At 29.6% G+C, this 144,179-nt stretch overlaps 4 protein-coding genes across 10 annotated transcripts in view; 2 read left to right on the top strand and 2 right to left on the bottom strand.

Annotated features, from left to right (window-relative positions):
• LOC129614971 (low-density lipoprotein receptor-related protein 4) overlaps positions 1-23,126 on the top strand; it is a 26,589-nt gene extending 3,463 nt beyond the window's left edge. The window contains exons 5-25 of one of the 2 annotated variants that reach the window (XM_055529969.1): positions 653-795; positions 969-1,046; positions 1,112-1,158; positions 3,430-3,542; positions 3,609-3,730; positions 6,203-6,394; positions 6,459-7,194; positions 7,253-7,563; positions 7,616-8,034; positions 8,107-8,322; positions 8,378-8,655; positions 8,725-9,018; positions 9,095-9,592; positions 9,714-9,866; positions 13,832-14,223; positions 14,285-14,410; positions 14,488-14,605; positions 14,662-15,106; positions 15,164-15,324; positions 17,383-17,546; positions 22,930-23,126. In XM_055529969.1, coding sequence (XP_055385944.1) covers positions 653-795; positions 969-1,046; positions 1,112-1,158; positions 3,430-3,542; positions 3,609-3,730; positions 6,203-6,394; positions 6,459-7,194; positions 7,253-7,563; positions 7,616-8,034; positions 8,107-8,322; positions 8,378-8,655; positions 8,725-9,018; positions 9,095-9,592; positions 9,714-9,866; positions 13,832-14,223; positions 14,285-14,410; positions 14,488-14,605; positions 14,662-15,106; positions 15,164-15,324; positions 17,383-17,496 — 4,956 coding nt within the window. In that variant the 3' untranslated portion in view covers positions 17,497-17,546; positions 22,930-23,126. Of the gene's footprint in view, positions 1-652; positions 796-968; positions 1,047-1,111; positions 1,159-3,429; positions 3,543-3,608; positions 3,731-6,202; positions 6,395-6,458; positions 7,195-7,252; positions 7,564-7,615; positions 8,035-8,106; positions 8,323-8,377; positions 8,656-8,721; positions 9,019-9,094; positions 9,593-9,713; positions 9,867-13,831; positions 14,224-14,284; positions 14,411-14,487; positions 14,606-14,661; positions 15,107-15,163; positions 15,325-17,382; positions 17,547-22,929 lie in introns of both variants that reach the window. The other variant, XM_055529968.1, reaches the window with a different exon arrangement.
• Positions 23,127-31,796: 8,670 nt separating this feature from the next.
• Positions 31,797-32,933, bottom strand: LOC129614966 (ras-related protein RabX-like). Its single transcript, XM_055529958.1, has 2 exons — positions 32,506-32,933; positions 31,797-32,235 (listed from the first exon to the last, which is right to left on the bottom strand). Exons 1-2 carry the CDS (start codon positions 32,931-32,933, stop codon positions 31,797-31,799), a joined length of 867 nt encoding a protein of 288 aa, XP_055385933.1.
• A 34,894-nt stretch (positions 32,934-67,827) lies between these two features.
• Positions 67,828-69,643, bottom strand: LOC129614965 (uncharacterized). Its single transcript, XM_055529956.1, has 3 exons — positions 69,373-69,643; positions 68,272-69,279; positions 67,828-68,210 (listed from the first exon to the last, which is right to left on the bottom strand). The coding sequence occupies exons 1-3, from the start codon at positions 69,641-69,643 to the stop codon at positions 67,828-67,830; spliced, it is 1,662 nt and encodes a 553-aa protein (XP_055385931.1).
• Positions 69,644-80,344: 10,701 nt separating this feature from the next.
• Positions 80,345-143,562, top strand: LOC129614962 (MAP kinase-activating death domain protein). 6 transcript variants are annotated; one of them, XM_055529950.1, is made up of 21 exons: positions 80,345-80,468; positions 81,089-81,201; positions 81,256-81,424; positions 81,556-81,889; positions 81,952-82,093; positions 82,149-82,513; positions 82,602-82,875; positions 82,950-83,195; positions 83,249-83,521; positions 99,535-99,795; positions 99,855-100,073; positions 104,245-104,557; positions 104,617-104,966; positions 105,017-105,454; positions 125,934-126,182; positions 126,244-126,483; positions 127,104-127,379; positions 127,428-127,595; positions 133,867-133,939; positions 138,961-139,007; positions 139,066-140,262. In XM_055529950.1, exons 2-21 carry the CDS (start codon positions 81,094-81,096, stop codon positions 139,651-139,653), a joined length of 5,133 nt encoding a protein of 1,710 aa, XP_055385925.1. In that variant the 5' UTR covers positions 80,345-80,468; positions 81,089-81,093; the 3' UTR covers positions 139,654-140,262. The 6 variants fall into 6 exon arrangements, with proteins under 6 accessions (XP_055385925.1, XP_055385927.1, XP_055385928.1 ...); XM_055529952.1 differs by having other exon boundaries at positions 80,351-80,500; XM_055529953.1 differs by having other exon boundaries at positions 80,351-80,528; positions 105,032-105,454.
• Positions 143,563-144,179: the final 617 nt, after the last annotated feature.

The raw sequence follows: 144,179 nt of genomic DNA, 5'->3' as shown, positions 1-144,179 counted from the left end.
TAGCAGCTTGAAAAATATAATCCCTATACTTGCAAGATTTTTGTAACTTTGTAAACAATAACCGTTACGAATCTTAAAAATAAAATAAATTAGTCGAACTGGAACCAGTTCTAAGCCACTTTATAATTAAAATATGCAACTGGAAAGAGGTTTTCAGATCCTTTTCTTTTAAAAGTATTTTAATATTTGTCAAAACAAACAACAAAAATGTTATATGCGAAATACAAGAATATAAAAATAGTTGTGTACAAATATAAAAATATTTTTATACAACTAAATGTAAAGTGGAAACATATAATATGTTTCCACTTTACATTTAGTTGTATATTAAATTTTTGTCATTGTAAATAATTGTTGTAAATCTGTTCTATCGTTGAACAATAAACAATGATAATAAATGATAAAAATTTAATGTATTTGAAATAGAAATATTAGTTAAAATTTTTTCGTTTTCTAAAATCAAAAAATTAGATATGTCTTTCAACATTCCTGTATAGTAATATCAACCTAATAATTTTTTATGCTGATTTTAAATCTTGCATGGTTTGTTTTAAATAACACCTGATGACAAATAGTATTTGAACGGCAGATTTTGCCATCAAAACTTATTTAAACCTAAATTTATGTGAAATTATACTTCTTAATTTTTAAGGATTGTTATGATGGCTCTGATGAAAACAATTGTGAAATGTCCCTCAGAATCTGCCCTGAAGGAGAATTTAAATGTGAGGGAGCTGGTAAAAGTTCTGCAGGGTTCGGTGGAAGATGTATTCTGAATAAATTTAGATGTGATGGGTAAGTACAGCTTATATCAAAAACTTATTTGTATTAATTAATTAAATAATAAAAATAAGTATTTATGCACAAATACACAATTATTCATGTATGTAGAATAAAACTATACCTTAAAATTTAGATATTCAGTTACAGTTGATTATTTTTAATTTGTATGTTCTACTTCATTATAGTGAAAATGACTGCGGAAATTGGTCTGATGAAGAAGGATGCATGAAAAAAGTAAACAATTGTGCATCTGTTGAATTCAGGTAAGTTCTCGTTAATTGGCTTTCTAATTTTTGAGACACTTTAAAATCACTTTTATTTATTTTAGATGTGATGATGGAACTTGTATACCCAATAGATGGAAATGCGACAAAGGTAACTACAATTTCCTTAACTTAAAATATTCAGTTACTCAATTAACATATTACATATTCGATAAATCGTGTTTAAATTTACTGTAAATTCATGATTTTCTGTTTTTCTACTTTATTATAAAAAATTCTGAAGTTTAAATTCAGAATTATAAAAGGCTAAAACAAGTTTCGGTTTATACCAACTAAATTATACCCTGCACTTTGACAATCTAAGTTTTAAAATTTGCTTTTGTTTTCATTGTTAAATGGTACTATAATTACTCGAAACTGTCAAACCACTCAATAGAAACTTCTCTGATATTATGTCTGACCTATAATTGGACACACGACTTCCCAGTTTTATGAATCTATCTTTAATGTTTTTCCAAATATTTAAAATTTCTTTTTAGAGTTGCATTACAGGTAGCCGAAACTCTCAAATCATTCAGGGTCTTCAAACTTCGGCGATATGTGTTACAAATCTAACTCTATTTTTTTTTCTTTAATATTTTAAATTAGCTTTTCGAGATCTACGGTAACTACCCAAACCTGTCATCCATTCTACTAAAGCTTCAGGGTTACATCTGACCTGAAATTCTCTCTATTATTACCGACCATATTGTGAATACAATAGGTAGGTGATGTGATGGCAACAAATTTTGCATATCGAGTTTTCGGTGGGAACGCACTTGTCCATAGTAGAGAAGTGTAAATGAACTATTTTTAGCAACCTGTCGGTCTGTGTGTACGCGTGTATATCTCATGTTTGGCTGAACCGATTTTGATAAAATTTTATATGTAAGTTTATTTCAACTATGGCACGGATTGATCAACTTTTGGGATTACTATGGGCCAAATATAAATTTTCGCGTATATAAAGAGAAATGATCAACCGATTTAATTGAAATTTAATATTTAAATTCTTCGCATTAAAGTAATGAATCTACAAATTTTTTGGAAAGATTAGGGCTCGGAAACTGAACTGAAGGCCGATTTTACATTTTTTACCATATCTACGGAACGAATTGATCGAATTTCTTCAAATTTGATATTTGAGTTCTGGTTGTTACCGAAACTAACTGGCGAGCATTTTAGGAAATTCGGGTAGCACAAAGCGAAGTTCTACTAAGAACCAAATTTTCATTTTTCTTTTCTGGGTATATGTTAACTATAAGCTTAGTAATACCCTAAAAATTGTAAAGATGTATTTAACAGGCATTTTTACAATATTTTGTAACACTTTCACTTAATCAGACAGTATACATTGCGGTCGGCTATGTGCTGACCATATCAGATTTTTTTTTATATTACAAATTTTCTTTTGGAGTACTATGGCAGTTACCCGAACCTGTCAAGCCATTCCTTTAAATTATATCCCTGATATAGTTTTGGTGGAATGGAAACTTTATCACATATTAAGTCCTGGAGGTGTATAATTGGACGCGCGACTGCCAAGTTTCATGAATCTAGCTTTATTATTTTTACAAATATTTAAAATTAACTTCATTTCATTAAAATTTTTGGAATATATGTAGAACGTGATTGGACACACCTTTACAAAATTTGATATAAATATCTCTATTAATTTTTGAAATATTTAAAAAAACCTATTTTAGTTGTATGGCAGCTCCCCGAACCCGTTGTCCGAATTGGTCCAATTACAATAGCAGTCGTCGTTGACAAATAAGAAACAATTTGTGAAAGTTTATTTTCGATTGTATTATTCATTTTGGAGTTATCGTGCGATGGGACGGACGGACGGACATGTCTAAATCAACGCAGAACTTAACGCTAAGCAAGAATATACATATCCATTCGGGATGTATAAGACTGCATAGAAATCTATAGAACTGTTCGGAAATGTAAACAAAATTTAATTAATTTGATCTTGCAAAATTCAAACGTTATCATAAAGAAAATAAGGATAATTTTTACTAAGAGTTATAAATATTAATTTAAATAATATTTATGCCAATAACCTGTAATTTGTAGAATTTTTGTTTTTTAAATCGGCATTCTATTTTTAATGCATTGGCGTACTATATGAAGATACAAGGAAGTATGTACACCGATCGATTAAAATTCAAAGTAATTCGACAATTTTAAAATAACAAGGTCCGCCAAATAATTATCCAAAATTTTGTTTCTCTTAAGATGAAAGTATAAAAGGATATCACAAATTGTGATATATTTGCAATAAAATATTTTTTGTTTAAATGTTAAACTACACTTGCTCTTTAAATTTATGTAATATTATGTAAATATTTATATTTTTTGTTTCATTCTATTACAGAACAAGATTGCGACGGTGGAGATGATGAAAAAGATTGTTTAGAAACAACAGATAGTTTTCCTAAGATTTGTACTGAAGATGAATATGCATGTAAAAATGGTCGATGTATATTGGTAATGTTGCCTGAATTTTGTTTATATTTACATTCAAATGAATATTTATGTTTAATTTTTATTCAGAATATATGGCTTTGCGATGGTTTTTCGGATTGTTCTGCAAACGAAGACGAAACTGACTGCGAATTAAGTTGTGATCCCGGACAATTTCTATGTTCCTCAAAACAAAATACGACAAACTTAAAGTAAGTTCAGTGAAGTTTGGAACATAATATAACACTTTTTCAAATTATTTACTAAGCTTCAATCATTTCTTAGTAATTAAATGAAGTACAATACAGCTTTCAACATAAATATCGTAAACGATATCCATAAATGACCACGTTTTAGATGAAATAGAATTTAGGAAGCAAAAGGATTTAAAAAGTTTACCGAATTTTAAGTTTTAAATACTTTACATTTTAATATTTTTCTATCCAATAAGTCATTAAAAAAAACAAATTAACTCAAAAAATTTAGTATTTAAGAAATCCTTTTAAATAACGTGTTAAAAAGTAAAAAATAAAAAGGTAACGTACCGAATTTATATAGTGTCGTATTTACGCTCTGGGAATTCAAGATCTCTTGTTTTAAAAAACCATAAATTTCGCCATGGCATTAAATGTTGAATTGCATACTAAGCAACTTTGACTTGGACTAACCGACTTTGGCTTGGAGAAAATCGATTTAGAAACAGTTTACTGCAATAAGTTAGACTTTAGGCTTTAAACAATTATGAGTTGAAGCAAACATTATTGTTTATTATTATTGTTTAATTCTTGCTTAAAATATTTGTCAAAAATAATTTGCTTTATGCTTTTAGGTGTCACATTAAGGCTGTCTGGTATAAGAAAGTTTTTAAAAACTTTTAAAAATTTTATAAAAATCACATACTCGTATTTACAAAGTTTTTAATGTTTTTTAGGTTTTCCGTCTGATTTTTTTTTTAAATAAAAATTTTTTTTTTTTGCGAGAAATTTCGTCATTGTTTCTCTTTCTAAAGTTTTTTCAAGTTTTATTCCAGACGTATTTATTGAACATCTATTTAGGATTGTATTCAAAGCGCTGCTAATTTTTCTGAGCTGATAAATGTCAAACTTTTACCTTGATCAAAATATGTCTTTTAATCCCATGACAAAACAAATAAAACTTGTAGAAAAAAATAACATCCTCTTTACGGGATCTCTTTAGAAAACCTACCCCCTTAACTTCACAAATAATTTTAAAATATTTTTGCCCACTTCAGAAAGATTTAGAGAGGCAGATTTTGCGAGATAGATGTGATGCATAGATATAGCAAAGACATTGGCTCCATGCATTGAACGAAATAGGTCATTTCCTTGGAATTTCGGCAAAAATATATTGAAAAGATCATTCAAATTCATCCAATTTGTGCAATTATATAACACAAAATACTTCCCAAAAACCATTACACAAAATAATTTTGATTAATAATCTCACATCATAAATGATCTTACACACACATATTGTGTATATAACTACACATTCTTCTGTCATTAGATAAATCTTAATTTTGCGGAAGTAAAACGCATTACAAAAATCCGATGTCGTCAGCACCTAATAAACCGCAACACGTATTGTCTAATTAAGTGAAAGTGTTACAGAAGATTATAAAAATGTTTTTTAAACACCTCTTTCCGATTTTTAGGGCGTTAATAAGCTTTTAGTTAACATACCTAGAAAAATGTAAATTTGGCTCTTAGTAGAGTTTTGCTTTGTGCCATCCATATTTGCTGAAAAGGTCGCCAGTTACTTTTGGTAACAACCAAAGCTCAAATATCAAAGTTGAAAAAATTCCATCAATCCATTCCATAGATATACAGACAGACCGACACCTCTCTAAATATAGTTTATTTACGTTTCGATATTTCATGAAAACTCGATATGCAAAACTTGCTGCCATCACATAACCTTCCTTGTTGTATGCAATGCTGTCGGTAAAAAGTTGGGTCAAACCAATTTATAAATGGTGGTTTGGGGCTGGTGTTAAAAGTCTCAAGACCATCTTGGAGTTATTTAGGATTTAGGGATATTTAGGAGGGAGAGTTACGAATAACACATAGCGTACTGGAAGAATCATGAAATATTTTTTTACCATTGTTGCTATTTATATGAACCGCATAAAAAGCCATTAACAATGAGCCAGTGATACTCTTAATATAAAATAATACTCTAAACATAAAGAATTGCTATCGACCTTAAGCACATTTAGATTCTAAGCCGCCTAATTTTTTTATTATTTACTTTTTTTTATCTAAAGAAAAAAGTATGAATTTCGTTTATTTTACTTAAGTAAAGAACTTCACTTTTAAAAAAAATTAAATTAAAATTCAAATGTAAAATTTTACACAAACGATTTTTTTATAATCATGCGCCTACAATTAATAAAAAATTAAATATAAACAAAAAAAAAACTAGAATAGAAAAACATTCTATAAAGAAGGCAGCTGTTTGAAAAGACCGAGTTGACATTGTATATTTATAAAATTGCTTCAGTGAACCTAATTAATAAAATTATTTATCCGTACGAGTATCATAAGATTAATACGGTTAACTCTACTTTTCTGATTCTGGCACGGATAAAAACAAGATAGCTTTTTATATTCAAGAAAAGTACATAAAATGATGTTCATAAAATGATATTTATATTTTCACAGAATTTGTGTACCGCAAAAGCATATTTGTGATTCACACGAAGACTGTCCTAATGGAAATGATGAAAAAAACTGCCCGACAATACAAAATTGCCCGAAAAATTCTCAATGCGAACAACTTTGCATCACTACACACAAGGGAGAGAAGGAATGTGCTTGTCGGTCAGGATTTTTACCCCATCCAAATAAGAAAAGGTATTTTCATCAGCAAACATATTAGAATTATTAAGAAAACCACATAAAATTATTGTTTTTTTAGCTGTGTAGATATAGATGAATGTCAATTTGTTAACAATCCTGTTTGCTCACAAAAATGTTTTAACACAAACGGCAGTTTTAGATGTGGCTGTGAAACTGGTTATATTTTGCGGCCAGACTTGCGGACATGTAAAGCTCTTGGGGGTGCTGTTCAATTATTAGTAGCAAATCGTTGGGATATCAGAAAAGTAAAACTGGGAAAATATCAATTTTCTTCTTTGGTTAAAGGATTACACAATGCTATTGCTTTGGACTTTCATTTTGATAAAGGACTTCTATTTTGGTCTGACGTATCGACTGATGTTATAAAAGTAATAAGCTTAAATGAAAGTGGAGCTAACAGGGATGTTGTAAAATGGGGTCTTGAATCTCCAGTTGGTATCGCAGTAGATTGGGTCCACAACTTACTCTTTTGGACTGATTCTGGTACAAGAAGAGTAGAAGTTTCTGATTTTGACGGGAAATTAAGATCAGTGATAGCTGCTAATGATATAGACAAACCTAGAGCTATTGCGGTTCATCCAGGGGAGGCATTCGTTTTTTGGACGGATTGGGGTCCTAACTCAAAAATTGAACGAGCTTACATGGACGGTTCAGATCGAATACCAATTATAAACAATGGAATCACTTGGCCAAACGGGTTGACCGTTGACTTCACTGCAAGTAAGATTTATTGGGCTGACGCTAAACATCACGTTATTGAATCATCGAATTTTTACGGTTTTGAACGTACAAAGGTAATGTTCGCAAAAATCTTATTCTAATATAATTTTTTTCTAATATATTTTGTTACAGGTTTTAAGTAACAACTTGCCTCACCCCTTTGCACTAACTATGTTTGAAGATACACTTTTTTGGACTGACTGGAATACCAAAAGTGTTTCATCTGTAAATAAAATAAATGGAAAGCATTTAAGAACTGTTCATGCTGATTTTCATTTCCCAATGGATATTCACGCATATCACAAAAGTAGACAACCACATTTTGAAAATAGATGCACTGAAGATCAAAGAGGATTTAAGGGCGGTTGTTCACACATTTGTTTGCCAAACAAAAATTCTCGTTTATGCGGCTGCCCTCTAGGTTTAACATTGAAAGAAGATAAGTAAGTTTATCTTTGTCAAATAATATGAAATAAATTTATGTTCAAATTCCAGGAGAACGTGTAATACAACACCAGAAAATTTAATTATTATTGCAAGAAAAAAAGATATCCGGCTTAAAAAAATGGATTTTAATTCTTCATCGTACGAAATCGACATGATTATACCCCTTGATGGAATAAAATCAACAATTGCTATTGATTGGTGTAGTAAAACTGATTTCATATATTGGGCAGATGTCGAAAGAGGCTCCATAAGTACCGCACATATTAATGGAAGTTTCCAAAAAACCGTTATTTCAACAAATATCATGTCTCCGGTTGGACTAGCTTTAGATTGGATTACTAATAAATTATACTGGACCGATTCAGGAAGTCAGCGTATTGAGGTCGCGACAATAGATGGGAAGTTTAGATCTATCCTAATTTGGAAAAATTTAACGAAACCCAGGGATATTGTGTTAAGTCCAATACGTAAGTTTTGCAACAGTTTAATTTAATTTTAAAGCAATATTTGTAATTAAAATTATATTTTATTAACTTAAGATGGATTTATGTTCTGGTCCGACTGGGGATCGAGACCGTCAATTGAGAGAGCTTATATGGATGGAAAAAGTAGGACTAAAATTGTATACACGAATCTAAAATGGCCAAATGGCATTGCAGTAGACGCAGAATTGCAGAAAATATACTTCGTAGACGCTGGTAAAAATGTACTCGAATATGTTAATTTTGATGGTTTCCAGAGAAAACTGATTTTAAGTACTGTTGGCTGCATTGAAATTATTGTGTTTTTCATGATTTATTTTTTAAACAGGAGATCTTCCTCATCCTTTTGGCCTTGATGTGTACAAAGATACCGTTTTTTGGACGGACTGGACTGATCGAAGTGTACTAATTGCTGACAAACTATCTGGAAATAATAAACGAATTCTCATGCAAAACACTACCGAAATCATGGATGTGCAAGTATTTCATCGTTCACGACCGTATATTCGAAGTGACTGTTCTTCTAAAAGTGCAGGTTGCTCTCACCTTTGTTTGCTTAATCCAAATAATTTTTCATGTGCATGTCCAGTTGGCACAAAACTTAAGGTAAAGGACTTAAAAAAATCTAGATATAAATAGAAAAATTGCAAGTAAGTTTATCTATGTTTTCAGAAGGATATGAAAACGTGTGAAGAAATCCCAACAACCTTTATATTATTTGCGCATAGAATTGATATTCGCCAAATATCTTTAGACATGGATTATTTAGCCGACGTAGTTTTACCTTTGCCTGGAGTTACAAATGCCGTTGCCATAGACTTCGACCTGATAACTGGTAAAATTTTTTGGTCAGATACTTTTGAAAAGATAATAATGACATCATACATGAATGGCACTGGTATACGCCCAGTAATTAAGGGAAGTATAGACAGCGTGGATGGGATAGCTGTTGATTCCGTGGGAAGAAAGGTAAAACTCAAAATTCAAAGTAATGACAAAAATCATTGCATTTCTATATAAAAGCTATTTTTACTTTTGTTTTTAGCTATATTGGACTGATGCTGGACGTCATACAGTAGAAGTTAGCAATTTGGATGGAACCTATAGGGGTATTATAGCCTACAGAAATCTTGAAAGTCCGCGGGGAATAGTTTTAAATTATGAAGAAGGTTTGCTTTTTTGGTCTGATTGGGGTAATTATCCGAAAATTGAGAGATCTAACATGGATGGTAGTTTCCGTATCAAAATAGTGACGGCAAACATAGGTTGGCCTAACGGTCTTACTTTAGATTCCCTTGAAAAAAGAGTCTACTGGGCAGATGCAAATTTTAAAAGAATAGAGTCCTGTGACTATGATGGAAATAAAAGAAAAATTGTACTTTCTTCTTTAGCGCACCCCTATGCAGTTGCTGTAATGCTAGACGATGTTTACTGGACTGATTGGAAATCAAAATCCTTACAAAAGGCGTCTAAATTAACTTTTTCGCAATCAATTAATTATACGGAGAATATGGATGGATTGATGGATATAAAAGTCATTAAGGTACAAATTAGCCCTTATATGTTTGTAATGATATTTTCAATTCATAAAACAAAATTTAATTAGAGCGTATTCTCAACTTTTGAATATTATAATATATAATATAAATAATTCAAATTTTTAGCGAGATGTTGTTCTTCCGCCAAATATATGTGAAAGTAATAATGGTGGCTGTAGTCATCTCTGTCTTCGAAACAGCAGAGGCTATTCGTGTAAATGTCCAACTGGATTGAAAATGAAGCCAAAGGGTCAATCAGAATGTGAACCTTTACCAGAGGTGGGACAAATCGCATTTAAAATATAACATTTATTTTAAAGTTTAGTTAAGTAAAACTGTTTTTGAATATAATGAAACTATTTTGACTGAAATGAAACACAATTTTATATGATTGAAAATTATATAGTTCTATGTTGATATCATTTTAAATTACACCGTAAAGAACGTATTCGTAAAGAATACTAAGTCAAATTTATAGTTTCACTATTATAAAAGTTATAGATATTAAATTGTCTCTTTATTAAAGGTTAGTTAAACTGTAATAATAAAAATGAAACATAATACAGGTATCCCTTGTATAACGCGGTACTTATACAACGCGTTTTCGATATAACGCGATTTGGAAAAAAAATCGGTTTCAGTACAACGCGAAATTCGGACTTTTATAACGCGAAGTTGAAAATCCCAATATCCGATAAAAATATCTTTATCATTGTTTTCACAATCATTTTGGCCATTGGGATGTGTATTCATATTTGTTTTCAATGTAAACCGGGAATTTCCCATTTTTGCCTTCGAGACGCTCCTCCTATAACGCTCACAACTTTCTCGAAGTAGGATGTTTGAAGACAGCGGAACAGATTAATTATAATGAAGTTTGTTTTAGTTTTTTTTAAATTTAATTATATGTATGAATCTATTTTATTTTGTTTTTTGAATTGTTATTATTTTTATTTTATGGTTTTAATTTTAAAACAAAATCTGAATTTTAGTTTTGAGTTGAAATATATGTTATTTCTTATTAAATATGTATTTTATTTTGTAAAAAAACTTATTGGAACATAACCCCCAAATTTATATGAAAACTAAGTCTTATATAACGCGAATCACATAACGCGGAATTTCCCTGGAACCAGTGCTGTAGTGGAGGGTATACGGGGGTATACGCCGTATACACTATGCTTTTAAAAATTAGATAGCGCATACCTAGTGGTTTTACTTAAAAATAGCGTATACCCTATGATTTTGTTCAAATTTCTTATTAAAAATTTATTATTTTCTTTCTTTGTAATAGTAAAAAAAAAATGATAATAAAAATTGTACTGAAAAATTGCAAAAAATTTTCAAATTAACAATTCACACAAAATATTTCATTAATTTAGTAAAAATTTCTTGGGAAAAATATATCAACTACATAATATATGTTTGTACAAATTAATAATCAAACAAGCCTCCTTTAACGAAAAACGGAAAACGAATATAACCGAACCTTTAATTTTTGAAAGTGATAATTTTGTTTAAAACCACAATGAAATGAAAACTTTAAACTTTCCTAATATTTAAAAGTTATTATGTTTGCTTAATAGAAAATATGTTAAAAAATTAAAGTTTAAATAAAAATAAAGTTATATTTTCTGATGTTAAAATCATTTACAAAAAAAAGTAAAAACGACTTCTTCAAGATAGATGTTCTCTTATTACCAATGCTGTATTTATCCAGCAGTGATATAAACTAATACATAAACAATTTGGTTTTCGATTTAAAACGATTTTCTTCTAATTCTATACAATTGAAAATATATTTGAATTTTATCAAATACTCTTCTTTAACTAAAGTTGCTATGGTAACCATGCTAAACTACGTTATTGTGGACGTTAATTTTGCATATTCTTTAGTTTATTTGAAGTTAGCAAAAGCTGTTGACAAAATAACATTGATTTTCAAAAAAATATAATTTTGAAAACTTCTTTAAGTAAGTTTATTGATACTGGCTTAAAAGCTTATTTAAATTGTTTTTAATTGTTGATGAAAAGTTGGTGTTTGTGGTGTTTGTAAAAGTTATACGTGTATGTAATATTTTACGTCTTTTTTTCAAATAATAATATAATTAAAAATAACATTGTTTATTTTTACCAAAAATTTATATTCTCAATCGTATACCCTATGCTAATTTTACGACTACAGCACTGCCTGGACCGTAACTATCGCGTTATACAAGGGATACCTGTATAGAACTTTCAAACAAATTTATTTATGTATAATCAAAAGAGTTTTCGTACATTTTAATTTTTTAAAACACGCATAATAAATTCAAGTAAGGTTGGGGAGTAGAAATACCAGAAAACATGCTTGTGGCTCGAATTCACTAAAATTCGAAAAAATCCAAACCCGTTTGATCCAAAATGGACGGTTTCTGATTTACGTCTGATCCTAAACGGCAGTAGAAAAAACATGACAGAGTTAATAGTCATATAACTATATATAAATTAAAATATTTAGTTATACCTTATAACTAAATATGAAATATCCAATATTAAGAATATGAATGCTGATAAGGACTTGACTGAATATTCAAGATTTTCACAGAACTTGCCAGTGCAAAAAAAATTACTTAGCGAAATTAATGATCCCATTGGCACGAGCTCAAGCGTTTTAAGGTCTCCTTCTATGGGGGAAGTTAGAAGGAGAAGAATAGAAGGTTATAAAGTAAGAAAGTCTGAAGAAAGCAACAAAAGTAAAATCTCTGAAGGCAATGTAAAAAGCCCGTTACATCAGGAAAGTGGACCAATGATCGATTCGCGTATAAGTGATTTAGAAAACCTGTGCAGGGAATTCAAGGAGGAGATTTGCAAACTCAAGGCAGAAAATTTAGGATCATTGAAACAGCGACATTCAAACGGCACTGAAAATTAAAAAATACGTGTGGTCGTGTACGAAACAGATGAAGAAGAGTTGCTTAAAGAAATTGAATGGATTTTTAAAACCAAAGGAATCGCAAAAGTAGCTTTTGCGAAAGTGAATTAAAATATGAGAATTAAAATAACAGTTTTGAATAAATACTAATAGTTGATTAGCATTTAGTTGAACTAAAAAATTAAAGAAAATGAAGGACATCTGTAGTATAAGTAGTCTTATGTAGTTAAAAAAAGATCGTGACTATAAGAAATATATTACATAAAACTGGTTTCCATGGGCGTTCAGAAAAAACCTTTACTGTGACCTCAAATTCGTGCTAAAATACTTAATTTTGAGAATGAATATTTGAGTAACGAGTCAAAATATAGTATTTTTGGGTCAGATGGTCATTAAAAAGTATGGTGCAAAGTTAATTCAGAATTTAATAAAGCGAACATGGTGGTGGTAATTAATTGCATAGTTTAGAACATCCAGGTTACTGAGTAGGAAATTTGGTATCTATTGAAGACACTATGAATAAATTTACGTACCTAAACATTTTGTAAGAAAAATAGCTGAGTAGTGTAAGCTAAATAGGATTAAATGAAAAAAAATTGTTTTTCAACAAAGCATTGCTCGAAAATTGTTGAAGAATGGATCTTGTATAAAGTTGTATAAATTTTTCGGAGCAACTAAAACCACCATAAGAATCAGAAACGTCAAATCAGAATTAAAAATTGCAATATTGACTGAATGAGCCTAAATAATATCTGAAGATTATAAATATAGGTTGCATGAACTGGTGTTTTTACGCTGTTTAGATGCTGTTTTTTACAAATATTTTATTTCAAAATTCTACCTAGATTAGTTTTAAAAGGTTTTATAATGGAAAAATACAAAATAAGAAAAATAATATAAAGATCTAATGAAATAAAAAAAAAGCTAATAAAACGAAGCTGCATGTGCTGCACCTTTTTGAAAGTTTTGGAAAGAGAGACGCAGAATTATTTTTTTGTATTAAATGATGGATAAATTCAATAATAGGTTTTGAATTTGCTTAGTAATCTATTAAATCGAGTGCTGAATCAACATAGGACCCTGCAATTCTTTAGAGAAAAATTTTTGTAATTAATATCGGCTGTAACATTATTACATTATACTATACATTTAATACAGAATATTAGAAATTATATTTTTAATAAAGTATTATAAAGAGATTAAAGAAATTATATTTTTAGATTTATTAAAAAGCTATTTCATTCCTCCCTTCACTTTGCTAGTTTTTTAAAAGCTAGCAACAAAAGCAAAATTATATAAATATAAATAACTCTTGACACTATTTTTACAGGATTACTTATTAATCGCCTTAAGATCTGGTATTGGGATGATATCATTAGATTCAGATGAATTCTTAGATACTGTTTTGCCAATAGCTGGAGTGCATGGAGCTGTAGTTTTAGATTTTCATTACAATCATTCATTTTTGTACATTGCTGATGTGAATTTAGATGTTATAAGACGAGTGAATCTTCTTCACTTAGCTGACACTAAAACGGTCATATCAGAAAACATCCTAACACCGAACGGTATTGCTGTTGACTGGATTGCAAACAATTTCTACTGGTCCGACACAGACAGAAAAGTCATTGAAGTAGCCCGATTAGATGGAAGCAGTCGAAAAATGATTGTTAAGAAATATTTGAACGATCCTCGATCTTTGATAATTTATCCAAAATTAGGGTATACAAAAATTTTGGGAAAAGTTGAATGGTAAATATTTATGATTCAATTTTATCTACAGATATCTTTTCTGGTCTGATTGGGGAAACCCTCCAAAAATAGAAAGGTGTCTTTTAGATGGAACTAATAGAACTGCAATTGTTACCGAAAATTTAGGTTTTCCAAATGGATTAACCATTGATTTTACGTGAGTATTTTTCTTAAATCTACCACTTTATGAGAATGAAATCATAATTATCTTTCTAAATTTTGTTACTCTGATAGGAATGAATTCCTTCTTTGGGTAGACGCTTTACAAGACAGAATTGAAATGGCAGATTTCAACGGAAAAAAAAGAGAAGTAATTATACCTGTCGCAACACATCCATTCGGCTTAACTTCAGTAAATATAAAACAAAAAAATTTATTTTTTATTGTAAAATTTTTTTTAAATTTCAGTTAGATTCAGCTATATATTGGACAGACTGGTATAATAAATCGGTCTTTCGAAGTACTAAAAGTGATGGTCGATATCAAAATATAAAGGAAATAAGACATTCATTAAGTAGTGCTCTTGATGTTCGTGCAATTTCTAAGCGTCGGCAACCTTATACTTGGAATCAGTGTGCAAATAATAATGGCGGTTGCAGTCACATATGTCTCTATAAAGGTTCGGACTATGTGTGCGCGTGCCCCGATATTGCCGATAAGAGATTGTGTAGCACAGCTCCAAAATTTTTTGTTCCTGCTCGGTCTACTCCATATCTGAATGACAAGCCTAAAGAAAATTATAAGTTGTTTAATGAAAAAGAAGAAAGCTTAACGCCTTCAATTTTCAATGTTATCTTATTTTGGAGCATTATTTTTACATTTCTTTTTATAGTGATTCTAGTTGTTATAATAAGTATGACTAAAATTTGTTTTTCTAAATGATGAAGACTGAAACTTCTTTTACTTGTAGTTCTAATTACAAATAATAAAAAAAAATCAAATAGAAGATCGACGGGAATATCAAGATCATCTGTTTTAACTTTTACAAACCCTAACTATAACATAACAGACAGTGGATCTACAGGTGTTAGAACAACTATATGGAAACGGTTAAGATATGATAAGCCACAGGTAACACTTGCTTTATAAAAACCGAATCATATTGATTAAATAACAAATTTCAATCAATTATATTTCATTTTCTCGCTTTGTATTATTATTATTATTTTCGCAGTTTTCCGATTTTAAAAATGACATTTATAAAATCTCAAAATTCTATTTTATTTTTGAATAGCGTGGCATACGAACTATCAAATTATTTCTGTTTCTCAAAATAAAATAAAATCTGAATTATTGCATTTTTTTTTTGTAAATTTTATTTGTTACGGAAGTTCAGAAAATGCAACTCATATTTAATACAAATACAAACATATTTAAGACGCTTGCAGCTATGCACAGCTGTACATAAAATATAAATCTTCGTTAAAAACCTTATAAAACATTTGAGTCACGTCCTCAAGAATGTTAAACATACTTTCTTTTTGTCTAACGCCTTATTTACAATATTTGTTATTCTATGTAATCCTTAGTGGCTGAAGAATTACAAAAAAGGTGGATAAAAAGAAATCGTCCCAAAAGGATCCTCGGTAATAATGAAAGACTCCAAAAACGATTAATGTTTTTACATCAGATGAAGTAAAAAATAGTGTTACATACTCATAAGTAGCTTTCAACATTACAGAAGATTGCATAGATAAAAGACCTAAGGCATGAAATCTAGACATGCAAGACATGCTTTTAAAAATAGATGAAATCTCAATAAGATTTACTACTATGGAGAATATATTATATTAACGTATATCTAGCAAACCCGATGTGATTTCTGACAAATATCAGTAAATAAAATACGAATTGGTATGTGGAATGCAAATGCCGTTCTAAGTAGAAAGCGCGAGTTAGAGATATTTCTTTGAGCCAAAAATATCGATGTAACTATAGGAGGTGACTATAGTTCCATCGATATCGATGGATCATGGACGAAACTTTTATGCTGAGCGCTTTGAAGTGGTTGAGTGTAACTCAAAGAATTAATTCATCTGTTTCTGCAGTTGCATGAAGAAATTTCCGTTAAGTTAAATTATTAGTGTCATAAGCACATTGCTTATTAATTTCACAACTATGATGTTGTATTAGTAAAATTCATAATATAAATTCTAGTGTTTGTTTAGTGAAAGATTTTGTAATAGATAAAAACACTATGGATCTATTTACATTAATTTTCAAAGTATTCAATCGAATAAGGCCGCAGGTCTGATTCCATTATCTGGTGAGATAATAAGTCGCAGGTTTAAATTGGCAACGTACAGCAAAGTGTGTACATATGTATAACCAAATGATAAGGCCTACATGGACGTATGGCGTTGTGCCAATCAAACACACATTAAACAAATACAAACTTTCTAGAACAAGTTCCCTCGTAATAAGGTGGGTTCTCCCTATTACGTGCACAATAGTCACATTTATATGTATCTGAGTCTTCCAAGTAAGAGAGGAAATAAGAAACTGTGCCATGAAACATGAGGCGCATTTGGAACAACATAAAAATGTCGATAAAGTGAGTGGAGAGGGTTTGAACTAAAATACTGAAGCAAACGAGACCTCTCTATTCAGCTTAAAGTGCTATAACAGAACTTCCGTGCCTTCCACAGCACTTCAGCCTAAATATAGATACAAAAACGCGGTAAACCAAAACTAATTGGTAATTAGTTTGACTAGCATTGGGAGTTTATGACCATCCAGGTGCGTTTTAGGTTGCTCAAAATCTCCTATTATGGATAGGTCTGGCGACAGTGTTGATCAGCTTACTTTTGTCTTTCGATGATTTTTAGCACCTGGATTTACAAAGAAAAAGCAAATCATTTACTTGAGAGGAGAGACTTTTATCAATTTTCGTAACAAAAAAATAACATAAAAGTCAACAAAAAAGTAACTAATCGCGAAAACTAAGAAATTATTAATAATGGACATTAGAAATCATTAATCAGAAAACTAACGAAATCACTTATGATAGTCCAAGTTACTTAAGAGTTTCAATTAATTACTTTAACTAAATTTCTATCAATAATACAATTTTTGCATAATTATTACAAATTTCACATAATACATGTATTTTCTTTTTAATTCTTTTAGGAGAGAATTTACAAAGACAAAACCATAACTTCATCAGCGGCTCTAATGCCTTCTTCACCTTCCTTTACTTCTCGATCATCTATAAATAATTCAGTTTTGCCAACAATTACATGAATCGTGAAGAACGAACTTAGAACTGGTTTTAATTTTTATTAACAAAAAAGGTAAAAAAAAATTTTAATTTTTACTTTTAATTTTTAGCTTTGCATTTAGATGAGACATTAAGATGAAACATTTAACTATTTTTATTAATAACTGAAATTTATTTATTTTATTTATTTATTTATTTTATTAACTCAAAGAACCCAGTCGCTCGTACAGAGTGTTCATAAATCTAAATTGATACAATTCAATAACAATAACATTGATAAGTTCAGTGCAAAAAAACAATAACAATGCTTAAATTTAAAAACTAAAGTGTAATAGAAATGAAATAGATAAAAAAAGATAAAAAGATATATAAAATAACTAATTCAATTTTTGAAAATTCACTAATGTACATATAACAAACAGTCTACAATATAATGTATATAATGCAATTAAAATTAAAATTTTATATTAGATCGAAAAAATAATCATTCAATTTTCTTTTAAATTTTTTTACACACTTAATGTCTTTTAAGTCTTTAGGTAAACAATTGTAGTTATTAAATGCCAAATTATATAAAGTATCTTGGCTATTGAACCTTACACTGGAAGACACCAGCCTAATATTTACAACACCCCTTGTAGCATAATTATGACAGTTATTGTTGTACTGATACTGTACATTACTATGAATTTTTTCGACTACCATCAGATGCGTTTGAGTTGCCAACTTACTTTTGATAAGTAGCTCAATCGGAAGAATATTATGTTTTTTATGTATTTCATTACTCGACGAATGTTTATAACCATACAGATTTCATTACTCTGTATGTTTATAACCATACAGATTTTTAATAGCTTTGTTTTGTAACTTTTGTATTTGATCAATGTATTTATCGAAAGTGTTCCCCCATATTTGTATCGAATACATAACAGTTCTATGAAACAAACTATAGAAAAGTGGTCATTTCATTTTAAACGGAACTCTTTTGTTTATTATTTTAAAAATGCCAGCAATTTTTCTTCCCTTTTTAAGTTGTTCGTCAATATGCTTATTCCATTTCAAGCAATCATCCACAACAACTCCCAAATATTTGTAACTTTCAACTCTATCAATTTGACAATTGTCAAAACATATATTTATACTTTCAATCGTCTTGGGTTTAAATATCATATATTTCGTTTTTTTTTGTGTTTACAATCAATTTGTGCTTGTCCAACCATGCCTTAAAAACTTCCATATCATTTAGAATTTTTTCTTGTATTATTTCCAATGAGTTTTCTGAATAAACAATTACTAAATCATCAGCAAACATAAAAGGTGTGCCAACGAAATCCAAATTTAACAACCCACCAATATAAATTGAAAACAATGCAGGCCCCAAAGAGCTCCCCTGTATTACACCACAAGTATTATCACGTAGCTTGCTTTTGACACTTTCACACTCAGTAAATTGCTTACGTGTGGACAGATAACTCCTTAACCAATTATGCTCTTTACCCACAATATCGCATTCAAAAAGTATTCTTAGCATAATATTACGATCAACTTAGTCAAAGGCCTTTGAGACATCGAAATATACAGCAACAACTCTTTTCCCACTATCCATACCACGCCGGATTTCGGAATCAATCAAACAATGCAGCTCGTGTGCTAGACTCAGTCTTGAATCCGTACTGCCTTGTACTACTCGTATTTGTTAACCTGGCTTTATCCAAATATTCAGTTAACTGGGTACAGATATATGTTTCAACCAATTTACTGAAGGTCGCTGATATTGAAATAGGACGGAAGTTATTAATATCATTTCAATCTCCCGCATTCTTGTATATAGGTATGACTTTAGTAATTTTACAAATACTTGGCACAACCCCTTGGCTTACTGAAGAGTTAATTAATTTTCTTAGACAATCTAAAAGCTCATCTTTACATGCTCTTATTAAAGAACCTGTAATTATATCAGCACCATGTGTATGAGTAATAGGTAGTCTATCTATAAGACGAGATGTTTCATATTTACTAATGAATTTAAATTTGAATACATCTATAAATCTTAAATTAGAATAATAAATTGTTGCGGTTAAATTATTTGACATATCCAAGCCAATATCACAGTAATATTGATTAAACCGCACCACCTTGTCATATTTTTGTTTTTCACTTAGCTCATTATCAAAAAAGAACGGATTGGTTTTATAATTACTTGCACCCATTAGTTTCTTCACATAATTCCAGTTCTTTTTAGGATCATTTCCAGCTGAATCAAACTGGCATTTTTCAAAGTTTTCTCTTTTTTTTCTTTTCATAGTTGTAACTCTATTTAACCAGTACGTGGTAAACAGATTTTAAATACAAAGAACTTTTATTATCTGTTTTATTATCTGTTTACAAAACTTCTACATTCTTAAAGATAGAAAGCTGAAATTTAATACGTGCATAGATCTTTACTAGAAACTTATTTTCGTAGAACAAAATTTTTACCTATCTCCCCCCCTCTAGAATTTATACCCCCCAAAGACACAAAAATGGCCCATTTTAACTATTTGTTGCAATGAAACCATAAGCATTTTTGAAATTTTGAAAACGCAGAAAGGCAGCGGCTTGCTTTCCCTAGCGCGGTATACTATAGTTAAACTTTAGAAAAACAAAATGGCCGTTCAAATTTACCGTTATCTAAAGTCCTTTTTTTCCAAATTTTTGATGTCGTTTTTAGACATTAACAAATAGTTCATTTCGTTAGAAGAAAATTTTTTTCCATCTCCACTCCCTCTCAAGTTATCGCCTCTTGAAATTCGTAAAATTTGAATTTTTGACACGTTATATTTCCGAAACCGCAAGATTTTTAAAATTTCTATAAATGCGAAAAGCTAACCGTAAATTCCATGACATTAAAAAATATAATTATTTTCCTTAATTCACAAAATTAACCCTTAAAATCGACCATTATGTTAACCCCACTTTATATTTATTTTTGCTTTATTTCAAATACAGCATAAGTCGTTCATCCTAAATATATGCAACCCTAGAAATAGTTTCGTTTATGAATGAAAATAATTTTAATAGTGTGGTGGATATACATAGATTGTTTTTAAAAGCAGTATTTTCACTTGTTGAAGGGAAAAGTGCTACAATACAAACCATTGGTTTAACCCAACTTTATTTACATTTAAATTCTTCGGCAAATTAAAGAGCAGTCAATCACCTGTAAAAAAAGTCTTCGATGCTTACTCTATGTTACATTGTACCGAAGTTATAAGCGTTTATTTATACACAGCACATATATTTTGAGCTACAGCCTGTAATTTATTTATAACAGGCTGTATAGTTCAGAAACGAATATATCTTCCACTTCGTGTATAATGGAGATGTACATGGTTGCTTTCAAATTTGTGAATAATAAAATAAAGCACAATTTTAAATTAAACAGAAATATGAAAAATCATAGCCATAACACTCGCAATAAGTCATATTTTTTAACCTTATTATGATCGGCGAAGCGAATGACTAGGCGAGTCGAATGGACTAGGCGAATCGAATGATATTTTAAATTATGATCGGCGAATGCTTTCATTCATCAGATCGAAAATGTTGCTACCGCAAGACCTCAGAAAACCTACCGAAAATAATAAAGTTAACATTGTATATGTACATTGTTTTTGCTATTTTGCAAAAACAATTGAATTTTTCCATGCTTTAGCAATTACGAGGTTGTTGTTCATTAATAAATTTAAATACTCGAATTGTTTTTGGTTCGTTTTTTTCACGTTTAAATTAATATTAAACAATCAATATTTTTTGCAATAGTTTGTAGCATTTTATGAACTTACTTTACAGATAGTTTAGATTTTTTCATTATATCACTATAAATGGCATAATATCCAATAAAAAAAACACTTCCATATGCATTAATTTGATTTTTCATTCGTCAAGCTTGTCACATAGAATTTTCAATTGGCAGATTTTAGAGCTCATCCGCCAAAATTTAGGCGATTTCGCTAATCATAATACAAAAAATTCATATTCGCCAAAAATTTCATTCCATTCGCTGACTATAATAAGGGCCTTTATCTCTCTCTCTTCAGGAACGACAATCAGAGGAATAACTGCTTATACAAGTGTCTTAGGTTTTTAATGCCACTGCATATAGAAATCGAAAATATGTATTCATTTATTAAAAAAAAAATTATTGGAATTTTAATCATAATGATAAGTTTCCTATAAGTAAAATTTAAAACAGTAGTTCTATTGTTACAGCTATAGATAATACAATATTTTAATATAATGGAATTAAATATATATTGACAATACATATTGATATTAAAAACAATTGGTATCGAATTAAAAACTTTTTTAACTATCCATTTTACTAAGAGTTGGCAGGACTCCAAACAATTGCACCACATTTCGATAATTAGCTCATGAAAATTTCTTATTTTGTCTAAACGGGCAAATATAAAATCTTCAAAAATATTTTACTATTTCATTGTATGTACACAAATCTACGAATATTGAATTTTGGAATATTTTTAAGTTTAAATAATCTTTCCACATAACTTTTTGGTACTTAAGTAGACAGTGGTTCTTCCCACTTTGTAGCGGTTGCGATGTCTATCTTTGAAAATAAATGATACATCAAAATTCTATTAGCTACATTCTCTTTAGATCCAAGTGTCTTCAATGTTTCCATATGAAAATTAAAAACAACAATTTTCAAAGTGGTACTAATTGCGAATTATATCCCAGCCCAACATTTCTCACACTAAATATTTGCGAACATGAACATATTGACAATGAAGAGTAAACAATTATTATCAAGTCTTTAATTCAGGGCAATAAAGTAATTTTCTTCGTTAAAGCTTAAACATTGCAAGAAATCTAAGTCAATCTGAATATTTCCCTTCATATTTATTTAATTCAAGCTTGATAATCATAAATTTTTGTGAACTCTTAGTAGAAAAAAATTCAATTGAGTATTAACAAGAATTCGAAATAACAATGAGAATTTTACCCCATGAAAATTTAAATAAAATGGTTTTTCTTGATAAGAATTTTTTTTTATAAAAAAAACGGTTTATTTAATTTAGGGTTTTTTTATTTAGGGACTAAAATTACTTATAAATATAAAGATGATTTTACATATGTACATACTTTATTGAAAACCTTGTTTATTAAAAAAAAACAATTTACTTTCAGTAGATATACTTTATTATTTTCAACTCATGTAAACTTTTATTTGTGTTTACCGAATGTGCGGAACATAACAAGTGACGTAATTTTTTTGCAAAATATCGTAATGTGAGATTCAAAAGTAACACAAATGTAAAAATAACTCATTAAATATTTTGTGCAATTTGAGGAAAAGCAAACTATTTAAATTTTCAATAAAAAATAATTAAAATATTATAAATAATAATTATTCATAAATAATAAAATATTTTTTAAAAATTTTATTCTTTCAGATACTTTTAATAACGCATTAGACACCTCAGAGTTGTTTGAAATTGTATATTATAATTTATTAACGTTGTATAACAAATTAAAATTATATGTAAATTTGTATATGTAAAAAAATTTATAATTATTTTATGTTAATTTGACAATATCAACACTATGTATAAAAATAAAAAACTATGTTTAAAAATAAAATATTTTTAATTTTGAAAAAGGATTTGTTTTATTAAGAACATTAAGTAGTTAATTTTCGAAATACTTAAAGCGGAGCTTGAGCTCAAATGTTAAAAAGGGAGCGGATTGCTTGATTTAAGCGGACAAATAAAACCGAGTAATTTAAAAATTTAATGGAATGCCCAATAAATACTATACATATGTACACATTTCTCTGATTCTCTAGAGTCTAGGTAATTTTAATTAAAATATAAAAATATTTTTATACATTTGATGATTTTATACGTTCGTCCAAGAGCAAATTTTATTTTATCCTTCATTGTATACTTATAATAACTTAATCTATAAAAATTTAACAAAATAACTATTATCTTATTTTCTACACAGCCTTTAAGCAATTGCTTTTATGTTAATTTTAGGATTTTGAATTACATTTTATAATATTCTTACTTTTCTTATTTTATTATTTATTTATTAATTTATTTATTTTATTGTGGTGAAACAACGCTCAAAGGCTGAGACCATACGTTTCATCTTTCTTCAAAAAAATTTTTATTTTTGAATCTGCTTTATTTCCCCACAGTTTTTCAAAAATTGGACTCTTTTTGTATGCCTGTGTATTTGAAATACAATTTTGAAGAGAGAAGTATATAAATAAAAAAAAACGAACAATTTAAAAAGTAGACGATTTTTTAAAAATAAAAAAAAAACAATAAATATTTCTTCCATTATTGAATATATTGTATATTTTTTTTATGCATATTATATAATTTTTCTTTTTTCATAATAATTAATATCAGCGTTCCATTTTTTTTCAACTCTCCATTTTTGGAATTTCCTCCAAGTTAGTTTAAATTGGTAAAGAATTTAACTTGTGTAATGTACATGTATTATGAATGATACTTTACTTATTATAAATTATTAATATAAACAATATTTTTGTGCTGTTTTTGCGTTTAGTTTTGCACTCTAGTTAGATGTGCATCGTTCAATATTCAATGAATAAACGACAAAAAAAAAAAAAACAAAAAAATTTTGCTTTGTGTTAGTAGATTCAAACGTTCACTTCAAAAAATTTTGGATTCAAAAAAGAAGACAGAAATTTCATAACTACAGTCCTTATTATGAAAAAAATACATTGTGCAATACACGATTTTTCTAATAGTTATTGTAGTGCCAGTATTGTGAAGTTTATTTATCAGCATTGTGTCGGACGATTTATCGTATTTCAAAAGACCTTTTTTTTGTCATACATTTGCTTTTAAACTAGCGTTTATCGTATTATGAAAATATTTTATCGGGTAATTTTTAGCAACATATTAGAAATACTAAAGGAAAAGCATTTTTGTGTCTATCACGCTTACATTCTCTAAAAATGATATCTTGACAAAAAAAAAATAGTGAAGCCAAAAACTCCAGGTAAGTCTCTTTCTTTGCTCCGAGCTTTGTCAAACTGAAAATAACATTAAATGCCAAATGTTCTTTCTTTTTTCCTTAAAAAATTACGCACCGCTATATAAAATGTAAACAAAGAAGATTTAGTTATTATGAAATTAGTGCAGTTTGTAAATAAAAAATAATAACATATTTAATAATAAGTGCTAAAAAATGAATATTAATTTATTCTTATAAAAAAAGTATAACAAGTAAAAAAAGAAAATAATTTGTTGAAAAAGAAAAAGGTGTATAGTTCTAAATTGTTATTCCCATTTGCAAAAACAAACAGTTTTTTTACACCATATATGTACATGTTAACATTATTCATTTCAATAATTAAAAGAAAAATTTATTTAATAGTGCTTTGATTATTTCATAATCTGTAATTTTATTAAATTTTCAATTTTGCAAAGAAAGCATTTGTTTTTGTTTAAATTGAAATTATTTCGGAGGACGTAATTTTTCCTGGACCGGGTTATTTTTTTGCAAAATGAGTTTGTGTTTGATAAAATGTAGCATACAAACAAATATTTTAATTCATCTTTTTTTTTGTATAATAACAACTTTCCTAGAAATAATGAAATGAAATACACAAATTCCCCTTTATAGAGTGAAGATTTGGTTACTAAAAAAATATATGAAGACCGTTGAATTCAGTAAGTAAAATAGAAGATAAGAGTGAATTATTTATAAAGTACATTGTTTTAGAATGAATTAATATGCGAAGTTCAATTAATGAATAAGGAAGAATACGACAACATACCATCTACTTCAGTGTATGTATTTATATTTATTGTTATTAATATTGTTTATAGTTGGTCGGTAAAAGTGTCAAACAAAACTGATATTATAAGAAATTTTTTAAAAAAATATGTTCATTTTCTAGGGCAATAAATTATTGTGATATTAACATACTTATATGTAGTTGTTTGCAATTTATAAAATAAATTTATTCAAAAAGAAAAAAAAATAATGAATTTTGTTTAAATTTGATTTTTTTTAAGATATTCAAAATGAAAAAATATTTTAAAATATTTTTTAGTTTTTACTTTAAAAAAAAATTTTAGCTTATCCTTCTTACCAATCACACATATTTTATTGTACAGGCCAGATAAGAAAATGAAATAAATACGCCTGTTACGACTTTGACTATGCTCAGAGCAAAGAAAGAGACAACAAGAAAAATTTGGCTTTATTGTTTTTTTCAAGATGCTCCTTCCTTTAATATTTCTAATTCGTTGATTTTTAGTATAGAATATCACGCGATAGTGATTTTACAAGTAGTTTTTAAGTTAATAGAATTAAAATAAAGTTGGGTCAAACCAATGGTTTGCATTGTAGCACTTTTCCCTTCAACAAGTGAAAATACTGCTTTTAAATACAGTTTGTGTATACCACCACACTACTAAAATTATTGTCATTCATAAACGAAACTATTTTTAAGATTGCATATATTTCAGATGAACGATTTATGCAGTCTTTGAAATAAAGCAAAAATTTGTTTAAAAAGGGGTTAATATAATGCTCGATTTTAAGTGTTAATTGCGTGTGTTAAGAAAAATAATTATGTTTTTAATGTCACGGACTTTACCATTAGCTTTTTGTGTTTATAGAAATTTGAAAAAGCTTGCGGTTTCGGAAATATAAGGCATCAAAAATTCAAATTTTTCAACACTTTATATAATACTGAAATCATTTTTCTTTAGGTCTAAACGTTACAAAATTTGAAAAAACTTTGAAAAGAGAAACAACGACGTCATTTCCCGCAAAAAAAATTTCATTTAAAAAAAGAATAAACCAGACGGAGAAATTGAAAGAGCTTTTGAATACTTTATAAATAGGTGATAAACGTCAAATTTCGAAATATTTATCGAAAATTTTGATTTTGGATTATAAAAGTGTGAAACTTAGAAAAAACCATTTGCGAATCCATTTTAATGAAAAATAAAACCTTCTGACATAACTAAGAAGAACAATATTTCGACAGCTGTAAAGTTTCAAAAATTTTCAAAAAACTAAATTTTACTTTACAAAACTTGAAAAATCTTGAACATTGCGAAAATAAAAACGTTAGCATTTTGTTTCATTTTAGCATGCAAAAATTTTAAAAATTTTTTTCAAGTTTAACAAAGTTTTTTAAAACCTTTTTATACCAAACAGACCTATTATTTTATTATTTTTAAGTGAAGAGCTTTTTTCTCATAGGGTAAGTGAAATCAAAGTGTGGGAAGTAATTGTAGTGTTATGTTGAAAAAATGAAAAAATAACTATTATAATACTCGTATTGATATAAAGAATAAAGAAGAAATATGAAGAAGAAGTTAGGAATTAATATCTAAAATGCAATTAAATATTATTTTACAAATTCAAATTTTATTGCAAATTTTTTGGACCAGTACAATAACTACTGCACCATTGATCAGATGATTACTCTTATTTACCTCCTAATAAAATATGAAAGAAGAACACAAATAAATTTTGCAAGCACTAAATATAACATGCTTGAACTAGTTTTAAAATAATTATGTACAAAAAAATTGTTTGGAAGTAGATACATACATATTTGCTTTTAATAACTTAAAACCTAATTGAAATTGTTTACAACACTCAACTTACCTTATTGAAAAATCCAAAATGTACATGGAAAAATCATACATCCCTTCTCATTAATGCGTTATTTGAAGCCATACTTAAATATGAATATGAACAAATTTTCCTTTCTTTCTTTTTCGTTCAACAGAATTTAAATGGGAAGCTTTTCAAAGAATGTGTATAACATTGTGAGATTTTTTAAAATTTTAAACAGTTTTTTACTTAAAAAAAAAATTAGAAATATCGCAAGCGGCAAGATCAATATAATTTAAAAAAAAACAGAAACGAGGGCAACAAATCGGAATACTTCGTAAAAAAAATTGAGCATTGAGACTTATTGAATATAAAGATTTTACTGTGCCGTGGTTTACACAGTCGAAAGCATTCTGAAAATCCATGCATATGCAACGTATTTACCGTCTAAAATAGTTTTTGACGTAAAATTTTTGTTGTTTGGAAACTTTTTTTTATCAAAGCCTTAAACACCATTTTCATTTAAATTTCATTTGCATTTTGATTTTGAATTAAAGAGAAAATTAAACAATGATAAAAATTGAAAAGTAAGTAATACATATTTTTCATTTGTACGAGCTGTTCTTCTGATATTACAATCAGTTTCCGGATTTTTTTTTTTTGCCAAGTTAAAACTAACGTTTATCATTGATGAACAGCCCATTATGCTTTTTTTAATGACTGAGGAAAATTCGATGTTTCGAATGAAACAGTGATAAATTTAACTATAATATTGAGAGTTCTGCATCTGAGTTCTAAGATTCTACAACTTTTTGTACCATCATTATTGGTGGGAGTTAAATGTAAATCAGTTTTCATCAATAGAGTCTTTAGATATATGTTTATTCTGTAAAATTTAAAAAGAAATCATTTATGCCTTAGCTATACTATTCTTTTCCGAAATACGATTACCAATTATCAAATTTCCAAACTTTATATGTTACTGGATGAAACTGAATTTGAATTTTTATTTAACGTTATTGTTTTGTAAATATTTCAAAACGTTTTATTATTATTTAAATTATATTAGCGAATTTATTCAGAAAATATTTTGATATTGTTTAGACTCTCAACTTATACTTTATTTTTAGACTAACTACATGTACTTTTTTTGTATTAAAATACGTGCCTCGTATTTTATTTTTTGCAAAATTTCATTTGTCATCTATTCGTGTTCATTGCTTTTTCCTTTTAATTTTATAAATCTTGTATTAATTTCAATTATTCGCATTACCTTTCTAAGTTATCATACATTAGTAAAGTAGTGCTATAGTATTGGTCTACCTGTTACTATTAGCTTTTAATATTTTAATAATTTAATAATTTATTGAAATCACCTAAAATAACTAAATGTTACGTCTTTTCAGTAATTTCTTCAAATTTATTGATGAAATTCAATACTTTGGTTATAATGATGTTGTTTTCTCTAAGAAAGGTTTCCCTCAGCTGTACATAATGTCATAACGTTTAGCTGTACATATTATAACATTAATATTATAACATATGTATTGCAATACATACTTTTTTCAGATGATTAACCTATTGTTTTTAAAAGGTTCTGAGATCTCTTTTTCTCTGTCGTTAGTTTTTTGACTTCCTCCACGTAGTAGAAGATCATTGGGTTGTTAACAACAAATCGCTTTCTCTTTCTGAAGTTGGGCCTATTTCCCACAATAGTTTGTCTGGTCCAAGCCATATTCTTACACTTCTGCGGAGTAAGTGTTGAATTGGAGCTGAATAGTTCCCCGAAACGCAGGGCCACCGTGTAACATTTGACGGTTTTTCACGTGTCAACATAATTTTTCTCATAAGGCGAATGCCAAAGCTCCTCCTCGTGGGCATCAAGACATCGTGAGTAGAACATTACCTTAGGAAAAGGTTAGTGGTGGCAAAGAAAGACGAGACTTCCCAAGTTCTAGACGGAGAGTGCGGCCGATATTTACCTCTCCCGGTATTTTCGTATACACCACTATCCGTCTTTCTTCATTAAACCAATTATCATTGTAATCTTCTATCATGTTTGTCTTTACTATCTAAAATTTCGTTTTATTGTATTTTTTCATTCTATATTATTTGAATTATAAATTGTATGAAAAAAGATATAGGTATGTATATATGCAACGGCAGGTATCCTTAAAACGCAAGAGTACTTGTATTAACAAAACCAAACGGTGAGGTGAACGATTTTCTTCATTTCACGAAATTGAAATTTAAAACCTTTATATTTTCAAACATAAAATAATTATAGCTTATCACTCTGAATAATTTTTTCATCAGCAATCTTTTAACTTTTATATGTATAAGTTAACATAATCGTGAGGAACATCAAATAAAAATATTCTCAAATATTTTCTTACAGTAATGTTCCCACAAGTTGCAATAAGTAAAAATGCTTATTTTGCATATTTATATTATAAAATTACCAATTAAGAACATAACACTTTGATTTTATTAGAATTTTTACTGTTAATAAAATTGTACATTTGTATTAAAATAAAAAAAATCTGATGTAATCAGCACATAACCGACCGCAATGTGTATTGTCTAGTTAAGTGAAAGTGTTACAAAATATTACAAAAATGTCTGCTAAATACTTCTTTCCAAGTTTTTGGACATTAGTAAGCTTATAGTTAACATTTCTAAAAAAATGTAAATTTGGCTCTTAGTAGAGTTGCGCTTTGTGCTACCCGAATTCCCTTAAATGCTCGCTAGTTAGTTTCGGTAACAATCAGAACTCAAATATCAAATTTCAAGAAATTTCATCAATTCGTTCCGTAGATATAGTGGAAAATGTAAAATCGGCCCACAGATCAGTTCTCGAGCCCTGATCTTTCCAAAAAATTTATATGTTCATTTTTTTAATACGGAGAATTTAAATATTAAATTTCAATGATATCGGTTGATTATTTCTCTTTATATAGGCAAAAATGTATATTTGGCTCGTAGTATACGTCTAGTTGCTGACACCTGATTTCTTCCAAGAGTTAGGAAATTTCTCGGACGGTCGAGCTGAGCTTATATATGAAATTTCAAGTAAATCGGTTAAATATTTTTTTCAAAATGTTCAAAAATGTAAAACAGGCCCGCTAAAAAGTGCAGTTCCCGAGGCCTAATATATCTCAAAAGTTGATCAATCCGTGACATGGTGGAAATAAATTTACATATAAAATTTCATCCAAATCGGTTCAGCAGAACTTGAGATAGACAGGTTGCTAAAAATACTTTATTTACACTTCCCTACCATGGAGAAGTGCATTCCCACCGAGAACTCTATATGCAAATAAAGAAGCATTGTTAAATGCTTCTTTATAATCGTAATTAGTGACGTCAATGCGTTTTCCTTTCTTTAAACAGAGTGTGAGTGGTTTGGCAATTTTGGCGAAATCTTTAATGAATTTTCTATAATACCCAACTAGACCTAAAAAGCTCTTAATTTGTTTTGGAGTTCTGGGTATTGGAAACCTATTAATTGCATCAATTTTATTTGGATTTGGTTTAATACCATTAGTAGTAATAATATGGCCAAGAAACTCAGTCTGTTGCTTGAAAAATTCACTTTTATCGAGCTGTATTTTAAGATAAGCTTCTAAAATATTTAAAATTTTTTGCAAAACGAGTAGATGTTCTTCCAAACTTGTACTAAAGATAATAATGTCATCGAGATAAACAAAACAACATTTTCCAATGAATTCCTTTAGAACATAATTCATGAGACGCTGATAGGTTGCTGGAGCATTCTTAAGACCGAATGGCATCCGCAAAAACTCGTAGTGACCACTTGTGGTACTAAAAGCAGTCTTTTGAGTATCTTCTTTTGCTATCTCAATTTGATGGAAACCCTTTGCTGAATCCATATTTGGGATTGGATACTTGTCATCTATAGTAACATTATTAAGTTTCCTATAGTCAATGACGATTCTCCATTTTTGTTTCCCGGATGCATCCATCTTTTTTGGGACAACCCACAAAGGAGCCGAATAAGGTGACTCACTATGTTTTATTATGCCTTGCTTTAGCATTTCTTCAATTTGTTCATTTACTTCTTTTCTATGAATTTCAGGGTACCTATAAGTTTTAGTATAGATGGGAATTTCGTTGACCGTATTGATTTTATGATTAATGTGATGAGTGAAAGATAAATTATCACCCTCATGATAAAAGGCCTTATCGAACTTTCTTAAAATTGTTAAAAGTTCCTTTTTTGTAATAGCGTCCAAATGATCACATCTGACATTAGTTTCGCCTGAAAAAATTTCATTTTGGAAAACGCTTAGTTTGTTAACTGGGACCGAAATATGGTATTCATTTTCTTCATTTTGATTGAAATATAGGTAATGTACTTCACCTGTATTTAATTCTAAACTATTGCTTGTGTAATTAATTATGGCCCCTAATGGTTTTAGGATATTATTGCCTAATAAACCATCAAATTTATCGTGAAAATTTATTTCAAGGAAATTAAGTTTACTATCAGAATCAAACTCAATGAAAGCATCTATTGTTATTTTAGTATCGCAGATAAAAGTATTACATAAAGTTTTTATATTAAGTGGTATAATTTTTGATTTATACATGGGGTTGCAAATTCCAGTATTAATGATGCTCATTGTAGCACCAGAATCCACAATAAATTTTATTGGCCTTCCTTTGGATTGCAATTTTATATAAGGAAGTTCTCCCCCGAGGCAGTCAACTGAAAATTTTCAACTGGATTTATAGGCTCGTTTGAGTCTTGAAAATGTGTTCCAGAGATTTTTTGTTTTTCTATGGTGTTTATTCTATGATTTGAGGTAGACGGATCAACATCCATGGGCTCAGATCGAGAATTGTGAAAATTAGCAGGTGAGTAATTTTGACTGTTCAGACCCCGATGATGTCTGAATTCAGAATAGCTGTTGCCACGATTATAATTATTACCACCATAGTAACTATTACAATTAATGTAGTTAGTATAATTATTACTACGGTTAAAATTTCTATTATTACTACTGCGATCATTACGCATAAAATTATTATTATAACTGGTAATATTGTTGTTATTATTACCAGTAGTATTGCTATTATTACGTGTGTAAGTATTGGTATTATTATTTCTATAACTATTAAAATTATTAAAAGTTTTCTTATTTTGATTAGAGGAATTAGTATTAGTTTTATTAAAATTATAGGAATTTCTAAAGGGATTATATTCAGCATAACTCCCCTCATATAATATGTCTATTGCCTCCTCCAAAGAACTAGAATTACGGCTAAATATTATAGAACGCATTGGTTCCACAAGTTTTTCTTTGAAAATTCGTAAGCCCGTTAGAATATTGGCTTGAATTCTGGCAGGTGCATTAGGTAGGTCCTTTACTTTATTATTCAACCGGCGTAAAATGTGCTTAATCTGGTTGTATAAGTCAACAGGTGTACTAGTAAATTTTACACATTGCAATTCCTCATAGATTTGCAATGTCGTTTTCTTTTCACCAAAATTATTGATTAAAATTGTTTTTATTTCAGACCAGATTGAAACGTGGTTATTTATTTCCACTATTTCCCTCGCTTTACCTACTAGCTTAGATTTAATTTTATTTAAAAGTATTATTTGACCATTTTCGTCATATTTACTAACTATTGGGATTATATTTTCAACTAAACCTATAAAATTAAATAATTCGTGCGACTTACCACCAAACTCCGGAAGTTCTGAAATGTATTTCATCGGGTCCAGGGAAAGCGATAGTTTTGGGTGTTGTGCAGCAGGTTGAGCAGCTGATGAGGATTGCCCGGATGATGTATTTGATTGTGCCATTGTGGTTTTCCTTTTTGTTTCACAGATATTTTTTTTTTCACAGCAAATAAAAATACCTTATTGCTTTTTATTTATTATAGCAAAATTATTTATAGTTTGTGGTTATATAAAAATATTTCAATGATTAAAAATTTTTTTATGATTTTATTGTATTAATTTCAGTTTTTAATGTTCACAAGGAAGTTTTTTTTTTCTTTCTTTGTTTGACTTTTTTGTTATTATAATATTGAAAATATTAAATTATTCAAATTAATTTCTCATTTAAATTTAATTTAAATTTAATCAGAATATTATTGTTTGTTTTTCAAATTAATTTTATAGATAGCACATAAAATGAATTTTTCCTTTTGAGTTCACTTTTATTCACTAGGTGTTTCAATTTTACTTTTTTTTTTTTCATCCTTTTTATTTTGAAAACCGCAACGACTGCGCCACTTATATGTTCAAGGGTGACTTTGATCATAAAACTGATTTAAACACCTTTTATTTTTAATTTTTGGTCGATTCGACCGATTGCTTTATTGGTAACAAATGAACTGAACTTTTATTAATTTTACAAAATACAAATATTTTCTTAAGATTACTAAAATAATATTAAAAAAAATTCTTTTTTTCTAATTTGGGACACATTACAAAATTATCATTAAATTTGCTTATCTTATAATTACTTACAATAATTTCTAAAAAAAAAATCGATTTGAAATTTTCAATATGCAAGCCACATGTTTATTACAAAATTACCATTGTACCATATTAACGTTATAATAATACGTTAAACGAAAATAAATGAAAAATGCAACATAAACATTTTTAAGTTGGTCGTTCGTTCACACTATGTTTTAATAAAAACATAGGTCAGTTTAGTTAAGTTAAAATTGTAATTGGTTTTATTTGTTTTGAAATATGATAAGTACAAAAAATTTACGACAAAAAAAGAATTTATGAAAATAAAAGAGAAGAATTAAAAAAATAAAAGTGTCGTTTGTTTTGCTTAATTTATTGAATTGAAATAATATTTTAGTTGATTATTTCAAGAGGAAAATCTTTTAGAATATTATCATCATTTGATGTTGATGATATAACTATATAAAGCCGACGAGGAAGAACTGGCTAGAGAAACTGACTGGATTCTAAACAGAATAATGCAAAGAAACGAAAAATGAAAAAGTCTCGTGAAATAAATTCAGAGAGAACAGATAAAAAAAATAATGAAACCAGTCCTAAGATAAAGGCTGAAAATCCAAAGAAGCACAATCCTCCTCCGGTTATATTGAGCAACATTAAAAACTACTCCTATATAGTTAAGATATTAAACGAAGAAAAAATAAACGTTAAGGTCAATATGATGAATAATGACCAATTCAAAATAAATGTGGAAAATGAAAATGAATACAAATTAACAAAAGCTATAAATAGGGCTAGACTGGAGTGGCACACTTATGAGAATAAACTGACAAGGCCAGTTAAAGTTATGGCTAGAAATCTCCATCCATCGTTTGTGCCAGAGGATATAAAAACAGAGCTCATTAGCAAATGCTTTAAATGTCTAGATGTTGTAGTTAAAATCAAAAGAAAAAAAGAAAATGGAAAATATATTTCAATAAAACTTCCGCTCTTTATGTTATCTTTTGACCATTCGGAAGAGATAATCAAAATCTATAAAATAGAATACTTACAGCACAATGAGAGTGAAAATAGAAGTTTCTAGAAGCAGCAGATCCATTCCGCAATGCAAAAGATACCAGAGATTTGGACACACACAAAAGTTTTGTCAAAGAGAGGCTAGATCTGTAAAATGTGCTGGTAATCATATAACAGCAGAGTGCAACAAGAAGGATAATTTTCACCACAAATGTGCGAACTGCAGTGAATCATACCGTGCTAGCTATCGAGGTTGTTTGGTTGCAAAAGAATTACAGAAAAGAAGATTAAAAGTGAATAAAACCAAACAAAATCAAGTTAAATTTAATGAGCAAAGAGCTCCAAAAATAGCTAGAAAAACGACACTTAGTAAGGTGTTAAAAGGAGTATCGTATTCACAAGCGCTTCAAAGCAAAACAGAATATAAGAAAAATAAGGAACCTGAGAACAAAACCATACAAATAAAAACAACTAACGCAGACATTGTGCAAATGATATGTAGTATGTTGATTAGAATTGATGAGATCTGTAAAAGATTATTAAAAATAGAAAATGGATACACTGAGGTGTATATGGGGAAACCAAATTTATTAAGAAAAGATGTACGTAAATGAGGTACGTATAGTAACTTGGAATGCTAATGATGTTCTTAATAAAAAACAAGAATTGGAAATTTTTCTTAAAACGAGAAATATACATATTTGTTCGCTGTTGGAGGCTTATTGGACGTATTATACGGTCTTAAAATAAGGGGCTATGATTGCTATAGAGCGGTACATTCCAGCAATCAGCCAAGAGGTTGAAGTGCAATACTAATAAAAGAAAGTATAGAACATAATGAAGAATTCAAGATTAAAACAGCTGAAATTCAGTTTATTTCGATAAAAATTAAATCGAGTAAACAGGACTTTATTGTTGGTGCTGTATACTGTCCACCAAATTGCAGCATTAAGGAAAATACTTTTAAAGATCTCCTGTACAAACATGGGCACAGATATCTAATAGGAGGTGACTTTAATGCCAAACCTACAGATTGGGGTTCTAGAATCACCTCAACTAAAGGAAGAGAGCTAAGAAAACCTATTCAAGAACGAGGTTGTTGCTATCTCTCCACTAGCACTCCTACTTATTTTCCTACTGACAATAACATTTCTGATGTTATTGACTTTTTTATAACCAAAAAATATCAGAAAACTTTCTAAGCCTTGAAGATTATTATGATTTTAATTCAGATCACTCTGTCATATTAAAACTAAGTGAAAAAATAACTACAACATTATTTAAACCCAGTTTGACAAATAGCACTACAGATTAAATACGAAATAATAGCAAATATTGACATAAATATAAATATACAATCAAGAGAACAATTAGATCTTGAGTTAGCAGGATATATTGAAATCATATAAAAAGCTGCATGGAACAATACAAAAATGTCTGCATGGAACAATACAAGCCGACAGCAAATAGCTATCCTGGAGAAATAACTGATTTATTTGGTGAAAAGAGAAGGATCAGACGTAGATGGCAACGTTCGCGTCTCCCTGATGATAAAACTGTTTTAAACAGACTTTCCCAGGTGCCTAAAAGAAAAATCCAAGAATTTAAATAGGCAACATGCGAAAATTATAAAAAGAGCTTGTCAGCTACGAAAAAAGCAAATTATTCCTTATGGAAGGCGGCAAAGACCAAAAAGAGACGGATTAAGCACGTTTCGCCACTGATTAAAGGAAATGGTAGTTGGGCGAGGAGCAATATAGAGAAGGCCGAACTGTTTGCTGATCACTTGGACAGCATATTAACGCCAAACGGAATAACATCTAAGTTTGGTAGAATCTATCGAAAATGAAGCAGGCAGCATAGCTCCACTTACTCAATAAGAAATTGCAGAAGACATACGATCCCTGAAGTTGAAAAAATTGCCAGGTTTTGATCTTATTACTGCGGAAGTACTGAGAGAGCTACCAGACGAGGCATTGGAACATTTGACGAAAATCATGAATGTAGCTATGGACTTTGGGTATGTTCCTGGATAGTCATAGAGGTAATTATGGTTGCCAAACCCGGGAAATCCTTGAGGGAAACAAAGTCTTACATGTCCATTTCACTGTTACCAATGATGTCTAAGCTTTTTGAAAACCTGCTATTAAGGGGATTGAAGCCAATAATAGAAAATAGGGGTGTCAAACCAAACCATCAATTTGGTTTTAGAAGAAACCATAATACTATAGACCCGGTCCATAGAATAATGAATATTATAGAAAAAAGCTTTGAAAATAAGGAAATCTGCTCTTCTATATTTCTAGACGTATAGCACAGGCATTCGACAAGGTATGAAACAAGGACCTTATACTTAAGTTAGGGCAAATGTTACCATCGCCATTTGTAGAAATTTTGAAATCTTACTTAGCTGATATTTAGAATTAAACAAGACGCTGAATACTCCACGCTAAGAGAAATAAAGGCAAATAAATTGGGTCCCACATTGTACTTACTTTACAAGATTGACAAGTAGAAAATGCTACGGTAGCCACTTTTGCTGACGATACTGCAACATATGCAGTAGGAGCGAACATTGACGATTCGATCCATAACTCAGCAAAGTACCTAGAAATGACTTTAGATGTCAAGCTAAGGTGGAAAGAGCATATAAAGAAGAATCAAATAGAATTAGGAAATAAATATAGAGAAAATTATTGGCTCCTAGGTCGTAAGTGCAATTTGGTAATTATTGATAATAAGATATCAATTTATAGTCAAATCATTAAACCGATATGGCTATATGGCATTCAACTGTGGGGTTGTGCCAGGAAGACTCACATTAAGAAAATTCAAGCCTACCAGAATAAGGTTCTACGGGGCATGGTAAATGCGCCACGGTATATAGATAACGGCGACATTCACAGAGATCTAGGAGTTCCTTTGGTTGTAGATAAAACTGGGAACTGTGCTACAAAGCATAGGGCTCGTCTAGAACTGCATGTCAATATATGGAAGCAGCTCGGCTGCTAGACAATACCGTTATGACAGAAAGAACAACACCTTTCGATTTAACACGGAATACCAATTTCCTTATGGAAGGTATTTAAATCCAGAAATTATTTAATTAACAGATAGCACCGTCCTTCTTCGTCAATATGGAATTGATATGTGATTTCTCTGCCTCCGGAATTGATTCTTTTTTCTCCTATTGGGATTTTTTTGGTGATAGCGCTGATGGATTTCCTTTGAGAAAATGTCTTTGGATGAAGCTTATCTTGCAGTCCATCGCCGTATAATGCTGTGGACTATGATCAAATCAAATTTGTAAAGATGCCCTTTCCTGTAGTTGCTAATTTTTCGACACATTTTTTAAACACTATTCTGATTACATCTCGACATCCTACGTATTGGAAGTGTATCAAGGTGGTTCCTGTTAGTAGAAAAAGTTCTCCATTTATCAGTTGCATTCGGCAAATCAGCATTTTGTCGGACTTATCGTTGGCTTTCGAGATCTCGGTTCATGATCAAATTACGGCTCATATTCGAAGTAATGTATCTTTTGAATGACTTTCAGTTTGGTTGTTGCAGGGGTCATGGGATATGTGCTGATCTTCTGCATGTAGCTGATAGTATTTCTTCTAGTATTTATCAACGATGGTAAGATAGCTATTCTGTCTTTACTCGACTTTTCTAAGACTTTTGATACGATTAGTCACTCGGCTGTGTGTGATAAGCTTGGAATTTACTTTGGTTTCTCTACCTATGCGCGCAAACTGATTTTCGGTTATCTGAGCGGTCATGAGCAGTTTCCTTGGGTTCTGCTCGTTCATGTTACATTTGGGGTTCACAAGGGCTCCATTTTGGGCCCTCTTCTTTCAACTTGAGAGGGTGTTGAAATGTAAAAAAATTTTCTTCTAACGAAATGAACTATTTGTTAGTGGTTGAAAACTACTAAAATTTCAGGCTACTACAACTTGGGGTCTAGAAGAAAAGCAACATCAAAACTTTAAAAGAAAAACGGATTTTAGACAACGGTAAATTTGAACGGTCATTTTTTCTTTGAATTTAACTATAGTATGCCGCGATAGGACAACTAAGCCACTGGCTTTCTGCATTTGCAAAATTTGAAAAGTGCTTATAGTTTTACTACAATAAATAGTTAAAAGATTGCATTTTTAGGGTTTTTGGGCGGGAATAACTTCTAGAGAGGGGGAGGTAAAAATTTTCTTCTACGGAAATAAGTTTCTAGTAAAGATCTAAGTACATATTAAATTTCAGGTTTCTATCTTGAAGGGTGAAGAAGTTTTGTAAACATGTCCACGGACGGACGGACAGACGGCCAGAGTGAAAGTAATAAGCACTTTTTTCCAAAAAAAAATCGGAAAAGTGCTAAAAATGTAAGTATTTCACCATTATTAACATCATTGAGAACTATAAGTTAAAATAAATTTGATTTTGTATTTTTAGGAACAGAATTGTCAGTAATAAATCTGAACTAAGTAGGATAAATAAAATAATGGAGGAGAATTTAGATATTGCAAGAAATGTTTGTTCAAAAACTTGTGCCGATCAAAATTTGGATCAAAATTTCCAATGTATTAAATAGTATAGAACCTTCTACAAAAGATCTCTAATCCTTCTTCGTGTGATCCTTACTCTTTGATGTAGTTCTTCTTTTTCGTCTTCAAAAAAAAATTCAGTTGATAACATTATATTATTTTATTTTATTTAAAACAAAATTATTGTCTATGGCAAACTTTTTCTTTATTTTTTAATTTTTCATATGACTGTATGAGTTCATAATCTTTGAATCTGTCAAAATAATCATAATCTGTCAAAATAGTATACACACCAATAAAACTTTTTTTAATTTATCGTTTTTCTATAGTTTATCGGTTTTATCGGTTATCGGTTCATTATACTAAAATAAAACGATAACGACACGGTATTTCTCTATCCTTACTTTACAACATCAACAGCGGTGGAGGCACCATAATGTTTTTCCCATTTTCTCTTATTTTTTTAATTTTATTGGTTACATCCAAGGTCTTGTAACCCCTAGAGCTAAATTCTTCTTTTATATCTTCCGGTTTTCAACTGGGGTGAAAGTTTCTTACCATGCTTTTATTGGCCTGGCCTGCTTGTTTTTATTGGTATGCCATTCTAGTCCAGATTCATTCATAGCCCTGGTAAGACTCGTGTAATCCATTTCCAAATTTACAATGAGCTAAAATTGATTGTTATTCATCATTTTAACCTTATAATTGATGTCAATCACATTACTTACGGCTACTGGAGGCGGTCTAGAGTTTTTCGTGACATCGCCTCGATTTTTAGAATCAGTAACGTCCGCTTTCTCAGCGTTGATCGACACCTGAACCACTTCCAGAAATAATTCCGCTTTTCTTTTTTTGCTGGACCTCTTCTGCTTTAGGATCCAATCCGTTTCTCTGACGAGTTGTTCCTCATCTACCCCAACTGCTTTGCTTGTGGTGCAACTTGTGGTCTTTTTCTTTATGACTACATTCGTTAGACTTATTGTTTGTAATTTCTTATAAAAATTATTGTTCCATGTTTCTCTTTCTTTAGCTTCTCTCTTCAGTCCTCAGTTGAAGAACTTCGTTTTTTAAAGCCACACAGAGCTGTTCTAGTTGGCCAATCCTTTAATGTATGTCATCATTCTGATCATCACCTTAAATAACTTTATTGTTTTCTAAGATTCGTACCTCAAATGTAGGTGGCGAACACCGGGTTTCGCGTTCCTGCTGAACGGATCAGTCAAATGCAATAAATGGTTCTCCCCAGAATCCGTAGAGCCGACCTCCGAAGAGGATGAATTCTCCAATGTAGTTAGATTACCACCTGGGGTACTAAATCCTTTTGTTTTCTCCATTGCACAAATGATTTACGTTTGCATACCTCCTGCCAGGATTCACAAACTTCCGTCTCTCAGGGATCAGACGCAGACCAGGGAGCCACCTACTCTAGGTCAGACGCTTCTGGATTTACCTGCCGCGCGCTTCCTAACCAAAAAAATCCGGCTTAAGCGCCGAGTACTTGTTTTCATCCCCTCTTGTCAGCCTTACTAAATAAGTTTCTCAGGAGACACCCGGCAGATAACTATATTACCTATCTTCTGGGAGGTGAGAGTCGGATTTTTTGGCAGTGCTGATGTTTTCAGAGGGCTTTACCCAGCTTCACAGGTTGGGAAAATGTAAAACCGATTAGGAGCCATGCAAAGCTTTGTCTTTGTATATGTACACATGTAAATAAATTAAAAAAAATTCAATAAAATTAAAAAAAAAACTTAAACAAAAAAGAAAACAAAAATAATTAAAAATCCAAAAGAAAATATATTACAAAAAAAATTCAAAAATTAAACTAAATTTAAAATAAAAATTCCAAAATAACTTACAATGCTTTATAGTAGTATATAATATGTAATAATAAAATATATGATAAAAAATGAAAAATTAAGCAAAAGCCAATAAAAGAAAATGTTACAAGTTTTCACAGAAGATTAAAATATGAAATTATACAGCAACATTAGCCAAATTTTCAATCTCATCGAAATCGAAACCAAAATTCCAACCCCTAAATTTCCTGAAAAACAACGATAAATTCCGTTCTAAACTAATTAAAAGTGGAAGTCAGTTGAAAATTCTAGGAGCTAAAACCCTAAGCGATCTAAATTTGCTAATCGGGTTCAAGGAACAAGAGCAAGAAAAATGTTATTTACTATAAGATTATAACTATGTACATATCAAAAAGGTAAATAGCCAATTTTACGAAAAAAAATTTTAATGTTTTATAAAAATATAAATGCCTCAAAGGAAGTATACCCATAAATAATGGAAAACTTGAAAATCGTCTCCCCTTCCCACGAATTATTCTAATTATGTATTTCTGAGATAATAATTTTTTCAGCTTACGTAAATAAACTCCGCCCCAGCAAGAAATACCATGTAAAATCTTAGAATTAAACAGAGCAAAGCACATACTTCTTAAAACGCCAAACGAACAATACGTTTTTAAAAGAAAAGTATATCTTACTACATTGCTTATGCAGCTTATAATGTAGTAATATATCCACTTTGTTCCACTATGTTCCGTTTTGCCAAATTTCCAACTACAACGGCTAAAGTAAAATTTCATTTAATTCAACAAAACCGAAAATTTGTTTTTTTTTAACATGTAGTCGTTGTAGTTGTCGTTCTTATTGAGCGTCAAGGGTTACCTTTACTTTTGTACAATATAAAAATTGCAACTTGAATATTTGTATTGCACTAGGAATAGTTGTATCAGTACATTCAAACAACCAAAAACTTCATCACTAACCTGAATAATTCAGAAGAGAAAGTTGACCACTCGCATTGAATAAACAAACATTATTGTTCAAATGATAAACTTTTTTTAAAAACCTTATCACCATTCAAATTATGTTCTTTTAAAAATATTTTTTTTTTCCTTATATTTCAACGGACGTACATAGGTATTTCGTCAGAAAATCCCAGGAAAAACATTCCCAAAACTATAGATACTTCTACACCATGAGTAAACAGAACTGTGTAACAAGTAAAATTAAATAATTGAGAGTCTTATTTGCATTATATTATTAAATTATTTTTAGACAAAAAGATTGATATAGTCGAAATAATTGAAGCTATAACACCAACATAAAAATATGATGCTATTGACCATTGCTGCATGTCTATTTCCGTGGACTTAGAGAATAATAGAATCGCCTCAGGAGGAAAGGCGATTAAAGGCAGAAAATGAAAAGAAGAAAAGGAACATTATAGAATATTTTATGTATGTAAATGTATGCTGTTGGTCTTGTTATTGGTCTTCCAGCATGACAATGACCCGAAACATACAGCCCTTATTGTCAAAAAATGGTTGCTGTATAGGACACCCAAATAATAAGATCATCTTCCCTAGTCCATACATAATATTAACTCACACTGTTTTTCAAAAAAAACTAAAACATTTTTTGTAACTAAGCGGTTTGTTTTGACGCGAAAAACGGCTGTATTTTTGAATTTGTTTAATTTGAGTTTTGTTATTGTTTTTTAATGTTATTTCTATCATAAATTTTGTTAACAATTAAATCAACTTTCAATTTTATAAATTAATTTTTGAATTGCATAATTAAAATAAAAGATATTAAGAGTTAACCAAAAATTATTTTAATGAGTTTTTTTGACGCTCACGGTATATGTAAGAAAATGTAATAATTTATAAATGTGATTCTTTTATATATAAAGTTTGTTTAAAAAGAACTAATTTTATTTTTTTGATATATGGTAGTACAATCTATTTTAATATATGTATAATCTACGAGAAGTAAATTTGAATTGATAAAAATAAAGAAATTTCATAAGTCTTGTTTGAAAAAACTTATGTTGGGTTTTTGAAATATTTTAGTAATAGGTTAGATATATGTATGTTGAAAATAGGTCTGTCTGGGATAAAACTTGAAAAAACTTTAAAAATAAAAATAATGGCAAAATTTCTTGTAGAAAGAAAAAAATAAACCAAACTTTTTAAATATGCGATAAACGTCAAATTTCAGAGTATTTATTAAACATAAGCAAATATTTTTTGGTTAACCAAAAACTGAAAATTTTTATTTTGGATTATTTTATGAAGTGTGAAACTTAAAAAAAGCCATAAAGGCATGGTGGCGGAGGCTGCTGTGGGGCAGGATACCCTAATGATATGTATGGCAAAGGGCACAGGGTGGGGTTCGGTCTCCCATGATGTGGAGTTTAGTGGTGGACGGGCTCCTTGAGGAACTTCTTTGTCAGGGAATTGATGTCCAGGGTTATGCTGAGGATATTGTCATCATCGCTATTGACAAGTTTGAAGGGACTCTCTGCGACATAGTGCAGAGGGCCTGCGGTTGACACAGGAATGGTGCGGGAGTGTACGTCTCAGGCTTAACTCCAGCAAGACGACTCTGGTGCCATTCACAAGAAGAAGAAGGCTGGAAAACCTGCACACAATCCGTGTGGGCGGAGCGGAGTTGAAAGGAAATCCGAGGTCATATACCTGGGGTGATATTTGATTCCAAGCTTCTTTGGCGAAGTCATGAGGAGGCTGTAAGTGTGCAGGTCACCCGAGTGCTTATGGTGTGCAAGGCCATATCAGGACGTGGGGATGCTCCCGCTCATGACATATAGAGCAGTGGTATGGGCAAGAAGAGTGGCTCTTGGTACGGCTAGAAAAAACCTGGAACGATGGCAGAGGCTCGCATGCGTCTGCATCACAGGGGCTATGAGAACGTAACCAACCGCGGCAATGGAGATGATTTTGGGACTGACTTCCCTGCACCTCGTTGTAAAGGAACATTCATGAGATGGGAGCGGCAGACCAGATCGTTCTCAGGGAGGTTCCGCTCCTGGTGCTCCCTAGAATGACAAGGTATTAACGTTCAGCTTCGAGAAAAGGTTTACTTCGTTGCTTGGTAACAGAACAGTTGAGATTACGCGTTTTTGAGCCACCTGGTGGGGTCTCACACCAGGTGGTACACTGATGGGTCAAAGACCTGCATGGGGACGGGGCGAAAGTGTTTGGGCCAGGAACCAAATTATTCGAATTGCGCGTTTTAGGCCGAGTTATATGCCATTTACGTGGTGCGGTGCATTGTTACCCCGCGTTTACAATCTACAAAAAACCATTTGTGAACCCTTTTTGGTTATTTTATTTAATTTGAAATGTTTTGAGAAAAAAAGTTATTGTTGATGAAAAATTTTTTTTCAAAAATAAAACCTTTCGACATAACCAAGAAAAGCATATGTTTCGACAGCTGTAAGATTTTAAAAGTTTTTAAAACACTAAATTTTACCTTACAAAACTTGAAAAAACTTTAAACTTTGAGAAAATGAAAATGTCATCATTTTCTCTCATTTTTGTTCAAAAAGTATCATTTTGCACCCAAAAACTAAAAGTTTTTAGAAACTTTTTTATACCAGACAGACCTAATGTTATACAATGAAATTACGTGCAGTCTTTTTAGATAGAACTAAGTTTAGGTTTTTCAAATTTTTAATAATAGGTATATAATTGAATTATCTATTGAAAATATCTATATACATTCATATGTATGTTGGAAATATTGGAGACTGTTTTTTCAATACGATATACAACTGTATCTGAATCCTCTGTAACTTCCTTTCACTACAATTTCTCCTCTTTCATTTTCCTAATCTGTAAACAATGATGGAATATAATAAATTTTTGCAAAACCGCACATGCTTATACAATTTTGCATACATTTTCTTTTTTAAGCAGCTACTGGTCTTCAAAATATTTTTTATTTAGCAAATAGGAATAACACAAATGCCCCAAAGGCATTTCTATCATTCGTCTATCTCTTGATAAATTATAATTACAAATAATTTCCTCTACTTACCTAGTAAAAGTTATATAAACTATTTTCTTGCCAAAGGAGAATGTCGATTTTAGACAAAATTTTTCTTAAAATTATTTTTTGTTGACTGCAGATAACGTAGGATTATTGCAGCCTGTTTTAGCAATACAATGTATCTGATTCCTCTGTAATTTCCTTTCTTCTACAATTTCTCCTCTTTCATTTTCATATTGTGTAAGCCCTGGTGGACAATATAATGAATTTTGCTTTTTGATCCAGTTGCGCAAAACCACACATGCTTGTACAACTTTCTCTTTTACAGCTTCTTGCCCTCTAAATACTCTCCTTTTAGCAGATAATCTTGATAATTCATAATTGTAAATACTTTCCTCTTTAGGTAATATAACTGTAGAACTTCTACCAGGAAAAGGATGCGGTGGTACATTTAAAGAATTACTTCCATTAATTAAAGCTTCTGCAAATGCGGTGTTTTTAAATATTCCCCTATCACTGAATTTTCCAGATGCTTCTATATCTACTACTAAAAAGTTGTAATCTGCAACACAAAGAGCCATTAAAATAATACTGTGTGAAGATTTGTAATTGAAGCTTTTAATTTTTTTAAGATTATAAAATAAAAGAAAATATTATAGCTTTACTCGAACTCTGCAACGTTTCCCATCCAGAGCTCCAATGCAATTAGGAAAATTCCACTTAGTTCTGAAACCATTCGCAACTTTGTAGCACTTTTCCTAAAAATGGCCTTTTTTAACTATTTGTTACAATGAAACCACAAGCATTTTTGAAATTTTCCAAACGCAGAAAGACAGCGGCTTGCTTCTCCTATCGTGGCATACTATAGTCAAACTTTAGAAAAACAAAATGGCCGTTCAAATTAACCGTTATCTAAAGTCCTTTTTTTCCAAATTTTTGATTTCGTTTTCCTTCTAGACCCCAGCTTGTAGAATCTTGAAATTTTAGGAGCTTTTAGACATTAACAAAAAGTTTATTTCGTTAGAAGAAAATTTTTTTCCATTTCCACCCCCTCTCAAGCTCCCGCTCTTGAAATTTGTAAAATTTGAATTTTTGATATTTTATATTTCCGAAACCGCAAGCTTTTTCAAATTTCTATAAACGCAAAAAGCTAACGGTAACTTCCATGACATTAAAAAATATTTTTCTTAACTCACACAATTAACCTTTAAAATCGAGCATTATGTTAACCTCACTTTATATTAATTTTTGCTTTATTTCAAAGACTGCATAAATCGTTCATCCTAAATATATGCAATCCTAGAAATAGTTGTGTATATGAATGAAAATAATTTTAATAGTATGATAGGTATACATAGACTGTATTTACAAGCAGAATTTTCACTTGTTGAAGGGAAAAGTGCAACAATACAAACCATTGGTTTGACCAACCTTTATTTAGGAAATTCCTACTACATGAAGCTTCCGAAACTATATAGTTATAGGCTATAGATTACAGCATATCGGTACTGGATAAGTAGCTATATTTATACCCGTACGAACGTATGTTCGAAGGGTATAAATATACTGCCGTACAACTTCAATAGTAGTTTGGCACACACACAGTATTTAGAAAAACACAGTAGTGAAATTTTGCATAAATTAATATGGTAATACGGCAACTTAAAGTCTTTGTGTGTCCTATAGTCAGTTATGGCTTATTTATTCGCACATAGGATAACAAATTCGTACGGGTATCACAGAGTTGACAAGGTCAACTCTATTTTTTCTCGTTTTTTTTCATATATCGAAAATGTTAGATTAAAAAAAAAAGTATTTTTAAAAATATTATTTCTTTTATACTTATTTGCTAATAGTTCTAGGTCGTACATATAAGAATCACGTGCTCTTACTGTGATTGTTTCTCTTGCACCAAATTTTTCGAATTTACCTTTAGTTTTGTCCAGGAGTTCTTCAAACAAATCCTTACTCATTCGATGTTAATTAAAAAACACAAAGCTATCACAAAGCCGCATCTCTGTAACTTAATTATTTAAGTATTCCAACACTTTCTACGCTTCGAACTCAAAACATATAACAAAAGGAATTTTAATTTCTTTAAGCAAATATGTTTTGCCTTGCATACTAAAATTTGTAAATAGAAAGCTTGCCAAAAATAATAAGATTTAAAAAATTTTTAAAAGATTTTTATTCAGTATTACATGAAATATTGAACTTTTAAAAATTTTAATTTTGTAGAATAGGTATTATGTAGGTATTTATGTATTTTGTCGTTTTCCTTCAATTGATATGGATCAATTTAGAATTAATATTTTAGTCTTCTAAACGCGGTCTACGTACCAGGGCCATGGATATGGATTATTTTAGTTTTTTCTTGAAAAATTGAGATGCATTTTGATTCAGACGACGTCGGTTTAAGGTATGGACGAAAATTAAGTAAAGATTATGAATATGGGTCAAAAATGCAGTTCTATAATTCAGTACCCAAAAAAGATAAGGCAAAATGAGTTACATAATTTGAAAGGGCAACTCTTAAAACCTATGAAAGTGTTGCACGTCATCTTTGGACCAACGAAGAGTAAAAAAAAGACTGGTCTGGTGAGCACATTACCGCAAAATTTACTTTTTTGAATGTTACACAAAGCTTTAAAAATTTCCTTCAAAAAGGTTTCATTTTCAAATTTTTAGAGTTCTTTTTGATTGAGAGATTTGAAAGTTCTAGAAAATCAGTAATCCTTTATATGGACAAAAGACATTTCAATTTACAATAATTTTACAAACTTTTATTCTGTAAGAGTCTTTAATAAGAAAGAGTGTTATTATTGATAACTAACTTTTCTAACTTCAAAGTGTTATCAATAATAACAAGTTTCTGCAAACAAAATTTTTTGTTTAAAAAAAATAACAATAATTAAAGAATGTCAGTATCAAGAATTTGAGAGTATACGGAAAAGCTTTCAAATCAGAGTTACATAGTTTAAAATCTACCAGAAAGCCAACCCTGTGGATCGTAAAAAAAAAAAATTGTATATTACTCGTCCATAGTCATATGTGTGCGATTTCTTTTTTACATTATGGTTTATAGTATTATAAATAATATATAGTCTTTTTTATATAATGCTTTTATATCTAGCATATCTCAATACTAAGAGAGAAACTCAAAGGTACGACCTTATTTTATATGGGTTTTTTTTTATCGAAATGGCTATTTTTTGAGAAGAAATAACTGAATAATATTCTCACTTATTATAAGGTAGTTAAAATTCGGAAGTTATATTTCAAAAATCTGTTATATGTAAGAATATTTTCATTTGCAATTCTTTAAAATTCTTAAAATATACACGAAAAAGTAGAAAAATTGTAAGCAAAGCAAAACCTTCGCATTTAACATTCTATATGGTACTTAGGTGAAGAGCTTTTTTTCTTATAAGGTAAGTTAATTCAAAATATAGGAAGTATCAAGTTGAAAAAATAATTAATGAAAGAATAATTATTATAATATTGATATAAATACATAATAAAGAAAAAATATGAAGAGAGAGTTAGAAAATTATATCTAAAATACAATTGAATATTATTTTACCAATACAAATTTTATATACACTTCAAAATTTTACCTCTATTTTTATTTGAGAACCGTTTAAAAACTTAACATATCAGTTACCTGAGTAAAAAAATATATAAAATGTATTGGGAAAAACAATCATATATCTTTATGACCGGATCTGAATATTTTTGTATTTTTTAAATAAATAGTACTTAGAAAATGATTGAAAAATTCCGATATATCGCGATAATATGAAAATTTTGGCATTTTTTCTTTCTTCCAACCTTTTTTTTCCGCACTTTTCCAAAATTTTTTTGAAAAAAGTGCTTATTAGTTTCACTCTGTCCGCCCGTCCGTCCGTCCGCCCGTTCGGCCGTGGACACTTTTTTTGTTTACAAAACTTCTAGACCCTTGAAGATAGAAAGCTGAAATTTAATACGTACATAGATCTTTACTAGAAACTTATTTCCGTAGAACAAAATTTTTACCTATCTCCCCCCCTCTAGAAATTACACCCCCCAAAACCCTAAAAATGCCATTTTTAAACTATTTAGTGCAGTGAAACCATAAGCATTTCTCAAATTTTGCAAACGCAAAAAGACAGTGGCTTGCTTCCTTTAGCGCGGTATACTATAGTTAAACTTTAGAAAAACAAAATGGCCGTTCAAATTTACCGTTATATAAAGTCCGTTTTTTCCAAATTTTTGGTGTCGTTTTTCTACAAATAAATGCTTCATTTTTTCCATCTCCGCCCCCTCTCAAGTTATCGCCTCTTGAAATAAGGTGTCAATTATATTTCCGAAACCGCAAGATTTTTCAAATTTCTATAAACGCAAAAAGCTAACGGTAAATTCCATGATATTAAAAACTATAATTGTTTTTCTTAACTCACACAATTAACCCTTAAAATCGAACATTATGTTAACCCCACTTTACATTAACTTTTGCTTTATTTCAAAGACTGCATAAATCGTTCATCATAAATATATGCAATCCTAGAATTAGTTTCGTTTATGAATGAAAATAATTTTAATAGTGTGGTGGATATACATATACTGTATTTTCACTTTAAAAGCAGTATTTTCACTTGTTGAAGGGAAAAATGCTACAATACAAACCATTGATTTGACCCAACTTTATTTTCGTTCAACAGAATTTAGATGGGAAGCTTTTAAAAAAATGTATGTGAGGAATATCATGAGGTTTTTTGAAATATTATCATGGTGCTCTAACAATGTTTCTAAGTACTCTATTTTGAAATATCTGGATAATATCTATATGACATTTACTAGCGCAACCCCACAGTTGTATTCCATAACACCATATTGGTTTTAATATCTGGATATAAATAAAAGTTTATTATTTGTACTAAATTTAGAGTATAGTAAGCAATCAGTGATTGTAATTTTAATTTTTAATTCTGTTAATTTATTGTTAATGTGGTTTTTTCTTCATTTGTATTTTCCCAAGTGCTGTTTGTTGTTTTTATAGGTGGAATGTGCACTATGGGTTTCTTGAGTTTTTTTGTGTTTCATCTGGTGTTAAGTTTTTGATGTAATTTTCCATGCTTTCATTTTTAAAATTCAGAATTTTTCTTTTCATCTCTTGCGTCTTTCTATTAAAAAGATAAAATTATATTAAATATTTTTATCTGCCGCGTCTCTCGTTAATTGCCACCTTTTTTTAGCTCTTCTCTTTTCACTAATTAATTTTTTTATTTTATTAGGGTATGTAATGTTATTTGTTTTTTTATACAGCTTTTCGCTTTTAGACATGGTGCTTTGCACGAGAAACAAGGAGAAGAAACAAAATTTTTGCAAATTTTTCCGTTTCTTCTTCTTGTTGTTGTATTGTGCTTATAGAACAGCTTTGTTAAATTGAATTTTCGATATCCATTTCAAAGCTCTCATATCTGTCTTTTATCCGGTACAGACGTGCTTTGTTTGTTATTTTTTATGTTGTTGATTCAACATAGTGTTAATTATTTCGAAATATTTTCATTTATTTTAAAAGTTTATTGATTTTTAGTTAAAGTTTTTTCAGTTTTAATTTATTCAATTATAACTTTCAGTATTTTTAAATTTTAAATTATAATAATTGATGCTGTGATTGTTTTATATTATGCGCAAAACCCAGATGGTCCCGTTGTTTGTACAGATAAGTTTATTTTTTACCAATATACATCATACATAATAGCTATTGTTAGAAATTTTTTTTCTTTTTTATTTTTTTATTTCACTGCATTAATTCACTTTTTTTGGGTTGAAAAGTAAAAGGAATTAAGCCTTTGTTGGGTAAAATTTTTTATATGTTTCACTGTGTAAACCTATTAATTGATTAAAGTGTATAATTTATTTTATTTTAATTATATAATTTATTTTATTTTATTTATTTAACCTTGCGAATAGAAAGGGAAACAGCTGGTGTTTTTGGTTATATACTAATTACAGGAAATCCTGACTTGGTGCTCTTTCACTTTCGTAGTTCTTGCTTCCTGCTGCGTTTAGTAAGATATCCAGAGACTTTGATAATCTTAGGGATCCTTTTGCGGCTATTTTCGACGCTTTTGGTAAAATTAGAGATTCTTACCAAAAGATTAAAGACTCTTATCGGCGGTTTTAACTGCTATGTGGAGTGGAGCATCGTAGTTGCCGGGTCAAAGGCTCCATTTTCTATCAAAATATGAGGGGTCTTCGAGCGAAGACACGTGAGTAGTATAATAGTACTTCTCCTATTGATTTCATATATAAAAATAACGTGAGTGAATGAAAGGCTATTTCCCGGTAGCACTTCTACGAACAATCCAATATACAAAAAAAAAAGCTCGAGCTATTAAAAACAAAAACGATAAAATAAAAAATAAAAATTATCAGCAATGCATTTAGTGAGAATTAAAAAAAAGAGAGAAACTGCGAAAAAAACAACAAAATAAATTACAATGCAAGTTTGCATGCATTGAAATGTCGATCAGAAAGCATAATAAGAGAGATATCGCGAAAATAAAAACATCAATACAAATTCAAATAAAATAGCAATATGAATAGCAATGGAATGTCAGCAAAGTTTCGATGCTGATAATGTATAATTTTTAAAAAAACAACAAGTAAAAACGTTTCAGTCGGTGTAAACCGATTGAATTATACCCTGCACCTTTCGTTATTGTGTAGGAATTACTCGAACCTGTGAAGTCATTCTATAGAAACTTCACGGATATGTCTGACCTATAATTGGACATCCGACTGCCAAGTTTCATGAATCTGACTTTATTATTTTTCCAAATATTTAAAATTAGCTTTTGGAGTTGTATGGCAAGTACCTGAACCTGTCAAACAATTCCATCAAAACTTCACAAATATATCTGATCTATAATCGGACACACAACTGCCAAGTTTCACGAATCTGACTTTATTATTTTTCCAAATATTAAGAATAAGCTTTAAGACTTGCATGGGAGCTACTCGAACCTTTCAATCAATCCCATTAAAACTTTAGAAATATGTCTGACATATAATTGGAAACACGACTGCCAAGTTTCATGAATCTGACTTTATTATTTTTCCAAATATTTAAAATTAGCTTCTGGAGTTGTATGGCAGGTACCCGAACCTGTCAAGCAATTCCTCTAAAACTTCACAAATATATCTGATTTATAATCGGACATCCAACTGCCAAGTTTCATGAATCTGACTTTATTATTTTCTCAAATATTTAAAATTAGCTTCTGTTGTTGTATGGCAGGTACCCGAACCTGTAAAGCAATTCCTCTAAAACTTCAGAAGTATATTTGACCTATAATTGGACACATGACTGCCAAGTTTCATGAATCTGACTTTATTATTTTGCCGAATGTAAAAAATTTGCTGTTGGAGTTGTATGGCAGCCACCCGAACCGGTGCAGCTATCCCATTATAATTTCTAAAGCATGTGTAGAATACAATTGGACACATGTATACAAAATTTTATATTTATAGCTTTATTAGTTTTTGAAATATTTAAAATAAACTCTTTGAGTTGTATGGCAGCTACCCGAACCCGTTGTCCGAATTAGTCCAATAACAATAGGGCTCGTCCTTGGCACAAAAGAAAAAACTTGTTTAAGTTTGGTGTCGATTGCATTATTCTTTTTTGAGTTATCGTGCGATCGGACGGACGGACGGACGGACGGACGGACGGACGGACAGACAGACGCACATGTCTAAATCGACGCAGAATTTTACGCTGAGCAAGAATATATATATATGTCCATACCGCAGATGACTCCTTCAAGTAGTTACAAACTCCATACCAAAGTTAATATACCCTTCACGAAGTGCAGGGTATAAAAATATGCATCGCAATGTAATATGCACAAAACCACGTTGTTGTTGATGAACAAGCTGAAACAAGAAAGCTTTTGTAACAAAAATCAAATTGTAAAAAAAGAATCACAAAATGAACAGAAAAAAAACCTGAATAAAAAATGTAGTATTTAAAAGTAAGTTAGATTAGTTATGATTTTTTTAAATTAAACTGAAAGTGTACCTATATTAAGAAAACGTAAATTATGAAAATATTTAAAGCAAAAACTTCTTTTCAATGTAATTCTTGCATTAAGATATAAGAGATATTTTTTTTTTATTTTGCAGGCGGTAAGAGGTAGTCGATAATGTTAGCCTTTAACGTTTATAAAAAAAAGATGATAATATCTGCATGCATTATGTTTGTTTTAAAATTTAATACAAGATTATGAAAATCAAAAACTTTGAAAATTTTTTGAACTTAAATACCGTACCTATATAAGAAGTTAATTTTATGACACAAGTTCTTTTTTATATAAAGCATTGAAACCTAAAAGTTGATTTTTTAATATGAGTAATATTAATTTCAAAATACATAATATATATTATGATAAAAATAAAGAAAATCTTTATGGTTCAATTAATAAACTTCACAAAGCTTTAAAAAATGAAAAAATATCTCAGAAAAAAATTCAAGCTTGGTTAAGAAGTCAGCCAACATATACCTTGCATTATCCAGTAAAAACAAAGTTTCCTAGAAATCATTACCTAGTGCAAAAAATTGATCAGTTGTGGGAAATAGATTTATGTGATTTAAAAATGTTTAAAAAGTATAATGATGGTTACACGTTTTTGTTAACAGTAATTGATGTGTTTTCCAAGTTTGCTTGGGTAGTGCCTTTAAAACGGAAAACAGGAACTGAAGTTACAAAAGCTTTTAGTAAAATTATATCAGGAAGTCAAAGAAAACCAGAAACGGTTCAATCAGATGAGGGTAGAGAATTTAAAAATATAAACTTTAAAAGTTTTTTAAAACATAATAATATTAATCAAAGATTTCCAACAATTGCATCAACAAATAAAGCTGCAGTAATTGAAAGATTCAATCGAACGCTAAAAGAAAAGATGTTCAAGTTCTTCACGGAAAGTTCAAGTAAAAGATGCATTGATATTTTACCACAACTGGTTAAAAGTTACAATGTTTCTGTACACAGTACTACAAAATTTCGTCCTGCAGAAGTTCAACCAAAACACACTACAGAAATTTATAACAATTTTAAAAAACGTTTTAAAAAAGACCCTAAACTATTCGTTGATATTTTCGTTGGAGATTTGGTGCGCGTACGTAGAAAAAAAGCAACTTTTGAGCACGGATATACAGAAAAATTGACAAAGGAAATTTTTATAGTAGATAAAGTTATAAATAGAGAGCCTTATCCATTATTTGTATTGCACGATTTGAAGGGTAAAGAAATAAACGGAAGATTTTATTATCAAGAGTTGCAAAAAGTTTATGTTTAAATGATGATTCAGTTCCATCATCCGTTTACAATGATAATTGCTGGGCCTGTAGCGACGCGAAAAAAATATTAGGCAAGTGAAACACCCTGTACTTAATTTTTAGTCTTTAAAGTAATGGTATTATAGTATGCATACATGTATGTACGTTCGTCGCTTTACAACCACATTTTAATTTAATATGAGATGCAGTTATTCGAGAATTGATTCTCAATAACTGTATTGTATAATACGAAATGCTTCTGGTATTTTCTAACAGAATTTGATCATTATTAACTTAGTCAGCAAGGTAGAAAGTAGTAATCAAATAAATAAATAATTTAAACCTAAAATTAATAATAAATAATAATTGTTAAAATAATAATAGAAAAATATAAAATAAAAAGAATCATTGAAATAAAAATAATTGAAATAAAAAGAATTAAACAAAGTGTTTTAATAAATAAAAATAATAGATGCCGACGACGACCACATTGGTGACCCCGAGGTTTAAAATTCATACAGCAAAATTTTAAATAATTTATAAATGTTAATAAAAAATAAAAAATATATTAATGAAAACATTTGCTGGCGAATTTACGAAAATTTCAAATAGTTAAAAACAATAGATGGTCTCTGAAATAAAATATAAGTATGGATTAAAAAAAAAACTACACGTGCTTTTTTAAAAACAGCATAACATACAGCATATGATACACAAAGTGCACATGCATGTATAGTGAATATTCTTAATAAGCTTAAAAATTTACAAAAAAAATGTGTTAAGTTAAAATTCAAGCAAATATTAAAAAAAAAAATTTTTCATTTATTCATTCCAAAAAAAAGAATAACAAATATAAAAAAAATTACAATCATATACAAATATAATATACAAATATAAATTAAAAATTATAAAATTTTATATAAAAATATAAAAAACTAACCAGAAAAACAAAAATAAATAAATAACACTAAAAATTAATTTTAATTTACAATATAAAATAATTAACCTAATACTACAACACAAACAATTATAATATACACGTGCACATGAGTAAAAACTAAAATACTTAAATCTAATCTAATATGTTATAAAATAAAATAAACCCTAGTACCTACCTTGCATAATTTACAAAATTGTTTATACATACCTCATCATACGTTCATAAAAAATAATAATAAATATTTTTATATTAATATATAAAAATATATACAGCACATAGCATATATATGGTAATTGTACCATCACTCATATGTGGTACAAAAGATAACTATATATATATATATTGTACAAAAAAACAAAATATGTACAAACGAAGCATCGCATGAAATAAGGAGGTTTTCAGAAGCTACAACTCATCAAAAACAAAATCATCTTACAATAAAAGATCGACATCATCACTACCAACAGAAAGGTGTTTGCCGTCGGCATTCTTCAACACACAAAATAAAGAACAGGAAAGTAAAAGAAAGTCTTCACAGTATGTAATATTTACTAAAATACAGATTATTTTTGTTTTAAAAAAAAAAACATTGCAAAAAATTAATTAGATAAATAATTAAGTTTTTTTTTTTCTGTAAAATTAAATAAATAATAAATATTCTTTGTTTTTTTTCTCTTTCTAAAAACTAAGTAAACAAATAATAAACATTTAATATAAATAGCATTCTTAAAAATATCAATTTCAAAAAAAAGGAAAATAAGTAAATTTTGAATATTAGTTTTTTTTTTTTGTTCTTAAAAAAATAGTTTTTAATAGTTTTTAAAATATTACTTAAATTTAAAAAGAAAAACCAGAGATAAATTACAAAAATTAGTTTTGTTTTTCCTTTTTCAATTATATTTAAAATACCTTGCACATTTATTTTAAATAAAACTACATATGTAAAATTGCATTTCATATTAACTTATAATAATATGTGTTTATGTTGGGTTGTTATTACAACAACAACACAACATATAGTTAATACATATATATTAATTTTTTTTATTCAGGTAAATGCAATTGTTTGAAAAATTTTTTTTTTAAAAATATTGGAATCGTGCATACAAGTATCCATAACAAATAGTAGATGCGATTCTCCACATTTGCATACATACATAATCATATAATTTTGGGTTGCTACAATTCTACATATTAACTTATTATATTATATTGACATACACGCATTATTATTATTTGAAATTAAGTGATAATATTAATATCTTATACCTCAACATTTTAGAGTGACCAGCTACCTTTTGTTTTACAAAAATTTAAAAAAAAAAATATCCCGAATTAGAGTGACCACTTACCTAAAAAAAAAAATTTAAGTTTTATTTTTTTTTCTCTAGATTTAGAGTGAGATGTTTTTTTTTTGAAAAATATTTTTTTTTGTTAATTTAAAAGATATTAATTTTATTGATTTTTAATAGTTGCTATTAAAAATAGACATTTAAAAAGTTATCTTTAGGCATTTTTATCGCTACTTTATTTTTTTTTTGTCCTCTTCTCTTCTGGTAGATTTTTAATGGCAGATTCTGATTCGGATAGTGGTTCGGTTAAGGAGAATCCAGACTTCAAACCCAAACCCGGTATAATCGAACCCATGCACGCGCGTCTCCCTGCTTACTGGCCCAAATCGATCGGTACGTGGTTTAAACAAGTCGAGGCCTCTTTCGCAATAAATCGAATTAGCTCAGATCTCAGTAAATACAATTATGTTGTAGCAGCGTTGCCACAAAATGTTGCCGAGTCAATCATGGATGTATTGGAGGATCCCCCAGACAACAACCTGTATAATAATTTAAAGGAAGTATTGACGAGCAGACATTCCATGAGTTTGGAGAGAAGAATTAAGAAATTAATATCGGACGAGGAGATAGGAGACAGACGACCATCAGAGTTTTTCCGTCACTTGAAGCAACTAGCAGGTTCAGCCGCTACACCAGGTGAGGAATTCATCAAGGAACTTTGGTTGAGTCGTCTTCCACACGTAATAAACATCGCTCTAATTTCGCAAAACGTACAGGATATTCAAACCCTATTAAAAACTGCTGACAAAATTTGGGATGCAATGCAGGATGCTAGATCTGTAGTTGCGCCGATCGCCACAAAGTCTGAGGACCTCATCAACCAAAACAAAATTGCAAACCTGCAGGAAGAAATTGGCTCCCTTAAGAAAATAATCGCTGAATTAAAAATTGGAGACGCTGGGCATCGGAAGTCGCGAACCCGTTCCAGAGATAGGACTAGAAGTCGCACCCCTAGCAGAAAAAGATTTAGGTCTACTGGTCCTTACTGTTATTTTCATTTTCGATTTGGAAAAAATGCCAGGAAGTGTGTTGCACCATGCAAGTATGGAGCAAAATCAACGGATCAAAAAAACTAACGTCACCTACTGTTGGGACGGCCAACAGTTTGGTTTCTTCAAGAACAAGCCGTCTTTTCATTAAAGATAGAGAAAACCATTTGAATTTTTTGATCGATACTGGGGCTGACTTGTCTGTGGTACCATTCACCAATTCCTTTTTGAATTGCGGGAAAGATAAAAATATTTTTCTTTCAGCAGCCAACGGTACTAAAATAGATACATACGGAACTAGAGTAATTTCAGTAAATCTAGGCTTGCGTCGTAATTTCACGCATACTTTTGTCGTCGCCCGTGTTAATCGTCCAATTTTAGGTGCTGATTTCTTGGAAAAATTTGGATTGATCGTTGATTTGAAGCAAAGGAAGTTAATAGACCCAGCGACATCCCTTTCAATTAGAGCTTCAGTGGTGTCAGTGGATACTCCAACCCCTATAACTTACTCTTTGGCGAATGATTTTGGCAAACTTTTGAAGGAATTCCCAGGTCTAACAGCTTTACCCGATTTTGCCCACGTATCGCAACATTCTGTTGTCCATAACATACTTACCGAAGGTCCATTACCATTCTCCAAACCTAGAAGATTAAATCATGAAAAACATAGAATAGCAAAGAAAGAATTCGAACACATGATACAATTAGGAATCTGTAGGCCCTCGTCATCGTCTGTATCATCCCCATTACAATTAGTGCCGAAGAAGGACTCTGTAGATTGGCGTCCCTGCGGAGACTACCGCAGATTGAACGCGGTAACGGTGCCTGACAGGTATCCTATACCCCACATACAGGATTTCAGCGCAAGGCTACACGGATGCACAATATTTTCCAAAATCGATTTGTTCAGAGCATATCATCAAATACCCGTGGCTCCAGAAGATGTCCACAAAACCGCAATTATCACACCATTCGGATTGTTTGAATTTCCCCGCATGAGCTTCGGCTTAAGGAACGCGGCTCAAACTTTCCAACGTTTTATGAACCAGGTGTTATTTGGATTAGATTTCGCATTCGTTTACATAGATGATATTCTAGTTGCCAGTAGAGATTTTTCGGAACACCTAAATCATGTTAGGACTGTTTTCCAGAGACTAGCAAAGTTTGGTTTAACTATTAAACCAAATAAATGTGTTCTAGGCGTTAAGACTCTAGATTTTCTTGGTCATACTGTTACTAGTGAAGGCATTAGGCCATCCAGCGAGAGGTGTCGTGCCATTCGTGATTTCGCCCCACCTCAATCAATCAAACAGACTCAGCGTTTTGTGGGAATGGTAAATTACTACCACCGGTTTATCCCAAATCTCGCCGAATTACTGACACCTATCTATTCGCATCTAACAACCTTACAGAAACTAAAGAAATCTTCTAAAATCGAGTTCACGTGGCCTGAAGAGTGTAATGTTTCATTCGAAAAAATAAAGGAGGCCCTAGCGTCAGCATCACTTCTAGTGCACCCACGCGATGATGCGACGTTCAGCATTACCGCGGATGCATCAAATTTTGCGGTTGGCGCAGTGTTGCAACAATACAATTTGGGCTCCTGGCAACCAATCTCTTTCTTTTCAAAAAAATTGTCATCAGCTGAGACTCGTTACTCTGCATTCGACAGGGAATTGTTGGCTATTTATTTGGCCGTTAAACACTTTAGGTATTTTGTGGAAGGCAGAAATTTCACCATCTATACCGACCATAAACCGTTAACTCACGTAATGAAGTCGCGCGTTGAGCGAAGTCCGAGGCAAACTAGACATTTGGAGTATATTGCTCAATTTTGCACCGATATTAGACACATAAGCGGAAAAAGTAACGTAGTCGCTGATTATCTTTCACGTGATTTCGAAAACTCACCAATAAATTTGGATTTCAATCTTAGCGATTTTATCCTGAAACAAAAAGAAGATAATACTTTACGGAATTACGCTTCAGATGACTGCAAAACTAACACGTTGCAGTTCTCTTACATAGAGGTTCCGTTATCAACAGAGAAATTATTCTGTGAAACTTCAACTGGCAAAAATAGGCCCTGGGTACCAGAACCACTTAGACAACAAATTTTCGAGAAATTGCACAATTTGTCCCATCCTGGAGTCCGAGCAACGAGAAAATTGATCGCTGAGCGATATTTTTGGCCAAATATGAACAAGGACGTAGGTTTATGGTCCCGGAGTTGCATCAGTTGCCAGAAGTCAAAGATTACAAGGCATACTAAGTCAGCGACGGATAAAATACCGGTCCCTCCAGGAAGATTTGATCATATACATATGGATTTGGTTGGTCCACTTCCGCCATCAAACGGTTTCTCCTACATATTGACTATCGTAGATAGATTTTCACGTTGGCCTGAGGCGTATCCAATAGCGGATATGTCAGCTGAAACAGTGGCTTTAACTTTTCTTGCACAATACATTTCACGTTTTGGCGTACCTTCTACAATCACCACGGATCAGGGATCCCAGTTCGAGTCTAAACTTTTCTCAAATTTGAACAAAATGTTGGGAATTCATAGGACTCGTACGACAGGCTACCACCCCCAATCAAATGGAATGGTGGAGAGGTTCCATAGACAGCTGAAATCGTGTCTTTTTGCCAAGTGTGTTTCCGCACGTTGGAGTGACGAACTACCACTAATCATGCTAGGCATTAGAGTTACCGTTAAGGACGATCTGGGGTATTGTCCCGCGGAGATGCTGTATGGGCAAACTTTGAAACTTCCAGGTGAATTTTTCGGAGACACCACACACGATTTTGCAGATCAAAATACATTCGTCGAAAGAATTAGATCATATATGTCTAACATTCGAACCGTTTCGACTCGGACCCCTACACAATCAAAGGAATTCTTTCCAAGAGATTTGAATACGTGCACTCATGTCTTTGTCCGTGTAGACCGTGTTAAAACCGGTCTTACTCCGCCCTATGAAGGTCCTTTCGCGATCGTGAGAAGGTTTCGCAAACATTTCGTACTAGATATGAAAAACAAGAACATTTCGGTCTCAGTGGACAGATTGAAGCCAGCTTTTGGTGTTTTGAGCAACGAGACAAGCAGTCAAAGGCGGATTAAAAAAACTGTACAATTTAAAGCATAATATACAAGGTAAACATTCCTCTTATTCAAACCAGCAAATCTTACATTATTTTTTTTAGTTATTGTTTTCCCTACTTTCTTCTTAATTTTTAAATTTCAAATTTTTCGCACCCAACACTTGTATTAAAACGTTTACACTGCAGGGGGAGTAATGTAGCGACGCGAAAAAAATATTAGGCAAGTGAAACACCCTGTACTTAATTTTTAGTCTTTAAAGTAATGGTATTATAGTATGCATACATGTATGTACGTTCGTCGCTTTACAACCACATTTTAATTTAATATGAGATGCAGTTATTCGAGAATTGATTCTCAATAACTGTATTGTATAATACGAAATGCTTCTGGTATTTTCTAACAGAATTTGATCATTATTAACTTAGTCAGCAAGGTAGAAAGTAGTAATCAAATAAATAAATAATTTAAACCTAAAATTAATAATAAATAATAATTGTTAAAATAATAATAGAAAAATATAAAATAAAAAGAATCATTGAAATAAAAATAATTGAAATAAAAAGAATTAAACAAAGTGTTTTAATAAATAAAAATAATAGATGCCGACGACGACCACAGGCCATCTGGCTCAGGAAAAACAACATTTATTTGCAATTTAATCAATCAAATGAAGAGTTTAATTCAGCCTGAAATAGAACATATTATGTGGTGTAATCCAGAAAATAACGCATTGCCAAAAAACTTAAATTTCACGCAAATTGAGTATTTTAATGAAATTCCTGAAAATTTAAATAACGATAACAATATCCCAACATTACTTATTTTGGATGATTTAATGATTGATGCCTACACTATGAAAGTTTGTGAACTTTTTACTAAAGGATCTCATCATCGCAACTTATCAATTATGCTGGTATCGCAAAATGTTTTTCATCAGGGAAAATTCTGTAGAGATATATCGTTAAATGCAAAATACTTGGTGTTATTTAAAAATCCACGAGATAAATCGCAAATTTTACCTTTGGCACGGCAAATAGTACCAGAAAACATCAAAGAATTTCAAAAAGTATATAATGAGACAACATCAGAGCCACATAGCTATATTATCTTAGACCTGACGCAAGGTATAAATGATTTATTTCGATTCAGAACTGATATTTTTGATAATAAAACAAAAAGTTGTGTGTGTTTTTGCACACTAGATCAGTTAAAAAATAAAACGTTATGTGAGAAATATGAAACGTTTGATAGCAAACCAGCATATACTGCATACACTAAAAAAGTCTAAAACAAAACTTCGAAATATTTTAATAAGAAATTGTGACTCTGAGGTGATTAAAACTTTGTGTGAAATTTCATTGAACATTCTTAATGGAAATACTAAACTTTCCAAAAATAAATTATCACGAATAAGAAAATATAAAAATCAACTTCGATATTTAGCTTGCCCAAAAAAATCTATAAACGCTAAGCGTAAACTTATCATACAAAAAGGGGGTTTCTTACCAATGTTAATCGGTACAGTTTTGTCGGGCTTACTGGGAAAACTTGTTTCGAAATATACAAAATGAACAACACATTACAACGCATGATTGTTATTCAACCAGACTTATACAATAAGCTAAAAGAAAATATCATAAACGATAATGAGCTCTCGGATATTGATAGAAATACAAAAGCAATTTTATTTAACAAAAAATTAAATGATAATCAAAAATGGTATTTATATCGTCAAAACTTGATGAAATTTAGTATGAAAAAACGAAAAGGTATGCAAAGAAAACCTGCTGAATCGATTAACAAGCAATATAGTATGTTAGAATCTAAAAGTACACAAACACGTCCAAAGCCCGAGCGAAAAAGCACAAGTGTTCAAACAGATCTAGTTGAAAAGAAAAATGTTGATGTACAGGCTAATTTATCTCCTCAAGAGGAATTTTTCGAATATGATCCTATTGAATATTGGAGTATAGTACCTTCAGATGAGGAAAAAGATGATGTTTTTGACGATGATATAAAAGACGAATCGCTATTACGAGACAGAGCACTATCAGTAGCTTCAGAGGGAGCACGACTAAAACCAAGGAAATCTATAAATGTAGCAAACGTCCGAATGTTTGAAACAGATTCAGGCGACATTATAAGTGTTCCTATTGATAGTCCAAAAAAACCTTTAAAACGAGTACTTCAATCATCCACAAGAGAAGGTGATAAACAATTACAACTAAATTTTCCTGTTCGAAAAAGAACAAAAGCAAAGTCTGCCTCTAGTGTATCTACGCAACAATGGACACGCTTCAAATAGAACCTAATGGGGAAGATTTTTATATAACGTTGTTGAGTGACGCATCAATTAAATATTATCCCGAAAATACTTTATCAAAATTTACAAATAAATTACTAAAACATTTGAATTTAGAGAAAAATAAGTGGAAAGTAGGAATTTGTGCACTTTTTATGAACAATTTTATTCCAAACATATTTGGAGAAGTTTACGCAAAGGCTGCTGTGATATTTATTGGAACAACGGAAAAAAACTCCATCGGTATTGGAAAAACCTATATTTCTTATAATGAAAACGAATTGCGATGCGATTGGAAAACGCTTTTATTACCCACACTGTTTCAAAATATTTCACCAAATCCGGGATACACAAGAAAAGAAGTGGAACAACAATTAATATGGGAAATCTATAATTTCATTTCAAATGATGCTAATTATGTTTTGGATAACAAATTTAAGATAGATACTACACATACAGAATACATAAAATTATGCATTGAAAGGCCTTCGGCTGAAATACGAATACTTGTTGGCACTGGGTATACAGTAAAATTTTTATTGAAAACATGTCTTCAACAAGTACTTGCTGTACAAAAAGAACTTAAAAAATATAAATCAAAATTTATTTTATAACAAATATGTTAGTAAAATCTCCAGAAACTAAAACTGATATGGTGTTTGTTTATACGGATATAATAGAACCGCAATATATTGGTGATACAATGGCAAGATGTATGAGAACTATTAATACAACAAATCCATTTATAGATTTCGTAACACACTTTGACCAAGTTCAGTATTGTAATATTGAAAAAGACAGTTTTGAAAGCATTTCAATTTTGCTATGTGACAAATACGGATATAATTTAAATTTTTCTAGAAGCAACATGCCTACCAAAATTGTATTACACTTCAAAAGATATAAATAAGTCAACAAGCTCATGTTATTTATTCTTATATGATGAACCGTTCATATTACAAGTATTATTTAGTACAAAGTGGTAGGGGTACTGACGACATTGGACCTTTAGTTCACTCAAGTGTGCAATATCAAAGAGGACGAGGACTTGGAAGTTTCTTTGGAGGATTGTTTAAATATTTAAAACCAGTTATATCATCCGGTTTGAATTTAGTGAAAAAAGAATCTTTAGACACCGGCATTAATGCATTATCTAATATTATTTCCGGAGCAAATCCAAAAGAAGTATTGCAAGATAGAGGGAAAGAAGAATTAAAAATATAAGACGTCGAGCTGTAAACAAACTAAATGAAATGTATGGCAGCGGTATAAGAAGAAGAAGAGCTATAAAAAGAACTCACTCAACTACATTAACTCATTCAAATCAAAAGAAACGCAAAGCTAAGAGTAAACAAAGGAAAAAAATTCAAAAACGAGAAAAACGAGATATATTTAATTAAAATATAAAATGAACGAATGTATGAAATCAGAACTAGATTTATTTACAAGTCCACCAATACAAGCAAGCATTCTAAAATCTGAAGAGGTTTCATACAATCCTATTGCTTCTCTGGATAGTCCCTCAACAATAGAATTAGTTTCATTAGGTCATGGTGACACATACAGGGATTTGTCTTTAACATATCTAAAACTGAAAGTTCAAATTTTAAAAAAAGATGGAACACCGTGGCATGATGATAAGGGTGCAGATGGAAAAATCCTTCAACAACCCAGTGTAGTGAATAATTATTACATTCTATAATTAAGCAGTGCAATGTACAACTCAATGGTAAAAATATCACTCCGTCAGATGGAAATTACCATTATAGAGCTTATATTGAATCATTGTTAAATTATGGAACTGATGCTGCAACAACTCATTTGGAATGCGCTGGATGGATTTTAGATAAACCGAATATAGCTAGATCTGACAATAATGGTTCAAAGGAACGTCAAAAACTATATCATAACAGTAATATTGTAGAAAAACCAGATTTTTTCTTATTTGCGGACGACTCGGATGAATCGCAACTAAAAATTGTAGAAGCCAATTTATTTATGAGACATGTAACTATAAATCCTAGCGTATTACTAGCCCATAATGCAGTTTTGGAAAAAGCAAATGCTAAATATCATTATAAAAGAGTAGAAGTCAAAAATTTCACAATTCCAAGCAACAGCTCATCGATTTCACTAGACAATGTTTTCATTGGTCAATTACCAAACACAATTATCTTTTGCATGACCGAAAATTCGGGGTATTCCGGGAAACGATCAAAAAATCCATACAATTTTAAGCATTTTGATATTTCACAATTCATGCTTTATGTTAATGGTGTTCAAGTACCAAATGCAGCAATAGAAACAAGTTTTTCTGACGATAATAACTGCAGCACAAGAGCTTACCATACATTATTCTCTGGAACAGGAATTTATCATAACGACAGAGGTCATCAAATAACGAAATCTATGTTTACAAATGGTTTCTTTTTATTGGCTTTTGATTTAACCCCAGATGCATCAGGTAATGAAGTATGTCAAGGTTTACTTAATCAAGGAACTGTACGAATTGAGGCAAGATTATCGAAACCAACTTCATCAACACTTACAGCTCTAGTTTATGGGGAATTTGATGCGAACGTACAAATAGATAAAAATCGGAACGTGTATGCAAATCTATAAAAAGCTCAACATTTACTTATTATGAAACAATCAAGTATTATACTCTCCATAGCAAACATGTCTAAACAAGCTTATGCACTCATTGATTTAACATTTTGTTCCGATGATAAAGATTTTGTCTTTGTTAAAAATGTTACGCTAGTAGGAATAAAAGAAAATTGTAAAGTATTCGCTAAAGAAATACAATACAATTTTCCCACAAAAGCCCTTAAACCAAGTGCTACTGAAGGCTATAAATTTGGAAACATATATAATAACCAAGCAGATAAGGAACTTGCCGCATTAATGGAAAAATTTGACATTATTTTAACGAATGGCCGTATTAACAAGGATTTTCTACAACACTATTTAAAAGGAAACACAATAATTTATGATTTTACTTCTTTTGGAGAAGACAACTAAATAACTCTTATGGATTCTCTTCAAATTAAAAATGTATTGTCATGCAATCAGCAAACAAAAAAGTTTTTTAAAGGAGTTTTTCCTCTTGATAAGCTTCCTAAACATGTGCAAAAACCCGCAATTATAGTAGTAAATACAGATGTTCATACTAAGCCAGGTAAACGTTGGGTATGTATCTTTATACCCACAAATGGTTTTGTCGAGTATTTTGATTCGTATGGTCAAGCACCTTCCTATAAAGAACTACAACATTTTCTAAGAAGAATTTCAAAGAATTCATATACTGTCTGGAATTACAAAAGATTACAAGGCGACTTTTCAGAAGTTTGTGGACAATATTGCTGCGTATATTTGTGGTACAGATGTAAAGGTCATAGCATGTCAACGTTTTTAGATATATTCAATAGCAACAATCTCAACTTTAATGACAAAACGGTTGTGAAATTGTTTTCAAAAATTTTCGGACGTCAAAGGCAAACAAAGAACTATTTACAAATATGCCAGAAACCGATTTCACAACAGCACTAAAGTTTTACGTCAAGAGTATAAATACAAAGCTCTGTGCTTGGAAATAATTATTCAGTTTTAGCGCTTCTGATTCTACAATGCCGTTAAAAAGAAAAACATCTCCATCAAAAATGTCAACAAAAAAAGAAAAGAAAATATTACCGGAAAAAGAAAATTTGTTACTTTCTTACATATATTTTCTAAACACGAAACAAACATGTAAGATAGTTATTGGATTCGACTGCGACACTTTCCAGTCAAAAATAATATTTCATCGAAATGGCAAAAGATCTGTCCATGTCCTCTATGATGATTGGCACTCATTTTACAAAAAAGCCAAAATGTTGGAATCTGCTCGGATCACTAACGAAAATCAGCAACAAAGTGAACCTTTTTGCAACATTTTGGAATTCAATCAACAAGATAAAATTACTTTTGATACTCGACAAGAAGAGTATTGGAAATTGAACGAAATGTTGGATTTCATACAAGCTGTAATGTCATACAATAACAATGCTAGTGATACTATTGCAGAATACATTCATAAATACTTTACAAAATGTAAAGAAAAAGGAGTTATTAAACTATCACAGGAAGATTTTTACATACCAATGCAGTTTTCATCTTATCAATGTAATTATAGCAGACTATTCTATAAGGTGCCAATCTTTATGGCAGAACAAATATTTTGTTACTTATATAATTTGGATTTATGTAATGATTCCATAACATGTAATATTAATATAATACCAAAATAAAAAAACATTTTTTTTAAATCAAATTACATTTGTTTTTATTAAATACATTAAGATATTTATGCAATTTTTTACAGCACAACGTTTTTTATGAGTGTCAGATTTCAAATGAATTACACAGAATGATTCATAATTTTTTAATTTATCTAAAGGTGGTATTTCATCATCCAAATTAATAACCTGGGGTAGCAAATATTTTTCCAAAAACGTTTTCTTTTGAACTCCTTTTACATAAACTTTATCGTAAGACGAAAAACTTCCCATGATTGTAGAAATTTCACTGTAATTAATATTACCATCAATCCAATTCAAACCGTTGACATGTCTTAGGTTGTATGCGTTTTGCCCCCTTGCTGCTGAATCTAGTTTTTCCTGACGATACGGAGGTTTAAAGTGGTATAATTTTGAGATAATTGAGTTGGTATCAATCGTTGCCATTTCTTTTAGGTAAAGTTCATTATTACTTCCGACTATAAATTGTAGATCTGCTATTATTACATTTTGTGCCATGTTTCTTCGGTACATGTAAAAATAAAAGTGAAGTTTTATTATTTTAAACTCACGAATTTATATACAAAATTTTTATGTGTACCTACCTTTTTTTAACTGTTTAAGAAACCATAAGGAATTGTTTCAAAATTATCACGGCAAGCACGTTTCGTAAATGTAAAGCCAAATTTTTTCTTTTCATCTTCTGAAGTAACGTGAAAATGTTTCTTACGCTTAATTTTGTTTGGTGTTACGAAATACAAATTATTGCTTCCAAAAGGATCGGTAACTATTTGTTTCATGTGCTCAAAATTTAGTGATGTTCCATTTTTATTACTTGTTATTCCTTTACATTTAACAACTTCTCCGTATTTGTCAGTATCCGGGTTATAATAACGATATGAATAACTTTTGGGTCCTGTTGATACAAATTCTGTGCCGTAAACATTCTTTCCATATGATGTAAATTCATTAGTTAAATCTCCAATTAAAGTACCTGTAACAATAAAAAAATTGTTAGTAATCGCGCAAAAATGTATTTGTAGACATTTGACAACCTGTCTTTAAGTCATACTCATTATCAGTATGCTGAACAAAAATCATAGAATCCGTATCGCAATACAAAAGATTTTTTCCAATTTTGGTTATTTCATTATACAATAAGCATCGAGCATGCGCTGTCGTAAAAGCTCCAACTATTAAACATTGATTTTTGAGATTGGGATTCAATTCAGGATAATTGTATTTCCAGTTGATCCACACCTGGTGCTCGCTGGCAGTAAATATGTCCGATACTGATATACCGCTTGAATGTATTAAATTATGAAATTGTGTGATGGTTTGTACAACAGTTGTTGAATGACGGTCATTTCGTTGTATTAGTTTTCCCCAAAATGAATTTAATTTTAGTTTCGCCAGATTTCGTAGTGAAGGATTGAGAGCAATTTTTGATTTATCTAACATCACACCTTCATTTTCAAAAAAATCCTTTATGTATGCGTCTTGTTCAGATTTAGTTTGTATACCAGTTGGATAACCAGAACCCTCAGTCTTGTATTTTATAAAATAATTCATGTAGTCAGTAAAAAGTCCACCTGTTTTAGATATTGAATCATAAGTTTCGCAATCATAATGCCAAATTTCATGTATTTCTATTATTGTGTACCCGTATTTCACACTTAATTTTAATTCCATATCCGTCCATGTGCCAAAAAGCATTCTTTCTTTATCGTTGTGAGTACATTTATACAACACATTTTCCATTTCCGCGCAAGAGCGACATAAAACCATCAACATTTTGTTGTTAGCGCGGATTGGTAAGATTGGCAGCCATAAGTTTTGCGGTGGTAGAACCGCACATTTAATTAAACCGTCTATTTTACTGATATCATTTTCAAATTGTAAACATTCTTGAGAATTATAAATTTTAGGATGTCCTATTGGATATTTACAATTTTTGTTTACATATGGGTAGAGGGAAGTGAAGTCATAGTAGCAAATTTTTTCATTTGCTTGGATTTTATAGTATAATTTAAATACTTCGGTGCGACCTCCAAAAATAGCACCTCGAGCATCAATTGAGTTGAGTAAAATCAAAGAAGTATTTTTTAAATCAATTTTTATTTTTGGATTGATTTCTAAAAATTGTTTAAATTTACATTCCCATTCACAGCACACATTATATCCACTTTGTTTTAAAACTGCTATTTTGCACATAACATTTTCAAACCTAGCCTGCATTTTATACCCATGGACAACTAAATTTCTATCGAAGAAACAGTCTTCGCATCCATGGTAAAAACATCCTAAAAATTCATAAACCGTATTTGTGTTTGGATTAAAGCCGTCTACTGTAAAGTTGCAATCTGGTAAATCATATTCATATTTAATTTTACCACAGCTAGCTTGATTTTTGAATTCAAGCCACATTAGGCAAATTAAAGATTGATTTTTTTTTTACTATAATTGTTAATGGGAGTTACACCTAAGGTGTTTTCTTTTAGAAAATGTTTTTGGTATGCAGTCAAACAAGCTTATGCTAAAGTAAAGGTTTCAAAGAAAGGGTTAATATTCAATAATTGAAGGTAATCATTCATAAATTTTAAGCATCCCTGACGTAATACATTTACATCTTGGATGCAATATTTTATTAACTCTTCTCTGTTATTGTAAACATAATTTGATTTCTTCAAGTTGTTGTACCATAAATAAAATTTTTCTAGCTCATGTGAGTTAAAATTATTCAAAGCAAACATTTCAGTGCTTGGAATTTCTCCAACATAATTATAGTTTGCTTTCGTGTTAAATAAATAAGGATAATAACCTTTAACCTCATTTTTATCAAGACCAAAAGCTGAAGTAAATTTGGACAAAGGTATTGGTAAGAAATTAAGGGAATCTATAAAAATAATATTGTGATTAAAAGTTACTTTCAAAATTTTATTTCCTCCCATAATCGGTACCACTGGCTTATTTCTTTGTAAAAGTTCACTTACAATAAATTGCCCATCATAACTTTTGAAATTATGTGCTATACAACAAATTTTTCTTGATTGATCTGTAGTAATTTTTAAGAGAAAATTTACAAATTTTGTTATGCATGTTTCTTTAGCACAATTTTCAAAAATGTATATCCGTTTTTTACATTTCATGCATTCAAAATTACTTTCATTTTCCTTCCAACATAAATTGCAAACTAAGTGTGCAGCACATAAATTAGGTTCATGTAAAAATGCGGTCTTTTTTTTGTTTCTTGTGTACATTCTAAATCGAAAAAAACTATAAAGAAATGTTTAGGAGGATTTTTTTTATATTTTTGTATGTAACACAAGTGATCTTTTTCAACAAATTTTCCACATGTTGAACAATATTTTTCATCGCAGATATGTTTTCGTATTTGCAAATCAAAATATTTAAAACATTTCTGACAAATTTGTATTTGCGAACATACAGAAAAGTTTTTATAGGAATTTAATTTTTTGTGGTTTGCAAAACATATTTGACCTCTAAAACGACGGTTGCAATCCATACACTTTATAAAATTGTCATTTACAAAATCGCAAGGAGGATTTCTTAAGCAATATTTACATTCTAGTGGACAAATGTGGCTGTTGTCATACAATGTGAAACAAAATTTACATTCGTATTGTTTGCTAAAAAATTTACAAACATTTTTTATAGTTATAAAATGCTTCATATTTTCTAAATAAAACAAATTTATTCTTTTGAGGTTAGTATTGCGAAAAATAATTTTTTCGTTGAAATCTTTTTTATTTTTGTATAAAAATATATTATAATTTTTTAAATATTTCTGAAATTTAAAAATATCCCCAATGTCGCACTCATTTTTTTCATTAATATCTACTTTGGCTTTATTACATAACATTTTTACTTTACAGTTTAGTATTTTCGAATTTTTTCTTAAATATTTTTTTTTGATTGTATCACTAACTTGATCAGCTAGAATCTTACCAACCCATATAGATCGCGGTAAACATGTATTATCATTAGTTTTCCCTTTATCAACAACACTTCTTCCTTTTTTTTCTAAAATTTCAGTATCTGATAAAAATGATATTTTAACACGCCCCTTTCCTGATGGTACTTGCACAATTGTAGCGGATATTTCTAATAAATCAGTAATCATGTAATTGGTATTTGATTGGGAAACCGATGAAAACAAATCTAAAATGGAATTGGAATCTAAAGTTTCAATTTTTTTAAAACTCAAACCGATGGGTTTTGTATTTTCCATGCTTGGAATAGCTATTTTGAGTCCAATTAAATCCTGTTTGTCACGACCTTGTGTTACAATCATAATTAATTTTTTGAAACACTTATTCAAGTGGTCAAACAAAGATTCCATTTCATCGTCAAAGTCCTTAAATTTAAAAGTTATTTCCTTAGTTATTACACCAAATTTTTTATTGAACTTTTCTATTTGGTGTATAACGTTTACCAAATTTGAACCTTCTCCTTTTTGTATAATTTCGTTTTCCAAATTATTTTGAGGAATGTTTTCTGCTTCCGAAATTGAATCAATGTTTTCCCCGACCTCTTCTTCCAAATGGTTGGACGCAGGCTGCTCAGCATTTCTGTTCCTTAGAATAAAATTGTTTGTGAAATCGGTCACAAACTCGGAAAATTTAATAAAAAATGTTTCTATTAAATTTATCTAAAATAAAAAAATTTAATTAATACAGAAAATGTAAGTTTTTTAAAATTAATTTATTTACCGGATCCATTTTTTTAATTTGTCTGTTTTGTAATTTATTTTTTTCTAAAAAAAAGTAAAATTTTAAACTAAGATATTTCAAAATTTGGTTTTTACTTTTATATTTAAGAATTTGGTAATTTCAGGGAAAAGTGGAAAAAAAAAATTTCACATCAATCTTATGTGCACTAAACATTATTTTATTTTTTGAAGTACTAGGTATATTGTAACAAAATACTATTATACTTTATTTTTAATAAAGATTTTTAATATTAATAAACAATTCAATATATTTTTACAAAAATCACCTTTTGTGTACTGGAAATCCTTTTTTTCTGCGTGAAAATTAAATATAAATTTTTATTTTTATTTTCTTTTTTTATTCCTTCTTTTTTTAACTTTATTTTTTTTATTTTTCTTATTTTTTTCTGTTTTTGTACTTTTTTTATATTTTGTTTTCTTTTTTTACTTCGGTTTATTCATTTTTATCACTTATTTTTAGTTCGGAAAAAGCTTTCCATTCTTCTTCCGTAAAATCTTTAAAGTAATTTTTTCTTTCCTCATCCGTGTGAGGAAGCTGTTTTATATCATGATTGTTTCTTTTAAAACATTCATCTAACTCTTTCCAGGCTTGCAAAAGTATTTTTTTTTGCTCTGGAGTTAGTTCATCAAACATTTTTTTTTAAAAAAAAGCACAAATAATTTGTCTCACAAATTTTATTTCTTTAAAACTTCAGTAATAATTTGAAATAAAATAATAATTTAAAAATTACTGAACACTTTTTTAACAAGACCGTTCAAGCAACTTTTTTAATAAGAAAAAGTAACGTTTAATCAACTTTTTTAATTAGAATACCGTTCAGCCAGACTCAGCTGAACTTTAAACTTAGGTTGTCTTTTGTAGTATTCTACCAAAATTAGTTGACTTCGTAAAATCAAAATAATACTGATATTTAAAAGACAAAAATCCTACTGCTTTTATACCAAACATTTTTCTTAACTTAATTGGGGTATATTAATTCCATTTAAGAAAAAATTATTTTTTTAAGGAGGGAAATCACAAATGTAAATTAAACAAATCGATTAGAATACACATAATTTATAACATTTAAAATTTTTTATTCGTATTACAAAAACACACCATAAATTTTAATGTTGCATAAAATAATTAACCATTTCCAGTTTTTTTGCATCTTGAAGCACCTTTGTAGTATAAAAAGACATCTGTTCTAAGGAATAAGCATAAAACACTTTTAACACTTAAGAGCGTTCGATAAAAAAAAAATTAATTCCGATTTTTCTGAAATGGTAAGTTATTCTAATCCAAAAAATTTTATTTGTATTTTTAATACATTATAGAAAAATCTAACTTTTATTTTCTTTTCAAAACTAGAATTTCAACGAATTGTTAAAAGAAGCGTCAAATGTGTCATCATACAAGCTTTGATGAAAAGCGAGGACTTGGAACTTCACAAGGTTAACAGTATAACAAAAGCCGTTGTTATTAAAACTAAATATGGGAAGAAAGTTCTACTCGAAACAGACACCCACCAATATTTTTTACCGAGCAGATACTCTGCATTTATTACTGTCAAGAAAATAACGGATTACACCATATCTCCTAAGTTAAAAATGGTCATGACGGGGCGAGACGATACGGAATTTCAAACACCAATTTTGAAATTCTTTGAAGAGGAATAGAAAGCTGATTTTAATTTTGTAATATTTTAAGGTAAAATCTAAAAAAGAATAAAATACATTTTTTTTAACCTTAAAATTAAATAATAATCACTAATTCATATTTTAATGCAATAAAAAACTTAAAAAATGAAAAATTTGTCTTTTTTTTATAAAATTTACAGCAATATTTTCAGGTTCATTATTTTTGTATTAAAAAAAACAAACATAATGCATGCAGATATTATCATCTTTTTTTTATAAATGTTAAAGGCTAACGTTATCGACTACCTCTTACCGCCTGCAAAATAAAAAAAAAAATATCTCTTATATCTTAATGCAAGAATTACATTGAAAAGAAGTTTTTGCTTTAAATATTTTCATAATTTACGTTTTCTTAATATAGGTACACTTTCAGTTTAATTTAAAAAAATCATAACTAATCTAACTTACTTTTAAATACTACATTTTTTATTCAGGTTTTTTTTCTGTTCATTTTGTGATTCTTTTTTTACAATTTGATTTTTGTTACAAAAGCTTTCTTGTTTCAGCTTGTTCATCAACAACAACGTGGTTTTGTGCATATTACATTGCGATGCATATGTTTGTTTTTTTAAAAATTATACATTATCAGCATCGAAACTTTGCTGACATTCCATTGCTATTCATATTGCTATTTTATTTGAATTTGTATTGATGTTTTTAGCACTTTTCCAAAAAATTTTTTGAAAAAAGTGCTTATTAGTTTCACTCTGTCCGTCCGTCCGTCCGTCCGTCCGTCCGTGGACACTTTTTTTGTTTACAAAACTTCTACACCCTTTAAGATAGAAAGCTGAAATTTCATACGTACATAGATCTTTACTAGAAACTTATTTCCGTAGAACAAAATTTTTACCTATCTCCCCCCCCTCTAGAAGTTATACCCCCCCAAAACCCTAAAAATGGCCTTTTTTAAATATTTGTTGCAATGAAACCATAAGCATTTTTGAAATTTTGCAAACGCAGAAAGGCAGTGGCTTGCTTCCCCTAGCGCGATATACTATAGTTAAACTTTAGAAAAACAAAATGGCCGTACAAATTTACCGTTATCTAAAGTCCTTTTTTTCCAAATTTTTGATGTAATTTTTCTTCTAGACCCCAGCTTGTAGAAGTTTGAAATTTTAGGAGCTCTTAGACATTAACAAATAGTTCATTTCGTTAGAAGAAAATTTTTTTCCATCTCCACCCCCTCTCAAGTTATCACCTCTTGAAATTTGTAAAATTTGAATTTTTGACACCTTATATTTCCGAAACCGCAAGCTTTTCCAAATTTTTATAATAGCAAAAAGCTAACGGTAAATTCCATGAAATTAAAAAATATAATTATTTCTCTTAACTCACACAATTAACCCTTAAAATCGAGCATTATGTTAACACCTTTTTATATTAATTTTTGCTTTATTTCAAACACTGCATATATGCGTCATCCTAAATATATGCAATTCTAGAAATAGTTTTGTATATGAATGAAAATAATTTTAATAGTTTGATAGGTATACATAGACTGTATTTAAAAGCAGAATTTTCACTTGTTGAAGGGAAAAGTGCTACAATACAAACCATTGGTTTGACCCAACTTTATTATTTTCGCGATATCTCTCTTATTATGCTTTCTGATCGACATTTCAATGCATGCAAACTTGCATTGTAATTTATTTTGTTGTTTTTTTCGCAGTTTCTCTCTTTTTTTTAATTCTCACTAAATGCATTGCTGTTAATTTTTATTTTTTATTTTATCGTTTTTGTTTTTAATAGCTCGAGCTTTTTTTTTTGTATATTGGATTGTTCGTAGAAGTGCTACCGGGAAATAGCCTTTCATTCACTCACGTTATTTTTATATATGAAATCAATAGGAGAAGTACTATTATACTACTCACGTGATGTTTACGTTGGGTCTCAGTCATGTTCGCACGACACGATGCTGTCGTCCTGACTGGGTCGTGGCTAAGTGACGGATTCTTTAGTAGTGAACTTCACTCACTTGATTTTGATGGTGCATTCTTATCGGTGTTAGGTCTTCCCCGATGTCTGAAGATGTCCCGGTTGTACCCCTTGGTGTCTTCGAGACCTTGTGGGTTGTGATTGCTCTAGGACGCTCCAACATGTGTATTTTAAATTGTCTGTGCGCAAAGAGGTTAGGCTTTGGGTCATTGTCGAATCAGATTTGTTCAATTTTTTATAGTATAGGACCATTGGATAGTTTTCTTGTTTCGGACAATTCTAATTTTCCTACTGCCGTTTGGTCACTTCCGGATTCTTAGAAATTTTTTTGTGGTCTCAGGCTGTGCTCATGACTATGAGACTCTTTTCCTTGATGGCGTTCACTCTTCAAATTTTATCTTTCATCTTTCCAGTTTCTTGGTTCGACCTCAGCTGAGCCTGATATAATATCAAACTTTTTTGCTTCACATTTTTCTGGCCTTTTTGTGGTTAGTGGGAACTTTTCAGTTGATGAATTTTATTTCGAGTCGATATAGGAAATTTTCGGGCTCTAATAGTTTTAATAAAAGTGGAACAGTTATTATGAGGCTGTCGTCTCACAACATTTGTTATCTTTTAGTTATGATTGCTCTTCAGGTCCTGATGGGGTTCCTGCTATTTTTTTGCAGAAGTGTGCTTCGACTCTTGCTGGTACACCCAGTTTCCTTTACAATTTGTCGCCTCGTAGTAGATATTTAAAGACGATTGAAAGAATTATTTGTAATTCCAGTCCATAAGGGGGTTCGCGTAATTTAATTAGTAATCATAGGCCCATTCCTCTGCTTTTCCTAAGGTCTTCGAGAAAATACTGTATGAATATTTGTATTCTTATTATGGGCCATATCAGCACGGTTGTCAGAGAGAGGTCTGTCGTAATTAACTTGGTGGAATTTGTTTCTGAAACTATGACTTCTTAAGTTGGATGGTCAGGACTATATAAAATTTACTGATATAAGTGAGGCACTTGAAAATTTTCTATTCTATTCTAACTTTTCTAGCTATCCTTTTGAAACTGAGGGGCATGAGCTTTTCTTCTCGTAGTTTGTCCTGGGTTTCCAATCAATTGTCTGGTAAAAGTTGTTCGATACAGTTTCGTTCCTGTCTCTCGGATGAGTAAATGGTTAATGAGCAAATTCTGGAGAGGGTTGCTCAAATTCGTGATCTAGGTGTTACGTTGGATTGCAGGCTCGATTTTAAAACTAATTTCAATTTGATGGTTAATAATATTTGATGGTTAATTTTACTCTTGGTAGAATTCGCCTTATTAACCAATATCCAATATTATCATGAAATGGTGCGGGGAATTTAATGATCCTTTTGGGTCAAAACATCTTTATATTGCTTTCGAGAAGCCAGTTTTAGAGTTCGTATGTCAGGTTTGGTCTCCCCTTCGTAATATTAATATAGATCGTATAAAGACTGTGCAGTGACGTTTCTTTCATTTGCTCTTCGTGGTATGGATTGGTCAGATCCGATATAGTTTTCATTGGTTCTGATATCTTCCGCTTTTATTAGGTCGAATATCTTTCAAAGAGAATTCCAGTAACTTGAGGTCGGTCAAGCTCTTCAATGTGCCGCTTCATAGAAATGCATAAACAGGTGATGTGTATATTACGAGAAGTTAACTTGCTTTCGTTTGTTTTTTGTACGAACGTAAATAAGAAGTTGCTTAAAGCCAGACTTTACAGTAACATTGACTTTATTTAATTTATTCTCAATTTGTGTGACGTTTTCTATTGTGCTGTTTATTTTTTAATTTACCTATTAATCTTAAATTTTTACTACTAATATTATGTTTTTCTCCACTTTTCCGTTTCCCCTCCCTTTCCAGCTGTAAATTATGACAATTTTAGTTATGGTTACTGATAGCCACGTTTGTTGGCTAAGTGACGTTTATTTCGCTATACTAGATGCTTGTAATAAGAGGTCGTCTGATATAAAAAAAAATATGTCCAGTGCATCTGGCATTCTATTTGCGTCAGTGGGCCAGTATGTTAGTTTACTAGTTGAGCGGATATGACAACTTTGACAATTTACTACTGCTTTCAATTCTTTTCCTTCTGATATAATCAATATTCGTGTGATATGTTTGACATTCGCGCGAATGTTACATCCTAATACGAATGTTTGTCCCAGTTTCTGCGGTATTTTAATATAATCAGTCTTTTTCAGGTTGAATTTGTTAGGTAAGAATATTGAACCACTCATGAGTTTCCGTTTTTCGGTTTTTATTTCAATTGCCGTTAGTTAGCATCTATTATATGCTATTTCATCTTTTATATGCTATTAAAATATATGCTATAATATATAATATATCGTTCCTAACCTTTAATTGACTATTTAGATATCGACTCAAGTGAGTACAATATTTTTTTATTTTTAGGTACATTTGATCCGTCAGTTAAGTTTCCGAAAATAAACAAATATCTATGACATGCGTTATGAGAAATACTTCAATTTCTTTTAGTTTTTTATACAGTTCACGTTCCAGGTGGTGATTTATAATTGTTAATTAATCATTTTTATTTTGTAGTCATATTGTATTATGTAGGTAATTTTCGATGTTATCTAGTGTATGTGTTAAATTACTGATTACATTATAAATACTGTTTAGAGCTTCATTGAAATCATTTTCTTTTGTGTTTGGATTTTTTTACTGCCTGTGCATTATATTATCTCTTTTACGACTTCCTGACTTGCATCTTTTGAATTGTGATATTAGATTTATGCTCTTCAACGCTTCTATTTTCATCTTCATGTTGCTTATGTAGTTTATGATATACATTTTTTCTGTTTTCAGTGTTCTCAAATGTTAACATAAACAATGGTAATATATTAATATATTCTTTATAATTCATTTTTTTTACTATATGTGTGTAATCATAAGCTCGTGACCTATAATATACAAGGCATGTTAAAATTTTTTTATTTGTGTCTATAGAATAAGGGTTTACTGGTTTTACAAAAAATTAAACTATAGCACATCTTTAGTCCATATATAAATTTCGTACGGGAAGGCTGTGTCGCTCAGCGACAATATAATTTTTTTGTTGTTTAAAATTTAATTTTAATTTAAATTTAGTGAATAATTATATTAATTTTTATTTTAGTGAATAATTATAGCAATTTTTATTAATATAATTATTCACTAAATTTAATTCTTATTAAATACAAAGACGATTTATAATTTATAAATTTTTTCTTTTGTTCGTAATATTTATATGTTCGGTATGAAACAAAGGCGTATTTTGAAGAAGTAGTACAAAAGTTTATTTAAGAAGAAAAAATGACTCAATAAATTAGTTAAATTTGTCGTGTTTTTGAAGTTTTTATTATATTCATATTTAAATAAAATATAATAAACATTTGATTACCTATATGAAGGTAATCAAATGTTTTATTATATTTTATTTAATATAAATAGAAATGCTTCGAAACTGTTGCGTCAAAGAATGCAGAAGCAATAGAAAAAAGGAGAACGTAAATGCTATACCTACATTTGCTTTGCCAAAGAACAAGATCACTAGGGATAAATGGATACAAGCGTTACAAAAAAGGGATACAAGCGTTTTTTATGCAAATATGTTATGTAGTTAATAAAAAAGAGTAAATTCAAAATTACAACTGTTTTTTAAAACAATTGTTTTATGTATTTACTATTTTTGTTTTACCTAAAAAATGTTTTGTTACCTATAATTTATTATTCCAGTTTGTAAGAACAAGAAATTTAATTTTGTTATTATTTATATGAAATAAAATAAATTCTGTATATATTTTGTATTTAATCGTTTTTATTTTCGACACATCCCAAATCATCGTGGTGACATTTCCGATTTATTCGAAAATTCCTAATATAAAAAATATTTCTTAGAAAAAAAGGACGATGATCAATTTTCAATATACCTTATGTACGTATTAGTAAATTGTGTATTATGAAGTCTTATATAAAGAGGTCTGTGATTAAATGCACTCACTATTCTCTTTCCAGTAATTCCTTTTTGATTTCACCTGGATCACACGATAGGTGAAGGTGCCTGACCATTAGAGGTCTGGTCTGTTTATTTTCGCGTAATTTATAAGCTATATTTGTCCTGGCATTTAACGTTCTCCTTATTTTTGTAGTTGAAAACCGTGGTTATATTTTTGTTTTTTGAAATTAACAGTGACGGAATATTTGTATCCTTTTTCTTTATATTTTTTTATTTTTTGTTAACATCCAGTCTGTTTCTTTTTGTTTTGTGTCATTGATTATAATTGGTTCTATTGTTTTTGTGTGTTTTGTCCTTTAACTTATTTTCCAAAGATTTAATTATTGTGAGCCTAAATTGCCTGAATATTTTGCCTAGCACAAAGTATAGAAAATATAAATTTATATTCAATAATATAAGATATGCCTACTGTGAATACATTGTCATTTCTAATTTAAAGTTCACATAAAAATTAAATTTATTAGAGTAGATTTTTTAGAGAAATGGGTGAACGCACAAAACGACAGCATCTTTGGTAAGTGAAAACGCAAGGCAGCAATATTTTTAATATGTACATAAAATATTGTCAAAAAGGATGTGTCTTGTACTGTAAAATAACCTTAAATGCTTCGAATATAACATTTTATATACTGATATGTCGTACAAAAGCTTGTCAATAAAAATGAAGATTATATAATATGAAAAAAGCTCTGATGAAAATTTTTTATTTTGTTTTGTCATTTCAGCTTAAACTTCCAAACTTACCTGTCACGTTAAGTCGTTAACACAAATTCGAATATATATATTGTAAAGTGTGATTTACTAAATCGCAATGTAAATTTAGTGAAATTAATAAAGACGAACAAAATTAATAAAAGTAATTGATTTACTTGAAAAAATGTTAATCGTGTAAAATATTTTATTATTATAAATATATGTAAGAACTTACTGACGTTGTTTTAAATTATTCAATAGAATGAGAGTTATTAAAAATGTGATGTATATTCTCTATTGATTTTTCAAGATTTGACTATCAAAATTTCTTAGAATAAAAATTCATACAAGCGCCTTTCTCTCATGATTAAAAAAATACATCGTACAGCATTTAATTCGTCATTTTTTTAATTTTCAAATTTTAAAATAAACAAGAATATATTTTATAACATTTCGAATTAAAAAAAGGGGGTTTTCTATAATGAAATGTTTCATGCAATATACATAAGTATGTACATACATATAGCCTAAAACCAAAAGACAAGATTAACAAAATATTTCATTTATGAAAACCAACAAACAGAATATTAATTACAAAATCATGAAAAATATGTTGATTAGCATATTCATCGTAGATTTAAAATATGTAGCTCCTTTATCGAATGATAATAAGTTAATTATAATGAGTATCCACTCATTTAAATGGCATAAGTTATATTTATTCTATCTTTAAATATTTTACAATATTTCTTGCAAAACTTTTGATTTTCAATATTTTTACAGAATCAATGGGAGATCATCTAAAAGTATGTCCTAGACTAGTTGATTATTTGGCTATAGTCGGAACAAGATTTGCTCCAACTGGAAGGTTAGACAAAAACTCATCTCATGTGTTGGTAATGAAAAATTACAAAAAACAATAATGAAAATAAAAAGGTATATTTTTCTAGGTTCCACAACTTTTACGTCGATATCCTCCGATCGATCATGATGATTTTCCTTTACCGCTGGACGTTGTATTTTTTTGCCAACCAGAAGGTTGTACAACAATTGACTCTACTAAAAATGCTATTAGGGGAAACAAAACATTTGTTTTTACCTTAACAGATAAAGATTCAGGTTCTTAACTTTTAATATATTTTGTTGAATACATACAATAATTATTTATGTGGTTGCAATTTTCATTATTAATTTTGCAAGCTTGTAAAATAATTTTTTTATTTATTTTAAAATGTATTTTTTTTTTTTAGGAAAAACGCGATACGGAATTTGTGTAAATTTTTACAAGGACATATCAAGGAGGGCAATGAAAAGTTTTAAATCAGATTTTAAATCACAGTCTACCAATCCGTTTGAAACTGCTAATATAAAAGATTACAGATTCGATAATCCATGCAGTCGCATTAAAAAGGAAAGAAAATATGGAAAAAACAAATGTTTCGCACTTACATCATTGTGTATAATCTCACACCATCCATTCTTTACAAAATTTAGAGATTGCTTATTCTCTTTTAAGAGCATTGTTGATGCTTATGGTGAAATTATTAACTCTAAAAAAGCAGAATCTACAAGAGAAAGAAGAAGGTACTATTTAATTGGGTTTGCTTATGTAAATTTAAATTAGTAAATATTTGCTCAAATAATAGAGATATTGGTTGGACTTACTTAATGGGGTATATTGATAGCCCGGAAGCTCCTGGAATACTACGTGAAGTCCAAGAAATTGAAATTTGGATATATAAATTACTATCAGCAGCTGCTCCTGTTCCTGGGTCAACACTTGTTCAGGTAATTTCACAAAAAATTTTTTTAATGCTCAATTTTTTTCCATATTTTATTTTAGGTTGAAAACTTACCTAATCCAGTTCAAGAAACTCTTTACTTTGCGCTACCTGATCATACAAGATTTTTTTTGGTAGATTACCCACTTCATCTTCCTATTGAGCTGCTAGGAGTTGAAACATGCTTGAAAGTTTTAACTTTGATACTCCTAGAAAACAAAGTTTTAGTTGTATCTAGAGATTACAATGCTCTTTCAATGTCTGTGTTGGCATTTGTAACATTACTTTATCCACTTGAATATATGTTTCCAGTTATTCCATTATTACCAACATCAATGAATTGTGCAGAACAGTTATTATTAGCTCCAACACCCTTTGTTATAGGCGTACCAGGTTCATTTATCGCTCAAAAAACAAAGCATTTCAGGTTAATTTTTTAACAAATGTTAAGAACATATATTGTTGGAAAACAATGTCTTCCCGAAGTAAATGCATTGAAATGAATATTTTTTTAGGCTCCCCGACGATATATGGATTATTGATATGGACACAACCAAACTAACTACACCGGCAGAAAATTTTGATATACCTTCTTTACCTGAACCAGAAGCGGCTAATTTAAAAGTAGAATTAAAGCAAGCACTTACTGGATTAACAACAGAGCCCGCAAAACTTTCAAATTCAAATCAGAAAAATAAGACTACAAAAAAATATATATCGGGGAAGGAACCTCAAAATGCCGAAGAAAATCGCATAGATACTGTGGATTTAGCTGTTCGAGTTGCAATGGTACATTTTGTAAATTCTAAGATATTCTGTGTATGTATATAATATATAACAAAATATGTCATTTTGCTTTATAGGTTAGATTTTTCAATTCACAAAACATGTTAGCTAACTTTTCCGAACATACACGGACATTACGCTTGTATCCAAGACCCGTTGTTGCATTTCAAATAAACAGCTTTCTTAGATCTCGTCCTAAAGGATCACAATTTTTAAATAAATTCTCCAGAACACAAGCTGTTGAATATTATGCTGAGTGGTCATTGACTCCTAAAAACGTAGCATTCTTACGTGTACAAACTGGTATTACTGACCCTACACAGGTAATTTCCCACTTAAGACTAAATAACTTCTTTTAAAACAATTGTCGTTGCAGATAGGAGACAAATTAAGACATTTTTCTCAAAATCTTAATCCAATATATTTCAACATATTCAGTGAAAGTTCTTTAATGAAAAATATTGTGGCTGTACTAGAAAATTTAGAGCAATCTGTGACAGATGATAGTGAGTCCGAATCTGATGATGCGGAAAGTACAAGCTCTTCATTTTCATCTTTAAGTGATGTTACAACTGACATATTTTCTGAATTTCCAATAAAGATTCAAGATGTGTTTATTGACACTGCATCAAAAAATATGAGCGACAAGGTAACATTAAAAATATTGCAAATTAAATTCATGCTTTTTGCATAATACCTCTTCGACAATTTAAGTCTCGAACTCGTTAATTACAGCCTTATTGTTTCACTTCATTTTTGCATATTTCATTTCAAAACAACATCAAGGCTCAACTTTTTGAAGATCTATTTTCTTGCTATTATAATATAGCATTTTCAGATTAAATTAACTAACAATAATTAAAAAGTTTAATTTATTTCGCAAAAAGATTAATTCAATTCGCAAATGGTTTAATTCAATTCGCAAAAGGGTTAATTCTATTCGCAAAAGGATTAATTCTATTCGCAAAAAGTTTAATTCCACTCGCAAAAACGTTAATTTAATTCGCAAAAGGGCTAATTTAATCTGAAAATGCTATATATTGCATAATTTTAGAAGAAATCTTATAGCAACAATTTTCAATTATTTAAAAAATTGATTTAAAAAAAAACCTCCACGTTCTTTTTCATTAAAGATTTCAATAAATGCTACACTACAAAAAAAAAAAAAAATAGTGCAATTTGAAAAAATGTACATTTGATGTTAACAAATTTGCTAATTATGATTGACATGTCTCCCACAATGCATACTTCTTATATAATCACATATATATCTGAATATTTTTACTGTATTAATTAAATTTATACGCTTCATAATTCATAAAAATCATTGCATATATGAATTCGAAAGGTAGAGACGATAGTACAATCGTATTAATACCTGTCGGCAGTCATAAAATACACATGCAATTTTACAAATCCATTCACAAAAAAACAGGGCCTTGATTTTTTGTAATGTCAAGGAACGTACTCACAGATATCTTTATGTACAAAGACTGCCTAATACCATAAGTATCTTTATTCTCAAGACTTCGTAATACACAATTTTCTAAAACATACATACGGTATATTCAAAATTGATCATCATACTTTTTGTTAAGAAATACATACATATATTCTTATATTAAGTATTTTTGTATGAATTAGAAATGTCTTTGATTAAAGTATCATATTTTTTTCTATAGACTCTTTCCAATATAAAACAACGACTGTCTCTTAAGTTATTGGATGACTATACTCAATATTTTCACATTAAAAAAATTGAACATCAGATTCTCATCTTTATCATTAATTAATTAAACTGTTTGACTTATTAAAACCATATTTTTACAATTTTTATTTTGTACATTTTGTATAGTTGCGACTTTTATAACGCCATTATTTTCATCATTATTTTAATTATGGCTAATTTTTAAAATTAGATGTATATACACAACAGGCTTTTGATTAATTGAGACATTCTCTTTCTTACATTCTACACCTTTATATAACACTAATGTGTATGCATTGCAACCCTTGCAAGTATTGCGTATGTAGTTTTGAAATTGTGTTCCATTCCGTGTCTGAGATATTTTAAGTTTACTTTTTCTTCAAAAACACACCCGTAATATACATATAGATATGTTTTTATACCCTGCACTTCGTGAAGGGTATATTAATTTTGGTATGGAGTTTGTAACTACTTGAAAGAGTCATCTGCGATAAACACATATATATATATTCTTACTCAGCGTAAAATTCTGCGTCGATTTAGACATGTCCGTCCGTCCGATCGCACGATAACTCAAAAACGAATAATGCAATCGACACCAAACTTTAACAAGTTTTTTCTTTTGTCAAAGCCTATTTATATTGGACTAATTCGGACAACGGGTTCGGGTAGCTGGCATACAACTCAAAGAGTTTATTTTAAATATTTCAAAAACTAATAAAGCTATAAATATAAAATTTTGTGTACATGTGTCCAATTATATTCTACATATGCTCTAAAAATTATAATGAGATAGCTGCACCGGTTCGGGTGGCTGCCATACAACTCCAACAGCAAATTTTTTATATTCGGCAAAATAAAAAGTCAGATTCATGAAACTTGGCAGTTGTGTGTCCGATTATAGATCACATATATTTGTGAAGTTTTAGTGGAATTGCTTGACAGATTCGGGTACTTGCCAAACAATTTTAAAAGCTTATTTTAAATATTTGGAAAAATAATAAAGTCAGATTCATGAAACTTGGCAGTTGTATGTCGAGTTATAGGTCAGATATATTTCTGAAGTTTTGGTGGAATTGCTTGACAGGTTCGAGTAGATCCCATACAAGTCTAAAAGCTTATTCTTAATATTTGGAAAAATAATAAAATCAGATTCATGAAACTTGGCAGTTGTGTGTCCGATTATAGATCAGATATATTTGTGAAATTTTGATGGAATTACTTGACAGGTTCAGGTACTTGCCATACAACTCCAAAAGTTAATTTTATATATTTGGAAAAATTATAAAGTCAGATTCATGAAACTTGGCAGTTGGATGTCCAATTATAGGTCAGACATATCATGAAGTTTCTATAGAATGATTTCACAGGTTCAAGTTATTGCTACACAATAACGAAAGGTGCAGGGTATAATTTAATCGGTTTATACCGACTGAAACGTTTTTACTTGTTTTCCTAACATTTTATAAGATAAAACTTAAAATAAGAAAAGCTCTTAAAAATAATTACGAAGTCGGACATAATTAAACAAATAATTAGTTCCAAATAATATCCTAAAATAATAATTGAGATCTAATATCTTTTGAGTAATTTCTTTTAGAACCACGCTTTGAGTTATGTCGCATAAAATTTTAAAATAGCTTTGACAATAAGCACTTTAAGCGATCAATTACTGTATATGCATAAAATAATTCGCTACTAAAATGCATGAACGTATGTATTTGGATTTTGTAATACCTGCGAATAAAATGAGTGAATATATAATGAGTTAACACTAATACTATATAGAATAATACGTATAGCATACTATTTCTATGGAAAAAGTCACAGGTTCGAACCCTGAAAAATGCGATTTGCCAGATGAACTTTTTTTATTGGTAATTTTATTTTTATTAAAATGATAAAACCCTTTCAAATCACTATCAGCGAGTTTCCGTTCTAAATATTTTTTTTAAAATACCCTATTTGTAAAAAGTTTGCAATAGAAATGCCTTTTATCCCACTTCTCTAGTCTTTCTAGAAATACCCGTACTTTTTGACATTTGAGAAGTAGCTACATATATATAATGTAAAAAATGATGGCTTTTGAAGAGTTATACGAAATATGAATAAAGTATAGAATTATAACGGGAAGTTCAGGGTGTAGCCTGGTGCGTAACGTGGAAGTCTGATAAAAAAAAGATTATTGAATCGATGCTTGTCTGGACATTGTCGTATTTTCCTTTTTTGGATTATTTTAAATATTTTTTTTTTTAATTCTATTTAAATTTTTTGTTTTATTTTTTTTAATATATAACATGTAAACTATATATATATAGCTACTTCACAGGTGCCAAAAAGTACGGGTACTTCTAGAAGGGCTAGAGACATGGGTCAAAGGCATTAGATAGAGTTTTGTCTCCAAGGTCCCAGAAAAAACTGATATTGGAACTTTTTAGCCCCGAAATAGCTCTATTTTAAAATTTTCTGAAAAAATTTTTGTATAACAAAAGCACGTTTTTCTTTTATACTTTTTATAATTAGAAACACAAACCAAGAAATAAATGATACGTTTTACGATTTTATTAGAAACACAAACCGGGAAATAAATAATATTTGAAAATATAATGATCTCACATATTTTTGGTTCGGAAAATCGAAATTATTTTAACGTAAATAAATGTCAGCTTTTGTCAAAGACATCAGATGTTTTGCGGCATCTGAATAATAATGCTTCATTTGTGTTGTTTTCAATATTATGTTTCGTCACTAGGCTTTAAAAAAATATACGTACAGAATATAATATATGTACGTATGTAGTTAGAATTTTATTTTTATTGTTCCAAGCGAAAAACTGTAAAATGCTAAATTTTAATACATTCATATGTACATACATATATTTGAATAAAATTATTATTTTGTTTTTGCCTAAACCTTTTCTTTATTTGAAAAATTACATTCATATGTACATACATACATACATATATTTGAATACAATTATTATTTTATTTTTGCCTAAACCTTTTCTTTATTTGAAAAATTTATTTCTATACGTTCAACCGCAGTTTTAAAAAAATAGGTATACATTCGTAATTATGTATGTTTATGCATTAATCGAAAGCATTAATTCCACCCGCCCTCCCCCTTCACCCCCTCCCAAGATGCTTTGAAACCGTTTTTACAAAATAGTACTACATATGGCAGGGGAAATTTTTTATTTACTTTTGGTTGTACAAATATTGTATATAAATTCATATTTGGAAGTGTGAGTTATAACTAAAAGTGATCACTTTTTTAAGAAAATTGTAATGTTTTAATAAAATATACATTGTTTTATAATAAGTATGTATGTACGTACGCATTTAGTTATGTATTCTTTTCGCGATCTGCTGCAAAATGTATTAGTAAGCTAAACATGTAAGTGTACATTAAACTTCTTGACAATATATTTTTAGGGCAAAATTTTATAAGAAAATGTTATTCTATTGCATTAAACTTTTTACAAATAGGGTATTTTCAAAAAATAATATTCAGAACAGAAACCCGCTGATATTGATTTGTAAGGGTGAAGCTTTTTCAATTTTAATTTAAAAAAAATAAAATTATCAATAAAAAAGAGTTCAACTGGCAAATCACATTTTTCAGGGGTCGAACTTGGGACTTTTTGCATAGAAATCGTATGCTATACGCATTACCCTATATACGTTAGGATTAGTGTTAACTCATTCTACCGTCACGCGTTTTATTCGCATGTATTATAAACTGCAAATTCATACGTGCATGCATTTTAGTAGCGAATTATTTTATGCGTATATAGTTATTTATCGCTTAAAGTGCTTATTGTAAAAGGTAGTTTACGATTTTATGCGATATAACTCAAAACGAGGTTCTAAAATAAATTACTCAAAAGGTATGAGATCTTAAAAGAACTAATTATTTGTTTAATTATGTATTTTTTGGTAATTTTTTTTAGAACTTTTTTTATTTTAAATTTATCTTATTATTTATTAGAAAAAACCATATCTATATGTATATTACGAGTGTGTTTTTGAAAAAACAAAGTAAACTTAAAATATGTCAGCCATAGAATGGAACACAAATTCAAAACTACACGCATAATACTTGCAAGGTTTGCAATGCAAGCAAACACGACTAGTTATATATATATAGCTACTTCACAGGTGCCAAAAAGTACGGGTATTTCTAGAAGGGCTAGAGACATGGGACAAAAGCATTAGATAGAGTTTTGCCTCCAGGGTCCCAGAAAAATCTGACATTGGAACTTTTTAGCCCCGAAATAGCTCTATTTTAAGATTTTCTGAAAAAATTTTTGTATAACAAAAGCACGTTTTTCTTTTATACTTTATATCATTAGAAACACAAACCGAGCAGTAAATAATATTTGAAAATATAATGATCTCACATATTTTTGGTTCGAAAAATCGAAATAAGCTTGATGTAAATAAACGTATCAAAGCCACAAAACATCTGATGTCTCTTATCAAAAACATCAGATGTTTTGTGGCATCCGAATATTAATGCTTCATTTGTTATTGTTTTGAATATTATGTTTCGTCAGCAAGCTTTAAAAAAATATACATAGAGAATTTACGTACGTATGTATCTACCTAAAATTTTATTTTTATTGTTCGAGCGAAAACCTGTAAAAAATGCTAAATTCTAATACATTCATACGTACATACATATATTTGAATAAAATTATTGTTTTGTTTTTGCCTAAACCCTTTCTTTATTTAAAAAATTTATTTTTGTACGTTTACTCCCATGATTTAATATTATGTGTTTAAAATTTATTTCTATATGCTAAACCACAGTTTTGAATATTATTCAATTCATATAGAAAGTTTAAAAAAAATTACTTAGGAAGCTTTAAAAAAAATGTACATACATACATATGTACCTAAAATTTTTGCGATTCTTTCCAAACTATTATAACAATATTTTTTTTGAAATTTTCTTTAAACTTTTATAATAATACTAGTCCTGTGTGCTTGCATTGCAAGCCTTGCAAGTATTATGCCTGTAGTTTTGAAATTGTGTTCCATTCTGTGGCTGAGATATTTAAGGTTTACTTTATTTCTTCAAAAACACATCCGTATTATACATATAGATATGCTTTTTCCTAATAAATAATAAGATAAAACTTAAAATAAGAAAAGTTCTGAAAAATAATTACCAAAATATACATAATTAAACAACTAATTAGTTCCTTTGAGATCTCATACCTTTTGAGTAATTTATTTTAGAACCTCGCTTTGAGTTATGTCGCATAAAATCGTAAAAAACCTTTTACAATAAGCACTTTAAGCGATAAATTACTGTATAAGCATAAAATAATTCGCTACTAAAATGCATCCATGTATGTATTTGGAGTTTATAATACATGCGAATAAAACGCGTGACCGTAGAATGAGTTAACACCAATTCTAACGTATATACTACTATATAGTGTAATGCATATAGAATACAATTTCTATGCAAAAAGTCCCAGGTTCGCAAAAAGTTCCAATGTCAGATTTTTCTGGGATCCTAGAGGCATAAACCCATCCAATGTCTTTTGTCCCATGTCTCTAGCCCTTCTAGAAATACCCGTACTTTTTAACACCTGAATATATATATAATTAAAAATATGACGAAAACTTTGGTTGTAAAACTTTACTAAGTTCTGGTTTCCGTGAAAAACTTCATATGGCGTTTTTTCTTATAAACTTTTTGTTTGTGATTTTTTTAGGAACTACATTGCAGTATTTATAATCCATAAAGAGTCAGACTCTTGCATGCACATATTGCTACTTCAACAATCCACTTCAACCATCCTATTGTAGCTTATACTTTACCATCACTTCACGTCCATTTCCATTATTTGACTAACATTTTTCAAAATCTGTTAATATACACGATATCATTAGAAGGTGTTAATTTTCTAATTTTATATTTATTTACTAATACAAGTTAACATAACAGCTAACAGCCAACATAACAGCTAATATGCTAAGTCAGCACTTTTACACTTATGGGAATAAAACTTCAACTAAATTCTCACAAAACTTTACACGCGCATCCGCTTTATGGATTTTAAAGTAATTTTTCCACATTATGAAATGTTAATTATGCTTATTTTGTAAAATCAATTATTTTAAATATCAAATATAAAATTGTTAACCTAAGCTAAAAATTATTATAAATAATTTGGAATTAATATTTTAAAATCAGTCTTAAGTGAAACCTATGTCGGTTTAAGTTGAAAAATAAAATTATTTTTTAATCTTATATAAATCGATTTCTTTAATTGGCGCCCGAGCAGTTAGTCAGTGTCGGTTCGGTTATCTGTTAAATTAAAAAACTTTAAAATTGTATAAATTAAAGGTTTGTGACAAACTTGAAAAAAAAGGTTAATACTAAACTTTAAAATTAAACCTTAAAATTGTATAAATTAAAGGGTGTGACAATTTAAAAAAAAAATATAAAAAGTGAACACTGAAATTTTAAAATTAAAAAATTGGAAAAAATAATTAAAAAAATAGTAAAAAAAGGGAATTTTTTTATTTTATCAGAAATTGAATAAGACAGTGAAATTCAAATTTTGTGTAAAAACCAAAAAAATATATAAAAATTACAAAAATCTTTTTTAAAAAAAAAATCAAGACTGAAACAATCAGAATTATTGTGAAACTGTGCTTTTCAATAAAATTAAAACCGATTTATGTGATTGAAACTGTACCACTAGTAGGGTGTCTGCAACTTTAACGCTTGGGGGAAACGGCAAAAATACAGTCCATCCGGCCAAACAGTACGACACAAAAGGACAAAAGAAAAAGGCTCACTAAGGCTCAACAAGGCAAGTGAAATACACTGAGAAAAATTAATCTTAATTGTATTTCTTCCCTCCGGGATAACCAAGGCTACCCATTCAAAAAAATGATAAAAGCCTCTATACTACTGTAAGTAAAATTTTTAATTTTTTATAAACGGAATCTATCGAGAAAATTAAAAATTTTTTAAACATAATTTAAACATAATTAAAATCAAATTTATCAAATAAATATTAATAAAAATCAAGATTAAAACTTCAAATTTACAAAACTAATTTCGAAGTCGACAATTTTTTTAATTAATTGATTTAAAACGAAACTAAAACAAAAAAACGACTTACAATTAGCGCATAATAAAATATTAATCAATTTAAACAAAAATTACAAACAAAATACACACACAATGGTTAAACTCGAAGAATTAGCTGAAGCAATTACTCAGTTAACCGGCGCGGTAAACTGTCAAATGGAACTTATGAAAGGTGTCAAAAAACGACTAGATACATTGGAAAACACGCCACAACCGAAATTAATAGCACCAAGTAATTCGCAACCACAACCATCAACAAGCAATTCACAAACATTAGTAGCTCCCAAAAACGAAGATGACCTGAATAAAATTAGCAAACTGCCAGATTCAGTAAAAGAATTGCAAGTATTTAGTGGGGATCCATCTCAATACATCTCATGGATCCATAATGTAGGAACTATCTTGGGGGATTATGAAATCGTTCAGTCGAAGACAATCTACCGAGCAATACTACACAGTATTCGTCAAAAAATCAGAGGAGATGCCGACGCAGCATTAGTATCATATAATGTATTTAACGACGATTGGCCCACAATGAAAAGGATATTGTCGCTACATTACGCAGATAAGCCAGATCTGCGAACGCTGGAGCACCAACTAAGGAACCTAACACAAAGAAGGATGACGATAGACGAATTCTATGTTACAATAAATCATCAAGTTTCGCTGATGATAAACAAGATTAAAACAGAGGACTACAGCGCAGAAACCACAAGGGTTTTAATAGAGACGTATAGAAACAAAGCTTTAGATGTATTTATTCGAGGGCTGAATGGTAAACTACCAAAACTGATCTTAATACAAAAACCGCAAACTCTACCTGAAGCGTATACTGCTTGTTTGGAGATCTAAAATCTTAATTTCCGAAATTTAACGATACGCAGTCAAACTTACAGCAATTCTATAACGTCACCTATAAATCAGATGTCTAAACAACACGAATCTCCTCGCAGAATTCAAAGCAACAATATAACCCCACAGCAAAGGAACATGGTATATAATGAGCAGCAATACAGAAGCAATATTCCGCCAGTACAACCGCCAAGGCCTACCCAGCCATAACCTCCTACACCCATGGACGTGGATAGATCCGGTCAGAGCAGGCAAATAAATTACATAAATCGGCCAGTTCAACAGGAAAATATAGCGGAAAAAAGGGAAAATCCTTCTGATTTCTACCCTCGAAAACAGCAGAGGATGTTTCATATAGAGCAACAAAGCGAAACGGAATATGAGGACTTTATAGAAGAAAATTACGAAGATTTAGACCAGATGGAACCAGAAGATGAACTAAATGTTATGACGGAAGCCTCTCTAGCATACCATACCTAGAGTGTACAACAAAGAATGGAAAACAACTGAAGTTCCTCATCGACATCGGAGCGAACAAAAATTTCATCAAGCCGGAATTAGCACCAAAATCAAAACCAACGAAAAAACCATTTTTTATAAAATCAGCTGGAGGAAGTGTAAACATAAAAGAAAAAAAAATCTGATGTGGTCAGCACATAACCGACCGCATTGTGTATTGTCTAGTTAAATGAAAGTGTTACAGAATATTATAAAAATATCTGTTAAATACTTCTTTCCAATTTTTAGGACATTAGTAAGCTTATAGTTAACATATCTAGAGAAATGTAAATTTGGCTCTTAGTAGAGTTTCGCTTTGTGCTACCCGAATTCCCTGAAATTCTCGCCAGTTAGTTTCGGTAACAACCAGAACCCAAATATCAAATTTCAAGAAATTCCATCAATTCGTTACGTAGATATGGTGAAAAATGTAAAATCGGCCCGCAAATCAGTTTTCGAGCCCTGATCTTTCCAAAAAATTTATATGTTAATTGTTTTAATACGAGGAATTCATATATTAAATTTCAATGAAATCGGTTAATTATTTCTCTTTATATACACAAAAATGTATATTTGGCCCGTAGTAAACGTCTAGTTGCCGATGCCTGATTTCTTCCAAAACATAGCAATTTTCGCGGGCGATCGAGCAAAGCTTATATATGAAATTTCAAGTAAATCGGTTGAATACTTTCTTCAAAATGTTCAAAAATGTAAAACAGGCCCGCTAAAAAGTGCAGTTCCCGAGGCCTGATATATACCAAAAGTTGATCGATCCTTGCCATGGTGGAAATAAACTTACATATAAAATTTCATAAAAATCGGTTCAGTAGAACTTGAGATACACGCGTGCACACACAGACCGACAGACCGACAGACCGACAGACCGACAGGTTGCTAAAAATAGTTTATTTACACTTCCCTACTATGGAGAAGTGCATTCCCACCGAAAACTCGATATCCAAAATTTGTTGCCATCACATAACCTACCTATTGTTTACACAATACGGTCGGTAATAAGCGGAAAATTCTTTGCAAGCATCGGAAATGACACCATATTAAATTTCTACCTACTTCCGGGATTAGAATCATTCGACGGAATAATCGGGGACGACACGCTCAAGGATTTAGAAGCAGTAACAGACAGGAAAAATAACATCCTGAAAATTGCACCAAATATAATAATTCCGCTAAAAGATAAAAAATCGTTGCAAGTGAACAAAATTGAATTTCGAGATAATCATTTAGATGAAAACATGAAGCAAAATTTAACTAAATTAATTGAAAAATATGGAAATCTGTTTGGTGCTCTAGACAACAAGGATACAGTAAATACAACGGTTCGAGCTGAAATTAAAACAACTACCGAAGACCCAGTATACACCAAATCGTGCCCATACCCGGCAATTACGCGATCCGAAGTTGAAAATCAAATAAAAAAGCTTTTAGAAGATGGCATCATCAGACCATCGAAGAGCCCCTACAATTCACCGGTGTGGATTGTGGAAAAGAAAATGGACGCATCAGGAGTAAAAAAGTACCGTATGATGATTGATTTTAAGAAATTAAATGAAATAACAACGTCAGATACATATCCAATACCGGATATCTCAAACACAATAGCCAGTCTCGGAGGTTCTAAATATTTCACTACCATAGACTGGACGTCCGGATTTCACCAAATCAGAATGAAAGAAGCCGACATCCCCAAAACGGCGTTTTCAACCAGCTCCCATTTGAACCCAAAAACGCACCGGCCATCTTTCAAAGGATGATTGACGATGTTCTTAAAGAATATATAGGCAAAATTTGCTATGTATACATTGATTGATGACATCATCATATTTGGAAGAAAAATCACGGAGCACACCTGGAGAATGTTGAAAAAATATTTGCAAAACTGGAGGAAGCGAAATTAAAAGTTAATCTGGATAAAACAGAGTTCCTAAAGGAAGAAACGGAGTTTTTAGGTTATGTTATCACCAGCAATGGCATTAAGCCGAAGAAAATCGTCGCAATTAAAAACATCAAAGCACCTGAAAATCTGAAAGATCTTAAAGGATTCTTAGGCCTTGCTTCATATTACAGACGATTTATAAAAGATTTTGCGAAGGTGGCAAAACCATTAAAAAACCTTACAAGAGGTGAAAAAGGCCAGATAAAAGCGAATCAGTCAAAAAAAGTTAAAATTTCCCTGAACAAAGAAATTTCCTTAACTTCAAGCATTTAAAAATTTGAAGGATTTATTATCCTCATCAGAAATACCAGCATTTCCAGATTTCGAAAAGCCGTTCGTACTGACAACGGACGCATCTAATCAAGCTATAGGAGCCGTCCTATCGCAAGGCGAAATAGGAAAAGATCGTCCAATTGCTTACGTTTCCAGATCATTGAATAAAATGGAAGAAAACTATGCTATCAATGAAGAGGAGATGCTGGCAATAATATGGGCACTGGACAACCACAGAAATTATTTGTACGGTGCGAAAAAAGTTAAAATTCTTGCAGATCACAAGCCGCTGACCTTTAGCCTAAGCAACAGAAACAATAATGCCAAATTAAAAAGGTGGAAGGCAAGAATTGAAAAATTTAACTATGAGCTCATTTATAGGCCAGGATGCACAAATAAAGTAGCAGATGCCCTGTCAAGATTGCAATTGGAAGCCAACGTCCTAACAACATCATCAACAGACACGGCCCATAATGCACAAGAGGACGGTATGGATTTAATACCACACTGTGAAGCACACTTGAATGTATTTAGAAATCAGATTATTATTAAAGAAGGGAAAGAATTCATCGCTACAGAAGAACCGTTTCAGTCAAACAGACGACACTTCATATCCTGCCGGAGATAAATAAAGAATCGTTAACCAGAATTTTAAAATTAAGACTAAATCCAGCAGCCACTAACGGCATTAAAATTCCGGAACAAAATATTCAAATGCTTAACGAACTGATCATTTCAGAAATTACAGAATTCGCATTACAAAAAGATTGGTAGAGGATATACTAGAAGAAGAAAATAAATTCAGAATTATCCAAGAAGAACATCGTAGGGCACATCGCAACTGCAGTGAGAACAAAGATCAAATTCTCGAAAAATACTACTTCCCGCAAATGGCAGCACTAATAAGGAAATACACCAAAACCTGCGAAATCTGCAACACCAATAAATATGACAGGCACCCTCATAAACCAGAACTGCAAAAAACACCGATTCGAACATATCCCACGGAAATATTGCATATGGGCATCATTGAAGTCACAAACGAAAAATTCATCACATGTGTGGACAAATTCTCTAAATTTGCAAAATTTTTTCATATAGAGAACAAATCAGTCCTAGTGGTAAGAGATAAAATAATCGAAATCCTTCATTACTTTACATCGCCCAAAACACTTGTTATAGATAACGAGAAAAGTTTTATTAGTCCTATAATTACGGATTATTTAAAAACACTTGGCATCGAAATCTATTTAACGCCATCGCAAAAAAGTGAAGTAAATGGGACTGTGGAACGAGTTCATTCAACAATTATGGAAATCGTTAGATGTCTGAAGAACGAATATGAGGACCTTGAAATGAAGGAACTAATAAACATAGCTGTAGATCGTTACAACAATACGGTGCACTTAGTCACGAAGAAAAAACCAAGTGACATTTTTTTTGGCAGAATACAGCGTATTAACTATCAAAATTTGACGGACTTCAAGGAAAAAGTTAGCGAAGATCTTGTGGAGCGTATAAAAAGAAATCAAAAAAGCAAAGTTACTAGAGAAAATCTAAAAAGACTCAAACCTAAAGAATATGAAACAGGAGATACAATTTACACGTCAGTCAAGCAAATTCAGGGCAAGAATAAGCCGAAATTTAAAAAAGAAATAGTTGCAAAGAATAATAGGGTCACTGTAACAACAGCTTCAGGACGCCGAATTCATAATTCGCATATAAAAAACATACCAAATAATTAATCCTTTTATTTTTATTCCTTAGTTTAGAAATCTGTACGCTGGCATTGGCACTCAATATATACGAATACAACACTCCCATGGTATCAATCAAAAAAGGAAATGGCCGCGTCATCAATGGCACGTTCAAAATTGTACATGTAATTAACTTGGCAACCTATGTGGACATATTGGAAAAAACAACACTGGACATCCGAAAGTTAGACCCAGGCAATCCCATTAAAGACCAGCTAATTTATAACAGCAACCAAACTAAAAGGCTAATAGCAGAACTTATAGAAGCTGCACCAAGAGTTAAACGGTCAATAAACTGGATAGGGCCTGCATGGAAGTGGATCGCAGGAAACCCAGATGCAGAAGATTGGGACAAAATATTGACAAGCCAAAATAACATCATTGAAAACAACAACCAACAATATAAAGTAAACGAAGCATTAATGAAGACAACTCATCAAATCCTGAAAGAATATAACAAAATAAGAGAATATGGCGAAAAATTAGATGGCACACAAGTAACCTACAACAGAGTAAATCTAATAAAGGAAGAAGTGAAAGAAATTGTACTGCCAAATTGTACGGGCAGTACAATTTGCTAAAAATGGGATAATCAACACAAATTTGTTAGACACAGCAGAAATTACACAGTTGATAGCAGAGCTAGAAACCCTTCCATACTCCAATATAATAGAAGCAATGGAATATGCACAGCGATAATGGTGAAGAACTCAACACTGTTGTATGTAACAGCAATCTCCAAGACAAGCTCGAAAGATTACAATCATATTGCTATAAGATCAACAATCAATAATAGCAGGCAAATTCACCTAGAATATGAAGAATTACTAATCAATGAAAACGAAATGCTAGGGATTGTCAAGGAATGTAACAACTTCAAGGATACTGTCATATGCGAACGCAAACAACTAAAGGACGTGAAAAAGGATCATTGCATCTACCAGCTAACGAAGGGACTTAATGCAAAATGTGAATATGAACTCAATACCAAAGAAGTCATCGAACAACTGAGCGAAAACGTTATCTTTTTGACTAATTTCAATGGAAGTATCATATGTAACAATTCAACAAGACATCTGCAAGGAAGTTTTCTACTAGGATATCAAAATGAATCTCTACAAATTAAGGACAAACTGTTCAGTAACAAAGAAGTCAAAATGTCACAAATCTTACCACCAATTTTGCGATCGAACAATACTGAGAAGGGAATCAAACTCAACCTGAGATACTTGCACGATCTACATCTCACAAATGTCATGAAGCTTCAAAAACTTTTCACGAAATATAATAATCTACATCTCACAAATGTCATGAAGCTTCAAAAACTTTTCACGAATTCACAAAGCTTTATTGTCACCAACATCATCGGTTGGCCGATTATCATCATTATACTTTTGGTCATCCTACTCAAGAATCATCGCAATCATCGCAGGAAATGGGTCTTGCCTCCAATAAATTACACAAGCGAAACAGGCCAAACTGGATTACAACCTACCACCTTGAATTTCCAATCCACGAGACGTGGATCTTTAAAGGGGGAGGAGTTAACATAACAGCTAACAGCCAACATAACAGCTAATATGCTAAGTCAGCACTTTTACACTTATGGGAATAAAACTTCAACTAAATTCTCACAAAACTTTACACGCGCATCCGCTTTATGGTTTTTAAAGTAATTTTCCCACATTATGAAATGTTAATTATGCTTATTTTGTAAAATCAATTATTTTAAATATCAAATATAAAATTGTTAACCTAAGCTAAAAATTATTATAAATAATTTGGAATTAATATTGTAAAATCAGTCTTAAGTGAAACCTATGTCGGTTTAAGTTGAAAAATAAAATTATTTTTTAATCTTATAGGTTTCTAATTTTTCTTAGTCTGATTAGTGGTCAATTTCAATCTTAGATCCACATACTTTTAATACAACCGATTCATACTTCCAAAATTCAGGTGTCCGAACCGGCACTGTAAATATAGAGGTTTTCTTAAAAAATTCCAAAAATACTTATTATAATTTTATTATAATTTTGGAATACTCGTAACATATAATAAATATAAATATAAATTTTAAATAACTAAATATAATTGAAAAAAATATAATTTTTATTAATTTAATAATAATTAGTATAAAATAATAATATTTAGCAAACTAATTATTGTTATTTTACAACAATAATTAGTATGTGATAGCATTTCCCTTATTTTTACCATTAAATTCAAGTTATACTGAGTTTTAGAGGAGTACTGTGTTTAGGCGAGTTTGCAGTATGTTTTTTTTAATACGTTTGGTTTTAGCTCTAAACCACATGAATAAAGAGTCAAAATATGGTAGAAAAAAATTTTTACATTAGACTTAAACTTTAATCGCTATAAAATTCATGTATTACTGCTTATATAAAAATACAAACCAAATATGTACAATACTCTTAAATACACACATATCTGCACTAAAAACAATTAATCTATTAATTCTATTTTAAATACATTTTCAGGATTTATTTTTTAAATCAAGTCTTTCTCAATATTTCAATCCTCCAAAAGAATTAGTATATCCGGATGGACTTAATATAAATAAAAGAAAAAAAAGTGATGACCAAATATATTCACCGCAGTCTTCTTCATCGAGCAGATCTAATTTAAGTTCTCCAGACTTATTTAAGGAAAGCACGGCAGATGAAAATAATGAGAAGAGTTTTTCCATGGATATTGGATACAAGGCTTCTTCTGACACTCAAAACAGAATTATGGAAAAAGTTAAATTTTTAAATTACCATTGTAGATTATAAAACTTAAAATAAAAAATTTTTATTAGTTTCCAAACTTTGAAAGTATAAAAGATCAACCAACATTAGGATGTTCCCTAAACTCAACCATTGAAAATTCAAAATTACATAGTGGTTTTATATCAAACAGCGGTAGTCAAGATTCTCAAAACTCTATATTTGATCAAATAACTTCCCAAGCTAAAGGCCTAGTTCGAGATTCGGCTTGGCAAAATAGCCAAGACGGTTTGTTCGCCCAAGTAGATAAGGTATATTGTAATAATATGTATTGTTTAAAATCCACACAAAAATATTATTATGCATTATAATGTTTTTAATAATTATTATATAAGTTTGTTTGTTTTGAAGCACAATTAATAATTTTTCACATTGTTCACTAAAACATGTGTTCACTATATTTATTTATTAACTTTTTTTTTGGCCAGAGTCTCAAATCGCTATTGTATTTGAAGCTATCTATTCTGAATTGAAGAGTAATGAAAATAACTTTAACACAGAAAATAGCTTAGTTTTTTAGAAAAATTTGTTCCACAAATTTTCAAATTTGTTTTTATTTATCTTCATAAATACTTCTATGATAACATAGCCTAATCAAAATGTACATAAACATACCTATAATATATACTCATCCCTTGCTTAACGGAAGTTTGCTGTACGGAATTCAAAAATTAAGCCAATGAATCTTTTTAAACGGAAAATTTTGAAAATGCAAAAAAAAGAGTAGTATAAAAAATTACAATGAAAACCTACATAAAATAATTTAATGCTTTTGAACGATTTTTCCTTTTATTTCTATTCTGCAATATTAAAATTGTTATTGAAATAACATTTAACATCATAACATTATAATGAAAATTAATTGTTGGAGATTTAGACAAACAAAACGAAAATTAGTTAAATTTTTAAACTAAAAAGCTGATATTATATGTAATTCAAAATAAAAATTTTGGAATTTAAACGAAAAAATTTAAAATCAGTACCTGTAAAAAGTTGTTGGTAAATATTCAATTCATTATTTTTATGAGACACAACAATGTTATGTACAACTGTTGCGTAGGAATATCGTGTATAATGATACACAGAAAACAATTTTTGTACTTACACAATAAGTTCTATATACAATACACAATTTTGATACATAAATATGTACCTACATGCATAGGTAGTTTAATCGATGTTAACATTTGCGTACGGATTAGCCTGTAGTGTCAATATAGATAAATTGAATTAGTATATAAGGCTAAAAAAATCTAAATCGTGTTCTTTAAAAGTTTGGTACGCAAGTAGTCGAACTCCAATATTTTTTATAATAAAAAGAATATTCTGCACGCGCTTGTGCCAACAACTTATAAATATGTGGTGCACAATATTTGTAAAATAAAACTTTGGCTTACATCCTGAAATCAAATAATAGCTGCTTAAAAAATAAATTTTTCAAGGTTTAAACGAACTTTTTTGTATTTTAGTGCTTGTTAGTTTTTAGCGTTATATGAAGATACATTCAAACGTAAAGTTTAAATTTTAATACCTTAAAGTTTTAAACAAGCTTATATTATCAAAATATAATTTTACTATTTCTATTGGTTTATATTCTATAGCTATTCCAGACGAAACTATAATTAGAAAAGAGAAATTTTAATTCTAAAAAATTTTAATTTTAAATCTTTATCTTAAATCGACTACATTTTTCATCATGTAGTTAATCGTGTAGATCAAATTTCTTACCGTTTTAATATTCTGTTGTTCATAATTAGTTTTAAATTCTGTTGTTCATAATTCTGTTTTAATATTCTGTTCTATAATATTTCGATCGGCATTCACATCTGCAAAGAACTATTAAACATAGGTGTATACTAACATAGCAATCATTCTTGTGCTAAAGCAGGTATGTGAAACACGCAGCTCGCAGCTCTCAATCCTAATCAAATATTGATTTAGATCAGAATGAAAGTGTTTAAACCAGAGTGAAGGTTTCGCAGGGGTTTGTCACACATCTAAAAATCAAACTTATACATATGCGAAAAATACACAACTGTATGTAAAACGTAGCCGAAACCGAATTTAACGTTAGTTTGTTTCGAGAAGTGGAAAGCAACTGCTCTGTAAATGAAATACTTATATGTATATTTGAACCAGTTTATTTTTCTTATATTTTTAAATTTGAAATTTTCCGAGTATTGTAATCAGAATACATTTTTACAAGTCGAACTTGAAAGAAAAAAAACCTATTAACTTTTCTATTTTCTATTGATATTGAAACACTTGACGCAAATTAACAATTGAAATCGAAATGCTTTGCGATTGTATATTGAAACAAAAATTTAGTAAAGTGGAAATTACTAAATTTCATAATTATTTACCTATAAATCAATTAAGCATGTTTTAGCCATGTTCGGAAGCACATATTTGAGCGAACAATTGTTTTCTATATTAACAAATAATAAAACGGCACAAAGATCAAGATTAACATGTTCAATCAATATTAAAAATATTAAAAATTACAACTGCTAATAAAATTCAACCGAATATCGCAAATTTAGTAATAAAATAAAGTTGGGTCAAACCAATGGTTTGTATTGTAGCACTTTTCCCTTCAACAAGTAAAAATTCTGCTTTTAAATACAGTCTATGTGTACCTACCACACTATTAAAACTATTTTCATTCATATTTAACTATTTCTAGGATTGCCTATATTTAGGATGACGCATACGAGTATATGCAGTCTTTGAAATAAATCAAAAATTAATATAAAAAGGGGTTAACATAATGCTCGATTTTAAGGGTTAGTTGTGTGAGTTAAGAAAAATAATTATATTTTTTAATTTCATGGAATTTACCGTTAGCTTTTTGCGTTTATAAAAATTTGAAAAAACTTGCGGTTTCGGAAATATGAGGTGTCAAAAATTCAAATTTTACGAATTTCAAGAGGCGATAACTTGAGAGGGGGTGGAGATGGAAAAAAATTTTCTTCCAACGAAATGAACTGTTTGTTAATGTCTAAAAGCCCCTAAAATTTCAAGCTTCTGCAGACTGAGGTCTAGAAGGAAAACGACATCAAAAATTTGGAAAAAAATAACTGTAGATAACGGTAAATTTGAACGGCCATTTTGTTTTTCTAAAGTTTAACTATAGTATACCGCTCTAGGGGAAACAAGCCGCTGCCTTTCTGCGTTTGAAAAATTTCAAAAATGCTTATGGTTTCATTGCAACAAATATTTAAAAAAGGCCATTTTTAGGGTTTTGGGGGGGTATAACTTCTAAACGGGGGGAGATAGGTAAAAATTTTGTTCCACAGAAATAAGTTTCTAGTGAAGGTCTATGTACGTATGAAATTTCAGCTTTCTATCTTCAAGGGTGTAGAAGTTTTGTAAACAAAAAAAGTGTCCACGGACGGACGGACGGACGGACGGACGGACGGACGGACGGACGGACGGACGGACGGACAGAGTGAAACTAATAAGCACTTTTTTCAAAAATTTTTTTGGAAAAGTGCTAAAAACGTTGCTAATTTCTTTAAAAAAATGCTAATCAGATTGGTAGTGATCAGATTTTATATGTAAATGCAACAAATTTGTGTAATAAATTTTTTAAGGTGGTCCAGAATTTCGACCTGGACCACCTTAAAAAATTTATTAATTTAAAAACTATTATTTATTTAATTTAAAAACTATTATTTTATTAATTTAAAAACTATTAATTCTAATTATATCTATTAATTATCCCAGATTCCTGGGAGTTTTTTTTGGAAAAAAATTTCTTGTAGCAAAGAGGGAAGCTCGAACGTCTAGTGGTAGTTTTAGAAGAAAAAAAGTTTAACATATTGCTTGCTCAGCTCCGAAGTTGTTATAACGATATATCGGTCAGAATTTTTTCAATCCGATTTTCTTCAACTCTCCACCCCAAGGGATCTGACTTTTCCTCTCCCATATACGAAAAATTTTTTTCGTAATAAATTCCAAGAAATCACACTCGAGAGCTTTTAAACCAGTTGCGATATGTAATTTTATTATACCACCCTGTATAATAAATATATATAATCCTAATAGTAGGTGATTGCCACTTTGACTGACTATAAATTAAACAAAGTTAATAATATTCTAATCAGTTTCAAGATGTTGCCAGACGCTATGTTCATTATGATTAATCATTAATTTATATGTAATTAATGATAAATTTACATATATATACTTTTGTAAAAACATGAACCTTACCGAAAAACATAAAGTTTTGAAAATAAGCCCAAAGTTTTCCAAACTTCAATAACAATTATTTCTACTTTCGCAAGAAGATGTGTTAGAAATTTTGAATAATGAAAAATAAAATAATATCTTCTATCAAATAATATTCAAACTTGTTTTTTTGGTTCAATGGTTCCGTTTAATATTTAACACTTAATTTTTATAAAAATAATGATAAAGTTGACGTTGCACGTTAAAAAACAAGCCGAAGAAGCTTCTAAGCAGGCAATTGGCGTTAGTAAAAATACTTTGGGCGACTTAACTTATGTTGGTAAATCCACAATTGGGGGCCTAACAAGAACAGCAAAAGAAGCTGCGTCAAAAAAAAGGTTAATTAAACCTAGTGAACAGTCACATCAGGTGGAAAATACATTAATGCAACCCAGGTCAACGCAAAACACAAGTAGGGACTTCTTTTCATCAATTGGTAGTGATTTAAATGGTATAGCATCTTCAACAAGCAACATATTTTCAGATCTTTTTGGAACAAAAAGTAAGTTACAAATACCAAACTTAATTTAGTAAATTAAGATATTCCATCATTTCGAAAAGGTCAATATCAACAGCAAAATCAAAATAATCCTGGTATGTCATTTGATATGTTTCCAGTACGTAAAGGTTTAGTAGAAAGAACTCCCTTAATAAAACATTCAAGTCCTAAACAAACTTTGGAAGATATACAAAGAATTCAAAATCAAGAAAGGTCTCAAAGTGACTTTGAGAATCAAACATTTTTGAAAGACATAATTAATCAAGTTATGTCTGGGGATGGTATTGGTTGGTTGAAACTAAATCGTTTGCGAAAGTTGATGGAAGACGAGTCATATCGAATGTTTGTACTGAATAAAATAAATAAAACTATTGATAAGAAGATTGGTCCGGACGACAATATTATAGATGTGGTAAAAACTATTTTGAAAATGTTAAAACAGTTATATATGACATAAACTAGCATTTATATTTCCAGTTGATACCCAAGTCTGTTGGAAAGGGAATGTTGAAATGTTTATTTGCTGTTGTGCTTGGACTTGAGCATAGTTTTTCGAATTTTGGCATTGGAGGAATGGCGTCAGTTTTTCATATGATGGAAATATGCCATACGCATTATTGGTGCCATGAGTTATCAGAGACTGGAGACATAAACATACCTTCAAATAAAAGCAATTCACCATATGGAAGCAGAGAAACTTTGAATTCACCTCAAAGCCCGACAGAAAATCCATTTACGAAAACAAATAATTCAGTTAAAACAACAGTAGAAAAAAATCTACGCAGAAAGTTTTCGATTGGTGAAACACAAGAGTCTCACACGACCTCAGCAATGTTCAAAGATATATTATCGCAGAAACGATCGTCATTTTTACATAAATTGACGGCTTTTGAAGGCGATGTAAGTTTTTTGATTTACAATTTTTTTTTAAATTTTACTACTGAAAAACATGTACGAAACAAGTGTGATTCGAAGTCGTTAAAAATGACCTTAGTCAAAAAATACATTTTGTCGAATTCTAGTCTAAACTTTTAAACAGGCAGGAATTTTGCAATTAATATTCTAGGTACTATTAACATTTTTAAGTAGGAAAAAGATTATGCGTAATATTTTATATTATAAATATTGTTTATGCAAAAATATCTCACTTGTTACATTCAACGGCTTAAAGCAAGCCCAAAAACTTATTAAGTTTATATTTTCAATTTGACAACTATATTATTTATTACTTTATTACTTTTCCTTGACAATACAAATCCCCTACGAATATATTTCTTAATTATTATATATATACTTACATACATAGCTTCGGTAAATTGATCGACTAGCAAATTGATCGACGAGTGATTAAAAATTTTCACAAAAAATTTTTTAAAAGAAATGGAAATTATAATTGGTGAAATTACATACTGGATTGCATGATCTTTGGTTTAGTTTTGTTTTCTAATTCTTATTAACTTTCATATTTATTATTCTATATACATACATATCTAGGGTTTTCTATCAGAACATGTTTTCTACACTTTTGACAAAGCAAAGTTATGATTGCAGTATTACTTAAAATTTAAAGCGCTTTTTAAGGCAAGAAAAAAAAATTAATTTTTATAGGAGTTTAAAAATAATCTTTGAAGAGCGTTATAACTAACCAATTCTTCTAAAAATTTTTCCAACAAAATTAAAAACTAACTGTTATTCACTTCTCGAGATAATAAAATTTTCTAAGAAGGTATAGATATGTCATGTTTTTTGAAACAAAAATGTATTCTAGTTTTTTTACCATTTCGTTTTAAATTGAAAATGAAACATCTGCACATACTCATTTTGGTTATTTTCATATGAGTAAAACGCACGTTTAAAAACATTTAAAACTAGATAAGTGAACTTGTTCAGTTCTGATTGGTACTAATTGTAATTGAAATAAAGTTGGGTCAAACCAATGGTTTGTATTGTAGCACCTTTCCCTTTAACAAATAAAATACTGCACTTACTTAATATAGTCTATCACTCTTAAAACTATTTTCCACACTATTAAAATTATTTTCATTCATGTACGAAACAATTTCTAGGATTGCATACATTTAGGATGAACGATTTATGCAGAAGGGGTTCACATGATGCTCGATTTTAAGGGTTAATTGTGTGAGTTAAGAAAAATAATTATATTTTTTAATGACACGTAACTTACCATTAGCTTTTTGCGTTTATAGAAATTTGAAAAAACCTGCGGTTTCAGAAATATAAGGCGCCAAAAATTCAAATTTTACAAATTTCAAGAGGCGATAACTTGAGAGGGGGTGGATATGGGAAAAAAATTTTCTTCTAACGAAATAAACTATTTATAAATATCTAAGAGCTGCTTAAATTTCAGACTCCTATAGCGTACGGTGTAGAAGAAAAACGGCATTAAAAATTTGGAAAAAACGGATTTTAGATAACGGTAAATTTCAACCGCCATTTTGTTTTTTTAAAGTTCAGAAATGGTGTGCCTCGATAGAAGAAGATACAATTTTGCTGCTTTTGAAAAATATGAAAAATGTTTATGGCTTCATTGCAACAAATAGTTGAAAAATGCCGTTTTTAGGGTTTTAGAGGGTGGAGAGATCCCAAGTAACAATTTCCAAGAGTAATACCCTAAAAAATTTACCAAAACTCTCATAAAACTTTCACACCACACTGCATACTCTCATATTTTTTTTTTTCTTTTTTTTGTTTTTATGCAACCCTCGTAAGGTTCTTATAATACAGACTTAGCACTTGCAAAACTACTTTCAGCAAGCCATAAAAAATTTTAATTCTCATAAAGTATTTTTTTATAAGATGTCAACTCTCATAGAATTTTGTTCTTAAAAGAATTCCTTTATAAGTCTAGTTGTTGGGGACGGCCATTTTTGTATTGTCATTTTTCCTTATCTAATTTTTAACCCTAATTAGAATTAGAATTCTTTTTTTTTTTGGAAAGAAGACCGAAAAATATTTATTGTACTGAAATTATTAAATTAAAGTTAAAAAATGCAAAATTATACTTTTATTTGAATATAAGAAAGCTTTAGTTGGAATTTATGCATATTAGTATATTGATTTTTTGGTTAACAATTCTTAAATTTTAAAATTTATTTCAAAAAAAAAAAAATAAGATATACGTATTATAGGGTTAAAAAATATATTTTTTTTTTTTTTTAACCAGAGGAAGGGTGGAAAATTTAGAAAGACACTGCCAGACGAAAAGCAGTAGTGTGGAACTTTAATCCACTAAAAACACCCTCCTCAAAATAAGCTATAAAACTAGTCGGAAACGACTAACCATTAATTTTGCTCTCACTTTTTTGATTATTTACAAGCTTTTGATTTGGCACAATAGCGTACTAAGTACTCATTGTTCCAGATAAAAAACTTTAAACTAACTCGAGAGGTCTCGTACGTTTAAGTCTCTTAACAAAGTTTTGATTGTCAACCAATCGAGCCGCCTCGATATTGACATGATTGAATAAACGCATTTTATGATTGGCTGCTTGCTTTTTAATTTCGTCTGTGATACTTAGGATCGTTAGATCCCTGTGTATATCGGCATTACGGACATACCAAGGGCCGTTTACAATGTCCCGTAATACCCTATTTTGAAATCTTTGTATAGATTGGATATGAGTCTGCGCAGCTCAGCCCCATAACTGAATACCGTAAGCCCAGACAGGCTTAAATATTTGATTATATATCAAAACTTTGTTGTATATTGTCAATTTTGAACGCCTCCCCAAAAGCCGTTCAAACTTTCTGTATTTCTCCTCCAGTTGAGATCTCTTTTTCTTTGTGTGCTCCCTCCATCTGAGCTTCGCGTTCAACGTCATTCCCAAATACTTCGCCGTGTTTTCAGACGAAATTAAGACGCCATTTATCCGAACCGAAAATGAATTGTCAATTTTCCTATTAGTGAAATTTACGTGTACTGATTTCACCTTGTTAAGTTTTATATTCCTCTTTCTAGTCCATTTTGAAATCTCATCACTGGCCCTAGTTGCGTACATACTGCCTTGGTAGTAATCGCCTAAGTTTTTTTATTAATCCACAATGCCAAACCTTATCGAAGGCCTGGGCTACGTCCAAAAATATGGTAGAACATATTGTTTTTTCTTCCAGTAAATTTTCAATTAGGTCAGTTATTCTATGAATCTGATCTATGGTTGAGTGGTTCCGGCGAAAACCAAATTGATGATTCGGGATTAATCTTTTACTTTCAATTATAGGCTGAAGTCTTCTCAATAAAAGTTTCTCTAGCAGTTTTGAAATCATCGGCAAGAATAAGATTGGTCTATAAGAAGTCGCCCTATCTATAGGTTTGCCAGGTTTGTGCAGCATGATTATCTCTGCAACTTTCCAAATTTCAGGCACGTGATTGAACCTTATACACGTATTTATTAGGCGCGTAATCATCGTTATACCTCTTTTGGGTAATTCTTTCAAAATATCGGCCGTTATTAGGTCAAATCCTGGGGACTTTTTAGTTTTAAGAGTCCTGATTTCTTCAATAACACCTCTTTCCTTGACAATTGGAATAGTCACGCTTTGATAGGTTGCTTCATTTTCTTTGTTGCCCTCCACAGTGAATACTTGGTTTTCTCACACGCCGTCAAATTTTGAACATAATCAGCAACCGAATCCTCTTTGTATTTTCTAATACAGCGTGTTAGTTGCTGCGATTCATGATTATATCTGGTTTTATCAGCAGGATCACGCGTTTGCTGCCACCTTTTTCTCGCCCGCCTGCTTCGCTTTACTTTTGCTAGTATATGTGGGGGATAGTTAATGCCCCCCCTATTAATAACGTTAATTTTGGAACTACTCCAAGCCGGATTTTGAATAATTTTAGTAAAGTTTTCGGCCTCCTCATCTATGTGCTGGGTTGTTCTTATTCTTTTCCTTAGATCTATTTGACGTTCAATCTCTAAGCGAAATCTTGACCAATCTGTAGTTCCATTTGTCAGCGCAGGTTTCGCTCTTTTCATAACTATATTTTCCTTAAGTACAAGAATAACCATCGAATGATCGGAGTCAAGATCGTAGTTATCATGTACCTCGATGAAATTTTTCGCAATCCGTTTCGTTATGAAGAAATCTCTTAAATCTGGACACTTATTAACATCGGTTGGCCAATACGTTGGCTTCGCAGTCTAGTGAAAATGGCACCCCGTGCCGCCAATTGCTGTCCTAAGTTCTCTTCCTCTAGTTGAAGTATGCCTTGAACCCCAATCAGTGTGCTTGGCGTTAAAGTCACCCCTCAATACAAATCTATCGCCTAGGTCTGTCAGAACGTTTTGAAACATTTCTGCGGTAATTTTAAATCTGGGGTGACAATATAATGCAGCCACTCTAAATTTTTGCTTGGTCGAAGTGATCTGAACCGCTGCCATTTGCATTCCCTCGGTTGCATTTGGTGCAGATCGCAATGCACCACATTTTCTTTTATTATTATCGCCGTTCCGCCCTTCGCTATATTTCCAGGGTGGTTCGAGTTGAACATTCTATAACCTGGAAACCGAATTCTGCTTCTTAAGGTCATATGTGTTTCAGTTACGAGGCACACGTCTATATTCTTTGTATGTAGAAAAACTTCAAGCATGTCCTTTTTATTTGCAATACCATTGCAATTCCATATTGCTATTTTAAAATTACCTCGTGCCATCATTTACCAGGTCTTTTAGTATTCGATTTTTTCCTTTCGCTCTCTAAAATGCCCAATCTCTGAGAGATTTTGTCCATCATATCTAGCATGTTCTGCATCATATTTTGCATTTTATACAAAGCATTTACGTCACTGGCTCTTGCTTTATTGCTCGTGCCACCGTCATCAGTTTTCGTTTGGAGAACGTCCTTTTATGTTACATCTTTTGAAACTATTCTCGAGGTGAATTGCCTCGGTGGTCGTTCAGAATTCTTCAAGTTGTTGTTGCTGTTCTTATTTCTACGTTTTTGCAGTTCCTTAGCTACAAGGCATCCCTATAGTTTGCTGGGTGGGCCTCCAAGCAATTGCTGCCTCCAACACTTTGCTGCAGTACTCTTTGGCTTACTACAATCTGATGTTAAGTTCCTGCCTGCACATTTAACACAATTCGGTTCTCTCTGGCAAAATTTTTGTGTATGCCCATACCTTTGACACCTTTTACACTGCTTAATGGTCCTATCCTTTCAAAGTGCCTTTATCCTAACTTTCATCCTGTTTTTGTGATCGATTTCATAAATTTTTTTCATCTCCTCTTCATTTAAGAATGTTAACATAAACAGCGGTAGAGGCACCATAATGTTTTTCCCATTTTCTTTTATTTTTTTAATTTTATTGGTTACATCTAAGATCTTGTAACCCCTAGAGCTTAGGTCTTCTTTCATATCTTCCGGTTTACAACTAGGGTGAAGATTTCTTACCCTGACTTTTATTGGTCTGGCCTTCCTTTTTTCATAAGTATGCCATTCTAGTCCAGATCCATTCATGGTAAGATTCCTGTAGTCCATTTCGGAATTTACAATAAGCTTAAATTGATTGTTATTCATCATTTTAACCTTATAATTGATGCCCTTATTTTTTAATGTTGACTCTATTTAAGTTTTTCGTGACATCGCCTCGACTTTTAGAATCAGGAACATCCGCTTTCACAGCATTGATCGTCACCTGAACCACTTCCAGAGAAGATTCCGCTTTTCTTTTTTTACTGGATCTCTTTTGCTTTAGGATCCAATCTGTTTCTCTGGCGAGTTCTTCCTCATCTGTTGAGTAGGCGGCCAAGTTTGACCTCACCTTCTTTGCTTGTGGTGCAACGTCTTTTCCTTTATAACTACTCCCATTAGACTTATTGTTTGTAATTTGCACATGTTTCTCTTTCTTTAGCTTCTCATTTTCAGCCCTCAGTTGAAGAACATCGTTTTTTAAAGCCACACAGAGCTGTTCTAGTTGGCTAATCCTTTTATGTATGTCAGCATTCTGATCATCACTTTTTTTGGCTTGAGCTTTACTCATGTTTATATCCTTATTGGTCTGTGGAGCTTGAGTGTTCGGTAGTCCACCTTCTATATTTTTATTCTTTTCTAAAATCCGCACATCAGATGTAGGTGGTGAACGTTGGGTTTTCGCGTTCCTTCTGAACGGATCAATAAAAATGCAATAAATGGCTCTCCCCAGAATGATTAAATTCTGCATTTTTATACCTACTGTCAGGATTCAAAAACTGCCGTCCCTCAGGGATCAGACGCAGACCAGGGAGCCGCCTATTCTAGGTCAGACGCTTCTAACCAACGAAACCCGGATTAAGCGCCGAGTATTCGCTTTCATCCGCTCTCGTCAGCCTTACTAAGTTGGCTTTGCTTTTTTTCGAAGTACAATATCAACTTTTATCAATAAAATTTTACGAGTACTGCCAGCAACTTTTTGATTTATAATCATGGCAAAAAAATTATTTTAATTTCCCTTTTAGTGTTCTACAAGACTGAAATTATAAGAGTAATATTCTTAAAGAATTCTTAATATAGCTCTACAAGAGTCTTATGAGATAAAAATTGTTACTTGGGAGAGGTAAAAATTTTGTTCTACGGAAAAGGGTTTCTAGTAAAGATCTATGTACGTGTAAAATTTCAGCTTTCTATCTTGAAGGATGTAGAAGTTTTGTAAACAAACACACGGGCAAACGGACGGACGGACGGACATCGACAGACCGAGTGAAACTAATAAGCACTTTTTTTCAAAAATTTTTTGGAAAAGTTCTGAAAAGTGTATATGTATCTTAATTCACATAGCAAAATATGTTAAAATTTTAATACTATGTAATATTTGGTAACTACATTTTAAAATGCTAACTTTTTAAACCGTCTTCACAAAACTTTCACTAGTTAATGTTTTAGTAAAACAAAAATAACGCAAAAAAATTTTAATGATATTTTACTTGAAATGACAAACATGTAGATATGTTCTGACAAAAAACCCTAGACATACATTGTGTTTCGCAAAAGGTGGCAAATAAATTCATCGATGACGCTAATCACCTGTAAAACAAGCTCCTAGTGATAAGTCTATGTTGATTGGTTCCGAAGCTATAAGCATTTATTTATATGCAGGAAAAGTCCCGTAACTTTTTTTTAACAGCCTCTAGCTCGAAAATGAGGATATCTGTCACTACCCCCGTAAAATTTTTGGCTGGAAATTGATCAAAGAATTATTCCTGAAATTATTTGCCACCTTATGCGAAACACCCTGTATTATTATATTGAATCTGATAACAGTTTATAATAATGTCATTTTGTTATTTCAAACAATTTTTGTTATAAAAAAAATCGAAATAAATTTAAGTCGTTCTATTTTATTCCCCATTTACTTCATGCAAAAGAATTCTTTTAAATGTATTTTTTTAATAGCACAATTTTACTTTAGTGCATCAAATTCTAAACGCTTTTTCTCATTTTCATATAAAAAAATAAGTCTCAATTTTTTTCAACAAACTCGCTTAATGTAATATAATCCATCTGAAGTATTAACAGATTTTGCAGACTCTGCTCGAGTCAGTCATTTTTGGATAGCCGTCAATACTTTTATTAATATTATTTTGCGATAATAAGATTTAAAAGATCTTATAATACCTTAATCAAGAGGCTTAATTTTAAAAATGTGAAAATCATATATAAACGTCATTTCGATGTTAATGCTTGCATCTAGTTGCAAATATTAGCAACAGTTTAAGTTTGTTACGGAGTTTTCTTTTCTTACACCTAAAAAAAATTTATATTTCGGAAAAATTATCGACCATAGAAGAATTTTTTGAGCATCACTTTTGTTTCCAGATAGAAGAAATATTATGAAATTTTTTCCATGGTTTTTCGAAAAAGTGCAATTTTTAATTCAGAAAATTTACCATGCTAATTTCCATATAAAAGCTCTGTTATATTCTCTCCAGATACACTTACTTTTAGTTCTGATCAGATGAAAAAAATTTTGTAATTTGAAGATTGGATAATTTATTTGCAATTGTATTTAAAAACACAAAAAAAAGAGAATTTTCAATAACCAATTAAGCCACATTTTTTTTGCTGTCTTTCTTAGGACCCAGAAAACTCGTAACAGGACAATTGATTTTTTCTTTTTTTGCCGCTCACAAATCATAAGTTAAAAATTCATATTTAAAATATAAATTGAAAAAATTATTTTAAACATTTCATATAATGAAGTACATTTAGCTACATGTGAAATATCTGTCAAAAATCAAATTCAAACAAAACACATTAATTTTTTCTTCTCTTTTAAAAAATTTATTTTAAAATATAATTTATTATAAAGAGTTTTAAGTTTAACGTTACTGTCCGTCGATGTAAAACAAAATTAAAAAACTTTCATCCGTGAACGAAAGCAGTTTTATTAATTGAAATATCACAATAAGTCTGGCTGGTGTAAGAAAGTTTTTTTTAAACTTTATAAAACTTGAAAAACTTTATAAAGTTTTTATATGCAAAGCATCTGGGATAATACCTTTTGAATAAATAAATTTGAGTCAAACCAATGGTTTGTATTCTAGCACTTTTTTTCAAAAATTTTTTGGAAAAGTGCTAAAAAGGGAAAACATTATGACGATTTCATTTTCTCAATGTTTAACCTTTTTTCAAGTTTTGTAACGTAAAATTTAGTATTTTAAACGCCTTTAAAATTTTAAAGCTATCAAAACATACGCACATATGTATGTTTTTCTCGGTTAAGTCAGAAGGTTTAATTTTCCAAAGAAAAATTTACATCAACAATAATTTTTTTCAAAACTTTTTAATTAAAAATAAAATAAGATTAACAAAATGGATTCACAAATGATTTTTTCTAATTTTACCACTTTTATAACACACAATCAAAATTTTCAGCTTTTCTTTTTGCGAGAAACTACATCACTGTCTCCCTGTTTAAAGTTTTTTCAAGTTTTATACCAGACAGACCTAATATTTTACTGCCCTTGAAAATAAATAGATTTTGTAGAAAATTTATAATTTTGTAAAAATTGCATGTTTAATTTTAATTTGACAAATTAAATTGAAATGATTGCATTTGTACTCCTGTTCCAGTATATCATTATTTACGTTAACAAAATATTGTCGATAAACTATGATAGTTTTCTATCATAGTTTCAAAACTAAATTTTATGCTTAGGAGTTTGTTTTTTGTTTAATTTATTAATTAGACATACTTGTTACAAAATACATATACATTTTTACGATAAGTGGTTTGATCAATATCATAATATAAAACAAAAAAAAATATGATGCGATCAGCACATAATCGACCGCAATGTGTATTATCTAGTTAAATGAAAGTGTTACAGAATATTACGAAAATGTCTGTTAAATACTTCTTTCCAATTTTTAGGACATTAGTAAGCTTATTAGTTAACATACCTACAAAAATGTAAATTTGGCTCTAAGTAAAGTTTCGCTTTTGCTACCCGAATTTCCTGAAATGCTCGGCAGGTAGTTTCGGTAACAGCCAGAACTCAAATATCGAATTTCAAGAAATTCCATCAATTCGTTCCGTGGATATGGTGAAAAATGTAAGATCAGTAAAATCAAGATAATGCAGATCAGTTTTCGACCCCTGATCTTTCCAAAAAATTTATAATTTCATTGTTTTAGTACGAAGAATTTAAATATTAAATTTCAATGAAATTGGTTAATTATTTCTCTTTATATGTATACGCAAAAATATATATTTAGCCCGTAATAAACGTCCAGTTGCTGGAGGTTTTGCGGACGGTCGAGCAAAGCGTATATATGAAATCAAGTAAATCGATTGAATATTTTCTTCAAAATGGTCAAAAATATAAATCAGCCCCGCTAAAAAGTGAGTTTCCCGAGACCTGATATATCACAAAAGTTGATCAATCTGTGATCAGCCGAACTTGGGATACACGAATTATATTTATCTTATTTTTCAGTAATAAAATAAAAAAATAAAAAACACCAAAAATTTAAATTTTTGTTTTACTTAACTTTTATTTATTTAACTTTACTTTAATCTTAGGATTAACAGTAAAACTGAACTTAACTTTTTGAAAGCAAACTTAATAATAATAATTCTTGATACGAGTATAAAATGAATTTATTAACCTAAGGTACTTGGAAGCATAAAACTATTTAGTCAGCAGTAATTACTTTAAGTGTGTTAATTTTATTTTTGTATGTAATTTGATATTTTAACTTTTATTTGAAAACAATTTTTTTTATTTGAAAGTAATTACTGTTGATTGTGAGTTTTTTTTGATATTATGCAAAAATATGAAAAATAAGAATTATGAGATTTATGGGAAAGAATTTATTTTTTTTATTATTTTAAGTTAATGGAAAATTTTGTTAAACTTTATAAAAGAAAGACGACGGAAATGAGGTGTCGTCTTTCAAATTGACTTTATTTGAGTTTACTGACATAACTCACGCGTGCACACACAGACCGACAGACCGACAAACCGACAGGTTGCGAAAAACAGTTTATTTACACTTTCCTACCATGGAGAAGTGCATTCCCACTCGATATGCAAAATTTGTTGCCATCACATAACCTACCTATTGTATATACAATACAATCGGTGAAAATATTAGACAATTTTGCTTAGAAAATATAAACTAATACAGATTAACGAAACTGCATTAAAGTTTATCTCTCGTTTTCTCTTCAATGCAATTTCTTATCAAACCATTTTCCGTCAAAAAAATTTCTAAATTAAATTACTCAAAATCAAATTCTTAAACTTATATGACCTTGACAATCCGTTTTAGTCAAATATGAATATTGGAAAAATTTTTCATTGAAAATGTTAATATTTTTCTGAAATATGTACATAAAAAAAATTTTTTTATAGGTACGTATACGTATCTATATGAAAATAAAAATCCAAAAATTGCAAATAACTGCTTACTTTTCTTACTAATCATATAACCAACCGCAAGGTGTATTTCCTAGTTTAACAAAAGTGTTTGATAAGATTATGAAAATTACCTAGAACACTTCTTCCAATCCCTAAGAACGCTAGTAAACTTCCAGTTAACATACCTAGAAAAACATAAATTTGGCTCTTAGTAGAGACTCCTTTTATGCTGTCATTTTATGCCAATATCATGTATTGGTACTTTCACAAATTTAAAATATTACCATGTAATGCGAAGATCACAAATTTGCGCATGCGTAAGTACCGCTCTGGCCCGTATGTTTATGTAAATGTGTATGTAAAATGTAGTCGGAACCGAATTTTCGCGTTAATTTGTTTCGAGAAGTGAAGAGCGAGTGTTCTATAAATCAAATACTTATATGTATATTTGAACTAGTTTAATTTTCTTATATTTGCAAACAGTACACCAGTGAAATAAATTCGAAATTTTGAAAACTATAATTAGAATAAATTATTAAAAACCGAATTTGAAAGAAGATTTTTAGATTTTAATAGATGTCAAATTTAACCTACATATACACTTTTCCATTTTCTGTTGATATTGAAACACTTTGCGATTCTATATTGAAACAAAAATTTAGTGAAGTGGAAATTACTAAATTTCATAATTATTTACCTATAAATCAATTAAGCATGTTTTAGCCATGTTCGGAAGCACATATTTGTGCGAACAATTGTTTTCTATATTAAAAAATAATAAAACGGCTGAAAGATCAAGTTAAACAGATCAACATGTTCAATCAATATTAAAAATTACAACAGCGAATTAAATTCAAGCTAATTTCGAGGATTTAGTAACTGAAAAATGTTGCTAAAATTGGAGTATAATTTAGTAGTTTCAGTTTTTAGCACTTTTCCAAAAAAATTTTTGAAAAAAGTGCTTATTAGTTTCACTCTGTCCGTCCGTGGACACTTTTTTTGTTTACAAAACTTCTACACCCTTGAAGATAGAAAGCTGAAATTTTATATGTACATAGATCTTTACTAGAAACTTACTTCCGCAGAACAAAATTTTTACCTATCTCCCCCCCTCTAGAAGTTATACCCGCCCAAAACCTTAAAAATGGAATTTTTTAACTATTTGTTGCAATGAAACCATAAGCATTTTTGAAATTTTGCAAACGCAGAAAGGCAGCGGCTTGCTTTCCCTAGCGCGGTATACTACAGTTAAACTTTAGAAAAACAAAATGACCGTTCAAATTTACCGTTATCTAAAGTTCTTTTTTTCCAAATTTTTGATGTCGTTTTTCTTCTAGACCCCAGCTTGTAGTAGCTTGAAATTTTAGCGACTTTTAGACATTAACAAATAGTTCATTTCGTTAGAAGAAAATTTTTTTCCATCTCCACCCCCTCTCAAGTTATCGCCCCTTGAAATTTGTAAAATTTGAATTTTTGACACCTTATATTTCCGAAATCGCACGTTTTTTCAAATTTCTATAAACGCAAAAAGCTAACGGTAAATTCCATGACATTAAAAAATATAATTATTTTCCTTAACTCACACAGTTAACCCTTAAAATCGAGCATTATGTTAACCCCTTTTTATATTAATTTTTGCTTTATTTCAAAGACTGCATAAATCGGTCATCCTAAAAATATGCAATCCTAGAAAGAGTTTTGTATATGAATGAAAATAATTTTAATAGTGTGATAGGTATACATAGACTGTATTTAAAAGCAGAATTTTCACTTGTTGAAGGGAAAAGTGCTACAATACAAACCATTGGTTTGACCCAACTTTATTTATTTTATTGTGCCTCCCGAAGCAATGTGCGAAAACCCTCAAATGGCCCTTAATGATAAATGTGTTTGACATGCCTGCTATAGATAATTGCGCACTTTTTTTGACAAATTTCATTTGTAAAATATTTTGTTTGCGAATAATGGTATTTCTATAAAATTTTTTGAAAATGAAACTTTTTCGAAATTTAAAAGCAAAATCCTTATAATAAAAGCACAATAGATTCTTATACGTGGTCGCGGTGCACTGTTGCCCCCGCTGCATAAATCTGCAATCTAGTGCTTTTTGCACTGTACACTCAAACTTTCAATTTACATACGAGAAATAAGTAATTATGTGCGTGCATTTACAAATTTTTTTTAATTTTTTTTATTATTAATGTTTAAATTTTAGTGTTATTTGTAATATAATGACTGAATAATAACTGAATGGAAGTCTGTAAATTGCATTGTGTAAATTAATTAATATAAAAAAAAAACTAGTTTAAGCAAATATCAAACATTAGTTTTGCTTAACGCCCTATAATATAATTTAATTTAACTTAAAAACTATTCGGTTCCAAAAATTAGATTCAGCCAGTGATTGCTGTATATGTATCATATAATTTTATGTATTTTTTTTCAAAGCTTGTAGGTCTACTAAATAAGCAATTTAAAATCATTACTATGACTTCAATATAGTGCTATAAACTCTGTTTTATTCTTTGTTTTTAAATCTTAAGTAAAAAAATTTCTCTTTTTAAAAACTTTTATATTTTATTTTTGTAGAATTTTCAAATTACCTAGCAAATGCTAGTTTTGCGATATATATGCGTTATTATGTTTATATTTTCAGGTGCATTTGTTACATGGTGGTAATTTATTTACAATTGCTACCATATAACAAAGGCAAACTTCCCGGTATGTGAGCTACGATGCGTTTTCTTTACATGGTAAGGCCCCAACTAGTCAGTTTAAAATTACAATCACTTTTACTATAAAAAAATCTGATGAGAATAGAATAATTTTTGTTATTCTCCGTGAGTAAATATTCGATGTCAAACAGTGTTTAAATTTTAACACTCTGATTAAGCTTTAGGTGCCGTTTACATTTACGACAAAGTGTGATATCGTTTTACATATCAGACTAAAATAATCTGATAAAACCTAAACTTTAATTTTATTTTTACCGACCGTATTGTGTGTACAATGGGTAGGTTGTGTGATGGCTACAAATTTTGCATATCAAGTTTTCGGTGGGAACGCACTTCATCCTCATCTTTTATTCGACTAGAAAAGTTTTTTGTTTATATTATTTTTTTATAATTTAAAGATATAATTTTTAATAATTTTTAATGAATGTAATCGAATTTCTGTTATTTTAATGTAAATAAAACAAGACTTCAAATATTGTAGCAATGTACAATGCAGATTTAATTATTTTTAACATGTTCTGGTATATGAGTATTACATTTTGACGGTATTCAATAATTAATATTGTTAAAAATAACATATTGTATTATTATTATATGGCCTAAGAAAAATCCATAAACCGGGTAACAAAATGTGCAAGCACCAAATTATGGAATTGCGAAATGGGTAGTTGCCAAATTTAATAAATCGCAATAACCGAAGGGTATTACAATAAAAAATAGTTTTGATTTCGAAATGAAGCACAAAGCACTGAAAAAAAATTTATTTATTAAATACACTTACGTAACAGAAATTTGATTCATATATTAAGAAGGCAAAAAGAATATAAAAATAGGTGATTATAGTGGAATAGAAGGTGATTATGATAAAGGAATATCAAAATGCAACCATAAAGGTAAATAAAAAGAAAAGAATAAAATAAAAAATGCTTTTGTGTTTGCTTTTTTATTTAATATTTAAATTTAAATAAAACCAAAAGTGCTGGATTCCTACATAAAAAATAAAATCAACATTGGTTTTACGCACGGTGTTAAGCAAACAACTTAGACTTTACGTCAAAATTTAATAATTTTCTACATAAAGAAATTATAACCAAAATAAAAATTAGCTTATCGCCGTTCAAAGTTTTTACAAGCATTTAATTGTCGATATTTTATTTTTTAGTTTAATTAAAAATCTGAAAATAATTTTGGTGAGAAAGTGATTGTTTAAATCTACGACAAATCGATAAAATATAAGACAAAATCGACAACTATTTCTAAGATTACTGGTTTTTTATTAAACTAAAATTACCTGATGAAACTCACAATTTATTATTTGCTACGAAAATAATGTAAATAAAAATTAGCTGACCCACAAAAATTAATTGTCGATATAAACCCTAGAAAAAAATAAATGTCACCATCTCACTTTCAACATATGATAATAAATCTCATGAGAATACAGCAATTTATATTATTTACCGCCAGACAAAGTTTGACGTCAAACAATGTTTAGTATACCACTTTGATCAGATTAATATTATATCCTAGATTTTGACGATTATGAAAACAGTTACTTAGATTTGTAAAACATCCCTCATATTTTTTTTGTTTTTTTCTTTATATTTTTAATAATAACAAGAATATATTACAAATGTTTAGATGTACATCAAGATATCATTTCATTTAATCATATCATTTCAATATAAACACATATGGTAGATATACTTAGACTATGCTATACTTAATAGTATAGTCTAAGTGATCATACCATACTATCTAATATTAGTCCCAATACCAAATAGTCGAAGCTTTTGATTAATTAATTTGAATGGTCCCGTAGTTGGTGATGAGAAGTTGAAAGCCTTGTTTTCAAATTGTAATAGCCGTATATTTTTTAATATTTAAGGAGATTTTTTTTAAAACAGCCATTCCTCAATAATGCCCAAACCAAATGAAACTGATTTTCGTAAGTCGACGGAATTAACTGTAATTTATATATTTTATCACATAATCATCAACAAAAAGTTGTAAAATACTTTGGGCCTAATGTAGCCATATCGTCGATACTAGAATTAATCCCTTTAATACATTCTTTATTATGCAGTGCACAGTAGGTGCTATTACATTAAGTCTGTTTTTTGCATAAGGTCCAGAGCAGATTCAATCGAAAACCATAAAATTACAATCAGTCGAATTTAATAAGAAGTAAATCCTCATCAACTCAATCAAAAGCGAAGGCTTTTCTGTTTAACGATTTGCATAGTGCAAGTCAATGAATAGACAAGTAGTAAAGCTCTTACCATCAGTGCTCTTTGTAATTTTTATAATAAAGTAGATTACGGCCACACAAGTCGCCATCGTGTTTGAATTCTTGTAAAAGGCATATTGTTTCTTTTGTAAACTTTTTTAATAATTTTTTCATTGATTTATGAAGTCGAATTTAAAACAGATTGGACTGATAGCTGTTGGGTGGAATTGTTTTATCACCGTATACTTGCATATGGGAGAATCAATAGCATGCAATGAATCGAAAAAAACCACAGAACCAAAGGTCCGATGAACGTAAACAACACTGACTAATTCAACTCATCAATTGTTATTTTTACCTTTTCCAAATTTATAGCTGTTAAAAAAACTTATTGTAAATATTTTTCATTAATAGGATTGGTTGCTATATGTAAGGTATTAGAAACACTTCAAAAATATGAGTTTATTGTATGTGCAATTCCAACGTGCAAATAAACTATAATGGCGTCATTGTATTTAATTTCATTTAAATTAGTATTATTTAAGCAATGGTTATTGTATATCACTAGAAATTGCAGCACTACAAAACGATTTCTCAAACTCTCTAATTTGAATTTCAACTATTTTCCCTTATTTTTCAAAAGTTCATTAGCCCTTATATCATGAGGATATCTTCATTTATATCAGAAAAAGGAGTCACGAATGTTCATTGTTGTATTAATTCAATCAAAACTCAAAAAAGTTTTTTTGAGTTTTGATTGAATTAGTACAACAGCAAACAGGATATAGATAGCTACGAAATCTATGATTATGGTCGATATCACAATATTAATTAACATATATTATGTAATGTCGGATCGAATCAGAAATGTGTAATCTTTTCTATAAAAATAGATGTTGGAACAATTTGTGATAGTCTATGTTGCAGGAAAAATAGCATCTTCAAAATTCTTTAAAGCCTTGATATGTTGCAAAATTTAAACATTATATTAGTTTTGCACGTTTAAGAAATAATTATGAATTACCCTGTGACTCTCTGTGAGAGTTATTAAATTCATTGAGCATATGCATAAATAAATAAATAAATAAGAAATTGTTGAACTTTAACAAGTATTTTTAAACAAACTTTTTACGTATTTTTGATTCATTGTAAGAAAATGCCAAAAGCGTTTAATTTATCTTCATAATGGGTAAAGTTTTTTTCTTTTTTAGAACGGAAGTTACAAGCAAAAAAAAATAGGTGTATTAAAATTTTGTCAAATTTTATTAAAACCTTTGTAGCTCTGAAACGTTTCCGATTTAACACTGTTCCGAACAAAAATTTTTGCCCATTAACTTCTACCCAATGGTATATGGCTTCTAACTTGTTGCTGAATCAGTTTGGATATTGTTTAATTTTATTTTCCCCATTTAAATTTCTATTTAATAGCGCAGTTTGCTACACTTTTTGATAGACTTAATAGAATAATTTTCTTTTTATTTTTAACTTGTGAATTCTTATCCATTACTGAGTCCAGATAGTTAACTTTAAGCTCCAATTCGTTATAATGCTTCCAGTTTTGATTGATTTCATTTAGCTCCTATTTTCCAGAGTTACAGTTTTTAGAGCTTTTATAATGTCTTCCAATTGATTGGATATCAAGACATCATTCATTACATTTATATTCAAATTTCTGTATGAAGTGGAAAAATTTGCAACATCATTATTCTCTTCATCAGCTACCACAAATGATTCATTTTTTGAAGGACACAGTTGACATTTCTACAGAATAAATTCAATTTTATTTTTTCAAATGGATCATCTGAGTCATTTACGCATTTGGCATGAAATATTCCACCACAGGATCAACTACATAGCAATCTTGCGCTTTTAACCGACATATTTTTTATTGTCAGCACATTTCTTCCCCATTTTGTGCAAACTAAGGTTTTTCTTTGTTTTATTCTTTTTGTTTTGCGCGTAAAAGAATAATATTGTTTTCCTTCTCTATTTATTTTTAAATATCAAAGTAATATTTTGGCAATCAAATTTACTTACAAATTTGATTGCACATGAAAGAAATAAAGTTGGGTCAAACCAATGGTTTGTATTGTAGCACTTTTCCCTTCAACAAGTGAAAATTCTGCTTTTAAATACAGTCTATGTACACCTATCACACTATTAAAATTATTTTCATTCATATACACATTATTTCTAGGATTGCATATATTTAGGATGAGCGATTTATGCAGTCTTTGAAATAAAGCAAAAATTAATGTAAAGTGGGGTTAACATAATGCTCGATTTTAAGGGTTAAGTTTCTAGCAAATATCTATATACGTATTAAATTTCAGCTATCTTCAAGGGTGTGGAAGTTTTGTAAACAAAAAAAGTATCCACGGACGGACGAACGGACAGAATGAAACTAATAAGCACTTTATTTCAAAAAATTTTTGGAAAAGTGCTAAAAACAAGGTTTCTTTTCCTATCGTGCATTTTTTTGTTGTGTATATATAGATTATAATGTCATACAAAAAATAGTTTTTGTAATTACACAACAAACTACCTTTTTGAGGGGCCCGGGTGAATACTAAGTTTTTACACACTCTACATTCGTGAATGTACCAATATACTTTCAACACAACTCCAAAACGTAATTTTAAATATTCGGAAAAATAAAAAAGCCAACTGCATGAAATTTTGTAGTCGCGTGTATAATTACAGCCCAGATACCACTCAAAAAACTAGTTCTATTTTGTAGTTACAAAAAGTGTCTTCTGTATAGTGCTATAAACTATATATACATAAAGCTAATAATAATTTTTAAATTGAAAAGAAAATTTTTAAATAAAAGTGATTAAAATTTACGCCTAGTCAGCTTGGCAATTGATTTAATAATCAGGTATCAATTAAGAAATTACTTAAAATTTTCTATTTCAATGAATTCGTTGGTTATGAAATTTCTGTCGTCCATTTTTAATCGAATATTTTTTTGGAATTTTCACCGAAGACAAGTACCTCATAGACTTAATAGAACTAGATACTATCATAGTGCACGTCTATTAGACGCCTAGGCTTCACTGATAAGTCTATTACAAACTTAAGGTAGCTCTCTTTCCGAGAGAGCTAGTCTAAGAAAGAAATTCTGATGCAATTCGACCAGAAAACATTCTGATTTCTTATGACTAAATTTTTCCGATTGATAATTAGCATCTAACAAAATGTACGCGAACCTCTACACTATTTGGAAGTTTGGTTTATATATAAGTATATAATACAATTTATGTATGTGTGTGTGCATAAGTATATGTATATCTACCAGGCCACCAAGTTGAAATTATTCTCCAATCCCGATCGAAATATTTCTTTTTTTGAAAATTTTTGAGTATGTATATTGTCAAATGTCTCCTAGAAATATTACAAATATTTTTTTTTCTTAATTAGAAAACACAAATAATAAAAGTATTTTTTTTTTTAATTTTTAATTAAAAATTTTTAAGTAAATCAGTATATATTTGGAAACAGGAAAGGAGAGATGCTTTAAAATTTGAAATTAATTTGTTTTTTAAATGCACATCTAGAATCAAGCGAATTTGCAATAAGATTTTTTAAATTTGAACATTATATAAACTATGCGAGATAGAGTAAGAAAAAAAATATAACACAAATTTTCGAGAAATTTCGAATCTAAAAAAATAGTTCAGATTTCAACAAGCTTTATCTCGTAAAGTATGGGTCAAATCAAATACTTATGTAGAACCTGCACAAATCAAGAATATTATTGAATTTTTTTCACACAAAAAATTTTGAACAACGCAATTCATAAAAAATTGAAAACTATCTATCACTATTTATCAGTCAGGTCACTATACAAATTACATTCAATATTATAACTTAATATGCACTTTTTTAAAACCATACTGAATAAAGTGAATCGCAAAGAATACTCAAAACGTTCACAAAAAAAATAAAATAATATTTCAATCGGAATACTTCGAAAACATAAAATATTAAGAATTGTTTTTTTTGGTAATTTTTTATGATTGCAAAATTTCGGAAAATAATACCAGTTTGGTGGGTTAACAGATGTATATGGCGTTATATCATGCACTAGCCCTATGCTCCTCCTAGGAGTCAAGAAGGAAAAAAAAAACAAAAAAAAAAGAAACACTATATAATAAAAAAATACAAAGTTATTTTTAAGTTTTGGATCACTATTTTATAAAAAAAATGAAATTTAAAAAAATTTTATATTTCATTTAAATTATAATGTTTTAAAAGTTTAAGTAAAGTATACTTCAATTTTTAGATACACCGTTTGCTTTATTCTTGCTTATGTTTTGCGTTTACATACTTAAAACTTTGGATCAGTTGATATTATAAAAATTCAGTTATCGTTTTATTTACGATTTTGATGTTATTTTCGATCAGTTTACCAAACAATAAATTTTACAGCTTAAATTCTTTTTTATTGTTGTAATATGAAAATAAAAATTATCTTATTTTTAATTGTTTGCATTGTTGTTTAATTTAAATAATATTTTTTAATTTTTAATAACAAATATGTATATCAGAATACATCTAAACATCAAGTAGTACAATCATCTTCTTCTGGAAAATCTATCTTCAGTACTGGTTTTAGGTATACTGGCGGACATTTAGTAAGTGCAACTACGAGCTACACAGTAGAAAGCAGACGAGTATATTTGTTTGAAGGATTAATTGGCAAAGAACGTTCAGGTTTGTGGGATCATATGCAATTTTGGGAAGATGCATTTTTAGACGCTGTAAGTCAAGAGAGAGAAATGATCGGTATGGATCAGGTAAATCAGTCATATTTGTGTTACATCAAAATGCATATTGCAATCTATCATAAAAATACAGGGTCCAGGAGAAATGATGGAGAGGTACAAAATGCTTAGTGAATCTGAGAGAAAACGCTTGGAACACGAAGAGGATAAATTACTATCGACGATGTTATACAATCTAACAGCAATTTTAGTAATGTTAAACGTTAATAAAGAAGAAATCAAAGTTAAAATTCGAAGGCTTTTAGGGAAAAGCCATATCGGTTTAGTGTACTCTCAAGAAGTTCATCAGCTTGTAGATCAAATTAAGCACTTGGTATTTAATCAAAAGAATCATATTACTAAGGGTATCAAACAAAAATAAAAATATGAATTTAACGGAAAAATTGAAACATTCATGCAAAGATATTCATGATGTACAAAACCGAATTAAATAATTTCTGTTTGAATATCCGAAAATAGTACATGCATATCTACTTTGTCTTTAGTAAAGGAGTAATTCTTAGAAGATAATAGGCACAAAACTTATTACTGCCTATAAAAGCTTTAGAAATTTGCAATAGTGTATTTTTAGGAGACTTACATATCGCATACACATGTTTTTGAAAACTCTACTTTTTTATGTTAATTAATATATTAAGCCACTTTCAACTTTATAATTACAAAAATAATACAATTAAAAACCTAAAGGTAACCTAAAGGTACAAAGATATATTTCAAATTATAATATATGATTTTGAATACATATTTATTTTTCACTTGATAAACAAGTATATGCCTATGTATGTACATATGTAAAACGAATTGTTTTTTACGAATTTTTCCATGGTATTGTTTTTGAGAACCATAGATTTTTCAATTGAACTATTGATATATAAAGATTGATATTATTATATAAATTAACAAAAATTTTTCTAAATATTCTAAAAAATTTAGAACGCAAATGACATTGACTTAAAGCCTTTTGCCTCAAGATTGCAACATCGAAGAACTTTTGCAGTCCATCAAGGTATAGATACCTCAACACCTTTGTGTTTTATGGAAGTCAGAGACGACGGCCTTATTTTACGATCACTAAATGGGGTTATAATCGAAAGATGGCATTTTGAAAGATTGGTTAACATGACTTATTCTCCGAAAACTAAAGTTTTGTGCATGTGGAGGAGAAATGGTGGCCAACAAACCACTTTACACAAATACTACACAAAAAAGGTAAAAAACAGTAAAAGGTAGTTCAAAATTTATTAACTATTTTTGCAGTGTAAGGATGTATATCAAGCCATAAAAGAGGCGATGGAGAGAGGAGCTATTCCTTCTAACATTCCTGAGCTTGGTGGTGAGTTCCCAGTTCAAGATTTAACAACAGGAGAGGGTGGTTTGTTACAAGTGTGTTTAGAAGGCATTGGGCTATTATTTGCTAACAGCAAGGTAAATAAAAGTGTAAACATTTAAATATTTGCAAACCATGGCTGAGCGAAATTCAGACCTAAACTTTTTAAAAGAGTGACAAATCAAAGAGGACGAATTTACACGTATTCTTAAGTATGTCAAGATGGGCTCTTTTTAACATCATAAATGTCCCACCAACTTCTTTTAAATTTCTATTTAGACACAGTTAAAATTAAAGTTTTTTTCCTTTTATCAGAGCTAAAATTTTTATAGTTTTTTTATATTCATTTATTTCAAAAAAAAATTTAGTATTAAATTTTTCTATGTATTGCAAAAAACAGTCCAGACTCTATTCATTTTCTTAGGATTTCAGTTAATGCTACTCTGCAGAGAAAAAAAACAGGGACATTATTCTTTGAGATGTATAATGTTGACTTTTTTTGTTCTTTTTTTTTAATTTTTAAATCTGATCTGATATAATAAGTTCTATCTGATAAATAAGTTACTAATTATGTATGATTATATCTCCCATTTTTTCACACACTTGTGTACTCCCATATCCATATACATACTTATTACATATTTATTAGTTTATTTATTAATGTTTAACTCAAAAATTTTACAACAATTAAAGTTAAAGAACACATATATATATATATATATATATATATATATATATATATATATATATTTAAGGTAAAAAGAAGTTTTTTTATCGTGTCATTCGCCATTGAAAAGTAAAGTATGTTTTTGTGCTTTACATAAACTCAGCATCCCGTTTCTCATAATTGGCCGTTTCTCAGATCAGGAGAACGAGATCTAGAGTTAGAGTTAGGAACAATTTTATTTAAAATGTCGCGAGAGATTAAGTCAGTAAGCGCAGGGTGAACTTCAAAAAAAATTTTTTAAATATATGTACTAAATGTAGGTCAAGTAGATGTACTAAATATGTAGGTCAAGTAACGTTTTTATAAACAATAATAAGCTTGAAGCAGCCATATAAACAGGAAAATAGATATCACTACATCATATTGTGTAGCTACCTTGAATAGATACGTACTGTATAACAAAGTATGAAATTTTAAATTTATAACTATTACTTTCATACATTCGAATGTTTTTACCTAAGTTTTATGAAATGAAAAATAAAAGATTAAAAAAAGAAATTTTGTTGTTATCAAAATACAAATAACAAAAGTTTTACCTTACTTAATTTAATGTTATTTCAGTTCGATGTTTTTGATACACTCGTTTGTTTACGATATTTTGCTTCTTTCTTGCTTACAAAAATCTTATTACCCTCTATTTCGAAAAAAATGCATTATTGCAAACAAACGAAAAATAACGGAATGGAACAAGTCGAACGACTTTTTTTATAGACATACTTAAGTTATAATTTTCTTAACGTTTAAAGTTTTTTTAAAATTTCTAAAATAAAATTTAGTGTTTTAAACGCTGTAAATTTGTCAGCTGGGAATTTCTGTCAGCCGTGATCAAAGTTCATAATTTTCATAATAAGTCTTGTTTTTTAAAAGAACACAAAAAACATATAAATAAGAGAAGAAAAAACACAAATGTATACACCATGAATCTAATAATGCATGAATAGCCCGCGCTAATCTATTTCTTAATAAATTAAATAAAGTTGGGTCAAACCAAAGGTTTGTATTGTAACACTTTTGCCTTCAACAAGTAAAAATACTGCTTTTAAGTAATACAGTTTATATATACCTACCACACTAATTATTATTAATTACCTACCACATTAAAATTATTTTCATTCATATACGAAACTATTTCTGGGATTGCATATATTTATGATGAACGATTTATGCAGTCTTTGAAATAAAGCAAAAATTAATATAAAGTGGGGTTGACATAATGCTCAATTTTAAGGGTTAATTTTGTGAATTAAGGAAAATAATTATATTTTTTAATGTCATGGAATTTACGGTTAGCTTTTCGCATTTATAGAAATTTTAAAAATCTTGCGGTTTCGGAAATATAACGTGTCAAAAATTCAAATTTACAAATTTCAAGAGGCGATAACTTGAGAGGGGGTGGACATGGAAAAAAATTTTTTTTGTAGAGAAATGAAGCATTTATTAGTGTCTAAAAGCCCCTAAAATTTCAAGCTTCTGCATGCTGGGGTGTAGAAGAAAAACGGAATCAAAAATTTCGAAAAAACGGACTTTAGATAAATTATTATAAGGACTTTAGATAATTTAGATGGTAAATTTGAACGGCCATTTTGTTTTTCTAAAGTTTGACTATAGTATGCCACGATAGGAGAAGCAAGCTGCTGCCTTTCTGTGTTTGCAAAATGTGAAAAATGCTTTTGGTTTCATTGCAACAAATAGTTAAAAAAGGCCATTTTTAGGGTTTTGGGGGGGTATAACTTTCAGAGGGGGGGAGATAGGTAAAAATTTTGTTCTACGGAAATAAGTTTCTGGTAAAGGTCTATGTATGTATTAAATTTCAGCTTTCTATCTACAAGGGTGTAGAAGTTTTATAAACAAAAAAAGTGTCCACGGACGGACGGATGGACGTACGGACGGACAGAGTGAAACTAATACGCACTTTTTTTCAAAAAATTTTTGGAAAAGGGCTAAAAATTAAGTCAATATAAAATACCTTCCCATATGTAGAGATCATAACGCAGTATGCCTTTACATCAAATTGACAATGTGAAAGTTTATGTTTGAGGAAATTTTAACATTAACATAGCGTCTTATTTTCAATGCAACCAAATTGTAGGCTATTTTAAGTTATTATTTATATTTTCGTTTTCGTAAAAGGGAAAAATATTTAAGTTTATATTTTCTTTGCTAATATTACTAAGAAGAATTTTCTGAACAAATTAACTTTTATTTAATTTCCAGTAAGGAAAATGTTTAAAAATATTTAAAATATCAATTTTATTAAAAAGAAATATATATATATTTTTTTTGATTTGTGAACATAAATCTAAAAATTATAGAACATTTTTTTAAATACTGTTACATTTTTTGTAGTTCAAATATTTTATTTTAAACATCTTTGAAGTTGTCTATTGTTGAACACATACACATTTAATATCTCCTTTTAGCTGTTATATAGTCTAATAGACTAATTAAACATACAAATCTTTTAAAATACCAGTATTTCAAAAGTATTTAACAAAAACGATAAATGAACAGAAAACAAAACGATTATATACGTTTTATAGAAATGGAAAGCTTTAAGATACCCTGCACAGATAACTCATAAATGTACACATAAACGCAAAACTAATTTCTTAATGGTAACTTCTGTTTGCTAAGTTTAGAGCGGATATGTTTTAAGGATTTTTTAATATATGATTTTTTAATGTAACTGTAATCAATGATATTTAAAAATTCAATGAGTGTTTTTTATTACACTAGCTTGTGTATAAAGATTATAGCGTTTTTGAGGCGACTTATACCTTTATTCCTTTCATTTAACTTTAAGGTTTTCGAAATTCATTAGTAAGCGCATTTGTCTCTGTTTTTAAAATATAATATGAATTATTATTATGTACACTCCCGTAGTGACAAGTATTAAATAAACTATTAAAGAATTTAAGAAAAAAAATGCAGTGATAAAGTTAAATTTATTACTATAATTAGTATGGGAACATAACTTTAAAAAGAGTACTAGTACTTGAGTATGTAAAAATTAGAATTTATTATGAAGGAAAACGATTAACATTAGATTTAAGAAAAACTGTTTTGTTTTCCGGTCAATAATTCAAGGTAATACACATAAACAATACACATATACAGAAATATTAGGTTCTTATTTAAGAAATATTAGCCTAAGATAAAACCTGAAAAAAGCTTTAAAAAGAGAAAACAGAACGAAATTTTTAAGACAAAAAAATATTCTCATGCAAAAAAAAAGTAAACCAGACGGAAAACTTGAAAAAAACTTTTAAAAACTTTATAAACATATGACAAACGTCAAATTTCAGTATTTTTCAAACATAAACAGATATTTTTTGGTTATACCATAAACCGAAAATTTTAATTTTGGATTATAAAAGTGTGAAACTTAGAAAACCGTTTGTTAACCCTTTCGTTTTTTTATAACCTGCACTTCGTGAAGGGTATATTAACTTTGGTATGGAGTTTGAAACTACTTGAAGCAGTCATCTGCGGTATGGACATATATATACATTCTTGCTCAGCGTAAAATTCTGCGTTGATTTAGACATGTCCGTCCGTCCGTCCGATCGCACGATAACTCAAAAACGAATAATGCAATCGACACCAAACTTTCACAAATTGTTTCTTTTGTGACAAGGACGAACCCTATTGTTATAAGACACATTCGGGTAGCTGCCATACAACTCAAAGAGTTTATTTTAATTATTTCAAAAACTAATAAAGGTACAAACATAAAATTTTGTATACGTGTGTCCAATTATATTCTACATCTGCTCTAAAAATTTTAATGAGATAGCTGCACCGGTTCGGATAGCTGCCATACAACTCCAAAAGCAAATTTTTTATACTCGGCAAAATAATAAAGTCAGATTCATTAAGCTTGACAGTTGTGTGTCCAATTATAGGTCAAAGATATTTCTGAAGTTTTGGTGGAATTGCTTGACAGGTTCGAGTGGCTCCCATACAAGTTCAAAAGCTTATTTTAAATATTTGGAAAAATAATAAAGTTAGATTCATGAAACTTGGCAGTTGTGTGTCCAATTATAGGTCAAAGATATTTCTGAGGTTTTGGTGGAATTGCTTGACAGGTTCGAGTAGCTCCACACAAGTCCAAAAGCTTACTTTAAATATTTGAAAAAATAAAAAAGTTAGATTCATGAAACTTGGCAGTTGCGTGTCCAACTATAGGTCAAAGATATTTCTGAAGTTTTGGTGGAATTGCTTGACAGGTTCGAGTGGCTCCCATACAAGTCCAAAAGCTTTATATTACTAATATTATTGCTTATGTGTATTAAATTAAATTATTGACCGGAAAATAACACTGTTTTTTTTTAGATGTTAGCGAATATTTTTTTTAAATTTAATTTCTAGTAATTTTCACATAATCAGATGATAAGAATAATATTCTTAATTAATTTAATATGTGATTATCGTGCGTTCTTTAACACAACAATTTTTTTTCATGTTTTCCTTAATTTAATGTAATAAAACACTCGTCGAATTTTTAAACTGATTTTGAATTTCATTGATTTAAGTTGCATTAGGGTAAAGTCGTCTTATGATAATACATGGAAATATCATATATCACAAAATGCTTGAAACATACCTGCTTTAAACCAATTGTTGTTTGGATTATTTTCCATCTAACAAACAGAACAAACAAGTAGTTATCAATAAGAAGTTATTTTTGCATCTTATGTGTTATTATAGCATTTTATAAGCCTTCCCTCTATCATATCCCTCTATCTATCATAAAGTTTTGTGTTAATTTATCGTTGTTGTTAAATATTTTTAAAATACATATTTGAATATACAGTTTATTAACAGAAACAGTTTTAAAAGAAGAATATGTGTTCAACAATAGGCAACTTCAAAGATGGTCAAAGTAAATCTTTGAACTGCAAAAAATGTGAAACAGTATTTTAAAAAATGTTTTATTATTTTTAAATTTATGTTCACAATTCAAAAAAAAATATTCTTGCTAATAAAGTTAATTGACAACTACTTCATGATTTTACCACAAAATATAAATAACTTAAAATAGCCTACAATTTGGTTGTATTGAAAACAAGATACTATGGTAATGATAAAATTTGACATTGTCAATTTGACGTGAAGGTATGAAGGTACACCGCGTTATATGGGAGTATACTTTATGTATTGGCTTCACTTTTTTTATTAAGAAATATACATACATATGTACATATAAGGGCTGGCTATTCAGGTAAAATGAATTTTCATGTTGAAAAAATGGAAAATTTCATTTCCAATATGTTTCAAATAAGTTTTATAAAGTTTTTTCTGGTGAATCTGCAAGAAAATAAAAATTTTGATTCTATTACCAAAGAAATTAGAAAACTTTGATGGAAATTTTGTAAAAAATTTCGATGGGGGATAGTTGATGTAACTTGATTTACCAAAATCTGACATTTTTCATTTCTCATTTTTGTCTGAATTTTTCTGTTAGCTTTAATTAACGCCTTAGTTCCATTGACATCGTTATATAGACATATGTAGAGTAAAATTCATAAACTGTAAAGTTATTCATCTTGAGTTTTAAGAATATTCTTTTGTTTTTAAAAAAATGTGCATCAATTTATTTAAAAGAGAAAATAATTTTTTTCACTCGTCTTTCTTTTCAGTTTTTCATCCGATTAGATCACATACGAAAGTGCTTTACACAAAAAGGTGGTGTTTTCATTTTGGAAGAATATAGTAAGTTTTAAAACTACACAAACAATCATCGCACCATTTAATTTTCATAACAAGTTTTAAAATTTTTTAGCAGCCATAAAAGAACACTAAAAATTTTTATTATTGCATGTAGATACATTATGTACATATTTTAATTTAATTTTAAATCCACACATAATTGATTACACAAAAAAGTTAATTTATACTACGTCGTTGTCTTCTTACGCTATAAAAAATAATATTGAAACTACTATTGGCAAAATACAAAAATTAATTTCAAAGCGCTAATTGTAGTCATAAGAATAATGAAACTAATAGTTTTACGGAAATATTAAAAAGAATTAAACTTAAAGATTTTAATTAAACAATATGCAATATTTCAAACTGTTAATTTTCTTTTTGATTGAACATTTTACATTTATAGGTACAGTTTATAGGTTACATAAGTTATAGGTTACATTTCTAGGTTATATTGCTCGTTTTACATTTTGCGCAAAATATTTTTTTTCCATCCAAAATAAGTTTTCCGAACATGTGATTCATAATAAAACAAAAATTTTCTGAAAAATGTTTCATATGAATTTCATAAAGTTTTTCTAATGAATATACTCGTAATATGAGAAAAAAAGAACTAATGCCTTTTGACGCGAAAAATTTGAAAAAATTTTGTTGAAATTTCCACCAATTACCAATGGGTTCAACCAAAGATTTTAAAAACATTAAAAGATTATTTTTAATGTCTTTGTTTCAACCTAAAATCTCAACCACAATAAAAAAAAATCGTGGGAGCAAAATTATACTTCATTGTCATTCCAGTTAGGCCTTTAACGCTGTGCCAACGACCAAATTTTCGGGAAAACGAATTGAAAGGAAACGAACGGAAACGGTAGATTTCAATTGTATTTTCGCTATTAAAAGAAAGTATGTATTGTTTTTTTCTTGTATGTATTGTTTTATGAGTTGTATGTATTGTTTGAAAGTATGTATTGTTTTATGAGTTTAGTACAGTTTAACAAAAGTTATTAACAATTTTATGAGACCATGATTGTGAAACCTTTGAAACCTTTTGTATTTTAAAAGAAATTCATCTTTACCGTATAAAATCGACCTAATTTTTGTGAAAGGAACTTTTATTTTCCAGTTTCCTTGCATGAACGGAGTAACTTAGAAAATCAGTTTTAGTCATTTGTAGAATTTTTAATTGCATATTTACTGCAATTTCTTCTTTTAATTAATAAAACTTCTAATATTTCGTTAGAAGTTGTATTAAATAAAGTGGACTATGTATTTCAATTTCTTTTGAATATTTGTCTAATGCAGAATGAACCGCATCAACTTCCTGAATATTTAAGTATTGAAGTTACGAACACTTTTGCATTATTGTTTTTTTCTTAGAATATTGCTTCAGAAAACTTTTCAATGCTTACGAATTTCTTTTATTTTTATTTAAATTTAGTCATATTTGGAAAATCATTAACAAATTGTTTTAAAATTTTTACCAATGCTTTACATATATCATTACCAAACCATTCGGAATAAACTTTAGAACAGAACAGCAGGTGACCGGTTGTATGCAGATGCCAGTTAAATTGAATGTATTAATTTTTCGCATATGGTAAAATTTAGATTCGTTTCCTTTGGTAATGCAAAAACGTTTTGCAAAGTCGTAACATACAACGAATTAGAAATACTAAAGGAAGGAGCATATTTGTTTCTATCTCGCTTACACTCCCTAAAAAATCGTATCTTGAAAAAAAACATAGTGAAGCTAAAAACTTCAGGTAAGTCTCTTTCTTTGCTCCGAGCTTTGTCAAACTGAAAATAACATTAAATGCCAAATGTTGTTTTTTTAATTAGAAAATTACGCGCCGCTTTATAAAAAGTAAACAAAGAAGATTTTGTTATATTGTTTACAAAATTAGTGCGGTTTGTAAATAAAAAAATATAAAATTTTTAATAATAAGTGTTAAAAAAGAATTCTATTTTATAAAAACTTATGTAACAAGTGAAAAAAAGAAAAAAGTCTGTTGAAAAAGAAAAAGGTGTGTAGTATTAAATTGTTATTAATTGTAAAAACAAATAGCTTTATTACAACATATACATGTGAATTTTATTCATTTCAATAATTAAAAGAAAAATTTATTCAATAGTTCTTTGATTAATTCATGGTTTCTAATTTTATTAAGTTTTATGAAGTTTTATTAATTTTGCAAAGAATACATATGTTTTTGTTTTGTTTTCAATTAAAATTACTTCTGATGCCATAATTTTATCAGGACTGGATTTTTTTTCTAAGCAAAATTAGTTTGCGTTTGATAAAATATAGCATACATACAATATTTTAATTTGGTATATTTTTTTTAAATATAATTACAGTTTTCCTAGAAGTAATAAAATGAAAAGAAGGTGGATTGGAATTATCACTTAAGAAGTTTGCATTCAAAATATTTTACCAAAATTTGTAATTTTATAATTCATAAAATAAATTTATTCAAAGAGAAAAAAAAATAAATTAGTTTTTTTTACATATATTTAAAATGAAAAATATTTCGAAATATTTTTTAGTTTTTACTTAAAAAAAAAGTTTTAAGTTATCTTTCTTACAAATTACACATATTTTATAGTAGAGCCCATGTAAGAAAATAAAATAAATACGCTCCTGTTACGACTTTGACAATGCTCAGAGCAAAAAAAAGAGACAACTAGAAAGAATTTGGTTCATTGTTTTTTCAAGATGCCCCTTCCTTTAGTATTCCTAATTCGTTGGTAACATATAACTGCAGGTTTTTCATCTATGTTCCATCTATCCAAATTTCTTTCAGCTCTGCAAGCATTTTTTTTGTTCGTTGTTCATAAACGATTTTTCCCGTCTCAGTCGGAGCTAGGTTTTTTTTGAACAAAAAATGCTTATTACAGATGTCTTTCATTGGCTTGTAGAAAAAGATATTGTATTCATCATGAAAAATTTTTCTGTACATATGAAGATATTTTCATCGAATTTTCACATTATTCCAGGCACAAATGATTTTCATAATATTTAGTAACATTTTCGACAAATTGACTTTAGTTATTTAGTAAACCCTACGAAGGTACGGTTTGAAAACTTTCAATTTGTTTTTTTGCTGAATTGAGTTGTTCTTCTGAAACTTCCTTTTCAAATTGTTTTTTTTTGTACTGAATCGTGGTGTTCTTCTAAAACTTGTTTTTTTTATATATTTTCCTTTCTTAAAGTCGGGCATCCAGTTTTTTCATCAGATAAATTAGTAAAATTATAACAAATTCTTGACTTGTTTTTTTAAAAAAATGGGAGCAACACGATGAACAAGATCATTTAATTTAAAGGTAAAAATATTTTAATACATAAAGAAACAAGTGTGTTTAGAGCCAATTTTGATTTGCTTTTTCTCATACATCTTTCCCGCTTCACCAACATAAGACTGTCCTGATTCTCCAGGGTTCTTTTTGATATTTCGCTTCCGTAATTATCGTTGCCTGTTTTTTTCTTTTTCTTGGTATTGGTGTCAAATTTGTTCTAACACTAAAAGGTAACTTAGCCAAGCACATTTTAACCGTTAGATTGAATAGAAAGTATATTATTTTTTGAATCCAGCTTGAGGATTGCAGTTTGATCTTTACCTCTTACTATGTACTTAGTTACTTTTAACTATTTTTGACACACGTACAACATACAGAAATTTTTTAGGAAAAGAACGAAAAATATCTTTCAATATAGTTTAAAATAGTCATCCGAAGTTCAAAGAAAAGTTAATTGTCTATCATACTGTTTTAGGCAATGAAATAATGGAAACCTGTTCAATTAAAATTAATAATCTAATAATCTTATAGAATTTCCATAAAAGGAAATTTTCAATATGTCCTCCACGACTTAAACGTCGAGCTCATTCAGTTGCAAAAACCTTTTTAAACAATTTAATCGATGGTAAATACCAAAAGATTTTCCACAAACTGTAAAAAAACATGTAATGATTAGTGATAATACTGAATTTTTTTAAACTCCCGATTCTTTTTACCTTGTAAGATGTGCAAGCCATGCTTTTTGTTTTTATATTATTACGATAAATTTAATTATATAATTTTTGTAATTAAGTAACGAGTAAAAAATAAAGTTATATTTTTTTTTTAATTTTGCATCCGAACACCGTACATAGTACAATTAATTTCAACTTATAAAATAAATATTATTGAAGAATACGCTCATTTTTCATTTTTAACTTTAAAGTCAAAGAAAAGAGATTTATACAGGGTGATCAGTAATCAGTGACATAAAGTATACCATCATTTAGAGCATCTAAAATGAGTAAAATTTTGTTCAGAACTAGGTGTTCTCTTAACGGTTTCTGAGGTACAGGGATTTTAAAGAATTTTCATGAAATTTCTACTTACCCAAGTTTTTTTAACACTATGTTCCGATAAAAAATTCTACTCATTTTCGACCATCTACCCGGTTGCATATGGGTCCTACCTTGTCGGTGAATCACCCGTATACAAAATGTCTTTAAAATGCGTTTAAACTTCTAACAATTTTCTTCTATAAAAAAAGAAGTTATAACTCTGTGTGTTATAATTCTGTCTAACTACGTGTTATTACTCTCACTTCTAGAAACGGATACTATTTAGGTACAAATTACCCTCACAAAGCATCCATCATTTTTCACACCAAAAAATGCCAATTTTATGTTATTAAAAAGTTTATAAAATTTTGAAAAACTTTTGTATACCAGGCAGACTTTTCTTCCAATCAGTTGTTCTTGTTTATCTAATGGAGATATAGTATTTCTGTTTTGTTGGTTTTGTTTTTTTTTTTTTTTGAAACTAGACCTTTTGTTCTTTTATACATATGTATATTACTAGATATTAGATACGTATATTACTAGAACAGAATAAAAAATTTCTTTTTTAACATTTTCCTATTCAAAATTTTTCACAATAATATGAATAAAATAATTTAAATGCGTCACAACGATATGAAGAAAATATATAAGTATATGTATGTATGTATGTATGTATGTATTTTTTTTTAGATCCTAAATCGAAAAGTGTTGTGCAGAGAAAATATCAATCAGCTATGGTAATAAATTTTTATCAACAGCATCTGCAATTTTATATTCAATTTTGAAATTTTTAAGGCTGACCAAATTTGTTATTCAGTGCTGTGCGTTTTTTCATATGTTGCTGCTGGCAGTGACAAGCAAAGCGATGTTTCATTATCCAAATCAGAAAACACTGCAAAATTAAGCCACCAGGAGACCCATTTAAAACGACAAAAGAGTGATGAAACAATACCAGCAGAAAAAGTATCTATATCGTCTGATGAAAAAATAGTATCCAAACAAAATCAACAACACTTAACTTTCGCAAAGATAGTAGCAAAAAAGTACGCAAGTCAATCACCTGAATCTAGCAAAACGTCCCTTTTAAATAATACCGAGACACAATTGGGAAATATATCTTCAAATTTTAAGACTTCTGAAAATATAAAAAATTTTTCAAATTCCCCTTCAATTGTTCAAAAAACGAATGAAATAAGGCGAGCAGGATCGGTTCATGAAGTTGAAACTAAGCTGCCTGCCAGACAGCTAACAAGACAGTTGTCTGCCAATTCAATACCACCTCAATTTATTCCTAAACCACCCCCTCCTTTTGTAATACCTTTGAGGCGACCATCAAAAACAGGGTCAATTTTGCAGCTAAAACCAAGTAATTCCAAATTTTAAAAACAAAATGCAAAAATTATTAATCCAATACCGATATTTAATGTGTAAGTGGATTTATTTCACTAATAAATATTTATGTGAAACAGAACGAAAAAAAGCCATACATACGTAACGAAATCACATTTGGTGGAAATGAGTATCTACAATAACCTTAAAAATAATGGAAAATATAAATGAATTATTTAAAAAATAGATCCACAAAAACAATAAAAACAGTTTTATAGATAATGGCTCTTTAAATTTGGCAGTGTAAAAAGAACCATTTGTACAATTATATTCTGCTGCTTAAAGTTACATAAATAGAGTGCGCTCACATTATGTTCCGAATTGGTAGAACGAATAAAAAGAAATAACGAAAAATTTCCGAATAACTGAAGAGCTGCAAATTTTCCACCTTTCTATTTAAAATAAAATCAGCAAATATACAATAGCACAACAATGTTACTGTTAATTTATCAGTTTTTAAAAAATTATGTATATGTTTTATAAATTATTTTTTTGAATTTTTTTATTTATAAATTCTAAGAATTTGAATTTAAATTGATGTATAAAAAATAAAGTTTTGTCTATGTTAAAATATCAATAAATAATTAATATTTTTCTTTCTTATTTGCTCTTGTTATTTGAATGGCCTCTTTAGCAAAAATATAAGACACACAATTTTAGCCCCTTATTATGATTTGCGAAGCGAATAAAATTTTTGTCGAATATGAATTTTTGGTATTATGATTAGCAAATTCGCCCAAATATAAGGCGAATGAACTGTCAAATCTGTCGAATGAAAATTCTGTGTGACAAGCTTAGCGAATGAAACCGAAAATCAATATTACAATTATATAATAGCATTATAGTGATATAACGGAAAAATCTAAACTATCAGTAAAGTAAGTTCATAAAATTCTACAAATTATTGTGAAAAATATTGATTGTTTAATATTGATTTAAACGTGAAAAAAACGAACCAAAAACGATTCGAGCATATACATAGTTAAATTAATGGAGAACAAGCCCGACATTACTAAAGAGATGGTAAAATTCAATTGTTTTTGCAAAAAAGCATTTAAAAGATTTTGGATCTGGCGAATAAAGCAGTCGCCGATCATAATTTAAATTGTCATTCGATTCGCCTAGTCCATTCGACTCGCCTAGCTATTCGCTTTGCCGATCATAATAAGCGTATTAAACGGTATTTTAGTATATTCACCCAACTTTTTTTTTACACGGTAGATACGTCCCAACGAAAACCGTGTAAACAAAAAAACGTGTAAAAAAGACATGCTACTCATATTAAAATTGAGGATGTGTTTCACAATTTTGAAAACCCGTGTAAGATCAAAAAAAAGTTTTCGGTTGACCTAAAAACCGTGCAAAAATATTAATATACAATACAAAAGTATAATATAAAAAACCAACAACTATTGTAATGAAAAAAAAACATATACATATTTAATGTACAATATTAATATTAAAAATAAAATACAGTTCAGGTATATTATGATTAAAAAAGTATAAAATAAATAATAAACAAAATATAATTCAAACATATTAATATTAAATTTACGCAATAATACTTCCTTTTTGTTGTAATTAAATCCAAACAGAAATTATATTGGCACTAAAACTTATAAAAAACAAATATTGTTTTCTTGAAAAACAGACAAATATAAAGTGCGACTAAAAAAATTCTGAAAATTTCCCCAGTTATATTTTTTTTTATAACTGGGTGTACAAAATTTTTTCTGAACATCGTGTTAGAATAAATATTTCGTGTAAAAAAACATATTTTTTGCTTTTTGTGAATCGTGTTACTTCAAAATCGTGTAAAAAAAGACCGTGTAAAAAAGAGTTGGGTGTATTCTTTATTACATTTCCGAATATATAGAATTAGCATTTGGAGTTGTATGGCAGCTACACAAAACAGTCCAGGCATTCCATTTAAATTTTCAGAGCATATGTAAAATATAATTGGACATACCTTTTTTGATATTAAACCTCGTAAATTTGATAATAATACCTCTATTTGTTTTTAAAATATTTAAAAAAACCTCTTTGAGTTGTATAGGGGTTTTCATTTATTCAGCGCTTGAATAGTTATAGCATGTAGTACGTTCGAAAATTAACGCTACTTAAACTGAAAATGTAGATCGTTCGTATATTATTGGCTGTAATAAAGTGCATTCGGAAATTCATTCTGTAATAAAGAAATGTCAGCAAGGTAGCGCAAGCCTCTAGTTAGCTTTTGCCGCTGTCATGAAATTTTTTTTAAATTTAAAATTGAAGAAAATTTTAAATTTCAAAATGGCAGATTTACATATATATTTAAGGGCTATTAAAGTAAGTCTTTTAAAATTTCCTTGTTTTGCAGCAAATTGGGAGGCGAAAAGTATTGGGATACAATTTCACAAACCATGTCATTTCTGTTATTTTCGAACGACTGATTATTTAGAAGTTTCAGAATTTGTAGGCATAAACAAAAAAACTTAGCTAAAGTTTTTGCATACTGTTTAACGCTATAACTTAAATTTTATTGCACGATTGGATGTAAGAATATGTATAGCAAAAGCGAAAATATTTCGCAGTATTATAACATTTTTTTTCAAACTTTCAGATTCAAAAAAAAATTTTTGGTTGAATAAAGCTGCCTTGGAATTTGTATTTCCCTTATTTTTTCTACTGATTTTGGAATTGAAACGGAAACAAATATCATACACATTTATTTTATAATATTTGTAACATTACTTTTGAATAATAAAATAAAATACATTATTTTAAATTTTTTAAACAAACAATTTAAGCTTTCGAAAAACTTATATCTTTTGAGAAATTTCTGAACAAAAGTCGTTACGGAAATATTCATAATACAGAAATTGCTAAATTTTCTAAAAGCTTTTTAAAATTTCTCTTGAACAATAAAACTATCCCTGAATACTATTTATTAATTCTATTCATAAGAGCAATGTTCAAAATTTTTTACTACTGCGCAGTCGACCGACCGTTACGGAACTCGATGGGTGGTTTATCGATATAATGAAACCTATATGCTTTTGAAAAACGGTTTAAAATTTTGAATAAAAGCCATTTGCTATTACATGTTTGAATATCTGGAAAAACCTTTGGCAATCCTTAATACTGCTTTAAATTAGTTACTTTTTTTGTACTGTAAGATACAGAAAGGGAAATTATATACAAAATAATTTTTTTTTTAATACAGGTGTTAAAAATCATCGAAAGATAGGCGGACTTTTTCAAATTTAGGCCTTTTTTAAATTTCAGTTAGTAGTGTCACCGCTGTTGCCAAATCGAACCAAATAGTACCAAATATATTGCACCCTGGATAAATGATAATTGTATTAAATTAATCAATATCATATTATACAAGGCAAATCCGACAGCGCAACTATCGCATATTTAAGTTTGTATTCTTCATCTTCGGAAGAATAACATAGAAAAAGAAAACGAAAAAAAAATTTAATATATTTTCATAACATGAATTATCATACGTATTACTCGTATATCGAAGCAAACTGTGCATTTAAAATTTTTTTACAAATGAGTTCGTACAAATTTTTCTTAATTTTAATAAAGATTTATTATTAATATATCATTAAAATTAAACCAAAACAAAGAAAAAAAAATATTTGTTTTGGGAACTATTCAAGAAAAACAAGTAAAAAAATGCACACAGTCATATTCGTACAGTTACATATACATATGTATGTATATGTAAAGGCGTCAATTCTTGAAAATAAATTATGCAATGTTTGTTTTGATAATTGCTAATAATTTTTCTTAGTTTGGATCAGTAATTAAAAGTGTTTGAATATATAATTTTTATTGCGTTTTATAGAAATACTACTTTAAATTAAACTATGGGTAGGAAATCGAAAGAAACTATTAACCTATTATAAAAATGGCAAATCACTTTCTGAGATTGATACTTCAGTGAAAGGAGTCATTCTACAATTCACAATATTATAAAACGTTATACCGATGAAAATAGAATACACAATAAACCACGAAATTTAAATAGAAAGCTTTTAAGCAACCGTACTCCTAAGCAAGTAGAAACAGTAAAGATTCAACTTTCAAAAGATTTCAGTGTAGAAACAGTTCGATGGATTATTAGAAATCTTGGTTACGAAGGTAGAGTTGCGAAAAAAATTTTTAATAATAAGGAAAACAGGATAAAGCACTTGGAATTTGCATGCCATCGCAAAAATCAAGATTTTGAGTTTTGGAAGCACGTAATTTTTACCGACGAAAGTAAATTTAATATTTTAGTTTCTAATGGCAGACAAATTGCTTGGAGAAAACTTAATTCAAATTTAAGATTGTCTTAAAGATAAATTTAAAAACAAATGCTGAGCGGTTTGGAATCAAAGAAAGTTTCAAATTTTATTAAGATAGTGATCCCAAGTACCTGCTCATAAAAGCCAAACATGGTAACTTTACAATTTTCCGAAAGTTTTACAGACCCAAATCTTCGGATATTGATATGATTGAAAATTTATGTGTAATTGATAACG

Source organism: Condylostylus longicornis, unplaced genomic scaffold (assembly GCF_029603195.1).
Source record: "Condylostylus longicornis isolate FDR11 unplaced genomic scaffold, ASM2960319v2 ptg000131l, whole genome shotgun sequence".
In the NCBI taxonomy this organism is placed as follows: Eukaryota; Metazoa; Arthropoda; class Insecta; order Diptera; family Dolichopodidae; genus Condylostylus; species Condylostylus longicornis.
Note: the sequence above shows the minus strand (reverse complement) of the source record. Positions and strands in the feature narration are given on the sequence as shown.

Coding starts and splice junctions, on each gene's coding strand:
- LOC129614966 (XM_055529958.1), bottom strand. CDS start 32,933: ATGGCACAATCAAATACATCATCCGGGCAATCCTCATCAGCTGCTCAA. Junction 32,236..32,505: donor ATTAAGCACATTTTACGCCG/GTTGAATAATAA, acceptor TAATTTTAATAG/TTATAGAAATAATAATACCA.
- LOC129614965 (XM_055529956.1), bottom strand. CDS start 69,643: ATGTGGCTTGAATTCAAAAATCAAGCTAGCTGTGGTAAAATTAAATAT. Junction 69,280..69,372: donor TGTGTGCTGTGAATGGGAAT/GTAAATTTAAAC, acceptor TTGATGCTCGAG/GTGCTATTTTTGGAGGTCGC. Junction 68,211..68,271: donor TGAGTATGACTTAAAGACAG/GTTGTCAAATGT, acceptor TTATTGTTACAG/GTACTTTAATTGGAGATTTA.
- LOC129614962 (XM_055529950.1), top strand. CDS start 81,094: ATGGGAGATCATCTAAAAGTATGTCCTAGACTAGTTGATTATTTGGCT. Junction 100,074..104,244: donor TGTTCGCCCAAGTAGATAAG/GTATATTGTAAT, acceptor ATAATGATAAAG/TTGACGTTGCACGTTAAAAA. Junction 126,484..127,103: donor TAGATCAAATTAAGCACTTG/GTATTTAATCAA, acceptor TAAAAAATTTAG/AACGCAAATGACATTGACTT.